General features: G+C 42.6%; 3 protein-coding genes across 17 annotated transcripts in view; 1 reads left to right on the top strand and 2 right to left on the bottom strand.

The window, feature by feature from the left end:
- Positions 1-51151, bottom strand: part of EIF4E3 (eukaryotic translation initiation factor 4E family member 3) — a 524749-nt gene extending 473598 nt beyond the window's left edge. For 3 of the 15 annotated variants that reach the window (XR_011250848.1, XR_011250847.1, XR_011250846.1), the window contains exons 1-8: positions 50874-51130; positions 35277-35349; positions 25056-25150; positions 23418-23478; positions 19832-19898; positions 15997-16152; positions 11419-11576; positions 8278-8430 (exon numbers count right to left, since the gene is read on the bottom strand). Coding sequence is in view for 3 of the 15 variants with exons in the window: in XM_069561654.1 (XP_069417755.1) it covers positions 15484-15530; positions 15997-16152; positions 19832-19898; positions 23418-23478; positions 25056-25150; positions 35277-35349; positions 50874-51043 (669 nt within the window). In the remaining 12 variants the exon portion in view is untranslated. Of the gene's footprint in view, positions 3176-8163; positions 8431-9587; positions 11577-14398; positions 14572-15471; positions 15531-15996; positions 16153-19831; positions 19899-23417; positions 23479-25055; positions 25151-35276; positions 35350-40248; positions 40392-50873 lie in introns of those variants that run through there. The other 12 variants (XR_011250851.1, XR_011250854.1, XR_011250853.1 and 9 more) reach the window with 12 other exon arrangements.
- A 34047-nt stretch (positions 51152-85198) lies between these two features.
- GPR27 (G protein-coupled receptor 27) lies at positions 85199-87742 on the top strand. The gene has a single exon (XM_069561652.1). It carries the CDS (start codon positions 85289-85291, stop codon positions 86423-86425), a length of 1137 nt encoding a protein of 378 aa, XP_069417753.1. The 5' UTR covers positions 85199-85288; the 3' UTR covers positions 86426-87742.
- A 12101-nt stretch (positions 87743-99843) lies between these two features.
- Positions 99844-114410, bottom strand: PROK2 (prokineticin 2). Its single transcript, XM_069561640.1, has 3 exons — positions 113405-114410; positions 109904-110029; positions 99844-101474 (listed from the first exon to the last, which is right to left on the bottom strand). Exons 1-3 carry the CDS (start codon positions 113501-113503, stop codon positions 101370-101372), a joined length of 330 nt encoding a protein of 109 aa, XP_069417741.1. The 5' UTR covers positions 113504-114410; the 3' UTR covers positions 99844-101369.
- Between the last annotated feature and the right edge of the window lie 29769 nt (positions 114411-144179).

Raw genomic sequence — 144179 nt, 5'->3', positions numbered from 1 at the left:
TCGGGCCTTGGGGAGTTGTAGTTCTTTTGTATCCATCTCATCCAAGAAATCAAGTTTGATTAATTTGTCATCAAGGAAAATGTGTGATCAGCTCAGAGCCAGGCCTTTGAAGAGGAAGGATGAACTTGGGCTTGCAAAAGTCCGGGTCAGCGGGCAAAACAGCAGTGGTGCCTAATCGAACAAGTTCTTCTCAGAGCTGCCTGTTCTCATTTAAAACACTTAAAACAAAACACAAACCCTTTTTCACATAAACATTCAGGGGTGGATTGCTCCCTGGCCAGGGTCTCCTTTTGTTTACTTTAATTTTGAAAATAGAGTTATCAGGGCTACAAAGCAAGACCCGGAGACCACTGAGCCGTGCCACAAAGCACAGGGGTGGAAGGATTTGACCTCCTGCCAATCTTAAAAGACCACGGAGAGTGGGAGAGCCGCAGGGCTGAACTCAGTGTCAGCACGTGCTTCTGGAATGAATAATCGGAGGGGTCTCCAGCTGGGTCATGGGACAGATGCTCATTTATGATGCTCTGGTCTTGTTAACCTGCACTTAGTGGAGTTCCCAAACTGCTGAAAATGCATAAGGTAGCGGCCCCGAGATATTATTTAATCCGAGACTTAGTGTCATATTTCTTGTTCAGATGCTATATATGCTTTATAAGGAATTACAGGCTTTTAAAAATGACAGAGTAAGCAATCTTTAGACATTCCACAGTGTAAGAATCCCCATATTTAACATGTTGGTGCACAGGCCGTTTTATGACGGTTACCCCTCAGGTAGAGACATAAAGACACAGTGAATTACTGAGCAGAAGTCGAGGGCTCGCTTGGCTTTGAAAGATGTTTGAAAAGCAACAACAAATTATAAACAGCCTCTGTGGTTACTGAATTCATTGTCAAAACTATTATTAGAGAATTTTAAAACAATGCTGAGATTAGAGAAAACACTCAGCTTTAGAAATCTAAGGATATTTTAATTTAAAAATAACAAAACCAAACCTCTGCTTAGGGTAACATTCAAACATTCCTTCATTCAAACATGCATCGAGTTTGCAGTATGTGTAGGCATTTGGAAGTCAAAGATATTTAAGAACCATTTCCCGTTTTTCTTACCATCTAGTGCTCAGAAGTTTCAATGATATTTACCCATCCCCTGAACTGTAAGCTCCACAAAGAATGGATGATGTCTTGTTTATTTTCTTATCCCTAGTGCTTGGCATATCTTAGTTGTTCAATACATACTAGCTGAATGAATGAGTCAATATCCCATATAATCCTTATCTCAGCTATATTAATGCCTATCAATGTGTCTTTAAGGTATCCAGGATTAAAAGAATATACTTGTTATTTAGGGACTTTTTGGGAGCCTGCTACAGGCTTCATCCCGTGTCACGTCTGCAGGCCTGCAATCCACACTGGACAACACCAGACTAACACAACACAATCTTCCTCAGCTTCAACCCAAGTTTCCTCAGCCTGGAAACATTTTAATCAACCAAACTTCCTTTTTATATTCCTGAGGAAGGAAGACAATCACATCTTTAGAAAATCATTAATTGGAAGGTTCATTCAGGTTTTAAATGGGTTCATGGCAAATGGACTTAGAAGCCAGGCACACAGAGTTCAAGTGAAGAAGGTAGATCTGTTTTTCCCAATAGAGTGTCATGAGGTGGAACGATCAGTAAACAAGCAGTTGGGAGACTAGTGAGTTTGGCCAGTGTTGCCACCAACAACTTGCAGGACCTCAAACAGCTGAAGCTGGGCCAACCCCTCAAGAGGAAACTGAAAGCTTCACTGGATCAGCTCCATTCTCTTTACTGGATGAACTTCATGGACACAGCCAACCGAAGGAAGTATTTACTACTGCTTTGCAGAGCAAAGTACTGAGCTGGGTGCCTAACTATGCTGTTTGCTTTGAAGAAGCTCCACCTTCTTCCCTCCTAGAGATGAGGAACCTGGGGCTTAGAGAAGACAAGTGACTTGCTCAAGACTCACGTTCACGGGATCTCAATCCAGTAACAAATTCCAAACGAAGCTCCGTGCTTGCTGCCCAGTCTGCTTCCCTTCTAGAGGCTCACACCCAAGCCTGCGTCAGGCATCCCAGAGGGGTTCAACCCAGAGAGAATCCTAGAGTCTCCCAGCAAAACCACCAAACCTTTTTACCAGGATGCTTAACCTTCTGGTCTAGGAATCAAGTTCCATCGTCTCTGCTCTTCTTTGCAGTCTCTGGTAGAAGCATTTGCAAACACAAATAGTTAAAGGTCACGTCAGAAGCAGAAGAGGGATTCTGCATGATCCATCTGTGCTGGGATAATCCAGAATTGGCCATGAATATGTGGAAGGGCCTACACTACACCAGTAATTCTTTTTCACCTGCCATCCACACCAGTCAAATGTGTTATTCTTGTACATTCTTTGGAGAAGAGTGTGAGGCATGTGCATCCACAGATTGGGCACTCAAGTGAGGCAGGAAAGCAAGCCTCGAATATAAACTTTTTAAATTCCCAGTTAAAATCCTGAGAAAATAAGCAAGCGGGTGGTGCATCCTAGTTATAAACTGGTTGCAAGTCAAATCTGCTCATGCGGAAATGACGAAGAGAAGCAGATTAGAAAACATGTCCTTTTTTCCACAGAAGGTAGGGAATGAAGGAAAGATCATTGATTTTAACAGCCACAAGATTTAGGGATCTGCCTGCAACTTTGCCACCGACTGTTTCTGTGACCTTACGCAAATTCTTTATACTCTCTGGGTCAGGAAAACAGTGAACTAATAAGGCCAGTGACTATTCTATCTCTTTCTTAAGGCTGTAGAGCCTTTCCTTCAGAGACAAACTCATACAGAATCTCAGACATCAGACACATTATCTCGCCTCTCTGAACCTCAGTTTCCACATACAGAAAGTTGCGACAACAATGAGATCTACCACCTAGAGTTTCAGAGTGAAGGACATTCATTAACTCATGTGATTAGAGGGCATGGAATTCCATACACATTAGCTATTATTTTCAGTGATATTAGAGCTATGACCAGAGCAGCATACCTCAGCAGAAGCCTGACAAACTCTGCCCAATGGCTGACTTGTAGGTAGCAACTGTTTACAGAGTGTCACTCTACACTTACCTTTTAAAGAGCTTATAAATAATTTTTCTGAACTCAATCTTCGCAAGTATAACGGAGCTTCTGTATACAAAAATACAAAGTAAGGTTTATCACTTGGGTGATAAAACCAGAAAGAAAACAAAGGAAGTGTTACTGTAAGTCAGGGTAATGGTTATTTTCATGAAGAAGGTCACCAGGAGGAGACTCGTCATTGGGGCTCCTGAGGTAGTCGGCCCAGTTCTATCCCTCAAGATGGGTGCTGTTAGAAGGATATTCCCTTGGTAACAATTCACTAAGCTATACATTTGTGTTGGGTGGTTTTCTATATTCTTGTTTTACTTTGCAATAAAAAGGTCTTTAAAGTGATGTTTCATAAAACACAATCAGTGAGTACATAAATACACTTACTGGTTTCCAAAATGTTAAGGTTTTGCCACACAATGCACGTCAGTATGGATGTGTTATTGTTTTACTAGACTTTTAAAAATAAATTTTACAATAGGAGCTTTGTTTGCAGTATCTAAAAGTATTTCTGTAGGACCAGCCACCTGGGGAACATTCTTTGAAAGAGAAGGGACTTCTGTTAAAATTTTATTTATGGCTCTGTGATTTTTTTTAAAGATACACTCTGAAAATCAAAGTCTTGTCCTTCAGAGCTTGACTATCTTCACAAAACACCAACCTTGTTTGCCTTTAAAGGGGGCACAGTGCTTTAGGGCTGAGCCTTCACTTCCATTATTCTCCAGCAGTCACAAAACACCAAACTTTTCTAGGGCCTGAAACCTTTCTCTAGGTCTGTGTTTTTTAGAATTCTATGTGTGAAAAAAAAAAAAAATGATTTAAGTTTCCTGAATGAGAGGAAATCGGGGAGTAAAAGCTTGTCCACATCTTTGAGGCTGGGAGGAGCACACACATTTAACCATACCATCTGTACAAATGGTACCAGAGTTCAGTATGCTCACGACTGGAAGGGTTTATGATTTATGCTTGCTAGTTAAATATGCTTATGATTTAAACTTATTTTCTCTGGCAAGAAATATGCTAGTCAGCACCACCACCAAGCCAGATGATGGGAAATAGATACATATTTCAATGATACACATTTTAACTTGCTGAGCCTTGTACATGCTACTGTTTTCTTTTCATAACAAAAGACCTACCTTCCTGTAGGATTCCAGAGATTTTTAAAAACTACATTCATTAGTGAAAGCAGTTAAAAATTCCTTAATAGCAGTTACTACACTAAAAGAGTCTACTGGTGTTGGTCTTAAAGACACTGTATTTCAGGTGGGAAGGCAGAGCCTGTGCTTATAAAACTACCAAGAACACATCCCACAAGTGCATTGATAACTGCTAGGTGATAAAATGCACACTGAATACATGACTGCAGCTTTCAGACTCAAATGGAAGAGGAGATATTAGGAAATCTCAAAGCCTTCAGAGTGTTGTGCCCTGCCCCTCAAAACTTGCATGAAATTCACTGGGTTAAAATCAACTGGGCATCATATACATAATCCTGACTCCTCCGTATTCTCTAACAGCCTAATTGAGAAAGGAATATGAAAAAGAATAGATACATGTATATTACTTTGCTGCATACCCAAAACTAACACGACAGTGTTAAGCAACTGAACGCCAACATGAAATAAAAAGTTAAAAAGAAAGAGTTTGCTGCTTTCTTCTGTTTGTTTATAAAGCGACAGGGTAGCTCTAAAGCAGGAGTAAATCTACTTGGCTAAACAAGGAACAGCTGAATCTTATGGGCAAATTGGGGGACAAAAAAGAAACAAGCATGATTGGCTTATTCTAAAATGAAACCATTCTTGGCAGAGGGTTAAAAAAAAAAAAAAGAATGCAAATAAATGAAATGTGTTTTCTAAGACACCAAGATGAGCCCTACCACCAAATATATTCAAGAAGGGAGTAGAACAAACAGAGATACTGCTTCCTGTCAGAGGAGCACGGCAACACACTAGGGTCAGATACCATGCTCACGCGCATTCAAACAGGTGGACAGAAAGCTGCAGTAGGTGCTGGAATAAACAGGGTTTGACAGTCAACACATAAATACCTGGGACCTTCTTAAGATGAAGCAATGTGGTTAAATAACACCGCATGAAATTCTAAACCCGAGGGACTACATTTCTATACTACAGAACCCAATTACGGCATAAGAATTCACAGCAACAGATTAACAAAAATCTCAACGTGAAGTTCTACAAATTAACGGACACTTAAACAAACCTCATGAAGTTCTAACCTAAAAGACAGGAGTGCTAATTCACAGCAGTATAGTCCCAAATTAGAAACCAGTAAGAACTTTCTCATGAAAAGGCCAAACACGTGCACTAAACACATAAATCACTACATGTTTTCAAATAAGAAAGTTACAGTCTAGTCTTACCTGATGGCTGCCAAAGGCTGGAATAAAAATTACTGACTTAGAGATGCAACTTTCACATGTATCCGAAACATCAAACACAACACACAATATGAAATCAAAAATAACTAGAACAGAAAACTCTTCGGTCTGACCTTAAAAATACTGAGCAAATCACTAGATGAAGCCAGATCAAAAGGAAGGGCATTACACCAGCTTGTAGCCATATGTGAAGGGGCCCCAAAAGCACAGGGCACAGATGGTATACCATGGGGAGGAGGGGGCACAGGCAGATCCAAGAAATCAAGCAAATAAACCTGGTTCAACTTATACAGGTAACACAGTTCAAAAAGAATGAATAATTTCGAATGCAGACTGATAAGATTTTAGATTTGGGACAAATGGTGCTGGAGGTCCCAAGCTAAAGTGTGCCCAAGTCTAAGCTCTGAAGTCCTTTTATGTAACAATTTCAATGAAGCTGAAATCTCAAATGAGGAAGACATGCAAAGGAACGGTGATGTGTTAATAACTAATTACTGAGAAGACAGTTAAAATCTTTTGGTAAAACCATACAATGGCTGCCTGCCATATTATCTGACTAAGGGCTAAGAAATTCAGGGGTGGGGGGGAATTTTAATGTATATGCACCAAAACTAATATAGCTTTACTTGAAAATTTAAAAAAACCTATAACTTAATTAAAATGCTCAATGTCCTTTAATATTCCCCACTTTTCACCAATATAAATTGCTAAAAATAAAATTTTCACCTGCTAAAGTCAATTTTTTGTATGTTAAAAAAAAGCTCTACACAACACTCAGAAATGATCATATTTACCTCATTCTTGTTTCTCTCATGTAAAGTTGCCAGGTTAGTAAATCTCAAACACTTCCAAAATAAAAGTTTCAGAAAAATTCTCTGACTTCAACATGAGCAGTTGAAACTGTCATGAACAAATCATGCAGTTTGTTAAATGAGTCAATCACCTTTTTCAGGAACCAACCAAAACAAAAACATTTAAGACAGATTTCTTCAACCTCATGATTTCTGAAGGACACCATAGAATATCCAAAAGGCTATTTTATTGGATATTCTAGTAAGGCACATTCAAAACACACACACATATACAATGGGACTCTCAATTGTAGTAGCAATGATGGACAAAATAATACTGACTTCTTGATGACTTTCACTTATCATTAACATGGTTTAAGGAACACTTACTTGATTTTTTATTTGATACTCTTATGTATCTAAGAAACCTTCCAGTTTAGTAACAGCTTTGCTAAGCCACGTCTAGGAATGACAATTAATTTTAGTGGAAATTCATTCACGGGCTTCTTTGATAGTCATTCGAACAGTTTTGCGTTATTTTACATGCAATTTTATAGCTCTATAACGTTCATTTAATCTTGTTCAATGATGCTGAACCCCAGATGCCATAAGACATTATAGAAAAGTAGTTACTGCACATATGGGGTAACTACTTTTTCTGAACATTAATTTCTTTTCTCTTAACAGGCTGAAATGGTATTTAGAAAAGAGAAAAGCCTGCCACTCTGTACTAAAGGTTTTATATTATGGACTTCCGGAGATGGGCTACTTATTACTACTTGTGGTGCTAGCCATAAAGTTCTTATTTACGAGCATCATCTTTTCAAGTCTAAGTAATAATGGCTTTCTCCAGGCTTCAGAAAGTTGTTGGTATTATACAACTGAATCAGGTCACCTGAGAGAGCTTGGGGGGGTAGGGGTGGGATGCTCTGTTCGTTTGTCATATCTAGGGATTGGATATAATCAGGGATGCACGAAATGGGGGTCTAAGGACGACCCATACTAGAACTACTGGGGCACTTGCTAAAAAGGCAGGTGTCTGAATCAGAAACTTAGGTTTGGGGTCGAGAAAGGAAGCACCCCAGTAATTCTTCTACAAGCTAAGGGACAAGACGCCCTGGTAGGTGATCTCAAAGGTCCCTTCCACCCTAAAATTCTAAGAGTCTGTGAGTTTTCTTTGAAGAGTCAAGTTGCATTAGCAAGATCTACAAGACAGTGACTTTGAGCCTCAAAGGGCTAACCTAAACAAGAAGTACTGTTAGATTTTGATGCATACGTAAAAGCAGAAAACAAAAAGATCATCATCAGATGTGTGAAATGTGTGTCATCGATTTGGGCTTTTCTCCTCATGCGAAATGCAGAGGCACGGCCCACCCTAACTGCTACACAGGAGATGAGTTCCAAGGGGTTTTTCACTGCACTCCCATACCTAACCTTTTCCTCCTCACCTTCAGACTCCTCTCTGAGGTTGAGGCAGTTCTCCAGGCATTTACAATCCTGAGTCACCGAACTCTCTTGTGATCGGTCTCAATATCCTCCATTAGGAAATAAACCATCTACAGGCAGTCCTCTACTTCATTTGTAGTGAGTGGAATGTGATAGAAACGTCAACACAGGAAAGGTGAACACCAGACTTACACTTTTAAAGGGGAGGTTCAAATTTAGAAAGCGAACACAAACAAAAGAATCCAACTCTAATTTCACTTCTCCCCTTGGACACATTATTTGCCTAATATGATGAAACATTTCTGGCATTTCTTATATGTTGGTTTATTTCATTCCTTCTCTTCCTAACTGCTCAAAGGCTCAATAAGAGCCTAAAATTTGAGATTTTTTAAACCACATCCGGAGTGTTCTATCGTTGATACAGTTTTATTAGGTGTAGGGGAACTAAACCTCTACTGGTAGCATCTCATCAAAGTTTTATAAAACCACAAGAGCAATAGGCAGTAGAATCTTAATGTAATTACACAAGCAGAGCTGGATACATTATGCTGCTGAGCCAGGACCGTCGGCTGGAAGGCAGCGCCACCGTGTGATCGATCTAAACGTTGTCAGTTTCATGTAAGTACAAAAGTTGGGATCCTCTTGGAGTCGGGCATCTTATAGCAAAGCCCCACCTCCTGGAATAATAAAGTTATTTTAGAACGCCACACCATGACACTGCTTCAGGATAGAATGAGAGCTGCAAGGGCATCTGATTATGTACGTGTCTATCAATGGCCAGATTGGATCAGATATTTAGTGCACGATTGGGGCAACTTGCTTTGGGGTTAGAGGGTGTTCCCTGTTTAAGGAAACTTGGACTGGGATTTAGCCCTCAGACTTCAGTGCTCAGCTGCATCACACTGGCTAGTCCCCTGTCCTTTCATAAAAGGCAATCTCTGTTGGTAGATTATACATTATGTTAAGTGGACCCAACAATACTCAAAAGTTTCTTTCAACTATGAAGTCTTGTGACCGTATGTAGGATGTGGATATCAGCTAAATTCAAGACAGTGGAGAAAATCAGAGTCAAGTCAAACTCAGAGTTTACCGGAACTGTGTTTTCCTTTCCGTATTTTTCTCCGTCAACTATATCCTGAATTTAATAGGTACATGATATTAAATGGACATGTTCTCTGTAAACTATACCCTCACCCGTCACTTTAGAAATGCAGAAAAGGTGGAGGAGGGAGAAGGAAATATCAAAATGGAGTAAGTCAGCATTCAGAAAGCACTTAAAAAAGAAAACCAAAATACAGACAAGTTACTTTCAACAGGTATGATCCGTCCCCAGTTGAACAGGAGGGACTGCGGATGACTCTACACAGAGTCCAGGCTACACCTGCAAAGACTTGGCGGAAAGACACCAGGCTTCTGCTGGGACTGCCCATTTTCCCTGGCCGCGGCCAAGGAGGGGACACTACCCTAACACAAAAGTCACATGCCCCACAAGACAGTCCCTTGTCCCTCAAAAGAGTATTAGCTTCTTTAATCCAAAAAGGTAATGAGAGGTTTTTAAACTGATTAAATCAGCTTAGTTCATACACTGTCCCTTATGAACTAAATATTCAATTAAAACAATTTCCAAAGCAAAATCTGACAAAATCCTCTCTCAGAGTAATTTAGATGATAGGTTCTTAACTTAGGCAAATTAAATCCTTCTCACGGTTGGTATTTCCCAGAGTCAGAAAGAGTTGCACAATTTCTCTGGGACAGAAAAATCTACTCTGTGTGTTAAGCCATGTTTCGCGATCATAAACAATAGAAACTAGAAAACATTAATGGGAGCCTAACATTCCTGTTCCTTTTACTTTATTTTTTTTCTTCAAAAGCTACATACATGCAAAACTTGAACATGTCATCACAATGCCTTAAATAAAGTTCAAAAATAAAAATACTTCATCATCCATTTACTTAAGGAAATATATATGACAATTATAAAGAAGATAAGTCAATTATATCCTTTCTTCTAATCTATCAGAAAAAATACTTATAGTATAAAAGAGAATTTAAACTCATGCCCAGAAAATTTTTTTCAATTCTTGATCAATAATTTAAAAACAAGTTGGATGTTGGCACAATGTTTAAAAAGAACACGTTCCAGGCTTTTGAAAATGGGTCTGATATCCTTATACCTCATTTTGAAATCACTGGAGAAACTCAAGTTTAGAAACAAAGCATTAAAAAAAAGCCATGATCATTTTTTTTTATTATGGTTGATGTGGTTAGTAATGCAAGTGAAGGGTACAATGATTGTAAAGAGATGTTGTTTGAAGTCCTTTAAAGTGTTTAAATGGAGAATTTTATTTACAAACTCAGGTTGGGGGTTGGAAGAAGCCCCGCCTCTCTCTGCTGGTCAATAATAAAAGAGGAATTAAAAATCCTGGGTGAAAGGAAATTTGAAGTTCACTGCCCTTCTGTGAGATGTATAAGCATGCCCTAGCTCCCCTGACTCCAAAAAAAAAGCTGACAGGAGGCAGCCTTTCTAAATGGCCCTGCCTTTTTCAGGCAGATGTAGTAGGAGGCCTGGCAGAGTGCAGGGAGGGAAATGGGAACATTCTGAGTGTTCCAGAGGGTGGTCATTTCCTTCTATTAAAATGTATTTATTTGGTAACATAATACGATGTATCTCAACAATTCCAAAAATTAATGTGAACAAAACGCATTCAGAGTTCAACTTTGTGAATGTTCACATTCATCTTGGAAATGAGATTTAACTTCTGCTCCTAAATGAAAAAGGCAGGGGAAAGTTGCCCAGGCTAGAGGATGATTGATTATTGGAAACGACACACAACATGAACAGGGAAATGGGATCATTTAACAAAATGTGTCTGAATTGATTTGGAGAGCCCTAAATGGGTACACACACCCAAAATTCAGAAGAAGGTTAGTTCAAACAATTAAAATATCACCTTCTCTTTAAATCAGAAATTACAAGGTTTCCTACTGAGACTAATCCTGCTACCACTCTAGGCCTTCTTTTGAAAAGGCCAAATTGAAATTCTGGTTGGAAAATACTTCCACAGAAGGTCCAAAGATTTACAGTTTGATATATATCCTGATACTCAACTGTGATTATAGTTTTCATGTTTGGCAACCCAACTATTATTTTCCTTTCATTTCTAACAAAAAAATTATTAAAAAGGAAAAATAAAAGATGTGGGTGCTGTCAGTGCAAAATCAGATTAAGTAAGGTTTTTCTTTTCCCTGGGATAGAAAAAAAAACAATGCCCAGTGCAGAGTATGTAGGAATGTGTCACAACAAATAATCAAAAGACAGGTTTCACCAAGCTAGTGTTCCTCGGAGGACAGTGTGGTTTTCAAAAGCCGTATTGTCACGATTATGCATATTCTCATTAACTAGGTACAGCACAGCTACTTAAAGGGAAACCGATTTCTTGTGCCTCAATGAAAGGGGAGTATAGAAAACAATAATTAGACTGAATGAGGAATTTAAAAGAGAGAGAAAAAAAAAAACTGGAGAGAAAAGAACAGAGAATTCATAAAGCCAAAAATAAAAAGAAAGAAAAGCAAGTAATGTGACAGTAAAAACCCACACAATCTCCCCCCCTCCCCACCTGCCACTTTGAGTCCTAATTGCTCAATCTGCAGGGGCAGAAACCCACTCTAAATGAACCAGCATCGGGCTCCGGCAGGTCTCCTCTTCACTCTCCCTCCTGTTAAGACCGTTTCCAAAACCAATCAGCAAAGGACAAAGAATTCTTTACAGAGTGCAATTAGTGTTTTCCACGTCCACCTTCAAAAGCATGATGCTCTTCATGGGCTAAAGGACAGAAAAAAAACAAAAAAGAAAAAAAGGAAAGAAAACTTTAAGCAAAGGATGGGGCAACCCTCCTCTAAGGCATCTCATTCAGTTTCCCCAAATGTTGGCAAGAACTCAAACACCTTTGTGTGCCAGTAACTGTTAGCTAAGGCGTGCATTTCCTGAGAAACGTAATAATGAGAATTAAAACAGGGAATAAACAAGCAATGGGCATGCTGCCTGTTTCTTCTTGCTGGGCTGGGGAGGATGAGTAATCCTGACAAGCTGATGAGGAGGATATGCCGGGCTGTGAGCAAATGCTGCAGGGAAAACGGGGCCCCCGCAGGATGCTGGGCTGGGGGTGTGGGCTGCCTCACAGAACCCAGACAGGGCCATTCACAAACCTATCTTGAAAAACCAAACCAAACAAAAAGTAAAACAAAACAGAGAACAACACAAGGGGGTAGCAATTCTCGTAGGTCCTCCCCTACCTCTAAACACTCTGTGGGGGAATGAAGTTTGATTAAACGGATGGGTCTTTTATTTTTCCCAGTCATGGTTTTTGTTTTTTCGTTTTTCCCTTTTTTTTTTCCCAGCCCTACGGGTCTGGCTTGCAAAATGACTAATTACAAATAGGAACTCTAGAATAAAAAATGATGTGACCAAAAATATTTTCCAAAGACTTACATTTTTATAAACTGGAAGTGGGAACTAGGAGGCCTGTGAAATATAGAATATGTCCTCCAAGGCAAAAGGCCAAGTTTGAAATTCTATTTTCCAGACCTGGTTCAACCATTATTATGAAGCGAGGGTGGATCCTCTTCTCTCAAGAGGAAAAGTTACTATGACAGGTCGAACACAGCCAAGGGCCACTCAGGATTCCCCATGCTTTGCCCCCCCAGCTCTTCCCTGCTAGGAAGGGAGTCCTGGGAAGGCAGACATGGGCTGGCCCATTTTATGTCTCCTAAGTCTGTATTTTTCAGATAAACTAGATTCTTCAGACTAGTGTGGGGGTCAGGGTTTGGCAGGGAATAGGATCATTTTCCCTTCAGGATTATCCTGGTTGTTCACCTAAACCTGGTCTTCACTTGGATGAAACACTGGGAGAAGCACCCTTTATAGCTCTGAGGGCTACCTCAGGTCAGCCCATCCTATGAGCATCCAGGAATCTAAACCGATGTAATTGAACATTTCTCTTATGCAGAAATTTAGAAATATTTCACTTTTTATGTTTTTGTTTTAATTCTTTTTAAGAAAGACTTTAAGGATAGACATTAAAGAAAAGATGGCCTGCTGTGCAATAAAATATATCAGTGCTGGATCAAGGTGGGAAGCCACAGGTCTCTTAGTGACACTGGGCACCAAATGATTCAGTCAGGAGAAAGGGACTGTCTGCAGATTTTTATTACTCCTAAGTGTGAGGGACAGCTTGGGGCAGTCACCGTTGAGACAGTTCAATTCCGATGGGTTATGGAGACAGAACAGAGCATTCAGAATCGGGTGGCGGGGGCGCCATTCTGAGAAACAGAAAATTCGGCAGGCTTTAGGTGAGCTCTGGCTGAAAGGGAATATAGAAAAGCTCAAAGCCAGGAATCAGCAAACTTCCTTCTGGAAGAGGGCAGAGAATACACATCTTAGGCTCTGTGGGTCTCAGGGTCTCTGTCTCAACTATTAACTCTGCCCTTGTAACATGAAAACAGCCGCAGATGATATGTACGCAAATGGGCATTGCTAGGCGCCAATACGCTTTATATATACATATGTATATGAAATGTGGATTTCATAGAACGTTCATATGTTACAAAATGTAGTTCTTCTTTCGATTTTTTTTCCAACCAGTGAAAAATGTGAAAGCCATTCTCAGCTGCAGCCCATACAAAAACAGGTGGGAAGGTGGCAGATTTGGTTTGACAGTGCAGTTTGCCAACCTTGGCTCTGAACAATTCTCACATCAGAAGACATTTGTCATTCAGCTGCTCTGAAGAACCTAACAGAATTTGGGGGGTGGCGGGGGAGGAGGTCTCTCTTCATTTCAGTTTCTTGGTCAAACGACCGATCTGTAGCCAATGCACAGAGAACTTTTATCAACAGCCTGACTCTCAGCCACCCGGCTGGAGGCCTGGCCCAAATTCATTAGGTTTCTTTGTTCATAGAATATCTACACTTCAAGTGGCTCCTGAATACTAACACCAGGATCCTACTTTAACAAGACAGAGGAAAGGCATGGAGTTGGCTGTTTGTAATCTGGCTCACTGGATCATTGTTCCTCACCCAGCTATGAAGAACGTTTCTGCCCAAACTTCCTTTTTCCAAATCAATTCTGCAGTGGATGGTGTATAACTCTACTGAGTAAAGGACTGCCTGCTTCATATAAATAAAGAGAACTGCTTGTTTTTTCCAATCCCAATTTGAATAATTTTTGAATTTTTGAATGATAATTTATACTATCAAAATATGCATTTCTACTAGGACCCACAGCCTAAGTCGCAATTTTCACAATGGTGTCTACACTAAGAGAGTCAGTTCAGGGAGCTGCACGTTCCCCTCTCTGTTTGGCCTTTTTCTCCCCCTGCTCCCCAGTCATTGCAACATCGAAGCGATGACTACCCTGGCACCGTCTTACCTGGCTATTCACTGCCCTAATAACTTGCCTAACCACTGATGGCCTAATTACCTCTGTGGCCTAAACACTTCTATCACATTGAGTCTGCTGCTACCTGACAGCAGGTTAGCTAGAAATTTAATCATAGAATTTTGAAGCAGAAGGGACCTTGGAGATCATTTAAGACCAACCTCCTCAATATTAACAAGGGAAAGTGAAAGGATGAGAGAATGTGACTTGCTTGAGGTCACGGTGTTGAAATGGGATGAAAATCCAGAGTGCCTGACTTCACGATTCCAAATCACTTTCCTCCTCTTTGAAGGGATAAGGGGAGCTGGGTCTAAGGCTCGCATTTGCTCCATTCATAAACGTCAGTGAAACACTTCCTTTCGGAGAGTTTCTGCTGGAGTTAGTCTCAGGGAGTAGAGAAAAAAAAAAAAGACCCTTGGTGACCTTTCAATTAACGTCTGGGTTGAAAATACAATCAATGTCCCCTGAGGAATCCAACATCCCCCAAGGAATCCTGGTGTGCTATAGTCCATGGGGTCGCAAAGAGTCAGACATGACTGAGTGACTAAACTGAACTGAAGAAATCCAAATTGCATCTACAAACATGTGATTTCCAAGCTGCACAATCAGTTAAGCGACTTGCGTAGTGCCACCTTCTATCTCTTCTATATAAACTTCCATTTAAAACTCAGAAGCTCAACACCTTCTGGATATCTGCAGCAGGAGATCTGTCCCATAGCTTACAACCTAAATCACTGGGCTTGCCATTATATGATTCCTAAGAGGGAGGCCTTAGATTCATGCCATAGTAAGACACTGACAAAAGAAAGTCTGATTTTTTTCTTCTTCTTTTTGATAAGGGGTTGGGAAAAGTAAAACGGCCATGGAGTGTATTTCATTCATTCTAAGATGCACTCCCCCCTGACCTCCCCATTGCACATTTGAGGACCCCTGGAATTAAGACCATGTCACAGTTAAATTAGGAGACTTTTATTTTTCTTTCTTAGTAATACTAAAAGAGTACTTATCATCAAAGGCATCTTAGATTCAATGAAACACCATGGTTGAAAAAAATTGGGTTACTGACTCTTGAAATAGTTTGGGAAAACAGGAAATTCATCATATGTGTGCAGGGCTATCAATCCTTTCCTCTAACTCACTGTTAAAACTGTAACCTGCAGTTTGATCTACTAAACATTGGTTTAATAGCACTAAGCTGTTTTCATTATGAAAAAGATGACTTTTTCAAAAGAGCACACAAAAGCAATGAACATGAATCATGATGGAAACAATGGGTCCACACACCTATTCATACTGTTAACATTTCACCACTGTGCGTGCATTCTCTCCTGGGTCACAGTCATCTGTAATGAGGACGTATTAGCATTTCAGTAGAACGTTCAATCATGCCTGTGCTCAGAATGAGTTCCTCCACAAATACAGATGTTACACATTATAAATCCCTGTTTAGGAAGGGATGATTGAAAATCTACCTGCCAGCTCATATAATAACTTTTTTGTTATTGTTGCTTCAAATAGAAGGCAATTTCTTCTAAGAATGACAAGTCTGAGATTAGGTTTAAATTTTTGAAATAACAAAAACAATAATGTATCTCTTTTTTTATGATACATGTGTTTAGATGACAAAATCTCATTTTAATTTCTAAAGCTAAACTGTTTTTTTAGACCCATAAATGTATTTTATTGAATTATTTAGTGGATCATAGAATTTCAAGTGACTCTCCGTGCACCTCCTTGGCAACACAGTTTCTGTCCTTAAGAGTATGAAAGAATAAGCTAGAAAGTAGTAACTGGAAATGAAGCACTTACGTTTATAAAATACTGCTTTAAAAGATATGTGGGGCAGGAGTTCATAGATCTTTTCTAAAACAGTGGCTTCACCGACTAACGCGGCATTTACATTCCAGACTTGGACGACATCTTCTCGGTCCCGGACGCTGACACTAACTCCTATTACTTCATCATCTAAAGGGAAGGCAGGGGAAAAATAGAAATGAGTGATCATTTCAAGTCTTCCAGAGTTGGCTTTTTAACTCTTATCATTTTATTGGTAGGTTATGAAGATGGTCAAAAGAAAGTGGCATGAGAGAACTCGTGATAAATACTAAGGGAAAATCACTGGACAAAAGCAAGTTAGTGAGCTAAAGCTGTAGCGGTCCCATCACATTCATCCAGGGACTTAGATAAACACAGTGTCCTGGCCAAACAGATTTTCCAGATAAGTAATTTGCCCTTTTTAACATGTTACCGAAGCCTTGGACTATTTGGAACTCTGTTTTGATGAGACTTTTTCTAAAACAAGTTGCATAATGCTCGGCTCTCTGAAAGCCAAGTGAACTCACATGAACTGTTCCTCGATGCTTGGCTGTCGTTAAGGACAGCAAGGATTTCTCCTGACTTCCTGCCAACCATTCAGAGATCTCGGGGTGGCTAGCACTCTGGGCCCCAACACTAACTGGACCCAGACTGCGTGTTCTGAGTTGCTCATTCTGCTTTCTGTGGTTTGCTTGTCTGCTCCTGTCCTGTTAATCCTCCTAGCTCTCTCCTGCTTCTCCCTAGCCATACCCCTTCTGGTCTGGGCATTTTAACTGTGGGCTAGAGAATCAATGACCATCTGTTAGCACTGTGTATAAAGTAAGAGCAAATATTGCCTAAGTGTGGCTCCGTTATTACAGCACTTCAGTGAATGGGCAGGAAAGTATTTCTCTACTTTGATTAATGTAGGTCTTTTTTTTTCTAAGACTGAATTCCAGATTTGGGGCTGTTTTGTAGGTATTTGAGAATTGGTGGCTGGAAAAGTAAGGTTATGTACTGTCCTAAGGAGGCACTCTCTATATAGTAATTAGCAGCAAAATGACAGGAGTAAAGCCTGTTGACTCCAGATTTACGTGCTGGCTGCACATTACTGAAATAGGGTCACCCCTTTGACCCTGCACACTCAGCATCAACGAGTCAGATGTGAATGATGAGCATTATCAAAGTTAGGAAACTGTGCTGCAGTGAATACGTTTTGCCTAATTGTCTTTATGGTAAATCTGCACATCTCAATATTTACATTGTCAGTTTTCCTGTGTGTCTTCTGAGGATTAAAAGGTTACAGCACTTAGATACACTATAAATGAGGGCCTGTCCAATTACTAGAGGGGTTCATCTTCAGCAAAATAATCGTTTTATTTTCTTCGTCCTTCACTTCTTGCCTTCATTCCCTCTTTCCCTTTCCTTTTAAAATAAATTTCACTCCGGGCTAAATATGTGTGATATGATACTAAATAATTCCCTGTATAGAAATGTGTGAAAGCAGGCAAAATCAGCGGGAGGTATCAGAAGTCAGGCTGGTGGCCACCTTTCGGGGAGGCAGGGTGTGGAGAGATTCTGAAGGGCCACGGACGTTCTGTTCCTTGACGTGGATGCCAGTTATGGGAATTTGTTTACTTTGGGAATGTTTATCAAACTACACACAGTATAGTCTGTGTACGTCTCTGTATACATGTCACAATTCAACAAAAATCCCCTCCCCCCAAAGTAAACAGTACCTGATCGTGGCCATTCATGGAAACTTATTAGCCCATCAAGAAGTGTGTCTTATGTACAGGTTTCTTATTTTTCCTTTTATCTTCAAAGTATATTTGCTAGAGCTCAATGTTAAATTTTATGTGAACTTAAAATCAGCAAGCAAAGAGGAAAGCTTCCATATTGATCACTGTCAAGAATCGTCATGAAGCTCAGCCAGGAGAAGATTAGCATTTTCTTGTCTTTCGATTTTGCCCATTTCTACACCATTGGTACACCAAAGGGTGCTGGAATGGATTGGTGCTGGAAAGGCTGAACTGTCAGTGTTTCAGTGTGGCCTGGTTTTTGGTACCTTGGTGTAGCCTCCTGGCACAGCACTTTCAGAAGGGCATGACAAGAAGGCTGCAGCCTGTATGCAAAAGAAGATCCATCGGCCAGTATGGAATATTCACAAGTAGCATCAAGCAGCAAGGCCCTGACGATTCTAGGATACTGGCAGCACAAGACATCAGAGCTAGGAGGAGTCACTGTATGCAGATGAGGGAAGTGAGGCCCGGAGACACTAGCTGCCCTGCTGCAGTGGTGGAGCTGGGTTAATGAGGAGCCAGCGGTTAATAGCTAACAGTGCTCTCATTCCGATGTCAACCACAGAACAATACACCTCCTTTGCTCAATCCTGGCTATTTATTGTTACTTAGACTATTTTCCCTGGTTCTAGAAATGGGAATAATTCATACAGAAAACTCCCAGGGATGTATGTGTTTATAATCACAATGAAGACACAGTTTTTTGGCTACATATTGTACAGTTGCCAACTACCCTCTATTAAAACAGAAGGGACCTATACCTTTAAGACAGTTTCCTCTTAACCGAGGTTCTGTCTTCAGTGAATAAAAAGAAGTATAACAATTAAGGACAATGAAAGTAAAATGAAGAAACAGTGAGTGAGGTGAACCTGGAACCTGCGTGGAACTGGCTAAGCCTAGGAGGGTTCCCAAAGGCAGCACCATTTAAGAAGTCTGAGGGCAAATCAATCAATATCAATTAGCTTAAAAAGAAATTGTAACTGAAAGCTGAACAGGTAAAATGTTATTCTAAATGTTACCTCTCAGAAGCATTCAAAAAGAACTACCCAAGAAGAAAACAAATTTGTAAACTAGCAATTCAATTTTCCTCTTTGAGTGGTTTCATGACAAAAAAACAAAGCAAAATAAAAACGGGTAAAGGAATTGAGAGGTACAAACTATTAGGTAAAAAAATAGGCTGCAGGGCTGTTGTGCAGCTTGAGGAAGAGAGTCAGTATTTTGTAATGACTACAGAGGGAGTATATGACCTTGGGAAACTGTGACTATGACTAGGTTGGGCACATGTTAACTTACACATTTTGTACATCAACTATACTTCGATTGAAAAATGCAAAATAGAAATGCATTCACAGGGCTCTCAGAGCTCATTCAGTATTTGAAAATGGTCTGTAAAGTCCTGAAGACTTTACATTTTGGCCTTAGCTGTGGGATCATAGGCACTAATGGTGATTCAGCGCCACCTCCCCTTTGTGGCTCATTCTGAGCAGAGGGATGAAGAGGACAGACAGCAAGGGCGAGGGATGGAGAGACAGAAAGGATCGTGCCAGCTTAACTACAAACTTCAGCAGCCAACAAACATACCTGCCTCTTCTGGAAGGGTTGGAATGGACAAAGAAAACCTACCACCAACTGTGTTAGGAATCAATGTCAAATTTCATTTTCTCCTGGGACAAATACAGTGCTGTATGCCAATTATACTTCAACTTAAGAAATAATTTTTTTTCCTTTTTTCCTACCTATTTATCTTGGACAGGTGGTCATGGATACTATGAAGACGAGCTATATGTGCAAAAAATACATACATATATAAACATACACACATACGTATATGCACATAACAGACAAATATGTAAATATACATATATACCTACACATATAACATTGAAACACCATGATCACACGGAAAAAAGCTAAGTAAACGTCACAGTGACAAAATAAACGACCCTGAGATATGCAAAAGCCAAACATATGGAAACAAACGTCAGCAGGGGGAAAGCACAAGCCAAGCGCACGCAAGTGGGGATGACCAGAGCTGAGAGCATCGTTACCTGCGGCGGCACAGTCTGTGAACTGTTCCCCGATAGTCGCTAACAGCAACTCTTTCCAAACTGTGGACTTGTGTGGGAAGAGAATAAAAAACACGCCAGAACCGAAGAAGAGAAACACATACACGTTTTTAAACAATTATCTTCAGGAGCTACACAGGTCACTTTTACTTTTAGCTCTCACGCCCTATCCACACCTGTACTACAGGCCCACAGATGTGGCTGAACCATGGGTGTGAACACTCACGTGGTGGCACAGATCATACTGTTTCACATATCACTTTGCACAGAAAGATCCAAGGGATCCCAAGTCACAAACTCTGTGTCCACGAAACTGTATGTTTAACGTGGCAAAGCTAATCTTGAGTGCCACCTGGGATGAATTTGAGAAGAATGTGGGAGAAATGCATTCAAATGACCTAGGATTTTCTAATCTCTTTCTCTCGGATTCAAAATGTATCAGCTGGTTGTAAGTGAATGCTATTAGTAAAATCCTCCTCAAAAACCCTTTGCTTTTTTCCTTGAAGTTTATAAAGCATTTCCAAGGTTACACAAGTGAAGAACACTTGAGGAAATTTCTGGTTTATTGAGGGCTGGAGACCTGGAGATTTCTGTTCACTTGAAGGCATTCTGTTTCTGCTAAATAACTTAACTGTGTGTATTGTGTGTGTGTGTGTGTGTGTGTAGACGTGCATTCCCCTCAAAGAATCAGTGCAGGTGGTAAAGAGTCTGCCTGCAATGTGGAAGACCCAGGTTTGATTTCTGGGTCAGGAAGATCCCCTGGAGAAGGGAATGGCAACTCACTCTAGTATTCTTGCCTGGAGAATTCCATGGATAGAGAGAGGAGCCTTGACGGGCTACAGTCTGCGGGGCTGCAAAGAGTCGGACACAACTGAGCAGCTAACACTTTCACGTTTCAGTTTCACTTTCTGGTCCACTCCTTCCCAATGAGAAAAACTGAGCCTCTCCGATTCCTACTAACACCATCCATCAACAGCCAGTGTCCACACACAGGTAACTGGAGGCCTTCAAGTTCTTCTGGTTTCTCCTCGAAAAGCTCTTCATCCTGGATCTCTTCCTTGACGTGGTGTATGTGCTCTGAACCCTGTCAGAACTGGGTTTGAAACATGATAGCCGGCTGAGTACCTATGCCCCAGGCCGGCTATCAGCCTCTCTGAGCATCAGTTTCCCTTTGGTGAACAGGGAGTAATAAAAGGACCGACCTCCCAGGGTTGCTGTGACCATGCAATTAGTCAACATATGCATTTGACGGGCTCAGTACTGTGACTGTAACAACAGGGCTGAAGATTTAAGATCTGTTCCATAAATAGCTGCGCGTGTGCTCTGGACCAGCTGCCCAGTATATATTAACTATAATAAGTGTGTGTTATCATCATGTTCTAATGAGCTGAAAGCAGCCTCGCTGAATTTTTAACCAAGACCACAGCAGTGAACAGTAATGACTTTTCCTTCTCAAAGAGGGTTTTCTTTTCTCTTTCCTAGACCCTGGCCTACCTCCCACCCACCTAGAAGCCCTCCCTTTCCGTTTCCTCTCTGTCCCGTCTGCAGTCTCTTATGCTATCAGGGGTGAAGGTGAGTGTGTCGAGAGGAAGTTATGGGAAGGAAACGTTCCCTGTCCCACAGTGACTGCAAACAAGGCCAGCCCACCAGACTCCCGCTGGTCAGCAAAGAAGAGAGGGCTGAGTGGCTTGGGATGAGGACATTTCTACAGTCGTGAAGGCGTTATTATTTCTGACTGAATGTGCTTGAGTGAGCTGACCAGGAGGGAGAACAAACATCTTTCAGCTACTTTTCACCCATCATGATCGTTTCCACTGGAGTTCAACATCTACCGTGAGTAAAAAAAAAAACGTGACAAGGAAAACCTGTTTTCACGGAAATTCAAAATGACAGCATGCAGGATTTAGTTCCCTGATCAAGGATCGAACCCAAGCCCCCCTGCACTGGGAGCAAAGAGTCTTAGCCACTGGACCACCAGGGAAGTCCCTCCCCTGACGTTTTTTAAATCCTATATATCAAATAATAGGCAAATCTTGTAGCTAGGCACCTTAATGATAGTTTGCATTTTTAAGAAACAAACTGGGTCATATCTTTCCATTCAGTTCAGTCACTCAGTTGTGTCCAACTCTTTGTGACCCCACAAAGAGGGGTGGACTGCAGCACGCCAGGGTTCCCTGTCCATCACCAACTCCTGGAGCTGGCTCAAACTCATAGTCGGTGATGCCGCCCAACCATCTCATCCTCTGTCGTCCCCTTCAGTCCTCCTGCCTTCAATCTTTCCCAGCATCAGGGTCTTTTCCAATGAGTCAGTTCTTCCCATCCGGTGGCCAAAGTACTGAGGTTTCAGCTTCAGCAATGCCTGGTCAAGCCTATAGGTCCCTAGAGATGTTTCAATTCTTTGCACTTCTCCATATGAAAGAAACCATGAAAAGGTGAGACTGTCAGTCCTCACATCCATTTTGAAAGAAACTTTTGGTTTCCCAAGGCTTCAGAGCAGATTTGAATGTTCTTTTCAGTGAGTATAATGAAGTAGAGGCCACTCTTAGGAAACTCAGGCTTCTGAGGCATGACCACCACCGATCAGTGCCCCAGCAGGACATGCCACCACCCAGGTTTGCATCAGCCCCAGAAAGAGACTCAGCACAGCCCTGCATCAAACCCCAAAGTACACTGAGATGCAACCCCTCCCATGCGTCCAGACCCTCCAAGCCGGGATCACTCTCAGGAGTGTTGGTCGTTACAGTGGGGAAGGGACGAGCCTTTGCTGGGAAGGGTCCTGCTTCTCACTTATGTAAACCTACTCCCACATGCTGGCTATGGCTGGGGAGGACAACACAACCATAATTAGCTTTTTGGTAAAGTTTACAGGTATGGAGTTGTTCAGACTCTATGATACAGTCATACTATTACTCCATTTCTACAGAGACTCACAGTGTATTTTCAAGGTGACAGTGTTTAAGATAGAAAACCACCAAGACTGGAGTTTGGGATGGACATGTACACACTGCTATATTTCATGGATAACCAACAAGGACCTACTGTGGAACTCTGCTCAATGTTACACGGCAGCCTGGAAGGGAGGGGAGTCTGGGGAAGAATGGATACGTGTATATGTATGGCCGAGTCCCTTCACTGTTCACCTGAAACTATCACACATTGTTAATCAGCTATGCTGCTGCTGCTGCTGCTAAACTGCTTCAAGTCGTGCCTGACTCTTTGCAACCCTGTGGACTGTAGCCTGCCAGGCTCCTCTGTCCATGGCATTCTCCAGGCAAGAATACTGGAGTGGGATCTTCCTGACCCAGGGATCGAACCCAAGTCTCTTATGTCTCCTGCACTGGCAGGCGGGTTCTTTATCACTTAGCACCACCTGGGAAGCCTATTAATCAGCTATACCCCAATGGAAAATAAAGTCTAAAATAAAAAAGAAAACCACCAAGTTCAGAATTGAATTTCTCACTCCCAGTCCTGTTCTGAGTCTACTAGGTGGACTGTCTGAAACACACAATAGGTTCATCACATACAATCAACAACTTCAGCTCATGGAAAAGTATCAGAACAAACCTACCGTGCTGTCCTTGGGGACTTTCATCTTCCACACGCCACCCTTAGCATTACTCTCCTCTTCCCTGGATCAAAAACCAACGTTCAAAGTTATACTACTGGATGATGTGGTCCTGCACACATCTAGTTTAACAACGCATGACATTAAAAACAAAAGACAAGGCAGCATCCTGCAATGAACTTCCCCATCCCTGTCTGTTGTACTGGAAACAGAAGCGGATGAAAGAAAAAGGAAGGCAATGGAGATGGAGAAGGGAGTGGGATTCAGTGGCCAGAAGGGCAGGGAAGATGATCATCCTCAAGGAAGGGTGCAGAGAGGCTCCCCAGAGTATCTGGGAGGGACTGCAAGTGCCTAACAGGGGTGGGGGCTTTTACATCTCCACGTCACGTTCTTGACATCGCCTCCTCTGACTGGCCTTTCAGCCCTGTGTCACAAGTTTAATGGGAGACTCAACTCCTGTATAAGGTATCTGCTGCTTCCCACTGTAGTAACTGCTCCCCCTTCTGGCAAGAGCACCCCAATCTCCCTTTAAATAGCTTCCTGTCCTCTACTCTTATGTCAGACACTTTCTGATATGGCTGATTTCACACCCTAGCTTTAAAGATAGGCTCATGACCCAGGTCTGCCCGTGAGAATGTTGTCTCCTCCTAGTCTTTGGGGTTGGCCAGGGATGGAAAGATGACCCACATGGGGCCAGAGAGAGCCTGCCCTGGCATTTTATTGGGGCTGGTGAATGCTGACACTGATGAACTTGCAGGGTGAAAGACGAGCCTAGGAAAGCCATTTTGTCACCTAAATGGGAGAACCTGCCTGAAAATGAAACCAAAGCAGAGGAAAGCAAGGCGAATCTGCCACCGAGGGTCAGAGTCCCAGTAACAACCAAGCACCCAGATCTGCCCGAAATTAGCCCCATCAGAAGACGATCTAGCTACAGAGGCCCAAAGATTCCAGTTTTGGCTCAGTTTAGGTTTCTGTCATTTACTCTCAAAAAGTTAAGGTACATTTCCCTTCTATTAATGAGTAAATGACTTAGAAGATTCAAGGAACATGATACAAAGATTCACTATTAACTGGGATTCCAGCTGAGGCAAAGTGGCTTACTCTTCCCCCCACTCAGCACCACCCCAGCCATTAGAGAAGAAAGACAGCTTCCCCTGGACTGTGGGCCGAGATCAGTATCGTACACTTCCTAGGTGGTCCATGTGAGGTATGTCTGCGGGGACGTGATCTTTGTTCATGCACGGTTCCTGGGCACCACATCTGTCCCCTCACCTTCCCTAAGCCTATAAGCTTTCTCATTGCACTGTCCAGGTCATTGCTGAACAAGTGAAAGAAGAAACCCAAATGATGCTGCACCCCCAAACAAAGACCTGCATGGGCCCTTCAGAGAGCTACTGAGGACCTACTTATGGAGAGGCCGTGGCAGGGTCTGCCATGGGCAGATGCTGAGATACCTACTCACCATCCTGGGGCACAAGGAGAAAGGGATGGCGGGCAGGGCCTATTTCAAAATTAAATCATGGCAGCATCACTAGGAGAAAATTACTGTGGCATTCCAATTTGGCATGAAGGTAAACATTTTATTAAGTTTACAATCATTTCCCTCCCACCATAACTGCGAATTATACAGAAGACACTTACCAGAGTGGTCGCCTCTCTCCTCTCATTAAATGATAACTGCATCTCAAAGGCAGGCTAGTCACAGGAGGAATATTATTGTACACACTCCAGAATATCTTTAAAAGAAAAACACTTTGTTTAATATAGCCAGTATTGACTTACTGTACTGCTAGATTGTAAAACTAACGTATTAAAGAAAAAAAATATCAGGTTCTCATTAAGTCCTATCCATTCAAACTAGATTTTTCTCAGTATTCTTTATAATTTTCTGCTAGGAAATGTAACATAACATTAAAGAACGTTCTTTTCTGAAGTCGGGCCAAGTTGTATGCTTCACAAAACTATGGTTATTAAGCAACCATTCTTATGCAATGTGTCTCCACATAAAACTGGGTAAGGATCTTGCTAATGATTTTTCTGACACGTAGATGGCATATAATAAAGTCAGTAGTGCTGAATATATGTACTGAACCGTATTTCCTTGTAACACAGACTCTGTCTTCTAAGCCTAGAAAGAGTCTGTTACACTTTGGATTGGGGGAGGGGGTACACAGGAGGCAAACAGGAAACTCCCCACTTCCTTTCCTCTCCCAGCAGGAAAAAACGAACAGCTCAGCTGACAAAGCAACAAGTTCCCCAAGATACAAGGTGTTATGAATTCCATGTCTGTGTGCTCCCCAAATTCACAGAGTGAAACCCAAGACCCCACTGGGATGGTATTAGGAGGTAGGGTCTTTGGGACAAAATCAGGCCATAAGGATGGAACACCCCATGCACCATGATGGTATTGGTGTCCTGATAAGGAAAGGAAGAGAGTTCTCTCTACCACGCACAGACAATGCAAAGAGTTGACTCATTGGAAAAGACTCTGATGCTGGGAGGGATTGGGGGCAGGAGGAGAAGGGGACAACAGAGGATGAGATGGCTGGATGGCGTCACTGACTCGATGGACGTGAGTCTGAGTGAACTCCAGGAGTTGGTGATGGACAAGGAGGCCTGGCGTGCTGCGATTCATGGGGTCGCAAAGAGTCAGACACGACTGAGTGACTGAACTGAACTGAACTGAACTAAACAGTATTCTGTTAGAGCAGCTGGAACTAATACACATGGTAGCTGGTAGTCAGAAACAGGTTACGTAAAAACAGTAGAGTAATAGTAACAATGAGAATAATAGCAGGATCATTAACAGGGCCAGAATTTGGTCTCTGAACGTCTACATGTTTATGAAATTTATCCTAATGACAATCTCAATAGAAGGTGTAATTATTAGCCTTGTTCTATGGATAAAGAAACTGAGGCACACAGACTAATCCCCCAGCATGACTGTTTGGAATGATTGCCAGGCTTAGGACAAAGACTAGGTATACACAGGAGAGAACTCGTCCCAGTTTGCTCAGAACAGGCCTGAGAATCACTGCACTATGAACATATTTATGCACAGAATCACTATACAAATGAGAAACAATATTCTGTGTGCTGAGGTTAAGTCAAGGAAAACTGGGACTCCTAGTGGATCTGAGGAGAACAGAACAAGCAAGAGAACAATTAGAAAAATGAATCCAAGGGTAGCATAGGTGGAATGACATTTTATCTATGCTGAACGATAATCCTCTCATCGAACACAGATAAAACAATCTTATCGGGTTGTTTCAGCCCATGTTGTGTGAAAATTAAAGCTGGATTCATTGCAAGGCCAGCTATAATGAATGGTAAAATAAAAGTGAAGGCAAAAGAAACACACCCTACTTGACAACAGATTTAATAAGAATACCTAGTGTTCCTTCGGAGAAGGCAATGGCACCCCACTCCAGTACTCTTGCCTGGAAAATCCCATGGACAGAGGAGCCTGGTGGGCTGCAGTCCATGGGGTCACTGAGGGTCGGACACGACTGAGCGACTTCACTTTCACTTTTCACTTTCATGCATTGGAGAAGGAAATGGCAACCCACTCCAGTGTTGTTGCCTGGAGAATCCCAGGGACGGGGGAGCCTGGTGGGCTGCCGTCTATGGGGTCGTACAGAGTCGGACACGACTGACGCGACTTAGCAGCAGCAGCAGCATCAGTGTTCCTTATACTAAACAGTGCTAAAGTAGGGAGTAGCTGAAAATAACTCTGTAAGTCATCAAACAGATGCCTATCTTTGTGGAAACACCTACCATATAAATGGTTGCAATCGGTGCAAATAGTAAGATTATCCCAATATTTCATTTCTGGTCTGTGGTATGGGTGTGAATAGGCAGAGCTGGAATTTGAGGCCAGGCACATGGACTCTAAAACCTGTGATCTTAACCACTCAGCAATTTCCTCCTCTGCAGACACTACGACCCATTTTAGGCACATCTTTCTCCAATCCTAGAAGCCATGGAACAGGTCATGAGGTCACAGAGTGAGGGGCACCATTGAAGACCATTTCCCACCAGCAGGTTCCCTTAATTACTGGCTATGTTGCTGCCTTAGCTCTAGCCTGGGACTTCCACAATGATATGGCAAGGACCTGTGCAGAATTTATGAACACATTTATGTTAGAATATAAATGTCTGCTTTCACCAAGACGACTTCAGACCTGGGAAACTTCAAGTTTCCTAAAAGGGATCCCAGGCTAGAACACCTGCCAAAGTTCTCAAATCTTAACTTTTCACCCAGTGTTTGAGGCACCATGGAAAACACAACAAAACACTTCTCCCATTCCAAACTTAAGAACAACACACTAAGGATTGTGCTATAGGGTGTGAGTTTAGAAGTTTCCTTGAAAACACAAATGGACAACTGATTTTGTTAGTCTTGGCAAATCTGAGAGGAGGAGATTACACTCCAAGAAGATACAGTAAAAGACTTTAGTCTGACCTAATGTACTTATTCAAGCCCATATTTGCATGCTTGTGCAGGAACAGAACATGAGAGTGACATGTTTGGTAACTTCATTAAAAACAGCCCCATTAAAGTCCACAGCACAAAGTCAATCTGTTTCCTTACTGCAAACCTCACCCAGTGTGTAAACTACTCGTCAGGCACGTGTGATGGAGAAAGAGCTGGAGGGAGGAAGCCAGCATCACACAGTCCCTTGTGCTGCCTCCTTTCCTGCGCAAGTAAAAGCGCCGTTTCCCTGGAAGCTGGAGAATTCCTGGTCATGCTCTCCATAACACACTTTTATTTTTGTTGAAACATCTATGTTTTATCATTGATAGAAACTTGCAAATAGATTTCAAAAGCCTGTAAACTTAGAATTAATTCTAACTGGCCTGCAAACAGTATATTACAATAGAACTAAGCACAATATTTATTTAAAATGATGAAGTGTTTTTCTTTTCAAAAGACTTAATGATAACTGGAGGAGAGGTAGGGAAAAGTCCAACATCATTTATTCAGTCAACATGTGTGGACATCAGTGAGGGGCAGGGTGCTGTGATGAGTCTCAGGAGTGGTTACAGTCACTAGACAATGGTGTCCACTTGATAAATCCCCAACCTACTAGTTCTGATGAAGCAATTATGCTCCTCCTGACAGTTTTTTGCCAAATAGATCATTAATCATTGCCAGGAAAATTGGCAAATTTCCTCCTCAGTTTTTTACTGAATGTTCTGAAGAAAAAAAAAAAGAGAGAGAATAAATTTGAAAATACATGAGATGAAAAAACGCCACATGGAGACAGACAACGTAGTATACCAACAAAAAAAAATTAGAATCGAGCAAATACACCTCCAAAGGAAAAAAGAAACCAAAATCCACAATTTCTTCTGAGGGTCACAGCATACGAATCTTTGAAAGTATCTTTAAACAAACATTTTCATTCCTTGGGTAATTCTAATTGGCTGGGGCTTGCATCCCACCAACTGAATCAATGGTGTTTATGGAAAGGGCAGACAGAGCCCAGAAGAAAGAAGGCAACTACAGAGAGCTTAATGGATGTTTTTCAATCATAGCGGACACAACAGGCTGAAAGCAAAGTGCTTCTGACTTGGGAAAGCTAGGTACTTGAGAGAGAAATGGGTTTTGCTTTGAATTCCAAAGGGCTTGACTTAAAGTAAGAACCAAAGTTTGGAGGACTGTTGGGGAGCAAGGAAGATGAAGGCTAGGATCAGGGCAATTTCCCACCATGCAAGAAGTCAGTGAATGAAAAACAACGTCTGAATTAGGGAGCTAATGAGGTTCACACATTGAGAGAAACAGAGAAAAGTCAAGCTAAGTCAGACATGACTGAAGCGACTTAGCACGCACATGTATTCTTATGAAGACTTTCAGTTTACAATAAACAGTGTTGGACATTCATTTACAGAAGAAATGTGAAGTTTCTCTTTTCTTTAAATTTAAGCAAAATGTCCATCAATTTACAGGACCACTGGGTAGGACATCGAACAATGAGACACCTCAGGTATCACCTTTAAGGTGTTGCCACGCCCTTGGACTGTAAGGGGATCAAACCAGTCAATCCTAAAGAAAACCAACCATGAATATTCATTGGAAGGACTGATGCTGACGCTGAAGTCCCAACACTTTGGCCACCTGATGCAAAGAGCTGACTCGCTGGAAAAGACCCTGATGCTGGGAAAGACTGAAGACAAAAGGAGAAGGGGGCAGCAGAGGATCAGATGGTTAGATAGCATCACTGGCTCAATGGACATGAATTTAAGCAAACTCTGGGAGATGGGGAAGGACAAGGAAGCCTGGCATGCTGCAGTCCATGGGGCTGTAAAGAGTCAGACATGACTGAGCAGCTAACAGCAACAAAGTGGGTTAGAATGCTGTACAGGAATGGGCTTTCAGGGCTGAAATTTTGGTAGCAACAGAGCCCTCCCCTGCAAACTGCTTCTGGCTGGTAGCTCTCTCCCATCAAGCTTGTTCAGAAGCTGTCTTCTATTCTGTGCTGCATCCGTTCAGGACATAAAAACACAGGAGAAATGTGGAAAATTTGGAAATGTTTACACAAGAGTAAAAGAAATCAATAGGCTGTCTGGAAAACACATCTAAATGAAACATGGAATTTTCCAAGAAAGGCCATAAAGTAGGAAATAAATTTAACTCTAAGCAGAGGGCATTATTGTTGGCTGTGATGAGTGTGTCCTTAGCAAGGGTCACCGGGCCAGCTGGAGGCGCAGGCCTCATCCATCTACTCCTCGGTCAGGGAGGAGCAAAAGCAAAAGGATGGACCTAGAGGAGGAGGGACTTCCGGTCCCAGAGACACAGCATGACGGGCTGTTTCCACCACATGTTTTGGGCCACTAACCTCCCAGACTCAGTCACTCCAGCTGATCAATAGGGATAACAATTCCTCTTCTACCTCCATCTGCATCCTTGACTTGCTGAGGGCCTCAAAGTACAAGACATGCTACGTCCTTACAGAAAGCAATCAATAATAACACATGATCCTTACACTGCATCTAAACATGCATGAAGGAAAAACAGACATAATTAGGGGATGTAAATTTTTTAGTACCGGCAGAGTGAACAGTCAAGAATAAACCTACCATCACAGAACAAAAAGAGAGTAGAGAAAAAGCATATTCGCAAATGATTTTAAAATCAGCACCCAGGCTAGTTCTCAAACACTAAAAACTATTCACCGATATTAAGGATACAGGCTGAAATCCCCAAACCTACGGATAAGTTAAACATGTCTTCATTAAGTAGAGGTATTTGCAGTGGTATAATCTGGGGAATAATTGCCTGAAATCATCTAGAAGCCGTGGTACACAGAATTTAAAACATGATTGAGAGTCAGAAAGACACAGGCACCCCACTGTTCACTGTGGCCCTATATGCACGACAGCCAGGACATGGAAACAAGCTAAATGGCCATCGATGGCGGAAAGGACGACAGAGATGCTGCACACATATACCATGGAATATTACTCAGCCATAAAAAATCGAGAGAAAAAAATAAGATTGCGCCATCTGCAGAGACATGAATGGGACTGTCAGAGAGTGAAGTAAGTCAGAAAGAGAACAAATGTTGTATATTGACGTATTTAGGTGGAGTCTAGGAAAAATGATACAGATGAACCTATCTGCAAAGCAGAAACAGAGACACAGATGTAAAGAACAAATGTATGGACACCCAGCGGGGAAAGGGGCAGGGTGGGGTGAACTGGGAGGCTGGGACTGACACCTATACACCACTATGCATAAAAGGGATTACTAAGGATAACGTGCTGTACAGCACAGGGGAACTCTGCTCAACACTCTGCAGTGACCTAAATGGGGAGGAAACCCCAAAAAGAGGATATATGTATCCATATAGCTCATTCACTGTGCTGTACAGCAGAAACCAACACAACATCGTAAAGCAACTATACAGCAATACAATTAAAAAAATGACTGTGGGAAGTACAAGAAGATGTTCCAAGAGAAGTTGAGAAATAATGGCAGATGAATTTATTATTATTATCACGCACTTACTATGTGTTTTTAAGTCCTATGCCATTTCCTTCTCACAAACTCATACAACTTGTATCAGATTATTCCCATCTTAGAGATAAGTAAACAGATACAGAGAAGCAAAACAACTTGCCCCAGCTACTAAGTGGAAGATGTGAGATACTAACCCAGGCAATGTGACCACCTTACTACACCCCAGCCCACATCCTCCCTGGTTAGCTGATGAAGTTACAGGGCAGGACTGTCAGGGTCTACTTTCATTACAAAAGTGTTGGCTTTTGTAAAAGCTGTTGACAGGTGAGGGCTTATGAAGTGCCAAGCACTACTAAGAGCTATGCAATCTCACTTAATCCCTTATTCTACCTCAGGGAGCAGAACTGCTATTATCTATGTCAGTTTTACAGATGAGGAAATGGAGGGGGACAGACACATCAGGCATAGGACAGAATTTCCTGACCCCTTAGGGCAGTGTTTCATTATCACCCCACTATGGACATGGACAGAGAAGGCAATGGCACCTCACTCCAGTACTCTTGCCTGGAAAATCCCATGGACGGAGGAGCCTGGTGGGCTGCAGTCCATGGGATCCTGAAGATTCAGACACGACTGAGCAACTTCACTTTCGCTTTTCACTTTCATGCGTTGGAGAAGGAAATGGCAACCCACTCCAGTGTTCTTGCCTGGAGAATCCCAGGGACGGCGGAGCCTGGTAGACTGCCGTCTATGGGGTCGCACAGAGTCGGACACGACTGAAGCAACTTAGCAGCAGCAGCAGCATGGACATGGAACAACAGACTGCTTCCAAATAGGAAAAGGAGTACATCAAGCCTGTATATTGTCACCCTGCTTATTTAACTTCTATGCAGAGTACATCATGAGAAACGCTGGGCTGGAAGAAACACAAGCTGGAATCAAGATTGCCGGGAGAAATATCAATAACCTCAGATATGCAGATGACACTACCCTTATGGCAGAAAGCGAAGAGGAACTAAAAGCCTCTTGATGAAAGTGAAAGTGGAGAGTGAAAAAGTTGGCTTAAAGCTCAACATTCAGAAAACGAAGATCATGGCATCTGGTCCCATCACTTCATGGGAAATGGATGGGGAAACAGTGGAAACAGTGTCAGACTTTATTTTGGGGGGCTCCAAAATCACTGCAGATGGTGATTGCACCCATGAAATTAAAAGATGCTTACTCCTTGGAAGGAAAGTTATGACCAACCTAGATAGCATATTCAAAAGCAGAGACATTACTTTGCGAACTAAGGTCCGTCTAGTCAAGGCTATGGTTTTTCCTGTGGTCATGTATGGATGTGAGAGTTGGACTGTGAAGAAGGCTGAGGGCCGAAGAATTGATGCATTTGAACTGTGGTGCTGGAGAAGACTCTTGAGAGTCCCTTGGACTGCAAGGAGATCCAACCAGTCCATTCTGAAGGAGATCAGCCCTGGGATCTTTGGAAGGAATGATGCTAAAGCTGAAACTCCAGTACTTTGGCCACCTCATGCGAAGAGTTGACTCATTAGAAAAGACTCTGATGCTGGGAGGGATTGCGGGCAGGAGGAGAAGGGGGCGACAGAGGATGAGATGGCTGGATGGCATCACTGACTCGATGGACATGAGTCTGAGTGAACTCCAGGAGTTGGTGATGGACAGGGAGGCCTGGCGTGCTGCGATTCATGGGGTCGCAAAGAGTCGGACACAACTGAGCGACTGAACTGAACTGAACTGAACTGATGCTGAAGGAGCTCTTTTCCTAATCACTTTACTGCGAAACTTTAATACCACCGAGAGACTATGTATCTGTATACGTACCGTATGCGTATCTGTGCTTAATGTATGAAACCAGTACGGTCAGTTTCCCCACCAAGAATCAGGTTTTGCCCTCACTGAGAATGTGTGACTAACCGCTCAATGGATCCTTATGCGAGCAGTCTGCTGTGACTCAGGCAAGTGCTTCATTTATTAACTCCTCAATCACTCATTTGATCCTTCAGTATTTATGAAGCGAAAGGAATCAGACACAACACAAAATACTGTGTGATTCCATTTATACGAGGTTCAATAAAAGACAAAACTAAGGCATGGTGACAGAAATGTGAGTAGTGATTGCTTCTGGAAAAGAAGGATCAGAAGGCAAGGGCATGAAGGAATTTTAAGGCAGGATGAAAATTTTTTATGTTGATCCTAGTGATAGTTCATCCTTGTGTATCTTTGCCAAAATTTATCAAACTATACACTTCAGAAACCTGCTAAATTATATCCCAATAAAGTTTATTTGAAAGTATTTCCTAGTATGTGCTGGCCTGGGAAATTTAAATTGGTCCCTGAAGGTCCTAAGTCACTTGCTGCCAGATATCAAGGTTCAACCAACGCTCTGTTGTCTTCACGCAGGGTCAGGGAAACAAACTGATCCCTCAGTGTGACTGTACCAATGTCTTCCTGGAATCCCAGGCAGAGTTCTGATGATCCAATGTCATAATAAGTGTGGAAAAAGTCTAAAGAGGACCTCAAAAAAAAAAATAGACAGATAAAACCAGCGTGATCTAAGAACTTCTACATGAGGACAGGTTTAGAATCAAGTGCTCGGAGGTTTACACAGTGGCACTGCGGAGAAGTAACAAGGCCCATAATGTCACCACAGGGAGAAGGGAGGGGTAGCCTTTCCCAGACTCTGAGAGCATCTGTCCCTCTGGACAGTGGCCCGTGTGCTGCCTTGTGACACTGCTTGTACTTGGCACTGGTTATTTACAGCAGCTCTGTTATTCTGCTTTCCACATGCTTATGTCATTTTCTCAACCAGATCAGAAACGGCCTGTGGTTGCGACTGTGTTTTTACACCCCGCTTAGGGTCTTCTGTGGCTGGCAAGGCACTTACAATCAGATTCCTGAGCCCTAAATTTTCTGAACCAGACAGGCGCAGAAGCATCTGAATATAGGATCTCTGTGCTACTGTGAGAGGTTGCCAGAGAGACACAGTCTAAACAGCAATGTATTGAAATTTCTAAGATATTAAAAGATTTAGGGGCAGAATACACAAATGATTTAGACTGGGCCTTCTAGAAAATTCAGGACATATAGTCAATGGAAGTATGAAGCAGGCCTAAAAGCCGTATTTTGTGTTCAACAATGTATTAAACTAGAAAAGCGAGAGAAACTTGATAGAATTTTCCCTGGAACAAAACAGTAATGTGATCGACTAAATAAACCAGTTTTTTTGTCTGTTTTTTTTTTAATGTTCATCCTAAGAGTTGGATAGAGAATGAACTAAGAGATCTAAGAGCCCACATTTGCTGAGAGCCAGGTTTCCCGTGAAACCTGGTAAAGACATCATCTCGCTCAGTCCTCACAAACACCCATGGAGGCAGGTGCTACCACAACACCAGTTTCACAGCAATTAAAGGGCTCATACTCAGGACGATGGAACTCGAATGTGGAAGTACGAAACAGGTCTGACACTTTCCACCTTCTTGCTCAACACTGTCCTGTCCTCCCAGCGTGACCCGTGACCCTTCTTATGATAACCCTGCAAGCGGGTGCCAGGGCCTCTCACTGATGGCCAACAGAGCCCAGGAAGGGAATGGCTGAGCTGGTGTTTGAATGGGACACAGCCTGATATCGTCAAAGCAATGCCACACACTGCTGTTTGTGAGGGTTGGGGAAACACTGAAGTCGAGATAACATCCTATAGGTCACCAAGAGAAGCGTAGTGTGATCAGCTGCCTCTGGGGCAGACATGGCTGAGGGAAGCTCTGCCGGAATGAACCCGAGGGCTGAGGCCAGGGCAGAGTCGGGGTGGGTGCTGCTAGCTCAGCGGCAGGTCTCAGGTTGAACGGGTAGGCTTCCCCAAACAGCAGGTTTCTTGGTCTTACCTGTACGGTTTGTACTGTGTAGATTTTCTTCAGATTTGATGCGCACTCAGCTGCTGTGGCACCAGGAAGGGATCTAGGCAAACAGAAGCCAAAGAGCAAAGAAACAAGGAGAACAAGGAGTCAGTGTTCATGAAACATTCCACAGTGTTAAGTCTGCAGGTCTGCACACCAACCGGGTCTGAAACCGCAGAAGCAGACACGTCTGGGATGCTAGTTAGAATTTAAAGTGTGGAACTCCTACTTTGTCAAGTCAGGTGCTTGCTTCTTCTAAAAACAAACATATTTACCCTGTGGAAATTTAATAGGAAAAGTGGAAATGTAAGCGAGAAAGGTATTTGAAACCTTAAAATCACCGTCTAAAAAATACTAAAATAACCGGGTGGTAACCAAGCCTCGTTTGTCGAGGACTTTGAATGGGAAACTGCGCCTGTTGTATAGACGACAATGACAGTGCGTGGTCCTGATCTGGTTATGTGTTTGAAAAACTTGTTAGGTCCCTGGTGGTAAATATTCATGAACTCTTGAGAAACGGGCTGATCTTTTGCCAATGTTAAGAAAACATGATTACTAAACGTCACTCCAACTTTTTTGTTTCACCTGAATTTGCGTGTTTCCAAAACACTTTTCAGTTATTTTCTCCGGCTGATGTAATTAGCTCTGGTGAACTCTGCAGTCAGAATACATTAATCTTTAGTTTGCCATAGGTTCCACTAGATGGCAACACACTACAGGCTTACTCACCAGAAGAGCCATCCACCGCTGTTTTACCCACACTGTGTCCTGGGTCAGGGGTAACGGCACATGTGCGCATCTATGTGCAGAAGCGAAGCCTCTGCAACCCGGCCATCTTTCCTTTCTCCCTACACTGAATTAGCAGGTCTTGCTCAGCAAAGTTCAGATCCAGCTACATCATGCCTAAGATTTAAAAATTCAAGTAATGCACCACAGCCCCATGTCTGATTGTTGGTAAGAACTAAGGTTTGTGGTGAGGAGCACGCACTGGTTCCCAGCCGACCCATAAGAGTCTGGAACCTATAAAAAGAATGCTCTTTACCAGTGCTGACCCTCCGAGAGGGCACTTCAAGATGCTGAACTTCCCAGCTAGAAATGTGCCCCGAACCGACCCAGCTCAGAGGTGCAGGGGATGGCAGAGCAGAGGGTCCCGCCCAGCTATGGGGTGAGCTTCAGGCACCAGGGGGCCAAGCTCTGCAGACGACAGTCCAGGAACTATGGGCCAATCATACGGACCTGGGTGTCAAACCTGATATAAAAAACGCACTTCTGGACACAGCTCCCTGGCCTGGAGGTCAAAAGGAAGTACAGTTACGGACTAGTGTGGGGGTGAACAGGGACCCTGGTGATCAGGTAGAGCCCATTAAATAAATCTTCCCCAAAGCACCAGGTGTGCGACTCTGTTTCTAGTTATCATGAGTGCGTTAGACACTGTGTTTAACAAAAGCAAAGCTACAATAACCACCATGTTTGCATTTTGCTGCCAGACTGGAAGCCTAAAATAACCGTGTCGTTACTACTCTACGCTACTACGGAGTGCAGCGAAGAGAGAGGACTCGATCAGCACCTGCAGCAACGGTCCCTGGCCCACAGTGCCTCCGTGTATCTGCGCTGCTCAAGGAACTGAAGGGCTGACTCAGATAAACACTGAATTGCTATTTAATACAAGTTTTAGGCCTCCTCAATGTGCTTAGCAATGCAGGAGATGCAGGTCCAATTTCCTGTGTCAGGAAAATCCCCTGGAGAAGGAAACGGCAACCCACTCCAGTATTCTTGCTTGGAAAATCCCATGGACAGACGAGCCTGGCGGGTTACAGTCGATGGGGTCATAAAAAGTCAGACGCCACTGAAGTGATTTAGCACACACACATGCTGTTTGAGGCTTAAATTACAAAGGAACTGGGTGAAACACTTAAAAACAAAACCCAAACTTTAACCTTTTTTGAACAGATTTTCCCATGAACAATCTACTGCTTTTATAGGAAAATTTACTGCCATTTATTCTAACAAAGACTTTTCTTCCTTTGAAGAGTTTAGCTGACGTCTCCACCAACTATTCCCAGCAAATATATCCCTGACTGCCCAAGGCACAGAGCAAATCATGTACAGGTTCTGTCCTTAATGGGGTATGGGGGAAAAGTGAAGGTCCAAAGGTAGGAAAATGTACCTAGCTTTTTCTTCATTTTTAAAACTGTGCATTTTGAATTTTTGTTAACTTCTAAAGTTATCATTCAATTTATGATGGTTTAGAACAAGTTATAATTTGAGGGTTCACCTCATACAGCATGATGTCAATTTAAGCAAATACAACGTGAGGATATCACTATTTAACCTAGGAAATAAATCACTGATAAGCCTTTGCTTTATCTGTCTCTGTCTCCACGTTCTGGTCTTTTACTCACATTCCAGTACAGGAGACAATTACACAAAGCTCCACTGCTCAAGTCTTTCGAAGAAATCTGATTTCTAGAGTCTGAGAAGGGCTACAGCATGAGACGACGAGGCAACGCTTCTCAGGGCATGACGACGATGTCAGGGGCTGGGGTGTGTGAACTCAACTCCTGCTTATATGCTAATAAGCAAGTCACCTTCACTACAGTGCCGAATTCCCACCAGTGAACGTACTTAGATGTCATTCTTACTTGTCACCATCTTACAGGTGAGCTGCCCAGTGCCTGCAGAGGTTTGGTAATGTGCCCCAAGCCACAGAAACCTCACCTGAATACAGGTAACCTGAGATTTCCTGCTGTTTACAACCTCACTGCTAAACTGTCCAGTTATACCATCTACACACTTACATTTTTAATGGAGTTTCACAAATGACTCTTGGTGTGTTCCCATCAAGGCTGTTTTTGCTGAATGCTATACTTTTAATACAAGACTGTGTCCATATTACTTTCTTAGAATAGTCTCTGCAATAGAGCAAGGTAGAGAAGGTCCTCGCTAAAAGTAATAGGACCATGCACAACAAAAGCTCTATTCTGATTAGTATCTCAAGTTCTTGATGCATTGGTGCTTGAAAGGAAAAGAGTCAGCTTCTATGGAAGATGAGTTTTCTAATTTCTTAATGAAGGAGGTCAGATTCTCTGATTTTCAACGTTCTTTCCAGCTGCTGGACAGTTTTATGAATACCCAGGTGTCAAAGTAAGAAAACAATGCTTCTGATAGTAGTGAACTGGCTTAGCCAGTATTAAAAAACTCATTCTTCTTTAAGCCAAATTTGATTCAGACAGTCAGGAGAAAGCCTACACCTCATGCCTGAACCTCAGCTATCTTTAACAAGCAATACTGGGCCAAATATCACAGAATCGATCTTAAAAAGGCCAACTGGCCAAGATGTGTAAGTGAACTGCCTTGTAAACAGGTTAATCTGTACTGGACTTGCTGATTCCAAACTGAACTGGAAGCTGTACCATTGAGAGTTACTGTTTCTTTAAGCAGCAGTTGCCGGCGGTTCCTGGCACAGCCTCAGCCCAGCCCGCACCTTCTCTTTCCACTTCCTCTGACAGACAGTTGCAGCAACTGGAAGGGAAGTGTTTGTAGTGGATTTCAATGAAACTTTTTTTTTTCTTTTTTTTTTTTTACTGCTATCACGCATATAGTACATTCTCACATCTTAAATCTTTTTACTTTCTTCATGTTAAAAAAACCCCAAACCTCTCAACAGAACCCTAACCCAAACCCCTCTCTGTAGACCAAGGGTGCCCACCTAAGGGTGATGTGGCCTCTGGAGAGAAGGTTTTTTGGCAACATCCAGAGACATTTCTGGCTATTACAACGGGGAGGGTGCTACTGGCACTGAGTGGGTAAGAGACAGGGGTGCTCTGGACCCTCCCATGGTGGACAGGACCGCCCCCACAACGAAGCACGATCAGGTCCAAACTGTCGAGAGTCCACACTGAGAAACCCAGCCGCAGACATATAAGAAGGCCTGAGAAGACATAATTTGTTCAATCAACTAAGACTCATTGCACACCTCTTTTAGCTGACGGGGGTACAACAGCGATCAATCTAGACAAAGTCCTTGTCCTCACGGAGTGTGTGTTCTAGAACTAAGCACCCCTGCCCCCTCTGAATTCCCCAAATATCTGAAGGCTAAGAAATAACAGTTAGATACTTTTTTTGGTTGGTGGGGGGGGGGGTGCCTGGGAGGCAAGAAGTGGGATAAAAAGTTGAGAAAGAAATATACACATTGACTATGTCCATTTCTAGAAGGCCATACAGCCAAAGCTGTGGAAAATCACAGAACCAAGGAGTCAGGACCTATTTTCACATTCTTTAAACACTACATCTGCTCCCCACAGCACACAGCCAGAGCTGAGAATGCAGCAATGGGACGATAAATGTCTCCTGGATGGATCAGGTCAAGGAGTCTGAACTGTCTCACTAGAAGTTTCTCTTGTGAGTTAATGACAGCAATGTAATAACAGCTTCCTATTATTGAGCCTGTACTATATGACAAGGCTTTGCATATATAGATCTCTATTCCTTATAGCAATCCTGCCAGGGTACTCGTACCACTTTCTCCATGTACAGAGTTCAAAACTAAGCATGTTTTGAACTCTGTACATGTTTTGTTAAGTAGAAGATCTGGGTTCCTCTCCTGGTCTCTCTGGCTCTGATGCCCAGAATCTTCCTCTTGGATGAGTCTGCTTCTCAGTAAAAAACAAGCAGTCACTGTCAACACTGGTAGTCACAGATAACACATCTTAGGGCAATCCCCTCTCAGCCCTTCTTAGATGACCCGCTCCCTCCTTGGGCCCACCCACTGCTATAGCCTGTGATTCTCTCCTCCATCATCACCCATCAAGCCACACTACTGGGAGGGGGGAGAATCAGAGACACATGACAGGGATCCATGTCACCAGGACGCCTGGCAACAATGATATCCCCAAATGGGATACAAGGAACCTAATTCAGGAGGAACACATCTGCAGGTCATAATTTTAAGATAATTTACCAAACAAGAGTCACACTGGCCTCCAGCAGGAAGGCAGGAGAGCAGATGGGTTTGAAGTTGACGGATCTGAGTTCCCAGCTCTGCCACCCACCAGCTGTGCGACAAGCCTGACTCTTCTGATCCTCGCTTCCCCTTTCCGAGGAACATGGGCTCTACCCCTCATTGCTTTTCTACTTAGACTACGCGAGTGAATGCACATGAAGTATTTCCACAGCGCCTAGTATCTAAGAAGCAATGGTTGCTGTCATCACCACCAGCAGCAGAAGAGGAACAGAGGAGGAAGCAATCAGAGCTAAGAGACAGCAAGTGCATTTTCTCATCTGTGGGACAGAGAGCAAAAATCCCAAGAACTCTGCGAGAGTTACACAGAGCCTAGAACCTCCTGGATTCATCCTTAGAAAAGAAAGCCCATAGGGTGCCAGTCTCTCTGGGCTTAAGGCCACAGTTTCCACGAGCTGCTTCCACTTGGACTTGGTGAATCCGAAGCTGATGGTCAAGGCAGAAGTGGGAAGGAATGCTTCCAGGTCTGCCAAAGAGATGATTAACAAAAGATGTCAGGGGAACCCTTAAACTTACAAAATGCCCAAATCCAGCTTTATATTACTTCCGTGTCTCTTCAACTTAACGACAGAATAACAACATATGCATCTTAAGTTTCTCTATGTGAAATCAGTTAAAATCTGTTCCCATTTGGGGAGTTAGGAGAAGGCAGGAATTTTGGTAAGTTGGACCAACTATTCTACTTAAGTGGTTTCCAGGCACATAACTATCATTTATATGCAAAAATGTAATGTGCTATTTACAAGTCATGTTTATGTATTCATTGAAGCAGGTCCCTGAGAATCTCCGCAAGACAGAACTCATTTAGCTCAACTGAAGTCTGAGACACTTCAAAGCATTTTTATCCTCTCTTATTCCAGAGATACTTATTGCACTCCCAGTAGGTAAAAAGACCACACATCATGTGCCATGTGTATGCATCATTAATTAAGCAGTATTTAATTATTAATTAATTAAATTCTTAATTAAATAATGGTTACAATCCCACTTTGCAGATAAGCAAACTAAATCTGAGAACAGTGACTTGCCCAGAGCCTCATGGCTGACTAGTGGCAGAGTTGATACCAGAACCTAGAGTCCCTGGCAACCCAGCTCTTTGTCACTAACCTAAAGTGATCACTTCTGGCACTACCGCTACTCTGCTTGGTGCTGTGAACACAACTCTGGACCAAATACATTCTCAATTCTCCTGCATGTTGCAACCCTGCACCCCGACCTGCCAACAATCCAAATGTGCTTCCTCCTAAACCCCACCTGGCTGCTGCAGGCTCAGCTCAGAAATAAAACTCACGCAGACAGAGGAACTTACTCCCTTCGTAAGTACTTAAGGAAATGATGTGAACCATTGCCTAGCTAACTCTCAGTGGAGCACAGCACCCCTTACCAGGGACCTGGATTCCTGGAGATGCTTCCAATAAAGGAAAGAAGCTAGAAAGGTTTCCCCAAACCCTGCCCACATCCGTGCCACTTAAACTGTAGTCTCTCAACGAGCAGCATCACCCAGGAGCTTGTTAGAGCTTCAGAGTCTCCAGGCCCCACTTGACACCTACTGAATCCCAGGGGATTTGTCTGTACATTCAAGTTTGATGTTTCCTGACTTACATCATCTAAAGCAAATCACTACAAGAAATGCGAAATAAAATCTAATGATTCATTCACTTTGCTGTACAGTAACATTGTAAAGCAACTATATCCAAAAAAAATTCTTTTAAACTAAATCAGCTATAGACAGCCTCATCAGAAAAATGGAAAAAAAAAATCATTGGGAAACAAAAGCATCTATGAAAATAATGATATTTTTTCAATCATCCAAAGAGATGATTAAGACATGTTTACCATTAAAATGTAAAGGACAATTCTATAAAAGCACTTAAATATGAGTTTTAGGTGGGACTCTCTTTTCTCTGCCGATTTTGAAACAGGGAGTCCTTGGCTTATGTGTTTCCTGTAACACTGGCCCCCAGTTTGCTTATTTGAGAAGTCCAGCCCAGCTCCCATATCTAAAGCTATGGACCAAGGGGGAACTGTGTGCCATTCACCGATCGTACTCACAGGGAAGCAGTGTTCAAGTGCAGTGAGGGATGCTGGTGCTTGGGGTCACACAGTCCTTACTCCAAATCCTGTTTCTGTTCTACGTTAGCTTTGTGACCTCAGGTAAGTTACTTCTCTGGGCCTAAAGCATCTCCTATGCAAAATGTTGCTATATGGCCCACTCCAGTATTGTAAGGATTCCGTGAATAACCACATATAGCTCCAGTCACTTGCCCATCGCACTGAATAAACAGCAGTGAATATCCATTGGTTAAAGTGAAAAACAAGGTGTTTAAAGCTTTACATATGGTACAGGACAGCCAAGTTATGGAAACACACGTACAGTGCACACATGTACACAATAAACATTTGGTGCAAAGATAAATGATGACTTCACCTTATTTTTATGAGAGATCATTTCATTTCAGCCAGGAAAATAACTTAAATAGGGAAAATTTTAAAGCCAGGGGTATGACTCCTAAAAGCCAGTCTTCTTGCTGAATTTACTCACGTCAGGCTCGGCTGTCACAGAGAAAACCTGCACAAGCCCAGATACACAAGGAAGGATGTCCCTTGCCTGTCATTCACCCCATTAGAGATGATTGCATTTTAATCACTTTTAGATAGATCTGTGGCTTGTGGCTACATCAGCTTCCTGTTTGAGAAAGAGTCACTTGCAAAAATGGGCAAGAGCCTATTAATAACATTTAAGAGTGCATCTGCTGAAACTAGCCACATAATCTAAATGTTTCATCTTTGCATGTTTGAGTTTGATTTTTCCCTGCTTCTATCTACTGTCACTCTTGGCCTATGAGCTCCCTGATGGCCACAACTATGCCTCTTTGATCTAGATATGTGATGAATCCTTTAGTACACAGAGGATGGGGGAAAAAGCAGCTGTAACAGTGTTAGAGCTGACAGCGGAAGTGAAAAGGCCAGACTCTGAACTGTCATCGTGACAGGTCACTGAGGTCTCACCAGTTGCCTTAGGTTTGGAAATAAGGAAATGGCATCTGTTACTCTGAAAGCAGGAAAATATATTTTCAAGAAGCTACCATATACCAGGTAAGGACTGGTAAGTTTTCTGAGTGAGGATGTCTAAGGTCCTCAGGCCTGTCTGCTTCCTGCAGATACTGACCCACAGGTGACAGGCTGTGAGCCCCCAAGGTCTGGGCTTTTCCCTGCCTGAAGTACCCAGAAATACTTGCCTCTTACAGAAAATAAAATCCTGGCAAGTAAGAGAGTTTGTGGGTTCAGAAAGGCAAGAATGGAGAAAAAGAAGAGGAGAAGTCGAGAAGCCAGTTCCTCTCTCCCTGTCACCCGCCCGCACTTAGACCCAGCAGGCCACTCTGGGATGAGGAAGGACATTCTGGGGGTCCTCTTGTGTCAAGCCTGGTCCCACCCTGCCCCCATCATGCCCGTTATTATGGAGCCACCACCAGAATGCCCTTGGACACACTTCACCCTGGAAGGCGGGTCCCGCACCGAACTCTTCATCGATGCTGCCGAGGCAGACAGAGCTCCCCCTGGAGCTCCTAGGAAGCCCAGGCCCATGCTGTCATCTTTGTGTTCTCAGCAGCTACAACAGTCTCTGGCAACTGCTATGCTTAAGTAATCTGATCAGTAAGTACAACAGTAACTGTCACGTGAGGCACCTAATGCATCCGTTACATACGCACACGAGGGTCCATGTGTTCCAAATGCTCAAGTCACGCCAGAGGTCTGATGGGGTAGGTCTAGGGCAGGGTGAGGGCCTGTATTTCAACTGACGGGGTGGAGCTAGTGGGCGATGTAGAGAGGGCCCACAGTTGTGGTCAAAAACACAAGAACACAAATACTCACTAAGTACCTACAATGCACACCGTAAGGTGCACTTCCTTCTGGGAGTCAAGACACGAGGCAGTTACGTGTCTCATGATCAGAAGGGAGGGACAGAAGAGGCATCAACAATCCTCAACACAAATACAGGCTATAAAAATGCTGCAGGGACACAAAGGAGGTGCACTTAACCCCGCCGGGGCCAAGGGCTGTTGTGTAATTAAGGACAATTACAGAGCAGGCATCTCAGAAAGGCCTCAAGGCATGCGTGGCAGGTTTTCAGGTAGAAGAAGGGAAGAAGGGCACCCCAAGCAGAAGTAATATCATGAGATATATCTCAGAGGCTGGCAAGTCCATGGTTTATCCAGGAGAAGGGGCAGGCATCTGCTGTTACCAGAAAGAACAGACAGAGTGAGTGACATAATGGAATTGGGGAAACATAGGTGATGAGGCGAGTTTCACATTAAATGAAGTTTGTACCATAAAGAAGTTTGTACCATAATCTGCAAACCTATGGTTTTAATTTTTTCAAAGCTGAGGAATGCTTTTTTCAAATGAATGTGGCTCACATCTAAAACCCACCACCACCAAAACCAATCAGACCTGCCCTGGTAGAAGCAGGGGTGGAGATCCACAATTCTACCTGTCTGGAGCACACAGTTCCATGACGGAGGCACCCTTAGGTGATGAGAGACAGAGTCAAAATTGACTACTGTGGCAGAACAGAGGGGCAGAAAGGCTGAGGTCAGGTGTCCCTTAGAAGGCTAACTCTGAAGGTGTGGGAGATGCCTGGAGAAAGGACAGGCTTGGGAGCAAGAAGCTACAGTGTGACTGAGGCTGGAGAGGAGCACGGAGTGCAGAGGGAGGAACGTGGAGAGGAGGGGACGGCTTAGGCTTGGAGCAAGTCTTCCCAGAGTAAATGGACAATGTGAAGTAAGAACTGGAGGGGGAAGGGCATCTGAGGAAGAAGGCGATGCCAGGTAGGACGTGGCGGTGCTGACCATCACAGGGATGGTTCTGGGTATAAGAACTCAGGAGCGGGGTCAGGGTTAGGATGCAGATTTGCAAATGATAATTAGAGTAAAATCATCCCCTTCTCCTGAAGGGAAAGTCACTGAGGGTAGACTTCAATAGCCTCCTAAATGTTTCAGTCAGTCCAGTTCAGTTCAGTCACTCAGTCATGCTCGGCTCTTTGCAACCCTATGGACTGCAGCACGTCAGGGTTCCCTGTCTATCACCAACTCCTGGAGCTTGCTCAAACTCATGTCCACAGAGTTGGTGATGCCATCCAACCATTTCATCCTCTTTCATCCCCTTCTTCTGCCTTCAATCTTTCCCAACATCAGGGTCTTTTCAAATGAGTCAGTTCTTCACATCACGTGGCCAAAATATTAGAGCTTCAGCTTCAGCATCAGTCCTTCCAATGAATATTCAGGACTGATTTCTTTTAGGATGGACTGGTTGGATCTCCCTGCAGTCCAAGGGACTCTCAAGAGTCTTTTCCAACACCACAGTTCAAAAGCATCAATTCTTCAGCACTCAGCCTTCTTTATAGTCCAACTCTCACATCCACACATGACTTCTGGAAAAATCATAGCTTTGACTAGATGGACCTTTCTCGGCAAAAAAGTAATGTCTCTACTTTTTAATACGCTGTCTAGGTTTGTTATAGCTTTTCTTTCAAGGAGCAAGCATCTTTTAATTTCATGGCTGCAGTCACCATCTGCAGTGATTTTGGAGCCCAAGAAAATGAAAGTCTGTCACTGTTTCTATTGTTTCCCCATCTATTTGCCATGAAGTGATGGGACCAGAGGCCATGATCTTCGTTTTCTGAATGCTGAATTTTAAGCCAGCTTTTTCACTCTCCTCTTTCAATTTCATCAAGAGGTTCTTTAGTTTCTCTTCGCTTTCTGCCATAACGGTGGTGTCATCTGCGTATCTGAGGTTGTTAATATTTCTTCTGGCAATCCTGATTCCCTCTTGTGCTTCATCCAGTCCAGCATTTCTCATGATGTACTCTGCATATAAGTTAAATAAGCAGGGTGACAATATACAACGCTGACGTACTCCCTTCTCAATTTGGAACCAGTCCATTGTCCCATGTTTGCTTCTAACTGTTGTTCTTGACCTGCATACAGATATCTAAGGAGGCAGATGAGGTGGTCTGGTATTCTCATCTCTTGAAGAATTTTCCACAGTTTGTTCTGATCCACACAGTCAAAGGCTTTAGCATAGTCAATGAAGCAGGTGTTTTTCTGGAATTCTCTTGCTTTTTCCATGATCCAGTTCAGCTCAGTTCAGTCACTCAGTCGTATCCGACTCTTTGTGACCCCATGAATCACAGCAAGCCAGGCCTCCCTGTCCATCACCAACTCCCGGAGTTCACTCAGACTCACGTCCATCGAGTCAGTGATGCCATCCAGCCATCTCATCCTCTGTCATCCCCTTCTCCTCCTGCCCCCAATCCCTCCCAGCATCAGAGTCTTTTTCAATGAGTCAACTCTTCGCATGAGGTGGCCAAAGTACCGGAGTTTCAGCTTTAGCATCATTCTTTCCAAAGAATGCTGGCAATTTGATCTGTGGTTCCTCTGCCTTTTCTAAACCCAGCTTGAACATCTGGAAGTTCAAGGTTCACATACTGTTGAAGCCTGGCTTGGAGAATTTTGAATATTACTTTGTTAGCGTGTGAGATGAGTGCAATTGTGTGGTAGTATGAACATTCTTTGGCATTGCCTTTCTTTGGGATTGGAATGAAAACTGACCTTTTCCAGTCCCGTGGCCACTGCTGAGTTTTACAAATTTGCAGGCATATTGAGTGCCACACCTAAATGTTTAGTGTGGGCTAACCTAGGCTGTCCTAGGCTCTCAACTAGGAGTCGAGGATAGAGCAGTGGGGAGAGGAATCCTGGAAGCATACACTCTGGTGAGAGAAGACAGACAAGCAATGCTAATCCTACAGAGACTATAAAGGGGAGGCAGGGGCCTGGGAGGGCGTCAGGAGGTGTGCATCAGCTTCTATCAGTGGTCAAGGCAGGCCTTGCTGAGATGACATTGAAGCAGAGACTAGAGGGAAGCAAAGTGCAGACCTAGCAGATGTGACTGAGGGTAGAGCAGCCCATCAGGAAGGCCCCTCAGTGGCAAAGTCCCAGGCTTGCAATGATGGAGAAAGAGCCAGGGAGCCAGCGGACTAGAAGGGCACATGCAGGGAGAGAGTGAGAGAGAGATAGGAGAAAGGTGCCCTAAGCGGGGCAGGAAATGCTGCAGTCTCAAGGGCTGTGATGACCACTCTGGCTTTTGCTTGAGACAACTGGGGAGCAGAGAGGTGACTGGCTTTCACTATGGTATTTAAAGGAACTGCTTTGGCTGCTAAGCTGGGAACACACTGTGTGGGGCAAGAGCAGAAGCAGGAAGAGCAGTGAGGATCCTCTTTTCTTCATCCAAGAGACAGACGTGGTGTGGTGCAGGGTCTGGGAGGCAGGTGGTGAGAATATACTGGATTCTGGATATATTTTGAGGGTAGAATCAATAGCCCTTGTTGATAACGGCTGCAGTGGGAAGGAGGAGGATGTGGAAGGGGCCAGAGAAAGTGGGGAGATAAGGAAGAAGAGAAAAGAGAGTCATGGGTGACTCTAAGATTGTAAGGGGGGGTGAACAACTGGAAGGATGGGTTGCTGTTAACTGGTCTGGTTTGAGATGGCTCAGTTGAAGGAGGCAAGATGGGGAGGGCAGGTGAAGCAGTTTGGCACGTGTCGAGCTGGGATGTGTATCAGGCATCCACATGGGGATGGAGAGGAGGAGTTGAATGGATCAGTGTAGGGTACTGGGAATCACCAGCAGTCCAGATGGAGCCCAAAGCCTTGTGACTGGATGAGATCACTGGTGTACACGGGAACAAGAGGCCTGAGCACTGAGTACTGCAGCTAAAACTCAGAGGAGGTGGGGGATGGGTCAATATGAGACAAACACAAAGCATTCAGAGGCACACAACCAGGAGTGGCCGCTAAGAGTCAAAACAAGACAGAGTTTCAAATTCCCAGAAAAAGAGAGGAAAATTCTTCATCCTACATCCCTAGCCAAAATTATCGCCCAAATGTCTGAATCTTTAGCCACACAGTCTAATTAAATAAGAACCTACTGGAGTTTACTATTGGAACTGCAAATAACTCCATGGGGGTAGGGGTGGGAGTGGGGAACTCTCAAATCCATCCATGAGGGGAATACATTAGGATGCTGGCTTTCTAACCCTGAAATCAGACAAGCTGCCCTGAGGATCACTGATGGGGGCTATTAGGGAGCACTGGATAATAATGCTGGTGTTTCACACTCACAGCACTCATGTAACTCACCAAGCAGCCCTATCTAATGTATCCTATGATGATTCATCCTCATTTCACAAACAATGCAGGTGAGGCACTAGGGAGTCTAGGTCATCCGCTCATCATTACACAGCAGGCTGAAAGGCAGGACAGGCCAGGAGGTAGGTGCCAAATAAGTAGACTGGTAAGTAGCAGGAGACCTTTGGGTGGTGTGGCTCGAGACTGATCTCATCAGCGCATACACCAGCTATCTGGGGAGAAGGGTGCAGTGGAGGGCTCTCCGGAGAGCCTTACCACCCTCTACAATCTTGTTTCTCTGGGGGAAAAAGATTTGTGGGAACCTCTAGAACATAATGTGTTCACAACCTCAAGGGGAAGAGAGGCACTCTACATCTCCAGAGAACTAGAGAAAAGTTCAATAAAACCTATGGGATATATAGACTAAATATAATGTCTAAATGAATACAGCCACTTCTGTTACAGATTTGGATATGGGGGCAACAACATATTTCACTTGATTACTGGCTTTCAGAGAACAAAAATGTGCAAATACGCAGCAGAAAAGCTATAGTCTGTCTTCACGGAAATCACCATATTCTCATCTTCAAAGATACCAGATATTCTTTAAAAGTTGTATTAAGCTATAAAGCTATATTGTACAACATAGGCTATAAAACCACTGTCTTATAATAACTATAGAGTGTAACTTTAAAAAATTATGATCACTATATTGTACACTGTAGTAGTATTCTACATTGACTATACTTCTTAAAAAAAAAAAGAGTAACAGATATTCTTTAAAAGTTGTGCTATGTAGTATTAATGGTCTTAAAAATGTTGTGCATGTTTATAAACAAACTCTCTTGATACTGTTTCCAGCAGCCCACAGTCTCCATGTAGACCAGAATCCAGGTTTAACACCTTGGAAACAGATACCAGGTACAGCAACATAACACACTTCTGGAAACAAAGACGCATATGATTTCATCCTGCTGCAGTTTGCCAAAACCATTCTTGTTATGACGGTAAGACGCTCTTTCAGCATCTCATAATGAAAGTAAAAACATTAAAAAAAAAAAAAAAAAAAAACAAGACCCACTGTATCTTCCCCACCTCCTAACTTTTTTGTGTTCCAGAAAGAGACAATGACTTCAAACTGTTAACTCTTATAGAGGGGGTGCTAATTCCAACAGCAAGAAAGGAATGAGCCTGTCTTCCTAAGAAAAGATGAACAGCATTTTTAAAAAGTCTTGCGCGTATTTTACGCAAGGCTTTTAAAAACCAGATTTGTGTCTACTGAGTAACTTGCACGGAAAACTGTCACATCCGGGCTTTCCTAATACTTAACCAGAGTAGACACAGTGTCATCAAAACTTCCGTAAGCTCGTGGGACAATCTTTAAGTGTCAGCCTTGGGCACCGGATGCGTGACAGATACTAAGAAGGGTCTTTGCAATTCTTCCATTTATTCATTTGTCAAAAATTTCTTGTGCTCCTACTAGGTGCCAAGTACAGAGTTCCTGCTCACTGGCCCCGAACAGAGGGGGAAGTGTTGAGAGGTTGAGACAGTTTGAAAATAAACAGTCTCCTACACAACACAACTCGGTAGCATTATAAACATTACGAAGAGGATCAGGGAGGGCAGGAGTGATAGGAATGAAGAGTGTTAATTTCGATGCGGCAGTCAGGTAGGCATTTCTGAGAAGATACTTGAGCTGTGGCCCTGAGGAAGCTGCAATCGTCCGTACTCTACTAACAAGGTGAGGCACGGCTCACCACTGAATCCCCAGCACCTAGGAGGTGTGTGGATCGGTCCCCAGTAAGTGCTCAAGAAATAGCTGCCCAGAGAATGAGAAAGAATTCAAAGAAGTGTGCAAGGCAGCATCGGTAGGCAGGGGTGCAGGCGCCCGCTGTGCCATAGTAACACCACCGCCGCACACTTCCCACGGGGCTGGTCAACTCTCCCGAGCGCCGTCACAGTGAGGGTCTTGTCTGGAGCTCCCCAAGAGCCCCGTGGGCGTAGCGAAGAGAGCACCCTCTCCCCACTTTACAGACCACCCCCGCCAGGCCCGGCATCCCCCACCGCCCAGCTGGGATGCCCGCCCGCCGGCGCTGCTCCTTCGGGAGGAAATAAAGGGGGAGAGTGCTACCGAAACTTTCGGGACTGCGTGGTTTTTCTCCTGGCCTAGGACGCCCGACGGCCGCTCGCGCCGGCCCGAACCTGGGCTTCCGAGCTGGGTCTGAGCAAGCTCGCGCGGCGGGGCCGGGCGCCGGGCGCCGGGGAGGGCGCGGGGGCAGGCGCGGGGCCGGCGGCCCGGGCGCACCGGGCGCGGGCGAGCGCCGAGACAAAGCGGCGGCGCAGGCCGGGCGGGCGCCGGCGGCGGGCCCCGCGCCCCCTCACCTGTCGAGCCAGAAGGTCCAGGGCGAGTGCAGCGGGACGCCGCCCGGCTCGGGCCGCAGCGAAGACAGCTGCTGCAGGCCGGCCGGCGGCGCGGCGGCAGGGGCGGCGGCGCGGGGCCCCGGCGGCTCCCGGGCGCCGGCGGGGGGCGCGGCGGCCGGGGGCATCGCCATTTTCTCCGCCCCGCCTGCGAGGCCGGCGGACGCGCGGACCGCGGGCCGAGCGGCGGCTGAGTCACCCCGGCCCCCGCCCGCCCCGCCGCGGCCGCCCCGCCCCGCCCCGCGCGCGCCCCGCCCCGGCCCGGCCCTGCGCCCGCCCGGCCCGGCAGCCGCACCGCAGGACCGCGCGGGGCCGCCGAACAAAAGCGCGGCCCACGCGAGGGGGAGGCGGATTCGTGCAGGCGCCGACTCCGCGTGCGGGGCCCGACGGACGCGCGGGCCGCAGCGAGCGGGGAGCGGCGCCGGGCCCCGATTCCAGGCTACGGGGCGGGGGGAACAGCGGGCCAGCGGGCGGATTCCGCAGCCTGACGGGTGACGGGCGAGACGAATGTGTGGGCTACAGCAAGACGAAGGAATGGGTGGATGGATGGTCCAGTGGACGGAGCCAGACCCGTATGGCGAGAGGGGCGCAGGTGAGGGCAGGCAGACCAGCAGTCTGAAGGACGGTGGGGAACGCTCGCAGTTGCTCGGAGGAGGGGTGGCGGGATGGAAGGGCCGATGGAAGCACAGCTGGGTGTGACACAGATGCCTGGGGAACCGCTGGCCGAACGAACAGAGGCTGGAGTGCGCAGGAGCTGAGAAAGGAAGACAGTCAGAACCTGGACCACTAATCCGGCTGTAAAGTGGTCACAGGTCAGTGTCGCCCATTTCCTAACTCAGTGGATCTGAAGGGGTCACCGTGTGCCCAAGTGTGACCAACGGTAAACGAGGGTGCCCAGAGTCCGTCCAGGTTCTCCACACTTGCCCCAAAGCACCCACGAGGAATGGAGGAAGAAACGGGGCCGTTTTGAACACAGCCCTCGGCTTTCTACACCGCTGAATACAGAGGAAGATTCCTGAACCCAAAGAGGGGTCCTGCACGCACAGCCCCTTACCAGGTGTCTATCAGTCTCTCTCAAAAGAAAAGGCAAGGCACGCGGCCATGTGAACACGCGTCCTAACTGGCAGGGCCATGGACGCCCTCCTGGAGTTTGAATTTCTGGACAGTCCCTCTCTGGCCTTGACCAGCTGTGGGTGTAGAGCTACATCTCCTCAAAGATACTCTACCTGGCCTAGCCTACATCCTGCTCTTAGCTTGAGTGTCTCTGGATGCACCAGAACAGGAGCTGCAAAACCAGATGGGTTCAGGGGCTTCACAGACATTGCAAACACCTGGTATGAAACTTAGGGTAGGTGCCTTTCCTAAAAGGTATTTAAGTTCAGGTAAAATGACTACAATGAAAGAATGCTGCTTTGCTAGCCTCACTTTGAACACAAATTTTATACAAAGTATGATGCTAGAAGCAGCGACATATTTAAAAGTCCTTCCAACTCTAACATAACAAGGGCCTTTTAGGTTAGACGCACTTTTTTGTTGCTGTTGCTTACCTTCTTTTTTTTTTTTTTTTTCAAGAAAACGCACATATGAGATTGTTTAAGCTATTCTGTGCACTTTAATAGTTACTAACTCATTTAATCCTCACAAAATCCAATGAGCAAGGTACTATTATTAGCACATTCAACAGATGAGAAATTGAGAAATTAAATTAACCCCAAGGTCACCCAGCTAAAAAGTGAGAGAGCCAGGATTTAAACATAGGTATTCCGACTCCAGAATCTAGCTCCTGACTGCCAGTATCTACTGCCTCTCTAACTAGAAAACTAACAGGTCCATATAATAAAAATAAGAGTGAATAGTAAGCCTCCCTCCCTCCCAAGGCTATCAATACTGTTACCCAGAGGAAGCCACTGTTTATAGTTTCCTTCCGGAAAAATGCAAGTATGCACGTAAAAGCATATATCTAGATATATATATTGTACACCTACCTACATCTTTTATAGAGAAATAGATGTATTTTATACCACTGTGGCATCTCCTGATCTTACTTAACGTATTTGAAGACTTTCATATCAAAACATGTAAATCTACTTCATTTTAAGCCCTGCAAAATAATCCATTCTAAAGAAGTAATATAATTCACTAACACTCAAGATTTATTTGGTTTGCAGTCATTTCCTTTGATATATAATGCTACCATAAGCATTTTTATACTTAATGTCTTTCCTTATCTCCACCAGTTTATTTCAGAATAAGTTCGGAGAAGTAGAATTTTTGCCCGCATCTAAAATTTTGATAAACATTACTAAATTAATGTGCAAAATGGTTACGTACATTTATATATAAATGATTTGTAAATACTGGAAGATTCCAAACTTTTGTATTTCCTTGGTGACATCTTCAAATTTTATATAAAATTCTAAGGTATTGGTTGAAAGAGAGTTTTTGCTTACTGATGATTAGAACTAGTCAAACTGTCAAGTTTAGGTTCTTCCTTTTTTCCTGTAACAATACTCTCAGCAAGAAAGGGAAATTTTAAAAGTTTCATCTGCAGTTTCTAAAAGAGAATATACACCACATGATAAATTACTTTCACAATTTAGAACTAGGAACAGTCTGGCAATTTGTCTTTATTATCAATTATGCACCTTCCTCTTTTTGCTCTGGCTTCCAGGATGCTCAAAATTACATCTGATGTTCAATCAAAACTTCAATAGTAACCAATGAAAAAGCATCATTATTTTTATATTAATGTATTCCTATTTTTAATGATCCAGTTGCACATGTGCATTTATATTGTGAACCCCTCAAATCTATTTTGGAAGTAGGTGATCTACAAAAAATACACAATTTAAATCACCTTGAAAGTGTAAGTGAAGTCGCTCAGTCGTGTCCGACTCTTTGCGACCCCGTGGACTGTAGCCCACCAAGCTCCTCTGTCCATGGGATTCTCCAGGCAAGAATACTGGAGTGGGTTGCCATTTCCTTCTCCAGGGGATCTTCCTGACCCAGGGATTGAACCCAGGTCACCTTAAGATTACTAAAGAAGTCTGGTGATGTGACCAAGGGGAGAAGCAAGGACAGGACAATGGGCATTGCTTTCACTCCCTTCCTGTTGGAACCGTGTAAGATACTTAACCACTGCTAACCATTTCTCTTCAGAGAATGGTTAACCATTTCTTAACCACTTCTCTTCAGAATTATCCTCAGAAGATAATCAGTGAGGAAAATTCCCCTGATCCTTCCCACTTTGCAACTGGACCACAGGAATTCCAGTTTCAGGGTAGAAAGGGAACTTGGAGACTATCTACGTACACCCATCACTTTACAAATGAGGAAACTGAGGCCCAGAGAGGTGAGGGGACTTACCCGAGGCCACAGCTCTAGGAAATGAGAGGCAGGACTAGAACGTGGGTAGCTTGAGGTCCAGGCCAACGTGCTCTCCCACTGCGTAGCACACCACTCAGATGGCTTGGGGTGGCAGGAGGAAGGAAGAGAAGGTGACCCCACAGCCCCTAGCAACGAAAACAACAAAAAGACTTGAGGCACTCATAAATAATTAAGCAATTAGCTGCAGCAGCTATTCCCCTCCCTTTCAGCATCCAGTCACCAAGGCAACTTGGGCAGGGTGCCTGCTGGTTGCCTAGTAACAGCGTGGTCTGCTCCCTTGACATGTTCCCTAGGCTTCAAAGGATTTGAGAGCCAGGAAGAGCCTTAGACAGGGACCACTATTCCAACACCTTCATTTCCCAAATGGGGCAGTGGCGGCCCAGAGACGCTGAGGAACCTGCCCAAGGTCACACAGCTTCTCAGAGGCACAGCCAGGCTCTATTTCCAGTTGCTTTCCATTGTACAACGGCTACCTCAGAGACACTGCAGATGAAGGAAAGGAGATCTCTCCACAGTTCCCAGAAGAATAAGAAAGTAAGATGGAGAGAGCAAGCAGGAAAGAGACAGAGACCTTGAGCTCTCATATACAATTAACAAGAGCTGGTAATCCCATCAGCCCAACTTTCATCATCACCATGGCAACATGGGTGAGGTGGGTACTGGTTGCCTAGTAACAAGTGGTCCTCTCTCTTGCACTCAATCCAGCTCCCTGGGAGTCACAGGAACAGTAGAATGTTGGAGCTAGAAGGGAAGGCAGGGTTCCAAACTCAGTCTCCTCCTTTTACCAACATGAGAACTGAGGTTTGGGGCAAGATAACTCAGCCACCGAACTAGGTAGGGACAGGCACTCACTGTTGGTCAGCCAGCCTTTCCTGAATGCCATTTATTCTTGTCACAGCACCATGGAAAGGGGAGCTTCACTCAATAAAGACAAAACACAGCAGGGGGATAGAAAGTGGTCCCTGGGTGGTACTTCTACCACGTGTCTGGATGGTGGCAATGCTGCACACAACGCCTGGCACACAAGGGGCACTCTGCATGGGCTTCTAAAGTAAGAACACCTGAATCAAATGCCAGCTTTCCTCAAACCTGGAAAGCTTCTTATCCCTTGCCACCTCGGTCTCTACATCTGAGGAGTGGGCATACTGATGGTCCCTACCTCTAGAGCTGTCATTAGGATTAAATGAGAAAATGTACAGGTCAAGTCCCCGGTATTGAGCAAAGATGCAGCACATGTTAAGCATTCATTTATTCCAGTTTATCAGTAAATATCTGTTGCATGTCTGCCATACAAACACCACTGTTCTAGGCTGTTGAGATTTGTTAGCGAGCAATACAGACAAAAGAAATCCCTGTCTCAGGAAGCACACTTTCCAATGGAATGGATATATTATTATATCTATATATACACATGTATCTATTTAAGTGTTTGCTGAATGGATGCAGAAACTTATTGGCAATGTGCTATGTTTATGTTACTAAGCTCCTTCTCTTAAGACTGAGAAGTTTCCTGTTTACAGGGTGTGATGCTATAAATATGCAGGCCTGTCTTATATGTGGAAACTCCCGTCTTCCCTTCTTAAAGAAGCACAGAGGAAAAAAAGGAGGGCAGTGGCCACTAGATGGCAGACCTCAATCTCTGCAGATAAATGACCTCTCTGTAGAGGCTCAGACCCTGAAGGATGCTTCCAGTGAAGGCAAGGGCTGCAGTCGGTCCATCCCAGGGCAAGGCTGGAGGGGTGGGAGACACCAGAAATGCCTCTGGGTGCGACACTGGAGTTCTTGGGGGAGGCTGTCGTGTGGTGTGAGAGACTGCCCAGGATCCTGCCCTCTGGAAGCTGTGTGACCCAGGGAGGTTTTATTCACCTTGCTGAGCTCCACATTCCAGAAAGAGGTAACAACAGAGCTCCCTCTGGTTGCTGCTTTGAGGCATACATGAGAAAACACATCTAAGGCACCTTGCAAGCTGCACATGGAAAAAGCATTGTTACTCATCTAGAATCGAAAAGATGCCTGAAGGTCTGGTTCAGGGTTGCAAGTGGAAGAGAGAGGGCCAAGGGGAAGAGCACTTATTAAAGCCTCTGCAGTGAGGAGACAGAGGTCCTCCCAGTCACTAAGCCTGGGAATTGCGGCACTGAGGCTGGCTTGTCTCACCATCCACCTCCCTATCCACTCATCAGCCCCAGAGTCCTTGTTTTGTTCTTCCCACCCTTGTATCGGTCTTCTCTCTTTATTCCCAGGGGTAGCACCTGCCCTGGGCAAGCCGAGCACACTAGCCTCCCGGCTTCCAGGGTCCTCCAACCCGCGGCGGGAAGACCCTGAGCAACTGTCCTGAAACATCCATCTGACCATGCCTAAATGCTCCATTGCTGGCTCTCAAGGGAAAGCTCAGAGTCTGGTGGCCACCAGGGCTCGGCAGCTTCAGGATCCTTCCTGCCTGTCCACGCTTGTGCTCTCCCACTCCCCAGAGCTTCTCTGCAGCCTGGAGGCATCGGCACCTGTTGGTTTCTCTCCTGCACCTCCACTTCAGCCCCTCTGCCCCTCTGCCCCTCAGGTCTCTGGACAAAGCTCTTCCCCAGCCTCCCACGCTAGAGCAAGTCCTCCTCCTGGATCACTTCCTGCCAGCACATGTCACAGCCGCACTGATCTACTGCTTCCCACACCATAATATCCGGTCCCAGATGGCCAGGCCCCTCGTCTTCATTGCTCTGCCCTACTGCCCAGCCCAGTGTCGGCCATGTGGACAATACATCATCAACATCTGTTAAGTACATGAACTGGGTACACAGCAGCTACTGACTGAAGAAAACAGTTTATGAATTCATCTCCCAGTTTCTAGACGTTCTCTGTCGTCAGTGCATCCTTTGTGCGGATGGCATGTTAGTCTTCCAAAATAGCACCTTTTTCCTTTTACTTCTTTCCTCAGAAGCCCGAGCAAATGGCTAAATGGCTGTCTCTAACAAGCTGAGGTCAGAGCTCTCAAGTGAAGCATTTGAAATCCTTTCCACCCAACCCATCTTTCCAAATGCATCTGCAACGATATTTCCAAATATATATGGTTATGTAGTATATGTGCCTATATTTACATATATGTGGAAACAGAGGAATATATATGAAGTGTTTGGAAATATACATAGTTGGACACACGCTCTTCCCCTTGGAGCGTTCTCCCTTCTGCCATGACATGCGCTCTCGTGGGCAGGCCTATGACCCCTCGTAGTACGGCACGTGGAAGATTCAAGCCGCTACATCAGTGATCTGTCTACTCCCCACCCAGTGAACACACTGTGTACACTCACATCCTGGCACTTTTGCCTGAGATCTTTCCTCTTCCCTGTCCTTCCAAACTGTCTAACCCTCTTTCAAGGGCCAGAGCAAGTTTCACTGCAGGGGATCAGCCACCGCACACACTCCAGAGAGGGGCAGGAGATCCAGAGTTGCAGGGGCACATTTGAGCAGATGCCCAATCCTTTCCTCAGGAACCCTCTTGGCCTGACAGCAGGGAAACTGGGAAGTAACCATGTTTTTTTCCTTGGTTAGGAAGAAAGCCCCACCCACTTTAGAAACACCAGTTCTGGGACCACTCTGAGAATTCAGACTGAAGGTCTTTTGTTGGGACCCCACAGTAGTTCACTGATTGGAAGAACCATGATTTAAACAAGCAACTCCTACTGTTGGGCATTTAAATTGTAACCAAGGTTTGTCTTCTTTATGCGCCCTCCCCTCCCTACAATAAATATACTCTGCAAATCACTGGCTCCTTATCAAAGAGTAGTTATTAATGCTCCGCCAGGCCAGTCAATCAACCAGAGAGGTGAGGATGGTTCAGATCAGAAACTGGACCTGAAGAGGAAGTTCAGTAGGCCTCCACTTGGTCTTTGTTGGAGGAGAATTCCTTTACAGCTGGCTTCTGCTGATTTTTGGAAGTTTTTAAAGGAGAGGAAAAGGTGAACAGTAGAGAGGCGATGTGAGCTGAGGGAAATACAGAAGTGTGTGTCTGAGCCCACCCTTCACTGCTGTGTGATTTGGGTCAAAGCAAGCTCTTTCCTTCTTCTTTTTGTTCATGTAAAAAATGACTCCCCACCAGGACCTGCTTCACAGTGCTGTCTGGAGGTGAGGCCCTGCATGAGCCATAAAATGCTCCGTGAGTGCTGGCTGCTTTTTCCTTATTCCTGGCGGGGACAGCCCCCCGTCCTCTGTGCTGTGTGAACATGGGTATTCTCCTTGGCACTTCAGAGATTTCGAGAAGAGTGTAGAGGGCAAGTGACTGTCCTGGTCTGCCTGAGACTCTCAGGACTGTAACACTGGAAGTCCTGAGAAAGCCCTCCTCAGTCCTGGGCAAATCTGAGAGGCTGGCTGTGCCAAGAGCACGTCCATGGAACACGTACTGTGGCACATGGCTTTCCACGTCCGTCGTGGAGGCTTTCACGCCCCGTGGGCAGCTGACAATTGTGGGCAGACTGGGAGTTCACTGCCGGTCACTTCTTCACAGCTAAGAAGCTAACTGCTGTATGGGTAAGATTTGGTTTTGAGCTTTCACTTATGGCTCAGGTATCACTAGTGGAACATTTTGCAAGCCAGTATTCTGAGGAAGGGCACGGTGCTTTCCAAAGCTTTATGTTTAAACTTAAATAACTGCATTGTTTCATGGCTTAAGAAATTCTGATATAGAAAACATCAACTTCCTCAGCAAACTATTAGAAGATGATGAGCCATGTTATAAAATGACCACCTGGTAACTTCCTTGGTAGTCCAGTGGCTAAGACTCCACACTCTCATTGCAGGGGGCCCAGGTTCAAGCCCTGGTCAGGAAAGTAGATCCCACAGGCCACAACCAAAGATCTGGCATGCTGGGACTAAAAAGATCCCGTGTGGCCCAGCTAAGACCTAGTGCAGCCAAATACATAAAATAAATAAATATATATATATTTAAAAACAACAACCTCCCCCCACAAATGATCACTGATACCCTCACTTTCTATATTAACCTAAGTTCCTTGACGGTGGAAAGTCCACCTCTGTGGTCTTCACAAAAGGTGGCTAAAGTTGCAGGTCCTTAATAAATAGTGGGATGATGAATCCCTGTATGATTAAAACTTTCATGAAATATTTTATGTAATTTACTACTTAAGAGCTGAGCAGTCTAAAATTTGAAAAGCTATTATCAACTAATAGGTGATTAGAAAAGAAAAATAAAGCAATTTCTGAAATGAAATTACATTATTTGTTTTCCTTTAAAAAAATGTGTAACTGCATCAATTTTTTAGAACAATAACTACTGTGCAAACTGCTACATTAGGAATCGTGAAGATGCTTTTGAACAATATTTTAGGCTAATGACATCTTGCAGGTACTTAATCTCTTACCATAAGCAGGAATTCCACGCTCCCAAAACAGAAAGATATTGTCAATTTTTTTTACTTCTTTCTTATTGATTTTCATTTGGTACATATTATGTACCTAATACTAATTTGTATATTATGGTACTTCTTTAAAAAATTCTTTAGTTTTTATGATAAGATGGTGTCTTCTCCTGGGAAGTGAAGGATATGCACATATTATTTACACAAAGTCTGTTACAAAATTTGGTCCCTAGTGGAGTCACAATCAACATGGTACCCCAGAGATCACCTTACATGTATGTCTTGTGTCATAAATGTTCACCATCATTGACAATGATCTTGGAGATAATTAAGAATAATGTTTCTCCTTTCAAAAACTTCCAGAACCCTCAGAACTAAACTCTGGATTATTTTAACTTTGAGTTGATTCTCTATCATTCCTAAAATGTCCAAGAGTCATCTTTTATACTGCATGAAACATAATCTTGTCAACAAAATACAGTAGCATTTTTTTCATATTTTGCAAAAGCAGAGTTAATGATGCAAATAATTTCCTATCTTTCTTCTGAAGGAAAACCATTAATAAGACCATACTCCTTGCAAGAATCAAAATTTAGTAGTAAGAGGGCACAAATCACCCATAAAGCCAAGACATACATTAGCAGTGAGGAAACAAGCCTAATGATTATAATGTCCAGATGGAAATGAATAACTGAATCATTCTCTATCAAATCAAATAGCATCTTAATAAGTTGTTACATCATCTCTGTTGATTTAATTTAGCTGAAAGATGAGAAAATAATTATGATTTGCAAAAATATCTTCATTTCCAATGCTTATTAGCATTTGGCCTGTGAATCCCCTCCTTTTATTTTGAAGGTGATGTTATTCCAAAATGCCTTTTAGGTTTCTTTCACTCAAAAGCAGCCCATGTTCAAAAGAAAAACAGCCCCAAATTGGAATGAAATTATTGGAATTTAAAAAAAAAAAAGGAACTCCAGTGTTTGGTCAAAGCTTTTATCAAAGAAAGGATCCAAACACTTCTTTTGCCAGGCAAGCTGGTAAGTACAAGTTGTCATGGAAACAGGATGTATTCAAATTATACTAGGAATGACGTTCTTCATCTAACTAGGTGTTCATCTCCTCTAAATGGGGAGAAATTGTTGTAGCTGAAATCCATTATATTTCTTTCAATTCTGCATTAAAAACAATCATTTCCTTTATTTTATACAGAAGTACACAGACACAGAGCCTCACTCTCATAAAAGGGAGAATAAAAATGACTTGCAAAAGAACTGGTGCGTAAATAAAAGGCATAATATGAATATGACTCCTATGATATAAACTGACTGATGCACAGTGAAGGGGTAAAGAATGGAAATCAGACAATGCCAAACCACCTTCACTTACAACGGGACATATTTTCCTCCTGTAGCATTATGACTGTTTTTCACCAAATGATGTAGGCCAGGCCTGGAAGATGGGGTGGTTTGTGGTGGTCCCTAGTGGAGTCACAATCAACATGGTTCCCCAGAGATCACCTGACATGTATGTCTTGCGTCATAAATGTTCACTGTCGTGACTGCTGATGACAGCACAGGCCCTTGTTAACTCACACACATCTAAGAAAGACACAGAGGCAATGCGAGGCTGGTGAGGAGCAGGCATTTCCCACCACCTATAAGGCAATCATCAAGAAACACATGGTGTAAGCTAATTTTCTAGGGAAAGATTTACAGCATGGAAGGCCCCTGAAGTCACAGTATATCTAAGAGGTAGCCACAAATTCTTTTTGAATCAAGGTAATTCTACAGAACATCTTTTAATTTTTTTTTCAGGTGAATATAATATATTTCCACTATCTCCTTCCAAGAAGTGAGAAAAAAGGTTTTTCACGTCTTTCAGCCTAGAAGGCACCCCACTCCAGTACTCTTGCCTGGAAAATCCCATGGACGGAGGAGCCTGTTGGGCTGCAGTCCATGGGGTCGCTAGGAGTTAGACACGACTTCACTTTCACTTTTCACTTTCATGCATTGGAGAAGGAAATGGCAACCCACTCCAGTGTTCTTGCCTGAAGAATCCCAGGGACGGAGGAGCCTGGCGGGCTGCCGTCTATGGGGTCGCACAGAGTTGGACATGACTGAAGCGACTTAGCAGCAGCAGCAGCCTAGAAGGATGAGTTCTCAATAAAGCCTTTGTTCAGGCACTTAAGACAATGATCATTCAAATTAAAATGCCAATGGTCCCAAAACATAAAAAGAACTCTTAAAACTCAACAATAAGAAAAGGATGACTCAATTTAAAAGTGGACAAAGAACTGAACAGACATCTCACCAAGGAAAACATAGAGTTGGCAAATAAGCATATGAAAAGATTCTCAACACCTCATGCCATTAAGGAACTGCAAATTAAAACAAGATACCCGTGCACACTGATTAGAAGAGCCAAAATCCAAAACCACTAACAATACCCAATGCTGATGACGAAGTGAAGCAACAGGAACTCTCGTTCATTGCTGATCGAATGCAAGTGGCACAGCCATTTGAGAAGACAGTAGCAATTTCTCACAAAACTGAACATACTCTTGCCGTTCGATCCAGCAAATCTACTACTTGTTATCTAGCCAAAGTAGCTGAAAACATGTTCACACAGAAACCTGCACATAAATGTTCATAGCAATTTACTCACAACTGCCAAGACTTGGAAGCACCAAAGATGTCCTTAAATGGTTGAATGGTTTAGTCGCTAAGTTGTGTCCAGCTCTTGCAACCCCATGCTGGCCAGGCTCCTCTGTCCAGGGATTCTCCACGCAAGAATACTGGAGTGAGTTGCCATTTCCTTCTCCAAAAATAAACTGTAGTATATAATATTAACTGGAATATTATTCAGGGACAAAAAGAAATGAAATATCAAGCCATGAAAGGATATGAAGAAGCTTAAGTGTATACGACTAAGTGAAAGAAGTCAATCTGAAAAGGCAACATACCATATCATTCCACCTATATAACACTTTGGAAAAGGCAAAACTATGGAGACAGTAAAAGGATCAGTATTTGCCAGCAGCAGCAGCAGGAAGTGACCGATGAACAAAGGAATGAGGATTTTTAGGGCAGTGAAGCTATTCTGTATAATACGGTAATGACGCATATGTCATCATATATTTGTCAAAGCCCACAGAATGTACAACAAGACTGAACCCTAATGTAAACCATGGGCTTTGGATGATAACGATGTGTCAGTGTAGGTTCACTGATTGTAACAAACGTACCACTGTGATGGGGGATTTTGATAGTGGGGGAGACAGTGCATACATAGAGGTAATAGGAAGGGAAGCCTGTGCGTCCTGCTCAGTTTTATTGTGAACCAAAAGCTGCAAAAAAAAAAAACCAGACTAGTTAAAAAAAATACCAACAGCAATAATAGCTACCATTTCATGACTGCTTAACTATGTTCCACATTTACTTATCTCGGTTCTTCCACATGTCAGCTCTATGAGCCAGATATGACTGTCATCCCTATTTTATATACTGGAGACTCAAAATGGTTAAATAACATTTCCACAATTATACAGCAAGAGGTACAGAGTTGACACCCAGGTCAGCCTGGTTCCAAGCCTGCGCTGCTAACATCTGCAAACTCTCCTCTGAAGGACATGTTTCACCTCCCTAGAGACACCTCTGTGTCATATGAAAAATGAGTTTGGCATTTGACTTAGGAAAGGATTAGAATTATGCTCCAAACTGCTAAAAACAGAACACTGTGGGAAAAGTGTACAAAGAATATATACGCTTATTAAATAAACAACATGGAACTAGTAAAACAGCAAGAGGTTCAACTACAAATTAACAGCCATTTAGCATTTGCCACAAGACTGGCTGAACCATCTCCCTGTACAGAGGGACTGTTTAAGAGATATAAACTAATAGATCCAAGAACTCCGAACACCCGAAACATGAAGAAAATCACACAAAAGCAGAGAACAAGCAAATTGCTCAATACAAGAAAAGAGAAACAAAAGTAAGGATTAGAGAAGATATTTCATGGGAAATAATACAAGAAAGAAGATAGTGAAGCAATCTCTATAAAGTGCTGAAATTAAAAACAAATGTCAGCCTAGAATTCTATATCTAGTGACACATCTTTGGACTGGAAGAAGCACAAGCTGTAATCAAGATTGCCGGGAGAAATGTCAGTAACCTCAGATATGCAGATGACACCACCCTTATGGCAGAAAGTGAAGAGGAACTAAAACGCCTCTTGATGAAAGTGAAAGCGGAGAGTGAAAAAGTTGGCTTAAAGCTCAACATTCAGAAAACGAAGATCACGGCATCCGGTCCCATCACTTCATGGGAAATAGATGGGGAAACAGTGGAAACAGTGTCAGACTTTATTTTGGGGGGGGCTCCAAAATCACTGCAGATGGTGACTGCAGCCATGAAATTAAAAGACACTTACTCCTTGGAAGTAAAGTTATGACCGACCTAGACAGCATATTCAAAAGGAGGGACATTACTTTGCTGACTAAGGTCCGTCTAGTCAAGGCTATGGTTTTTCCAGTGGTCATGTATGGATGTGAGAGTTGGACTGTGAAGAAGGCTGAGCGCTGAAGAATTGATGCTTTTGAACTGTGGTGTTGGAGAAGACTCTTGAGAGTCCCTTGGACTGCAAGGAGATCCAACCAGTCCATTCTGAAGATCAACCCTGGGATTTCTTTGGAAGGAATGATGCTGAAGCTGAAGCTCCAGTACTTTGGCCATCTCATGCGAAGAGTTGACTCACTGGAAAAGATTCTGATGCTGGGAGGGATTGCGGGCAGGAGGAGAAGGGGACGACTGAGGATGAGATGGCTGGATGGCATCAGGGACTCGATGGACATGAGTCTGAGTGAACTCCGGGAGCTGGTGATGGACAGGGAGGCCTGGCGTGCTGCGATTCATGGGGTCGCAGAGTCGGACACGACTGAACGACTGAACTGAACTGAACTGGCACATCTTTTCAGAGACAGTGGAGAAGAAATGTGCCTCTAGAAAGATGGAGTAGAGAAGCTTTTCTCAATTTCCCTCTCTAAGTGCACTGGAAAATCCTGAACATTATATATGAAATAAACAGAAGGTGTAAAGATAGGGACCCAAGGAATAACACAATGGTGAGGTCCCTGGGATTTTTTTTTTTTTTTTGCCATATATGTTTCCCAGATTTAGTGTTGGAAAAGCTGGCAACCTGGAAATGACAATGCGTACAGGAAAGAAAAGCCCCAACAAAAGCCCTTCTCCCTAGCTAGAGGATATGAAAAGGAGTAGCAGAGCAAGATAAAAACTTTTATACAATTACTACTCTACACTTGTTCCCAGGTGGCCCAGTGGTAAAGAATCCGCCTGCCAGTGCAAGAGACACAGGTTCGACCCCTGGGTTGCGAAGATGTCCTGGAAGAAGAAACAGCAACCCACCCCAGTATTGCTGCTGGGATAATCCCATGGACACAGGAGCTTGGCGGGCTACAGTCCACGGGGTCGCAAAGAGTCAGACACGACTGAGCATGCACACTCTACTCCAGCCAAAAATCACGGGAAAGACTGTCACCCCACCTCTCCTCCAGCTGGAAAGGCCAAGAGGGGAGCTGAAGCTTCTACCTTCACCATGCAGAGTAAACAAGTAAACAATGACACAAGCAAAAAAACCCATGATCCTACAAAATAGCCTATCCACAAAAACACTCACTTCAAATACAGCAACGACTAAATTGAAAGGAAAAGGATGGGAAAAGATATGCCATGTAAATATTAACCTAAAAACATAAGAGCAGCTCTATTAATATCAGAAAAATAGACTTCAGAGCAAAGTTTACTAGAGACAAAAGACAGTACATAATGAAGAAAGGATCAACCCACCAGGAAGACAGAATGACTCCAAACAGGTGTGCACCACACAAAAGAGTCTCAAAACATACAAAGCAAATCCTGAAATAGCAGAAAGGAGGAAGCTGATCCACAATTCCACCTGAAGTGAATCAACGCTCCACTCTCAGCAACTGACAAAAACTGTGAGACAGAACATTAGCAAAGGTAAAGAAGAAACGAACAGAATCAATCAATAACATCTAACTAAAATATACTGCACTTTAGCAGAATATACATATTTGTCAAATGCTCTAGAATGTTCACCAGTACAAATTATATTCTGAACATAAACCTTAACAAATTAAAAAAAAAAAAAGCAACAGGAAAATCCCTAAACACTTGAGGAGTAAACGGTACACATACAATAATCCACAGGCTAAGAGGGGTCTCAACAACACCTAGCCGTGGACGTGACTAGTGATGAAAGCAAAGTCTGATGCTGTAAACAGCAATATTGCATAGGAACCTGGAATGTTAGGTTCATGAATCAAAGCAAATTGGAAGTGGTCAAAGAGGAGATGGCAAGAGTGAATGTCGACATTTTAGGAATCAGTGAACTAAAAAGGAATGGGTAAATTTAACTCAGATGACCACTATATCAACTACTGTGGGCAAGAATCCCTTAAAAGAAATAGAGTAGCCATCATAGTCAACAAAAGAGTCTGAAATGCAGTACTTGGATGCAATCTCAAAAACGATAGAATGATCTCTGTTCATTTCCAAAGCAAACCATTCAATATCACAGTAATCCAAGTCTATGCCCCAACCAGTAACGCTGAAGAAGCTGAAGTTGAACGGTTCTCTGAAGACATACAAGACCTTCTAGAACTAACATCCAAAAAAGATGTCCCTTTTCTTAATAGGGGACTGGAATGCAAATATAGAAGTCAAGAAATATCTGGATTAATGGGCAACTTTGGCCTTGGAGTACAGAATGAAGGAGGGCAAAGGCTAACAGAGTTTTGCCAAGAGAAAGCACTGGTCACAGCAAACATCCTCTTCCAACAACACATGAAGACCCTACACATGGACATCACCAGATGGTCAACAACAAATCAGACTGATTATATTCTTGGCAGCCAAAGAAGGAGAAGCTCTATACAGTCAGCAAAAACAAGACCAGGAGCTGACTGTGGCTCAGATCATGAACTCCTTATTGCAAAATTCAGACTTAAATTGAAGAAAGTACGGAAAACCACTAGACCACTCAGGTATGACCTAAATCAAATCCCTTACGATTATAAAGTGGAAGTGACAAACAGATTCAAGGGATTAGATCTGATAAACAGAGAGCCTGAAGAACTATGGACGGAGGTTCATCACACTGTACAGGATAGTGATCAAGACCATCACCAAGAAAAAATGCAAAAAGGCAAAATGGTTGTCTGAGGAGGCCTTACAAATAGCTGAGAAAAGAAGAGAAGCTAAAGGCAAAGAAGAAAAGGAAAGATATAGCCATTTGAATGCAGGGTTTCAAAGAACAGCAAGGAGAGATAAGAAAGCCTTCTTCAGTGATCAATGCAAAGAAATAGAGGAAAACAACAGAATGGGTAAGACTAGAGACATCTTCAAGAAAATTAGAGATACCAAGGGAAGACTTCATGCAAAGATGGGCACAATTAAGGACAGAAATGACATGAATCGATCAGAAGTAGAAGATATTAAGAAGAGGTGCCAAGAATACACAGAAGAACTATACAAAAAAGATCTTCACAATCCAGATAATCACAATGGTGTGATCACTCACCCAGAGCCAGACATCCTGGAATGTGAAGTCAAGTGGGCCTTAGGAAGCATCACTACAAACAAAGCTAGTGGAGGCGACGGAATTCCAGTTGAGCTCTTTCAAATCCTAAAAGATGATGTTGTGAAAGTGCTGCACCCAATATGCCAGCAAATTTGGAAAACTCAACAGTGGCCACAGGACTGGAAAAGGTCAGTTATCATTCCAGTCCCAAAGAAAGGCAATGCCAAAGAATGCTCAAACTACCACACAATTGTACTCATCTCACATGCTAGCAAAGTAATGCTCAAAATTCTCCAAGCCAGGCTTCAACAGTACATGAACCATGAATTTCCAGAGGTTGAAGCTGGATTTAGAAAAGGCAGAGGAATCACAGATCAAATTGCCAACATCCGTTGGATCATCAAAAAAGCAAGAGAGTTCCAGAAAAACATCTACTTCTTTCTTGATTATGCCAAAGCCTTTGACCGTGTGGATCACAACAAACGGTGGAAAATTCTGAAAGAGATGGGAATATCAGACCACCTGACTTGCCTCCTGAGAAATCTATATGCAGGTCAAGAAGCAACAGTTAGAACTGGACATGGAACAACAGACTGGTTCCAAATAGGAAAAGGAGTATATCAGCGTTGTATATTGTCACCCTGCTTATTTAACTTCTATGCAGAGTACATCATGAGAAATGCTGGACTGGATGAGACACAAGCTGGAATCAAGATTGCCGGGAGAAATATCAATAACCTCAGATATGCAGATGCCACCACACTTACAGCAGAAAGTGAAGAAGAATTAAAGAAGCTCTTGATGAAAGTGAAAGAAGAAAGAGAAAAGGTTGGCTTAAAACTCAACAGTCAGAAAATTAAGATCATGGCATCTGGTCCCATCACTTCATGGCAAATAGATGGGGAAACAATGGAAACAGTGACAGACTTCATTTTTTTGGGCTCCAAAATCACTGCAGATGGTGACTGCAGTCATGAAATTAAAAGACGCTTACTCCTTTGAAGAAAAGTTATGACCAACTTAGATAGCATATTCAAAAGCAGAGACATTACTTTGCCAACAAAGGTCTGTCTAGTCAAAGATAACGGTTTTTCCAGTGGTCATGTATGGATATGAGAGTTGGACTATAAAGGAAGCTGAGTGCCAAAGAATTGATGCTTTTGAACTGTGAAGGCAAAGTAATGCCTTCATTACTCTTGAGAGTCCCTTGGACTGCAAGGAGATCAAACCAGTCCATCCTAAAGGAGATCAGTCCTGAATATTCACTGGACACACTGATGCTGAAGCTGAAACTCCAATACTTTGGCCACTAGATGCGAAGAAGTGACTCATTGGAAAAGACCCTGATGCTGGAAAAGATGGAAGGTGGGTGGAGAAGAGGACGACAGAGGATGAGATGGTTGGATGGCATCACTGACTCAATGGAAATGAGTTTGAGTAAACTCCGGGAGTTGGTGATGGTCAGGGAAGCCTGGCATGCTGCAGTCCATGGGGTTGCAAAGAACAGGACACAACTGAGTGACTGAACTAAACTGAAGAGGGGTCTCAAAGAAAAATTTAAATATACATAAAACTGAATGAAAACAAAAAACACAACTCATTAAAATATACCAGATGCAGCTAATGCACTGCTGAGAAGGAAATTTACAGTACTAAACGCTTACATTAGAAAAGGAGAAAGGTCTCAAATAAATAATATAAACTTCTACATTAATAAACTAGAAAGAGTAAAGTACTCAAAGCAATAAGAAGGAAGTGAAAAAAGAAGATAAAGCAGAAATCAATAAAATTGAAAATAGAAAAAATAAGTAAAACACAGGAGAAAGAGACACTTTCCACATGAAAAAGCTGAAAGTATTCACCGCCATCAGACTCATGCTACAGGAAATGTCACATGAAGTCCTTCAAGAAGAAGGAAAATTATATCAGAAGGAAATTTAGATACACAGAAAGGGGTGAAGAGAACTGGAAATGGCAATCACATGAATAAATATATGAATATATTATATTCAAATGACATGTTTAAATAAAAACAATGTAGTGTGGGATTAATAACATAAAATAAAAATGTGACAAGTATAGCACAATAGAGAGGAAGAAATGAAAGCATACTACTTCAAATATTTATACTGTACATGAAGCAGCATGATGTCACTTTAAGTCAGAGCTTATGCTTGCTGTACTCCTTAAAAGGGCTTCCCAAGTGGCACTAGTGCAAAGAACCCTACTGCCAATGCAGGAGACACAGGAGATGCGGGTTTGATCCCTGGGTAGGGAAGATCCCCTGGAGAAGGAAATGGCGACCCATGCCAGTATTCTTGCCTGGGAAACCTCATGGAGAGGAGTCTGGCGGGGCTACAGGCCATGGGGTTGCAAAGAGTTGGATAAACATGAGTGCGCGTTTGTGCACACACACACCCCGCTTAAACAAACCACTGAAATAAAGCAAAAATTTATAGCAAATAATGTAACTAAAGAGATAAGAAATCATAAGGAACATTCAGTTAATCCAAAATAAGCTTAAAGATAGGGAAAGGAGAAAAAAGAGCAGGTAGGTCAAGTAGAAAACAAAACAAATAGCAAGATGATAGACTTCAGTTCAGTTCAGTTCAGTTCAGTCGCTCAGTCGTGTCCGACTCTTTGCGACCCCATGAATCGCAGCACGCCAGGCCTCCCTGTCCATCACCAACTCCCGGAGTTCACTCAGACTCACGTCCATCGAGTCTGTGATGCCATCCAGCCATCTCATCCTCGGTCGTCCCCTTCTCCTCCTGCCCGCAATCCCTCCCAGCATCAGAGTCTTTTCCAGTGAGTCAACTCTTCGTATCAGGTGGCCAAAGTACTGGAGTTTCAGCTTTAGCATCATTCCTTCCAAAGAACATCCAGGGCTGATCTCCTTCAGAATGGACTGGTTGGATCTCCTTGCAGTCCAAGGGACTCTTAAGAGTCTTCTCCAACACCACAGTTCAAAAGCATCAATTCTTCAGCGCTCAGCCTTCTTCACAGTCCAACTCTCACATCCATACATGACCACTGGAAAAACCATAGCCTTGACTAGATGGACCTTTGTTGGCAAAGTAATGTCTCTGCTTTTCAATATGCTGTCTAGGTTGGTCATAACTTTCCTTCCAAGGAGTAAGCGTCTTTTAATTTCATGACTGCAATCACCATCTGCAGTGATTTTGGAGCCCCAAAAAATAAAGTCTGACGCTGTTTCCACTGTTTCCCCATCTATCTCCCATGAAGTGATGGGACCGGATACCATGATCTTCGTTTTCTGAATGTTGAGCTTTAAGTCAACTTTTTCCCTCTCCTCTTTCACTTTCATCAACAGGCTTTTTAGCTCCTCTTCACTTTCTGCCATAAGGGTGGGTATCATCTGCATATCTGAGGTTATTGATATTTCTCCTGGCAATCTGGATTCCAGCTTGTGCTTCATCCAGCCCAGCGTTTCTCATGATGTACTCTGCATACAAGTTAAATAAGCAGGGTGACAATATACAGCCTTGACATACTCCTTTTCCTGTTTGGAACCAGTCTGTTGTTCCATGTCCAGTTCTAACTGTTGCTTCCTGACCTGCCTACAGATTTCTCAAGATGCAGGTGATAGACTTAAATCTTATTATATTAATATTCACATTAAATGTGGACAGTGTAAATACCCTCATTGAAAGTAGGGACTGTCAGATTAGAAAAAAAAAGACCCAACAAAAATGCTGCCAAAAAGAAATGTGCTTTAAATATAGAGACAGAAGCAGGTTAAAAGTAAAAGGATGGAAACTCTATTTTCCTTTCTGCAGGTAATACACAAAATCTTTCACTTTAACAAATATTTACTGAACATCTCCTACGAACCAGGAATATTTAAAAAATCTGTTAAGAGAACAAAACAATTTTAAGAATTCATTCAAAACCACACACCTCTGTACATAGCCAAACACACGCACAAGCAGAAAGCTTGAAATTCCAGGCATAAACTGTAAGCAAAATTAGACATTACATTGTTCCTTAGCTTGATTTTATGAGCATAGCCTATCAAAAAATCATTTTTAAAATTAAAAAATAAGAGTAGATAAAAGATATATTATACTACTTCTAATAACAAGAAAACTATAGTGGCCATATCATTACCACACTAAATTTCAAAGCACAGAGTATTACTAGGGATGACAAAGGTCAAATAATAATATGAAGGAGTTCCTGCATTAAGAGGACACAGTAATTCTAAACATGTTGCTCCTGATAATAACAGAACTCAGAAACACATGAAGAAAAAACTGTTAAACGTGCAAAGAGAAATATACAAATCCATAATTATAGTCTGAGATTTCAACACCTTGCTCTCAATAATTGATAGAACAAGCAGACAGAAAATCAGTAAGAGTATAAAATATTTCAACAACATTATCGACTGACTTGACCTGACTGACATTGATAGAACATTCTATTTAACAACCACATAATACACATTCTTTTCAAGCATACACGGAGTATGTAAGCAAGACAGACCATATTCTGGGTCATAAAACAATTTGCAATAAATTTAATAGAACTCAAGTCATATGAGCACGTTCACTGATACAATGGAATTACATTAAAAATTAATAACACTAATATACCTGGGAATCTCCAAATAAACATATAAGCTAAATAACACACTTCTATATAAACCATGCTTCAAAAGAGCAATCAAAAGGGAAATTAGAAAGTATTTTGCAATGAATAAACGTGAAAACACATCAGATTTGTGGAAGGCTGCTGAAGTAGTACTGAGGGGAATTTTATAATAAGGATGCTTGAATGGTCTCAAATCAGTGGTCTCAAATCAGTGAATTCAGCTTCATTTTAAGAAACTGGGAAGAGAAAACTGGACTCAAATTAAGTAAAAGAAAGGAAATTATAATAAAGATCAGAGCAAAAACCAATGAAGTAGAAAAGAGAAAAACTACAGAAAAAAATTAATGAAACAAAAATATACTTCTTAACCTGTAGCCAGACTATTCAGGAAAAAATTGAGAAGAAACAAGTTATCAAAATCAGGATGACATAGACAATATCAAGACAGACTCTACAGACAGCAATGGATTTCTAAAGAAAACAAAGGAATGATTTATCACTCTCTGAAAATGAGTTAATAACATTGATGAGATCGAAAAATTCCTTGAAAAGCACAAACTACCAAAGCTTAATCAAGAAATAGACAATAACCTAAAAAGCCATGTATCTGTAAAAGAAATGGAATATGTAGTTAAATACCTTTCCACAAAGAAAATTCAAGGATCAAACGGTTTTGCTGGTGAATTCTACCAAACATTTAAGGAAAAAATAATACCAACTACAAATTCCTTTTCTAAAACTACACAAAACACTTGAGAAGGTGAGAATACTTTCCAATGTGTTCTATTAGGTCAGATTCACTCTGAAGTAAAAAAACAGACAAAACTGGTACTAGAGGAAGACCAGAGATTAATAACCATCGTGAATATAGATATAAAAATTTCAAACAAAGTTTCAGTAAGTAGAATATAAGGATAATACATGATGACCAACTAGTACTTCTTTCAGGAATGTAGGTTGGTTTAATATTTGCAAGTCAATTAACATAATTCATCATTTAACAAATTAAAATAGTAAGCCATCTCAGTAGATGCAGAAAAGCATTTTGCTAATCCAACATTCATTCCTGATATTTTTCTAAACTTCTCAGTGAAGCAGAACTAGAAGGGAGCTTCCTCATTTACAGGCATCTACAAAAATCTACAGGTCATATCACCGTTAACAGTAAAAAACACGAAACTTTTTTTTTAATATAGAGGAAAAGACTAATGAGGTCGATTCTTACCACTTCTTTTTTAACACTGTACTGAGACTCTACCCAGTACAGTAAGGTAAGAAAAATGAAAAGAGTCTAGACTGGAAGGGAAAAAGTAAAACTGTCCTTATTCACAGATAATACAATCACCTACATAAAAAACCTGATGGAATTTACCCTAGAAAGCTGCTAGAATTAATAAGTGGGTTTAGCAAATCTTCAGGCTACAAGATCAACACAAATATCAATGACACATTTACATACTAGGATTGAACAATGAGAAATGGAAGGTTTTTTTAAAATGCCATTTATAATAGTATCAGAAATATACTTACAGATAAATCTGATGAAGATGTACAAGAACTGTACACTGATAACAACAAAAGACTGCTGAAAAAAATTTAAGACCTAAATAAATGGGTAAACATACCTTGATCACGTATGTCAAGAAGCTGGTGTATTGTTATGATTTTAATTCTCCCCAAATTTCTCTCTACACAATCTCAACTGTAGCCTTTTTTATAAAATTTGACAAACTGATTCTAAGACCTACATATACATGCTAATGACTGAGAACAGCCAAAACATTCTGAAAAAGAAGAATGAATTTGAAGAAATAACACTCCCTGACTTTAAAAGTTTATTAAAAAGCCACAATAATCAATACAGTGAGGTATCGGCATCAAGAAAGGTATAGACAAACTGAACAGAATGGCGGGACTAGAAAGAGACACACACACATATATATGAACAATTGATTTTTGACAAAAATGCAAAGGCAACTGAGTGAACAACAGTAGGTTTTCAACAGAGAATAATGGAACAATTGGCTACCCATACACACATACATACACAAAAAGAACTTCAATCCATACCTCCTATACCTCATACCATTTGTAAGAATTAGCTTAATATGAAACATAAAACATAAAAATTTAGAGAGAAAATACAAAAGAAAATCTTTGTGATCATGGTGTAGGTAAGGATTTCTTAGATATAACACCAAAATCAAATTCATAAAACAATTCAAAATGATGAGCATATGAGAAGATGCTCAACATCATGAGTCATTATTTTCAACCAAGGAAGATTCTATTTCCAGCCAAATTATCAATCGGGTATGAAGGTTAAAGAAATGCATTTTCAGATACATAAAATCTTACTGAGATATATAAATCACTTTAAAAAATGAAAAAAGAAAGAAGAAAAAGATATGGGTTAAGGGTAATAGGTGCTCTGACATAAGTAAGTAGGGAAGGTAGGAAGGTAGGGATGAGACAAAGATGATGTTGTAGGGGAATGCCAAGGCAACAGCTGTGCAGACAGCTGTTCAGATCAGATCGAAGAGAACGCCTCCGAAGACAAAAATACAACCACCTGGTTAGATAATGAGTTTGGCTGTAGTGAATGAAACCGGATGGTTCTGTCAAAAAGTTTGAGGTCACCAGAGAGTTGTTGTGGGGAGGGAGGTGGGAGGCGGGGTCATGTTTGGGAACTCATGTAAGAATTAAAGATTTTAAAATTAAAAAAAAAAAAAACACACAAAAAATAAAAATAAAAAAAAAGTTTGAGGTCAAATGGGTTACATGCAACATGTTACTGTAGGGGGGAAAAACTACAATTGTTAGCTCTAAAGGGGGGAGGAGTACAATTCACATAATGTAGTTACGATGTATGATTCAGCTATGAAATACACTACACGGGGTGGAACAATTCCACACCTCACCGATGCCAGGCTGACTCTAACTAACTTGTATTCATTAGAGTTCTATGCCTGTTAGGAGAGTGCCAGAAAGGTGGCAGCAAGGGGGTCAGAAATGTAGCTGTTAAATCACAATGTCTGTGACACTGAAATCAGATCTTCTTAAAATCATATGGAAGTCTAAGGAGAAACGGGCCAAAGTCAATACTTTTTATGTGGCTTGTTTCACCATCAAAATCTGTCTGCCTTGTCTCTAAGGTAAGCCCACCTTTTATTTTGGTAGGTATTCTCCTTAACAGTGGTAATAATTCTGGCCAGTAAAAGAGTCTACACTTCATCTAAATCGAAACACAGTGCAAAGCTTGGGGCCGGGGGAGGAAGAATTTATACATGTGTAAATGTGTGTATAGAGGGTGAGTTAACCTTTCATTTTTCATTATAAGAAAGTTATTGACAACTAGTAAAACAGAAAATCAAGAAAGAGTAGGTACATCCCTAAAGGTGTGTTTATGGGCTTCTGTCCCACTGCTTAGAGAATTTTATAAGAATGTACTCTAAAAATCTGTATCTTAAAAATTAAAGTCTCTATAATTCTCTAAAAAAAAATAATAATGAATACACTATCAGTTTTCATTCCAATCCCAAAGAAACTGTCAGTCGCTCCGTCGTGTCTGACTCTTTGCGACACTATGAACTGTCCCATATGTGGAATTCTCCAGGCCAGAATACTGGAGGGGGTTGCCATTTCCTCCTCTAGAGGACCTTCCGGATCCAGGGACTGAATCCAGGTCTCCTGTATGGCAGGCAGATTCTTTACCATCTGAGCCACCAGGGAAGATAATCCCAAAAAAGGGCAATGACAAAGAATGTTCAAACTATCGTACAACTGTGCTCATTTCACATGCTAGCAAGGTAATGCTCAAAATCCTTCAAGCTAGGCTTCAATAGTACATGAATCAAGAACTTCCAGATGTGCAAGCTAGGTTTAGAAAAGGCAGATGAATCACAGATCAAATTGCCAACATCTGCTGGATCACAGAGAAAGCAAGGGAATTCCCATAAAACATCTCCTTCTGCTTCACTGACTATGCTAAAGTCTCTGACTGTGTGGATCACAACAAACTAGAAAATTCTTAAAGAGGTGGGAATACTAGATGACTTTACCTGCCTCCTTAGAAATCTGTATGCAGGTCAAGAACAACAGTTAGAACCAGACATGGAACAACAGACTGGTTCCAAATTGGGAAAGGAGAACGTCAAGGCTGTGTATTGTCACCCTGCTTATTTAGCTTATATGCAGAGTATATCATGTGAAATGCCAGGGTGGATGACTCACAAGATGGAACCAAGATTGCTGGAAGAAATATCAACCACCTCAGATATGCAAATGACACATCCTAATGGCAGAAGAGGAACTAAAGAGCCTCTTGATGAACATGAAAGAGGAGATTGAAAAAGCTGGCTTAAAACTCAACATTCAAAAAACTAAGATCATGGTATCCAGTCCCATCACTTCACAGCAAATAGATGGGGGAAAAAATGGAAACCGTGGCAGATTTTGGGCTCCAAAATCACTGCAGATGCATTATTGCAGCCATGAAATTAAAAGACACTTGCTCTTTGGAAGAAAAGCTATGACAAACCTAGACTGCATATTAAAAGGCAGAGACACCACTTTGTGGACAAGGGTCTGTATAGTCAAAGCTATGGTTTTTCCAGTAGTCGTGTACAGATATGAGAGCGAGACCATAAAGAAGGCTGAGTACCGAAGAATTGATGCCTTTGATCTCTGGTGCTGGAGAAGAGGACTCTTGAGAGTCCTTTGGACTGCAAGGAGATCAAATCAGTCAATCCTGAATATTCACTGGAAGGACTGATGCTGAAGCTGAAACTCCAATACTTGGGCTACCTGATGGAAGAGCTGCCTCATTGAAAAAGACCCTGATGCTGGGAAAAATTGAGAGCAGGAGGAGAAGCAGGCAACAGAGAACGAGATGGTTGGATGGCATCGCTGGCTCAACGGACATGAGTTTGAGCAAGCTCCAGGAAATGGTGAAGGACAGGGAAGCCTGACATGCTGCAGTCCGTGGGATCACAAAAAGTTGGGACATGACTTAGCTACTGAACAACAACAATTTGATTTTTCAGTAAATGGGGGGGGGTGAGGAATACAGAAGTAGTAACTCTGATATGTACTATTCATATCATGATTCCATACACAGGAAGAGGACATGTAAGGAATGGGTTTTATTCTGTCATCTTTGTCCTGATGATGGAGTCCACCTTCCGAAGAGCAAACTTTAGATCACAACACGATTTAACCACTAGAGGGAGCTGAAGTGGCTATTAAATAATGGAAAAGAGAAGAGCCACATAAAAAAGCTTTTCTCTCACTTCGAGTCCTTATTGTAACTCTTTGAAAAAAAATTTTCTAATATTACATAAATATCAAAAATTATATTTTAAGTGTTGACAAGAATAGATTTTAGCTTCTTCTAAATGTTAGAAGTGTTCATTTTCAAGCGATTAAAAATTGCCTACAGCATATATTGTTCAGTGGCTCCAGTAATGTCTGACTCTTTGAGACCCCATGGACAGCAGCACGCCAGACTTCCCCATCCTTCACTATCTCCCAGAGTTTGTTCAAATTCATAGCAGAATGGTTTCTCAATTCTGTACCAAATAATACAACCTTCAGTTTAGTATTTATTTACAAGGTACTGATAGGTTTTCCCCTCATATTTTAGTCAATGCAGCCCTGTATGGGTACTTACTAACAATTCAGGCTTTCAGGTCAGGCAGATCAGATTTTAACCATTCTTTACCACTACAGACTTTATAATTAACTTCGCTAATTAACATCAGACTCAAGGTTCCTCATCTGTAAAACAGGGGTACAGAGTTTTATAGAAGTAAATGGGACAGCATATGCAAAATACCTCTACGCACTCCAGTATTCTGGCCATTAGCAGTCCGTGGACTGTCCATGGGGTTGCAACAGCCAGACACGACCGAGCGACTTTCACTTTCACTTTGGTGCACTGCTGAATCTAAAGACAGTAGCAGCTTTTCCAACGGGGAGACACTACACTGTAAAGCTACCGACTAAATGAGCATCTCTTAATTCCTCTTCTCACTTCAGCATCAAAATATGTAATACTGAAGCAAACCAAGACACGACCCTTGTCCACATAACCATATGGCAAGACACACTGATTTCTGAGGCCAAACCCAGGGAAGGGCCCAAGAATTCACACCTTAAAGGCTTGCATTCACTTAGAAAGCAATGCGGAGTCTAGACCTGCAGCATGCCTTTAACAAGGATACAAAAGTGACCTGACTTTAACATGAACTGTTTCTTTTTCTTAGGATACTCAGTTATATAACCATCACTACAACCTAAGTTTAGAACAATTTCTTCAACCCCAAAACAAATGCTCCGATACTCATTAGCGGGTACTCTTGAAACCCCTCTACCTCAAGTCCGTAACAACTACGAATCTGCTTTCTGTCTCTATAGGTTTGCCTACGCCAGTCACTTTATGTAAGTGGAATTGGACAATATGTGACCTTTTCTGTGTGACTTCTTCCACGCAGCTCAATGTTTTCAAGGTTCATCATGCTGCAGTATATGTCAGTACTTCATCCCTTTTTTAGAGTGACGAGCACGCCAATATACGGAGAATTCACATCTTGTCCATCCATTCACTGATGGACAACTGGATTGCTTCCCCACCTTGGCTAGCATGACAAACGCTGCTATAAACATCTGTGTACAGTTTTTCAGCAGACACATTTCTACTTCTCCTGGGTATATACCCAGGAGTGGAATTACTCAGTCCTGTGTAACTCTATGTTTAACTTATGAGAAACTTCCAAACTATTTTCCAAAACAGCTGCATCATTTTATACTTCTACACCAGCACTGCATGAGGGTTCCAGTTTCCCCACATCACCATCAACACTTGTTATTCCCTGTCTTTTTGATAACAGCCATCCCACTAGGTGTGAAGTGGTATTTTACTATGGTTTTGATCAGCATTTTTCTAATGATTAATGATGGTAAGCACCTTTAAATGTATTTATTGGTCATTTACATATCTTTTTAAAGAAATGCCTATTCAAATCCTTTGCCCAATTTTAACCTGAACTGTTTGCCTTTTTATCGTTGATTTATGGGCCTCTTTACATATTCTAGATACAACTCCCTCTTCAGACATATAACTTGACAATATCTTCCCCCATTCTGTCTTTTCACTTTCTTGAAGGAGTTACTTGAAACATGAACTTTAAAAATGTAATAAAATCCAGATTATCTATTCTTTCTTTTTGCTTATCCTATTGCCTAAAGTTGTGAAAATTTACTCTCAGGTTTTCTTTTAAGTTTTATAGCTCTTACATTTCTGTCTATGATCCCTTTTGAGTTAACTTTTGTATATGGTGAGAGGTAAGGGTCCAGCCTTATCCGCGGGCTTCCCTGAAGGCTCAGACAATAAAGAATCTGCCCATAATGCAGGAAACCAGGGTTTGATCCCTGGGTGGGGAAGATCTCCTGGAGAAAGGAATGGCAACCCTCTCCAGTATCCTTGCCTAGAGAATTCCATGGACAGAGCGGCCTGGTAGGCTACAGTCCAAGGGGTCACAAAGAGTCGGACAGGACCGAGGGACTAACACACACACACAGAAGGGTCCAACATCATTCTTTGCATGTGATGAAAAATGTTAAAAGAGCTTTCATTAAAATATATTTTGCTTATTAGAAGTGTGACAATATGCCACGCATACACATAAATGATATCTTCAGTCATTCATTTAACAAACACACGCAGCAAGGAGAGTATTTTGAGATAGGATCTGATAATCTTTCTTCCTCTCTTTTTCCCCATCCTTCCCCTCACTGAAGCACATACCAGGGTCCAGGGCTTCCTTGCCAAGGGGAGGTTTACAGAAGGTAGCTTCCTGACTTTTCTGGGACCACCAATTCCCAGGAGAACCGATCAATTATACTGCCCAGAAAAACAAGAAGGAACAGTACTCTCCAGTGCTGGAGTAGGCAGGCAGTCCCCAGAGATGAAGGCAGAAGGGAGGAGAGAGAGCATTGACAGAGGGCGCGTTTGTATGAGGTTTCCCACATGTAGTGTTGAGAGGCAACTAACACAGTACTATTCCAGATTCTCATACCCCAAATCTGACATGAGGCAGCTAAGAACCACCAAACCAAAACAGCTTATAAGGACAGAAAGAAAGTGATGAAACATCACTTTCCTCCCACACATATACACACACTGCCCTGAACGACTGTGTGCTGGGCAATCTGGGTGCCAGCCCAGAATTATAGCACATCCTGAAGAAGAAAAGGTCCTTGATGAAACCCCAGAAGCAGCAAGGTTCCATTCTTTTTCTTCACCATCAAGGCAAAACGGTAACTCAGTCAGACATTAAATTTCTATGAAGCAGATGCATTTCTGGCACCCTTGATTTTATGGACTGACATTCACATCTGCCACACAAATATCAAGATATATATACAGCATTCTCCTAAGCTAGGTTGAAGTGGAGAACAGAAAAGTCAGTCAAGCCATGGTTAGCCGAGGCATTTATAGTCTGGTAAGAGTAAAAAAAGGTCTCCCAGGCAGTGCAGTGGTAAAGAATCCACCTGCTCCTTCAGGAGATGTAGCAGACACGGGTTCTATCCTAGTCGGGAATATCCTCTAGAGGAGGAAATGGCAACCCACCCCAGTATTCTTGCCTGGAAAATTCCAGGGACAGAGGAGCCTGGTGGGTTGCAGAGAATCAGACATGACTGAGTACGCACGCACACAGGAGCAAAAAAAGTATTTACCACTTATTACACATCACCTGGGTGAACACCTTGTGTTACACTCTTTTTGCAAATGGATTGAATGAAATGGAGCCTTCCCTGAAAAAAGGCCTTTGAAGTTCAAAGGAGGTAAAGGACGTGGCTAAGGATGTTGTCGTTGTTGTTTAGTGTGTAAGCTGTGTCCAACTCTCTTGTGACCCCATGGACTATAGCCCACCAGGCTCCTCTGTCCGTGGGATTTCCCAGGTGAGAATACTGGAGTGGATTGCTGTTTCCTCCTCCAGGGAGGAGGTTCTTTGGTTCTTTCCAATCCAAGGAAAGAACCTGCATCTCCTGAATGGCAAGTGGATTCTTCACCACTGAACCACCACGGAAGCCACTGCAGGCAGATTCTTTACCATCTAAGGCACCAGGGAAGCTCCTAAGGATACATGCTGATAACTAGTGGGACTTGGATATGAACTAAGGTATACTTAACTCCAAGCTCATTTTCAGTCTTGAAGTCAGAACTGACTCCCATGAAGAGGCCAAACTGATGGCTAACGTCTGATAATACCAACTGGGCACAGACTTCGGCTCATGTTTTCTAAGAGTTGGGATGCAATTAAGTCAAACCAACTTTCTCTAACTTGATGTTCAGCGTGCCCTGGCAGATGACTAGAAGCCAGAAGCCTGAGGCTGGACAGGAGATGTCCGCCAGTCTCCCATGATTATGGGAACTGTGGCCTTGACTGAATCTGTCAAGGCCTGTCAACCGGTCTTCCCAACAGCAGACTTCCATTACCACACACAACATCTACCCGTGTAGCAAAGAAGTAACAGAGCTACTTTGGGGTGGAAATCTCACCTTTTCTATCTATGGACAAAGGAAAAATAATGTTATAAGCAAAATTTTTCTTATAGTGAAAAATCCCACATAGCTATTATGCTTTGAGATGCTGGCATTCAACTCAACTTGGTACCTAAGAAACTATTTTAAATTCTTGTGTGAAGCTTCCTAGAAACAATAAAAGGAAAGTAGTTGATTCCAGCAATGAAATGTTAACAGTGCTTCCTTAAGTATTAATCTCCCGAACAAATGGTAACAATGCAAGAAGCAGGCATATAAGTGCTTTGAGAGTCACGATTTTTATATTTTCTACTGCTGCTTCAGCTATTTGAAGCTGGGTAGATGACTAAACCAAATCCCAAAGAGAAGTACATTAAGTCACAGACAGAAGTATGAAACACCAGAGAACTAAATTAGAGAGAACTAATGTCTCTTTTTTTCGGTCCATTTCTGAAAAACAAATCTCTTAGCACTCAGGATTATACAAACACTTAATTTTCATTTTCTCATATACACACTACACCTCAGAGGTGAGGACCCTCAGAAATCATTCGGTCCAATTTCTCTTTTTATAAATGGGAACATTTGAGATTCCAAGAGGTATAGTGAAATGTCATGTGTTCATTAGATGTGAAGATTTCATCAGCGTGGGAAGGGTACTAACTGAGGAGCAAGAATACCTGGATTATACTGCCCACTAAGTCATGTATGAGTTTACACAATCCAAATGCTGTATTAGACGGTTTTGAAATCTCTCCCGTCTTTGAAGGGGCTTTAGTTCTGTGTCTATGAACACTGGGCTTCCCTGGTGGCTCAGCAGTAAAGAATCTGCCTGCAATGCAGGAGACCCAGGTTTGAACCCTGGGGTTGGGAAGATCCGCTGGAGAAGGAAATGGCAACCCACTCCAGTATTCTTGCCTGGAGCATTCCATGGACAGAAGAGCCTGGCGGGCTAAAGTCCACAGAGTCACAAAGAGTCAGACAATACTAAAGCGACTAAGCGTGCACGCACACCTGCGCATGAATATCAGTAGGTTGCTTGTTTTTAGAAAGTTAGTAACTTTCTTTGCCATGACAATAAAGGGGCAGTACATATGCTGGTCATGAGCACGGGCTTTAGAGTCAAACATTCTCTCTTCCAATCCCAGGTCTTATGCTTACTTTAGGTGAAAGCCTGAACAAGTTACTTACCCACTCCGTCTCATCTACAATATGGTAACCACAGTAGTATCTACCACAAATGGCCATTATAAGAGATAACACACATCACATATTCAGCATACTGCACAGCACATAGCATGTGTTCAGTAAACACAGGCTGCCATTAACACCGTCATAAAGGACCTGGAGCTGGTGACTGTGTATTAAAAGAAGGCATCCCTTCCTCTGGGCAGATGCAGCCCGAGTGCAAATGTCCACATCAAGGCTGGATCTCATTCTCAGCAGCTATGTGTCTGGCTCAAAAAATTAAAAAGCGAAATCGTTTCCCAGTATCCTATGCTCATAGTGGTAACCACTGACTTGTCATCATGTAAGCCGTCTAGAAAACTCTTCAGAGGGCACCCACTTAGATGGGCAGGAACACTTTTGGTCTTCTTTACTTTTCCTTCCTTCTGCCTGGAATGCTGAGGGAATGGCTGGGGTGTCAACAGCCTATTGATCACGAGGAAAGGGCTAAAAGGTTTTCAGAGACTTAGTCCTTCAGCAAGTAATTCAATGTTGGCAGCCACTGACCTCCAGACTTCTTGTTTCATGAGGAAAATAAACTCCTGTACATTTTTTGGCTACTATTATCAAAACGTAATTCTTAACCAAAATACCATCAAAATCTACTCCTATTATCTATAAACAAATCAAATATTTGTAGACCTGCCTGGTCAGCCACTCGTCCCTGGCCACTTAGGGACCCTAAGTCATGCCCTCATTGGCCATCACTTAGATTTTTACAAAAGGTCAAAGGCCCTAGGTGCTTGCTATTCCAAGTGTGGTCTGTAGATGAGAAGCATTAGTGTTGCCCAGGAAATTATTAGAAAGGCAGCCTCTTCCGCCCCATCCAGAACTCCTGAATCATACAGTATCCCTAGTGATTTCTGTGCTCACTGAGTCTAAGGCTCTGGACTAGACTTACTGACTCTGCTCAGTCATTCCTCTTAAAAACTACTGCCAAAATCATCCTCCTGATGCACATCAGTAGTTTTCTTATCATGCCACTTTCCTCAAAAACCTCCAAGGGTTCCTGACTGCCTACAGACTAAAGCTTAGACTCTTTAGCCTGACAAGGCTTTCTATGATCTTGTATCATCCTGGAAATGCCAAGGTGCCAGCCATGCCAATAAATAATATTCTGCATAGAAGCAAAAAACAAAACAAAAAACAACCGATGAGTGTACCTAAGAACGAACCTATGTCTTAATTCTGGCTCCTCTATCCCAGCAATTGGGGATACAGAGTTGGAAAATATCGGACACAGTCCCTTGTCCTCCGGAAGCTTAGTAATTAGTTGAAACATTAATGATAACTATTAAGCGCCAAGAAGGAAATGAGTGGGCAGTGGTACAGGGTAGGCTAGCCTGGGCAGAAGAATGGCCCAGACGATGGGGAACCTGTTGAGGGGCTGGCCCGGGCAGAGAGAAGAGCCCCTGCGAAGACGGGAGTGAATCTGGAGCGGCTGAGGACAGGAACAGGCTGCCTTTCAGGCTAACCCAGAAAACTCGTATCCTGGGAGGAAGGCAGCGGGAGATTAACCTTCCAAATCACTTAAGGGAAAACGCTGAATTTCTTATTCCTAGCAAAAGTCTTCGCTGGGACCACGAATGAGGCAGAGAGCAGGGTAGCCTTCAGAGTCGCTCAGTCCAGCCCTGGACATCAGGTTGAGTGAAATCTGAATCTCAGCTCTACCACTTTCCAGCTCTCAACTCCCTTGACCTCCAAGCCCCTGCTTCCTCAGACAGAAAGTGGGTTTAAGAATAGAACCAACTTTGTCGTTACTGTGAACACGGAGGGAGATAATGCTGGCAAAGCTCCCCAGAACACGGGCACCCACGCCAGTGCTGACCTGAATACTAGAGGTTTCAGGGCTGCGGTGATGATGATGGTGATGACTCTTAATCACTATTAGCTTGCGGGTGAAGAGTTCAGTCCAGATCCTCCTGTCCACCGCCCCCGCCCCAATCCCAGAGGCCTCCCGACCTTAGCATCCCAGGCAAGCTCCCCCCACCACCCCGCGCACGGCCACCGTGACCCCAGGGCGGGCGCCGGGCGCCGCCGCAGGACCCCGTTACCTGGGGCCAAACGCGACCTGTCGCCACCTCGCGTCCGGGGCCCTGCCTCCCTCCCGGCCGCCGCCCGGCCCCGCAGCTGCGCCGGCGGCGCCCCCAGCCCAGCCCGGCCCGCGCGGCGCGGGATGCCTCGGCGGGGCTGGCGGCGGCGGCCACGCGGCGCGCTCCGGCGGAGGGGAGGGGGCTCCGCGGCGGCGGCGGCGGCGGCGGCGGCGGGGGGCAGAAGCCTGAGGCGCGGCGGCGGCGGCGGCGGAGGAAGAGCGGGAGGAGGGGAAGGATGCCGGGGGCCGCGGGCGGCGGCGCGGCCCGGCCCGCAGTGAAGCCCGCGGCGCAGGGAGTGGCCGTCGCCTTCTGCGCGCACCATTCCTGAGATGGCGGCGGCGCGGCGGCAGCTCGGGGAGCCGAGGAGGGGTCGGCCGGGCGGGGGCTGAGCCCCGCCGGCCCGGGAGCTCGCCGGGGGCCCCTCGCGGGTGGCCGCGCCCCGGTCGGCAGGCAGGCCTGCGGCGCGGAGAGGCCGGGGGCGGCCCCGGAGCGGAGCGCGGCGCCCGGCCCGGGGAGGCCGCGATGGCGAACGCGAGCGAGCCGGGCGGCGGCGGCGGCGGCGGGGAGGCGGCCGCCCTGGGCCTCAAGCTGGCCACGCTCAGCCTGCTGCTGTGCGTGAGCCTGGCGGGCAACGTGCTGTTCGCGCTGCTCATCGTCCGGGAGCGCAGCCTGCACCGCGCCCCGTACTACCTGCTGCTCGACCTGTGCCTGGCCGACGGGCTGCGCGCGCTCGCCTGCCTCCCGGCCGTCATGCTGGCGGCGCGGCGGGCCGCGGCCGCCGCGGGGGCGCCGCCGGGCGCGCTGGGCTGCAAGCTGCTCGCCTTCCTGGCCGCGCTCTTCTGCTTCCACGCCGCCTTCCTGCTGCTCGGCGTGGGCGTCACCCGCTACCTGGCCATCGCGCACCACCGCTTCTACGCCGAGCGCCTGGCCGGCTGGCCGTGCGCCGCCATGCTGGTGTGCGCCGCCTGGGCGCTGGCGCTGGCCGCGGCCTTCCCGCCCGTGCTGGACGGCGGCGGCGGCGGCGACGACGAGGACGCGCCGTGCGCCCTGGAGCAGCGGCCCGACGGCGCCCCGGGCGCGCTGGGCTTCCTGCTGCTGCTGGCCGTGGTGGTGGGCGCCACGCACCTCGTCTACCTCCGCCTGCTCTTCTTCATCCACGACCGCCGCAAGATGCGGCCCGCGCGCCTCGTGCCGGCCGTCAGCCACGACTGGACCTTCCACGGCCCCGGCGCCACCGGCCAGGCGGCCGCCAACTGGACGGCCGGCTTCGGCCGCGGGCCCACGCCGCCGGCCCTCGTGGGCATCCGGCCGGCCGGGCCCGGGCGTGGCGCGCGCCGCCTCCTCGTGCTCGAGGAGTTCAAGACGGAGAAGAGGCTGTGCAAGATGTTCTACGCCGTCACGCTGCTCTTCCTGCTCCTCTGGGGGCCCTACGTCGTGGCCAGCTACCTGCGGGTCCTGGTGCGGCCCGGCGCCGTCCCCCAGGCCTACCTGACGGCCTCCGTGTGGCTGACCTTCGCGCAGGCCGGCATCAACCCCGTCGTGTGCTTCCTCTTCAACAGGGAGCTCAGGGACTGCTTCCGCGCCCAGTTCCCCTGCTGCCAGAGCCCCCAGGCCACCCAGGCCACCCTCCCCTGCGACTTGAAAGGCATCGGTTTATAAGTGGCACTACCGCCACCTGCACCCCAGCCCGGCCTCTCTCTTTGGCTTGGACAGTGACGTCTTTTCTGCCCCTTCGGCCCCCTTTTTAATTTTCTACGCTGCCTTCAAAACGACTCTCGAAGTGCATCACTTGGATTGTACAGACTCCAATTGTGCAGGGGTAGGGTTTCGAAGTCCCAGCCCCACCCCAGCCCTTGCGATTGTCCTCCTAAATATATTTTCATCCTGACAGTAGATCCTGGAGTCTTTGTACTTGTACTGATGTCTTTTCTTCCATGTGTTACTCTTTTTTTTTTTCTTAATAAAGGCTAATTTTCTTCATGCAACCTTTCCTAAAGACCATGGCCAGTTTTCTACAGAAGCTATTTTTGACAACCTCAAGTGGCATTACATTTTGCAGTGAAGTAGAGGAACCCAGAGGGGCTTCACCAGTTCGATTTCTTGAGGGTCTTCTGTTGGAAGCAGGAGACAGAGGGAAAGTTGTCTCGAGTTCCCTCTGAATTGCCGGCCTGGGGTCAGCTGGACTGCTCTGGTTCTTGGAAGGCGTTGAGAACTTTGTTCAGTATTGATAGTGAATTTAAAGAGCAGAGATGGGAGAGAGTAGCAAGGAAGTCATTTTTAATAAGTAACAACACAAGTAAGATTTGTTTCCTACCTTGCTTTATACACTAGGAAATGCCTGTCAGTGACAAACTGCTCTTTGTATTATACCAATTCTTGAGTGGCAACATTTCTGTAAAATTGTACCTTTCAAAAGAGTAAAAAGTGTTTTGGTTAGTAATGGTGTGGAGAAAATAACAGTATTGCATGTTTTTGTATGTGCTGATTGTGGTTGATGGATTGGGAGGGCTCTCGGAGACAAGCAGAGTACTACATCAAAACTGTTCAGGTATTTTTGGCCAATAAAAATTAAAAAACTTTATGGAAACAGTTTTTGCATTGAGGAGCCCAGTTTTATTCTGTCTTATGAAACTGATTTCCACTTTGAAAATTGTTCTTCTTTCGTTCATGGTATAAATGAATGGACTATAATGATACTCTACTTCTGTGAGACAAAGCATTTCCTTAAAATGTTTGCTAGGTTAAGCTGTGCTGTTCTCCTGATGGTTATTTTAAATTAATAATGAGAACTATAATTTTAAGTACTATTTATTTGTTAGGCACATTGTAACCTTAAATTGAAAGATAAATTCTGCAAGTACTGTACAATATTTTTTCGCTTACAATGCTACATTTTTATCAATGTATCTTCCGTTTTGAGGGTTTATATCTGTATTTCTCTTTGCATTATATAAATATACCAGTATTTTCATTCTGGAGTGGGTTTTTGTTGCTGTTGTTGTTTGAGGCTGTGATAGGTGGTAATAGATCTCTAAGTAAGGTACTCATGTTCTGTTATCCTTTTAGTGCATACTATTTAGTTCACCATAATTTCAAAGACATTTAGAGGCTTGTTTACTTAAAATGCAACATAAAAATCTTCAGATCTTCTCTTAAAGAAACAGTATATATAGTTTTAGAACTTTTTAATGAATCTATAAAACATGAGTATGAGCAGAGTAATCACTTTGATAAAATAATAATTAACATAGGTGCAGTAAATATACTGACATTTCAATCGGGCATAATATAAACTATTAAATATTCAGTCCAAGAGGGATTAAGTCATAAGTGGGTGTGGCCAGCTTATCCAGGTGAATGGTCAGCATTATTTTATTTTTTCTGTAAATATCAATCAGTCTATGCAGAGAGTCTCATATTTGGAAGACATGAGTAATTATTAGCCTATCTATCCCCAGATCATAGACCAGGTAGACATTAATTACCCAGGGGCTACTCATCAGATATCTTGGCTTACCTAAAGTCAGGTCCGGGAAGTACCTATCTCCTCATCCAACCCTCCACCCACCTAAGTGATCCAAGTTCAGAAACCAGAAGTCACTAAGCCCACGTGATATTCAGAACTTTCAGCATGTGCCATGGCACAGGAGCCGGTCCGTCAGTGCTAACTCCCGTGCAGCCCCACAGGCAAGCAGCTCAAGGGCACAGAGACATCCCGTGGGCTCTCTATGGCCTTGAGTTCATGGACATTGTTTCATAGGAGGAACTATAAGTCAGGGATTCTCAAATGTCAACATTCATAATAATAACTACCTTAAGTACTTGCAGGGTCCAGAGATGCTTATTAGAAGGAGTTGAGATGCGGCCCAGAAAAAAGCATTTTTAACAAGATTCTAAGAAGTTGGGGGCAGACTTGCAGGCCTCTGCTCGAACATGGATTTACCATGTGTACAAACTTGATCTGCTTTTGTTTTGCTTTGTTCTGACTGGATGACAGATTTCTAATGAGGAATCAGGTGACAGGTAGTGAGAAATGACAGCCAACTGCAAAGGAAGAAGAAAGAACCCAGAGAGGCAGAGAAATTAGCTGTCCAGGGGAATACTGTTCAGGAGCAAAAATCCCCTCGCACCTCAAAAGCTATTTTCAACATTGAATTTATTAAGCCTGTACTTTGATTATTAATTCACATTAATAAAGAAATCATCAGGAAAAGGTTAGTTGTGTTTCAGAATAATCATTGTACCAGGATAGGTACAATGTATTTGGGGAAGACTTCCATTAAAATAGGAGCCCCTGGTGGCCCAGATGGTAGAGTCTGTCTGCAGTGCAGGAGACCTGGGTTCGATTCCTGTGTCGGGAAGATCCCCTGGAGAAAGAAATGGCAACCCACTCTAGTATTCTTTCCTAGAGGAGCTTGCCTAGGCACGCTCCTCCGTCCATGGGATCCACAAAGAGTTGGACATAACTGAGCGATTTCACTTCACTTTCCATTAATATAGTTCATTTCTTTAATTGAAAATTTTATTTAGCATAAATACTCCCGCTCCTCCCTGAGTGAAACAAATGAGTTATGTCTATACTTGAAGCAAAAGAAAATAGATGGCTTGTCTATAAATCTTTCTCTGCATATCCTGGCATGGAATTCTTCGGTCAAAAGTGAGCATTTTTAGGTCTTTTGATACCATATGGCCAGATCACTTTGCAGAAAGACTTCTATCTACTTAGATTTCCACCTGACCTTTTTTTTTTTTTTAAATGAAGTATCTCAGGTAAAATGCAGATGAAAATAACATTAATAATCATCGGAATAAATAGTAATGTCCACTTCCACTATTCAGCCATGTTTCCCAAATCTTGTCAGTCTTGCTGCACTGGTTTCTACCTTTTTTCTTTCCCTTTCCTTTCTTCCCTTTTTCCTCTTCTTGCTTTCCTTCCTCCCTCTCTTATTCCTCCTCTTCCTCCCATCTCTTTATTTTCTTCCTTTCCTTCCCTTTCTTTTTTCCTTCCTCTCTCCCTCCTTTTGAAAGAAAGAAAAAATGACACCAACACTTCGGCCAAGTCTTTGGTTTCATCATCAGCCAGCTACATCCTCAAGTCCCCTGCCTGTAAGAGGCTCAAGGTCCCAGGTTCAGGAAGGGATCATTGGGTTGGCAGGATTGGTTTTACTCTTCATTGTCTTTCCATGACCCATAGGCTCAAGTGCAAACTTCTGGTCTGCCCCAGGCAGCCTACCGTGGTCTGGCCCCTCCACCAACCTGGCCTTATCCTCCCCTTGTATTTCCATTTCTCCCTTCTCTGGTTGTCTTTGTATAAGCTCTAACTAGGAAGCCCGTCCCCGTTCTCTGTGTGGGGAATCCCTCACCACCTCCTCTAGGCCAGAGGCAATATTCACAATATTTGTTAACTGGGATGGTGCAGGCATAACTGACCTGTACAGCTGTACCCTTGGTCTTGGGTAAACGTCAGGGTTGTGCTGGACTCAGATCCAAGATTTCTGGAAGGCCTTCTTAGCCCATTCACCACTCTGCTGGGCTCTCGGGGTACACGGTGTATACTCCCTGCATCCTGGTGCGTCCCTAGGCTCCTGACTCCCCTGCTGGTCTCACCTCCTCCCACTCCCTGCTCAGGCCTGAGATCCGGCCACTCCAAGTCGCTGGCAGTGCCCTGAACAGATCACACTGGATCACACCAACTTGTTTTGCGTGCATTGTTTCTTGTGTCCAAAGTTCTTACTCCCTCTTTTCCCAACTCAACTGCTGTTATGTTTTCAAACACATAGGGTGAGCTTTTAGACATAAAGGTGAACTAACCTCCATATAGCCAAAGCTATGGTTTTTCTAGTAGTTATGTACGGATATGAGAGCTGAACAATAAAAAAGGCTGAGGGATGAACTGATGCCTTCGAACTGTGGTGTTGGAGAAGACTCTTGAGAGTCCCTTGGATTGCAAGGAGATCAAACCCATCAATCCTAAAGGAAATCAATCTTGAATATTCATTGGAAGGACTGATGCTGAAGTTGAAACTCCAATACTTTGGCCACCTGATGCAAAGAGCCAACTCATTGGAAAAGACCCCGATAGTGGGAAAAATGGAAGGCAGGAGGAGAAAGGGACAACAGAGGAAAAGATGGTTGGATGGCATCACTGACTCGATGGACGTGAGTGTGAGCAAGATCCATGAGATAGTAAAGAACAGAGAACCTGGCATGCTGCAGTTCATGGGGTCACAGAGTTGGACATGACTTCATGACTGAACAACAACAACCTCTACAGAGAGAGAGATGTTGTCCCCATGCAGGTCCTAAAAGATTTTTAAGTCTCCAAACACAGTCATTAGATCTGAGTGCCACAGTGGAGTGAGGAGCAGGTTTACTGGCTTCCTGGCATTTCAAGCTGTCTGTGAGTTCCGGTGGGTGAAATTATAAAACGTGGCAGACCCAATATACCAGTTTTCATGCCCCTGGCAGTTGTGCCATTCTGTGTGACCTTTCGAGACCACTGAACTGCAAGACTTCCCCTGGGAGGGGCAAAAGAGGTAATGAGAAGCTGTCTCTACCCATTCATATTCTAGACCCACAACAATATTTTTTGCATCGTTTATTCTCAATAGCTGTTTCTGGAGTAAAAAGAATTAAAAGCAAATTTGATCTAAGTCCAAGGAGTTCTTTACGCTTTTTCTTCAACTTGGACAAGACTTTTGGGGTCTAATTCATCCCAAAACAGAGCTCTCTTGCCTTTCCTTTTCCTTCCTTTTGGGATATTTTTTGCTGGGGATGTGATGCTTGGAGCCATAGCAGCGTTCTTGCAACCATGAGAAGAGATACTGTCAACATGGTGAAAATAGCAGACCAGAAAGATGAAAAGAGCAGGTATCTAATTTAACATTGTTGAGCTGCTTACCCAAAGAAGGAACCTCATATCTCTAGATTTTAGAGATACCTCCCTTGACAGATATGCCTGATATCCTGGAAATCTATTCACAAATTTTTAAAAGTCAGACTCATTTATTCACATTTCCGATTATCAGATCATTCAGCCTGGCTCTGGAAAAAATAATAAACTAGATTAGACTATCTCTTAGGTTGAAATACATCTGGAAGATTTTTTTAAATACCTATTACAAGACTGGTTCTATTTAATTGCATTTTATAAAAACTGTTACCATGATCAGTATATTTTTAAGCTTTTGATATGATAAATTTAGTTATAGCAATCTGGAAAACCACCTGAATGAATCCATATAATCCATAGGTACTACAAGCCACTAAGAAGCTGGTTTCTGTTTGGGGCAATGCAGGGAAACATGGAGATAAGAAAGGTCCAATTTGCTTGCTGATGAGGCAGCAAGCTAACTGGAGAAACCTGGAACATGTGCCTCAAACCATAAATCAAGGCAGAACATAATTTATACCAGAAGAGAGATCTAGTTAAAAAGCTTGGGATAACAAGACCTCATAGCCAATTGCCCAGAAAGGGCCCTAGGCAGTCTATCTCTGGTTGCTCAATGAGGGAAGTAGGAAAAAAAAAAATCAGAAGATGGAAAAAAATTTGTCCAGTTTGCATCTTCTCCAACTTTCTAAATCCCACATTCTCCTCACTCTGGGGTCCATTTTCAAAATAAATTTCTCTAAGGGAAATAAAACCACATGAATTCTCTCTTCATAGTTTTCTGTTCCAATTCTATGTGAATGCTCACATGGGATGTAGTTGTTATAATGGAGCAAGTTTGTTACATAAAATTTTTTTGCAGGGAGAGTCAGCAGATTAGATTAAAAATATCAGACCTGAATAGAAACCAAACAGGTAGCTCTCAAGAAGACCACTCCTCTCCCCTCCCAAAGGAAGTAGCAGCTCCCACTACAGAAAGGGGTATTTTTGTGCTTTCGCTCAAGGGAAAAGGAGAAGAAAAGTCTTAGTATATTCAGTTCACCCTGTTATATTGGTTGCACGCAATTAAGATAAATAAACAGTTTTCAATTTATATCTGAAAGCCTGAAGACTCCAAGTCACTTCAAATTATACAGAGAAAACATACATAAATGTTTGAAGTTGCAATGTCAAGGCATAAATGCAATTCTCTTATTTCTCAGTAACGTTAAAGAGATAGGTAAATTAAAGCTTACCACTTGGCTTCTAGGAGGAATAATTTAGTCATTCATAAATTAAGTTTTAAGTGGCTAACCTACTCTAGGTGGAAAACATGTAAACTGAGAGGAGAAAATATATCTAAAAACATCACCCAATACATTAGCTGAGTTATGCCAGTCTGTGTGGCTCTCTAGGGTAGAAATCTTAACTTTCTGCCAGGATGTGCTATCTGAGAAGTACACACTGTTGGAACCTGTGTTGGAACCTGGAGGGTGCAATAAATGGTTTCATTTTCTTGAAGATGCACAGATGTGCTGTAATTTTGAAAGGCTTTGAAAAATTGCTAAAGAGGCAACACTGACTTAACACATGCCTTATTAAAATATTTTCTAGAGATCATAAAATTTAAAATACATGAGGAGATGAAATTTTCCTTGCCGTTTTCGTTTAACAAGTTTATTTTTTCCTTTTATCCCCCCATATATTTTCCCCCTATACTTCCTGAATCCTGACCAATTTGCAGTGTTCTTAGTAGAAGGGAAAAAAGGAAGAACAAATAGGAGAGAACCCTTGTCACAGGTATTCATTCCAAAGAGCGGTGTACTCAAGAGTCTAACTGTACAGTGTGTAGTTCTTTTAACCCACAGTCACAATCCGTTTCATTTGCATATCTAGCTTGAGGAATTATGGGATACCAGAGCTATTTCTAGAACCTGATTTGCATAACTGTTCTAATCCTTTATGAGCAGGGTGACATGTGGTCTAACAAAAGATTTTTTTTAATTTGTAATTTTAATTTTTAATTTTTTTAATTTTAATTTTATAAAGACATTAAACACTTTTAGATATACATTTAATACCTGCCTCTATTGAAAGGAACACAGTTATACAAAGGCTAATCTTCTGCTAGTGGCATATGACTGTACTTTACTGTAGGAGGAGCAGCTTTGTTCACTGAAAGTTTGTCATTTTAAGTTTGTTTGTTTGTTTGTTTTTTCCTAGCACCTCTTGGTGAGATTTAAATTCATTTAAATGTCATAAGAGAATGTACTGCTGTAATGAGCCTCAGGGACTCTCCCTGTCTCCTAAATTTCTTATGGGTAGATGACATATTTGAGTTTGAAACAGAGGCAGCAAGAAATACTTTCACACATTCTCCTAGCATGTGGAATGTGAATGCTCTTGCGACCAAAGAATGTAAGTTTATCCATTTCTGATCTGAAGATTCTTGTTCCATTTGGTTTTCAGTTTCTCATTATGATATTTTTTTCAGGACTGAGATAAAGATGAAAACTCCACTTTGGATGTTTGAACTCTGACCGCTCTCCATGCCTCACACTCCACATTCTACTTTTTCCCACACCTGGGCTAGCCAGCCCCAGTGGGGAGGAAGTTTCACCCAGCCCTGCCTCTCTTGGTCTCAGTAAAAACGAAAACCAACCAAACTGCCTTCCTGGCGCCACTCTGGCCTGTCTCACGTCTGCTCTGTTCTCACCGGGCAATCCCGTGATGTGGGTCCTCAGTCTTGTCACGTCCTCCCAGTGGGTGCGGCAGCATCGGCTCCAAGATCCAAACCAATTTGCGGGGCAGGGCAACCACTGAACAAGAACGCAGAAACCAAGTGTTTAAGATCACAGAAAGAAGTTTTAACTGTAACCAAATGATGCGCGTTTGAAAAGGATGACTCCATTTGTATTGATTAGGGTAGAAGTGGAAGTGTTTTAGCAGAGTCCCTGAATCAGAACGGCTGAACTGCTTCTCTGGGCTGCTGGGTGACTTCCTCAGGAGTTGCTCTGCAACCTGCTGGCGGGTTAGCCCTGCCTTCCCTCTCTGGTTCCAAAGTAGACAGATTCAATGCTGCATCTCCCTGATGGAGTGCCATTTACTTTTAAGCCAGTGAGGCAGATCATTTCTGCCCACATTCTATTGCTAAGAACTCAGTCATATGGTCATATCCGGCAAGGGCTGCTGATCTCGAGATGTCATATCGAGTGGCCCAGGTGCCCAGCTAAAACCTCTCAGGAGAGAGGCAAGGGTAGAGGGGAAAAGGAGGGAGGCAAGAAGAGAGAGGGAAGAGAGAAAAGAAAAAGAGAATTTGAAAATGAATGAATTGTGGGAGACAATTGAAGTCTACCAGCCACAACTTCCATTCCCCTAACTAAATCCAGGAAAATTGATGAGAGTATTAGCATCCGTTGTCTGAAAGACTAATGACTGTAGGCAACATTTAACTTCCCAGAACCCAATCATGACACGTAGTTAGCAAATATTTTTCTGAAATGTTTTTTACTTTGAGCAGCAAATATTTTCTTTTAAAATTTATACAAGAATAAATATTTATTCATATATCCATGTCCTGGGTCTGAAAATGTTTTATTCTTCCATTTCAAACTCCAACTTGGGATTTCAAAAATATATCTTAAGTGGAAATGTTTAGGAGGAAAGGTTGATCAGTGAAAGGACCGTGGCAATATCTAAGCAGAGAGCCACTTTAAAGAAAAAGGATTGATGTTACTGCTGACATATCAGGCTATGGCCATCTTATCCCACCATGGACCCTCTGGAGAAGGGACCAAACTGATTTGCTTTAAGACAAGACAGGAGAGGTGACAGTTTGAAGGTGCAGTAGGCTGTGGGTAGAGCTGTAGCGATACTGGCATTGAGTTGCTGCTGTTGCTAACACCTTAGATGATGGAGCTGTGGGGCTTCCTTAAACAATTTTGTTTAATTTTGTTGATGTTTAAGAAATTCCACAATAAAAAGTGATTGTTTTGCTTGTTTGCTTTGAAGAATGAACCACATACACCCATGTCAACTTCAGCCTTGTCCATGGGGACAGACCTGTGACAGACCTGTTCCAAGTTGCGCTGAGAAAAACTCCACTTGTGAAACTTCTCAAAGGCTATTCAGACCTACCTTTAATGAAACGCAATTTTCTCCAATACTCCCTATAAAGTTTTTGAGAGTTTCTGCTTGCTAAGTCACTTCAGTTATGTCCGACTCTTTGCAATCCTATGGACTATAGCTCCACCCGGCTCCTCTGTCCATGGGATTCTCCAGGCAAGAATACTGGAGTGGGTTGCCATGCCCTGCCCCAGGGGTTCTTCCTGATCCAGGTGGGTTCTTTACCAGTAGTGCTACCTGGGAAGCTCTGAGTTTCTGCTACAAAAATATTTTTCATAAATTACTTCTCTCAAAAAGGTGAGAAAAAAATTGGATCCCAACAATGTGGAAGTTAGTGCACTCTGAAGATGTGAAATGTTACATCTCAAATTATCTTACCGGAGCCCTTCCCCTCAAGCTTTAAAGAGTGACTTCATATAAAAATGTCTTCCTTGAAACACAGTAAAATGAAGAGCTGACCTAAAACTGGTATTTCTTTAAACAGTATACACACTGTTTAAGTATACAAAATGTTTACCTCCCCGTGACTTTGAATGCAAGATGATAGGCTTTCTCTTTTTAATTTTTAGAATACCAATTTTGTAAAACCCCACTGGGAGGCTTAACTTTTTTTTTTTTTTAATACTGTCATTTCAAACTTAGCACAATACTGAAACAAAACCTTATACAAGCAGATACAAAATATCTTTAGGATAAACCAATGGTTCTCACAGACAATTTACCCTAGCCCCTAACCCCTGGGGACATTTGCTGATATCCAGACACTTTTGGGTGTCACAACTCAGGGGAACTACCGTCATCCAGTAAGATAGGAACCAGGGGTGCTTCTAAACACTCCCTAATGCACTGGACAGCTCCACAACAAAAACTCAACTGACCCAGAAAGTCAGAAGCATCAAGGCTGAGAAACTCTGGGTTACAGTAAGAAAATGCCTGGAAATATTCTCCTCAGTCGAAACTCCAAGGATCAGGGCATGGTTTTGCCTGGCTGGCGCAATTCACACTTCGTTAAGGATGAAAATCCCCTGTGGACAAAAAGAGGCATGCTCTTTATGTATACGTTACGGTAAACCAGTGCATTCTATCATCAGAAATCATGCTCGTACCACGATTTTTCACTTTCTTGCTTTCAATCTTTTGTGATATATCTGTTTGATTGATATGCTTACTAGAGTGAGCTATTACAGTTTGCTGCAATATTGGACTTTCTAAAGCATTGTGATGATTTAGGGGCCCAGTAAAATAGAATCCTGGGATATATGGGGAAGTGGGACAGGTAGAGGGGAGTGTCTGCTTAGGGGTTCAACAGCTGAGTCACCTGGGAGGGTGCATTTAAAGAGTAAGAGAAAGAAGCTTGGGCCTCACGCCCCACCACAGAGTCCGCAGGAAAGCCAAGGGACCAGCTAGGCTGGACCCAGGCCTGCTTCCCTAATCTTACTCTAAGGAACTTTGAATTGACTCCTCCAATGATCCGTGTAACTGACACTAAACTGCTCCAGGGGGACCCTTCTGCAAACTTCCCTCTAGAAGCAGTATATGGGAGGGGTGGACAGGAAAAAGAAAATGCATTCGTTTGTGTCTGGCGATCATAACTACTTCTGAGGGCTGCAAGAAAAGACAAAGACATTTCACTACACGTGCGACTTCTAATTAGACAGGCATCTCATAAGGCAGCATTAGTGACGCAGCAGCTTTTCTACAGAAACATACTCCTTTACGCTGTCAGTGGCCCTCAGCCATGTGTGCACCTTAGAAGGAAATGAGTACCTTTAAAAACATAATCCTAACATCCTGACCTCATCCAAGATACGTCAAATCGGAATCTCCAAAGATGGTGGATGATGGAAATGAGAATGGTGCCTTAAGAACAGCACCCTAATCAGTGCCTCTCACCTGGGGAAATGTATACTCTGAAAGTGGTCGGGGGGACATAGCGGAAAATACACTTTAAGGATTATGCTGTTAAAGATTATCATCTTGGGGACATGTTAAAAAAAATACTAGAACAAAAGCAATTCTTTTTAATGCAGAAGGGAGAGCTGAGGATTAACAAATCAGAAGGGACCAAAGAATGAAAGAAAGATTAATTCGGAGGATATTACCTGAGATACTCGCAATAGGTTGAAACAGAAAGATCGTAAAAGGCTGCTAGTCAGTTTTAGACAGTAACCTTCATTGCATAGCAAAACCATCCTGCTTTTAACATGGAAATGGCCCCCGACTTTATAATCTTCTAAAAAATGAAAAGAAGAGAGCCAGGGTGAGATTTCTGATGTTAGAACCAAGGAAGAATAAAGTTTGTATGTTTCTTCTATCACCAGTCTGGTTTGCTAAAGTTCCAACAAAACACTATACTGAATGCTGAAGACACGTGTCTTCAGTTAAATGAGAGGATTTGCAGGGAGGGGAATACTTCTGGCACAAACATTTCTACAGTTAGACACGTGTACCCCAACGTTGACTGCAGCACTGTTTAGAATAGCCAGGACATGGAAGCAACCTGGATGTCCATCAGCAGACGAATGGATAAGAAAGCTGTGGTATGTATACACAATGGAATATTACTCAGCCATTAAAAAGAATACATTTGAATCAGTTCTAACAAGGTGGATGAAGCCAGAGCCTATTATACAGAGTGAAGTAAATCAGAACAAAAAACACCAAATACAGTATAATAACACATATATATAGAATTTAGAAAGATGGTAACAATGACCCTATATGCGAGACAGCAAAAGAGACACAGATGTATAGAACAGTCTTTGGACTCTGTGGGAGAAGGCGAGGGTGGGATGATCTGAGAGAATAGCATTGAAACATGTATATCATCATATGTGAGACAGAGCGCCAGTCCAGGTGCGATCCATGAGACAAGGTGCTCAGAGCTGGTGCACTGGGATGACCCTGAGGGATGGGATGGGGAGGGAGGAGGGAGGGGGTTCAGGATGGGGAACACATGTACACCCATGGCTGATTCATCTCAGTGTGTGGCAAAACCCGCTACAATATTGCAAAGTAACTAGCCTCCAATTAAAAGAAAATTTTTAAAAAGCGCTGCTCTTAAGAAAAAGGCTGAACAGTTCTCATGAAAGTCGATGGATTTCTTTGCCAAGAAATCCAAAGATCCATTTGAGTTTGGTCAGTAGCTTCTGCCATAAGATCTATTTCTACCTTAGAAAGAATGGAATCCACTCACAACATTTATATCAGACTAGATTGTTGACTTAGGTTTTCTTGCATAAATTCTCACCTTGCCTTACTTTTAGAAATTCTGGCCTATGAAGTTCCAACTTCCATGGGAGCTTGTCCTAGAGACTGGAAGAAGCAGCACCACCATACCATCTTTATATTATAGCACAAGGCTTTGAGTGCTCTGCACAGAATTATTTTAAAAAACTGTCCATGAAACATGACCACAAGCTTTTTGCAACAACTGTTTGATAAGTGCTGGTAACAAGTTAAAAAGTAATAACCAAATAGAACAGCACACTCCTCAACAAAAATAATAACCAACGAGAGAGGTAACAAATGACAAAGCTCTGTTTTTCTTTGAATGGTGGTGCGTCAGTAGGTTCGGTTCTAAGTTTTCTACACGCGATCCACATAATATTCTCTTGGCTGTGTATATGCAGTTTTTAGGTATTGATTTAAAATGTGAAGTTGATATATAAAAGTAAACTTCTATAAAAGCTACATGTCTTTTAACCTGAGGGAAAACAGATGATTGACCCAATCAAGTTTTCACCACTTATGAAAAAGGATGTGTGGAGCATTATGTGAAAACAGCACTGATCAAAATTGAGCAAAATTACCCATAATTCCACTTGAAGACTATTTTTTTCCCCCAACAAACTCACCGAGGAATGTTTCTTGAATGCAAACTAAACTGAACCAAAAATAATCCTTCTACGACCAAGTATGGCACTAAGTACAGCAAAATTGAATACACTTATAGCACGACTTACCCCAGGGGAAAAGTTATATGTAATATGCAACTGTAAGTCCCGGCTGAATAAATGACTACAAAATGAACAATTACTTTTTGTGGGTTAGCGGGTTGGCATGGCCACTTTAGTCAGTTAAACACATTTCAGAAGCTGTTTATTTGCAAATTTGAATCCATTTACAATACTTGCTGGGTTTTTTTCAAGGCCAGGCTACACTGGCATCGCCATAGGCCAGGGCCTAGCACCCTGCCTAACCACTGATGATCAACACCCATTACTATTTGCTGAATCAAGACAGTGAAATGTCATGAGTCCATTTTGATTACAGTTATGCATGTCATAATTTTCCTTCATTCCCCCAAACCTCACCGATTTATACATTATTTTTGTACTACCACAAAACTCATGCAAACAGAACTTTCCTGTATGTAAAAGGAAAATGTACACACTGTTAGGGCTATATTACCAACTCTGGAGTCTTTACCCATTTTTTTAATATGGACTATATAGAAATCCGCTTGTAATAAAAACTGACAACTGTGACAAAAATAAGGATATAATATTAAAAATAAATCAAATGATATACAGTACTGTCATTCTGATACAGAATTTTTACACAGCAATAGTGGTATGTACAAATGACAGGATCAGGCAATCCATCACAACAGACCTTTGGGTTACAGATAAATTTTGAATGACAACTTAATACTGATTTTAACATGGTAACTAGTGTTATGCCAGATTAAAATCAATACATCTTCTTCAAGTGACATTTTCTGGAACATCTCTAACTAGGAGACTTTTGTTAAAACAAAATCTTTATAAAAAGAAAAAGAAATAAATGTAATATTGTACTGGAAATGTCTTTTTAAAAAAAATCCCAAATCTATAAATCTGGACTAAATTAATTTGACTTCCCATTCTCTCTGTCCTTACACTGGTCAACCGCAGACCTGGCACCCACTTACACAAGCAGGTTCAGTCAAAGTTCAGAAGCAGCCCCATCTCTACTTCCTATAAGAGAAGTTTAGGGTATCTGGTTCAACTACACATTCTTTCCACTGTTTAAGTATCAGGCAAAAAAGCTTGATTCTCATCAGTAATTCTGCCAGCAAGCTCAAGGATATGGATCCTCACTTTAAAATGCTAGAGGGTCAGGGAGGGAAATGCCAAACAATAAAATGGGAGTCTTAAAACTCATTGGGGATTGAAGCAAAGAGACCCCGTGTGTGTGTGTGTGTGTGTGTGTGTGTGTGTGTGTGTGTGTGTGTGTGTGTGTGGTGGGGCAGGGCTGGGGGCAGGGTATGTTTAGGGAAAAAAATTTCTGTAACAAAATAACAGATTTGTATTCTCTGCACTTTTGTGAAAATGGGTGAGTTATTGGCATTTTTAAAAAAAAGCCAAATGAAAACACAAACAGGGAAATGAGAACTGTTCCATAATGTCCTGCACTTTATGTTTCTATTCAAAATATAAATCCCCTTTCAATCAAAAAAAAAAAAAGTACAACATCATTTAAAAATCAAAGAGGGAAATGTGACTTAGAGAACTGAGGAAGCAATAGCGTTTCTTTCTGGCATATTATCTGTTTGACACAATCACAGGTGAACAGGCTTTAGACATTGTGTGGCTGTTCACATTAAAAGCATCTCCTCTAAAGTGATTACTTCCGGGCTAAACAAGTATATCGGTTAAACGATGTCCGTGAACAGGCCAAGCCGGGCAGGCATGGACACGTGTGATGCATTCTCCGCCCAAAAAACGGAACCTAAAATAAAAAAGAAAACTGAGTTAGAGCAGGAAATGTTAAAAAGAAAAAAACTATTCTTAAGGAATTTCTTTGAATAACAAGTTAGTGTTTATTAAATATTAACTATTCTTCAAACAACAGCATCTATTTTCATGTATTATCCTTTCGCAGCCTTCCAACCATTCTGTGAAGATGGCAAACACTTTAATCACATCCATCTGATAGATGAGAGACGGAGGCACAGAGAGGTTAGGAACTTGCCTGAGGTCACATATCCAGAACTTGAAGCTTGGCTGGCAAGTGGACCTGAAGGACCAAGCATTGAATCAGCAAGCTACACTGTCTTTTACTTTTTCTCATGTAATTCTTTTTTAGAGTGTCCTGCCACTGAAGCTCCTTGAAGAGAACATAACTTTATGGGCACGACCACATGCATACAATAAGCAAATAAAAATTCACTGATGATGAGAAATGTATAAATTCATAGATTTGTGCAAAGATGTGAGGGAGTTCCCTGGCAGTCTAGTGGTTAAGATTTGGTGCTTTCACTGCTATGGCCTGGGTTCAATCCCTGGTCAGGGAACTGAGATCCTGTAAGCCAACAAAATCAGGGAAGGAGGCAGCCCGATTCGCAGAAATGCAGCAGAGCAAACCCCAGGCAGGAGAGCCAGCAGCAAAAGGTTGCTCTCACCCCAGGCACAGTTCAGTTGCTGTTTCTAAGAACCTGCTCGAACCTGGGTGAAGCTAGGTTGAGGAGGGTCAACTAGCAACTGGTGTGGTCATTCTCTGTGCCAGGGGCAAGTGAAGGACTCACAAAACATGTATGCTTTCTAGAGGCAAAGAGCAAAACCCACTCTTCTTCCCATAGGAATGGTGCCCCCTCGAGAATCTGCCTGCTTTGCAAGGGATAGGGAGAAACTGTAGGCCTGCAAGTGGTTGCTATTAATGAAATGAGATGGCAAATTACCCGATTGAGGGTAATATGAGAGAGGACAGCTATTGCAATCTCATGCCTTCAGGGGGTCCTTCCACAGTTGACACACGGCACAGAAATGCATCCTTCCTGCCTCCCAGCTCAGATGCTTCCTTTGGTATCATTCTAGCGCATTTCCTATTCTATTCCACCAAAAGAGGCTGCCCCACACGAGTGATCTATCCTTACAAGAAAATCTTGAGATGCATCTTCCAGATGCTTTTGAAATCATTTCTTTCTGCATCAAACAAAAGGCTGAACAAAAGGCTGTCTGCAGACAGTGGCAGAACCATTCTAACCTTATTTTCAGGTTGAACTGATTGGATGGGTCCAATTCTGTGGGTGTTCAGCAATGGTCAAGGCTAATTATTCTGGGCGTTATCTTTGGATGCTACCATGCTCATGTTCTCCTTACCTTTTTCTTTCTTCTTCTCTTCCTCTTTCTTCTTTCCTGCCTTCCATTTCCAAAATGGTTCTGGAAGGGCCAGGGAGATGGTTGAGATCAATAAATACAAAGGGAAGAGTAGGCGGGTGGGGGTGGCACGTGGTGAACAGACAGGACCATCCCAGTTCCTCTGTCCTTTTGCGAGAGCATTACTTTCAAGGCTCTAAAGGCAGTGTCTACATGGGGGCACATGGCCATCGGTCCCATGCAGACATGGGCTAGAATGGTTCTGTCACTGTGTGCGTCAAAGGGTCCACAGAAGGCCGGCTCATTTGTTGCCCCTGAGAATATATCAGAGGAGGTGGGGGCAGCAGGAACGGCTTGGACAATTACAAGTTATTATGTCTCAATTACATGAGACATAATAACTCATGACCTTGACCTAGAGATTTTGAGAGATTCCTTTCACTGAGCCCCAAACTGCTGCATGAATCAGTGGGTCTCAGTTTGGGGTGATGCTGCCCCAGGAGACGGCTGGCAATGTCCAGAGCCATTCTTGTGTGTCACAGTGCAGGGAGGGGGCATCTGGTGGATAGAGGCCAAGGGTGTTGCTAAACATCCTACAACTCAGGGGACCCCTCCTATGGCAAAGAGTTGCCTGTTCTCAAATGTCCACAGTGCTGAGGTTGAGAGGAACAAGCACAGGCGGCAAGTAACAAGAGCCTGGAAAAAGTGAGTGCTACCTGTAACAAGCATGTCCAACTGTTACACACGGAGGACACCAACCAGGTGTCTCCTGTTCATTCGTTCAACAGACACTGACTGCGTGTCACCAGCACGTCAGGCCCTGTTTTAGGGACTGAGGATACAGCGAGGAGTCAAACAAGAAAGGCCTCTACCCAAGATGGAGTGTCATATCAGTGACAGACACTCAGTAAGACAGTTTCAGCTACTACGAACTCAAGGCTTCAGTCTGATGCTCTGTGCACCTCGACACTGTGGTCACTCTTGGGCCTGCCATGTGGGTTCTCAGCAGCAAAAGCAGCAGGAAAGAGAAATAACTCGCACTAGCAGCCTGCCACAGGCCAGGCCACAGAAAGGCGTGATGTCTGAGTGCCATGTTAAAGCCGGGTGCCAGATTTCTGCCTCCCTGTGACACGAGCTAAGTGGCTTCCTCTTGAGGTGAAGCAACACACCTGACCGAGGTCATCAAGCCACAGAAGAAACATATCACAGTCAAACCCATCTCCACCCTCTTCAAAATACCACCAGGCCCAGACTCCAGGCCCTGGGAACAAAAGAGAATCTTTTAGTTTTGAGTGCATTAACATTCAGCCTGGTACAAAGGACACACTCAAAAATACATGTGTCAAATGCTTGTCTTCTACCCCAATGCCACCATAGTCTGTGACCTCCCTGAGGGGTAAAGAGGTGATCCTCTCAGGTCCTGGGGCTCCACCTTCATCCTAAATCTCTCTGCCTGGCACTGATCAATGTCACCAAACTCAGAAACCAAAGGCTCTTGCCTATGTAGGGTCCCTCTAGGGTCTAGGAAGGGCCCTGGCAATGTATTCTCAAGGTCAAGTGTTTTTGTGAAACCTTCAAAAACATCTATTATTCTTTTTCTTACCCAGGACATCATGATTGTGTAAACATCAACCTAGATTTGCTGCAACTCAGTTTAACACAGTGATTAGACTGGCAGGTCCCTTTATACCTGGGTGCCCTTTTCTTATTTTTATTCTTTTTCAAGATTCAGCCTGTGTTTCTCCCTCCCTCATCCGAGCTTTTCTACACTGGATGAGCCTGTAGCAGTTTTCTCCTCCATCTGCATCCTCTCAATCGCACACACTACAATTTCTGACATGGTGAACACCCCGTAGATACCTGCCCATTTCTTGACTGGCCCGTTCACTGCTATTTCTACATTCATGTATGGCAAACGTAGCAGCAGTTTGACAGTCACACATGCACAAGAAGGTGTTCACAGAAGATGCATCTTTAGACGTATAAATACAGCCAAGGAGCTAATCATTCAGTACCAACATGACGGCTTACTTTAGGATCAACTATGTACTCAAGCCAATGTTTCTAATACTATAGATTTCCAATCAGCAAATGCTAGGAGTCACCAAGGCAGAAGCTTCAGCACTCGTGAGAAGGCATGATGTCCAACACATTTGCAGCATTTTAAAAGAGAAACAGTGCTGATATGAAACCAAAATAGTATTTGTGCTATCTCTCAAAACAGAGTCAATTGTGTTAAAGAAGGAAACACAATGGGATACTTGAAGAAAAGCTGAGTCACGTGACATAAAAAGCACTGGCCCAATAATTTTTTTCCTTATTAAAACCAGTTTTCTTACCACTTTATCAATAGAAGTTCATAGTTCAAAAAAGTCAAATGGTATGAGTGCATAAACTAAAAATGACGAATCCCACACTGCCACAGTTTCTGGTTTTAATAGCTCTGATGAGTGCCACTGTGTGGTTTCTTGTCATTTTTTTTTTTGTCTTTTGGGAATAGGCACATATGCTCATGGTTTCCCAGGTGGCCCTACTGGTAAAGAATCTGCCTGCCAGTGCAGAAGATGTAAGGGATGTGGGTTCAACCCCTGGGTCGGGAAGAGCCCCTAGAGAAGGAAATGGCAACCCACTCCAGTATTCTTGCCTGGAGAATCCCATGAATGAGGAAGCTGGCAGGCTACAGTCACAATGTCGCCAAGAGTTGGACACAATTGAAGCAACTTGACACAGTACATATATTCTCAGGACCCTAAATGTACTATTATTGATCTGTTCCCCTCCTGTGAGCATCACGTTAACCTGGGGCCTGTGCTGACGGAAGTGGACCCGACACAGACCTGGGCCTCCCACTGCACAGTGTCCCCAGAAAAAATAAAGAAAACCAGGGAATGATGGGCCAGCCTCCTTGGTTGTATGGAACTGGACTTGAGTTGGGGAACCTTGAGTCTCTGGGACTAGAGGAGCATAAAAGATATGCAAGAAATGGAGCGGTAGTTTCTACAGGTCAAAGGGCCCCCCGACACACACACATCCTGACAATCGTGTGGCAGCCACCAGCACCTGTGTGGATTGCGGCAGAAGCTGTGTGCTTGGGTGGCTGACGAGTTCCCTAGAGGTGAAGATGCGGCACCTCCTATGCTATGTGTTGTAAGGCTAAGTAAGTGAAGCATCAGACAGTGGTGCTCACCTGTAAGGCTAAGTAAGTGAAGCATCAGACAGTGGTGCTCACCTGGCGTGACTCCAGCCCCCTGCAACGCCCGGCGGGACATCTAGAGGCCATTCTGGAGGTCACAACTCGGATGAGGTGCGACAGTATCTAGCGGGTAGAGACTAGGGACGCTAGTAAACATCCTACAATGCCCAGGGCCACCCCCACAACAAAGAGCCATCCCGTCTAAAATGTCAGAAGAGCCCAGGCTCAGAAGTCCTGTTGTTAACTGGAAATTATTTTCTTCAGAAAAGGAAAATGGATTAATCAAGTTTTAAAGTGCAGCTCAAAAACAAAAATAAAAAACCAAAGCAAGTGCTAAAAAAATGTTAACATAAAAAATGGAGCAAAATTTAAAAATAAGATTAATTTTTTGAAGGAAATATAGATTAAATTTAATATTTTAATAAAATAATAAGGAATTAAAGTACTCATCACATAAACTTCTAAACTTCTAAAGCCCGTGAGTAAACAGTATAGGATGGACATGACTAATCTTTGTAAGCTCTGTTAATAAAAGTGTGGGTACTAATAGAAACTAGTGTTTCTTAAACTGGAGAAGGCAATAAACAGCAAAGTATTCCCAGTAGATATGTGATTTAATAATGCACTCTGAATTATTAAAAATGAGTTGTTAAAAAAAATCAATACACGTTATAACTACTATCTACCTAAAAATGTGTTTAGAAAGCACGCATCCTATTCCTTTCAAGTAGACTTATATTTTATTCTATTTTTGAATGATCAAATGTAAAGTTAAAAACTTTACAATTACAAAATTGTAGCCTAGCAGTGTCTAAACTGTCTAATTGATACATCAGAAACAAAATAGTAAAAATTAAAAAAAAAAAGAAACAAAATAGTAAAATGAATTCAATAGTTTCTACCTATAGGTCTTAATTTCATTCATCAAATACTGTTCACTTTATCAAAATAAATATCAGTGGCTAATGTCTAAGTCAAACTAGAATGGAAAGTTTAAAATTAGAGCAGGTATAGTCCTCACCTATTCATAGTCTTGTGCTTCTAATACACCAGTCCCTGTGACCACAATCAGAGTTTATCTATTTTTTTTTAGAAGGCAAAAAGAAAATGGAGGGGGGAAGGTAATGAACACATTCTATTTAAAAGAACTTTTATACAGCGTCCATCTTTATTTTTACTATCTACTAATGAACTGCAAAACTTTAGAGTAGAGTCTCACCAGGACATATTTATTTTAAAATGGGTTTTTTTTTTTTTTAAGTTGCTTTGAATAGAATATAGCTGAAAGATACTCTGGAAGGACTAGGTTTTCATCAGGATAAGTTAATTTCACTCAGAACAAGTAACAACTCTGGGACAAGAACTAGGTTATTGAAATGACTTATGAAAAAGTATTTTCCAGACAGTAAAATAACCAATATGAACAGCATTGAGGTCTAAAAACATGGTTCAAGTGGTTATCTGAATGGGGGTAAGCTCAGATCTGACATTAACATCTTTTTTCAGTACTTTCAGTTCTTTTATCACTTAATTTTACTATGAAAACCATAATCTGTTATCTGAGACTTTATTATCAAAAGTGTGATTAAAAACACAGCACAGAGATGCTCCTGGGTTTATGGCAGGAGAATGATTTTGTTTTCTTTCAAAACTGACTTTGCGCTAAACCTGAACTAGAAACTATAGGAACAAGGAAAATAGAATCTGGTTCTCTTGTCAAAATATCTCAGTATTTGGAAACCTCATCAGAACAACAGGATGAGGCAGATTTCAACTCTGGACTATTATGTGTCATCTCAGGGAGCATCTTCCCTACACAAACCCATCTGGGTTAGCTGCACTGAAAAACAGTTCAAATTAAACACGACCACAGCTTTCACTGAAGTAGATCCCAGTGGAGTGACGGACAGAGCAAAACTCAGAGCCTGTTCTCTGACCTATCACCTGGGACCTCAGCCACATACTGAGCCCCTGTGAGGCTGAATGCTGTGCAGAGGATGGGAGAAAACCAAACCTTACTTCACAGACTTGTATTAAATGAGAAACACATCCACAACATTTAGTATCATATCGAGGATCTGGTGCACCAGGGCATACAACAAGTAGCAACTGCTATTTGTACAAAAATAGTTACCCAGAATGTGTCATTCTTGACTCGTTTTAGCAAACCAGCTGGGGTACCCGAGGTTATACTAACAATGTACAAAGACAACTAATTCTGAAAGAACAGTGAATTAAGAGTCAACTTTGAAGCGACAGCGACTCCCACGGACAAAAGACAACTCGTGTTGGATAAGGCTGATGAAAAAAACTGAGACCAGTGCCAAAGGCGGCTGGGCAGGCTTCACCTCCCTACGCCAACCCCCACAAGGGAAATGGGGTTAGTGGTTTGGCACAGAACCAGACAACTAACAGTTTTGAAACCTTTCCTGTCTCAAAATGGCCAGGAATAAAAGGTGCATATCATGCTTACAAACGACAGCACCGGCTCAAGAGTGGTACCAATGCAACAGGAAGTGTTTCTCAAGGAAACCACAGGAGAGCCCAAGGCCATCTTCAGATGGGTCGAAACAACCAGGGTCCCCACTGCAGCACACTGAGTGAAACCCCAACTTATTTCCTTATTTCATTCAGATAGAGTCAAAACCTTAGCTGTTATCTGTGACTGTGAAGTATGGGAAAGATGCTTGGCTCCATTTCAGTTTTAAACCCTAAGCCACACGTGGGGAAAAGAAGGCGGCAGAAGGCAGAATTCAGTTTGCTTTGAGAACATTTGACCTGTCTTTAGAGGATGTGATGGGTAGAGAGAGAACACTGCAGAGGACTGAACTCCCCTTCAACAAGCCCCCAGGCCTGGGCCATGCCCTCACACACACACATATCGCTCCCTACCCACCCCTGCACCCTGGACCCCATGTAGCTGCTGGTAAGTGAGGATGTACTGATGGCACAAGAAGAGCATCTGCCGCCTGGCACCCCTGGGGGATTTGGCTGGACCCATACTGGGTTTCAAACGTTTTGTATCTGAAGGACACGCATTCTCCAGGCGCCACAAACTTCTCTGCTCCCTCCTACCTGCCACCCACCCACTTCAGGGAGTCCCACACGGCTCCCTGGCCCCTGCAGACAGGAGGGTCTGCAACGCCTGAGGACACAACCTCTGCAGCCCCATCTGATCCTGCCTCACTCCTGCCACTTCCTGTCAATAACTTTCTAAAAATGGTGTTCAGGTCATTGTGATATTGAGCTGTTAGATAGTAAAATAAATTGGGAAGGTAAACATCATGAATCTCCAGGGTTGTGAACATTGCATCCTGTGGAGAGAGTCAAAATGTAGGACTTTCAAGTTAAGAAACAAGAGTGATTGCATCATGGATCATTTTCTGCAAACCCAAAGCACAAACTTATGTGCTTCTGCCTTTTCAGTAGGTCTGACATTAAAACTGTTTTCAAGAGCTTTCCTATTCTGATTTCAGCAAAGAAGTATACACAGTATTTTATATATATACATACATATATGTATATAATATAAATGGTAATATATATATAAATGGTCTTTTAGGATATAAAATATATTCATACACCCAAAAGTAATATATATTTATATTCTTAAACTGTAAAGCAAAATTCAGTGTTTCAAATTATTTTTATGAAATGTTTCTAATGCCATGAGAACAAAGATATGTGAACAATCAGTTAAATAAGGATGGTAAGAATACACTTCTCTCAGATGGAGAGGAGAATGGAAGAGGTTTTCCACTTCATCTTCTCTGATTTCCAATTTCTAGCACATTTCATGTCATAGAGGCCTTGCTTGAAGCTGAGTAACTGAAATGTAAGAGAACAAACGAGAACACATATATACTAACTTTACGAGTCATCGGATGGCAACTGTCTCCCACTTTGCCCATCGGTGTGCAAATCCGTATGCTCTTAACCCAGATACTAACAGCACAGCACATGCCTCCACCACACTGGGGGTCCCTGTCGCAGGCCTGAAATGTAATAAGCAAACAGATAAATAAAGATAATCAGAACGACTCAGGCTAAAATTAGCGGTAAAAAAAGGAGCTCTTATAATATCTCACAGCTATGATTTTAATAATCTTACATGTTAAAAAAAACTGTAATCATTTATTTGAACATATTTACAATAAAATCTGATCAGAGATTTTCCCACTTGGTGAAAAAAAAAAAAGCCTAAATAATGGCCCACACAATATGAAAATTATAAACCCCAACACTTAAAAAAAAAATCAGCTCTCTTTTCCTAGTGCTTTATGGATGAAACAGCTTTGAACTTGAAGTTTATACTGGTCTTTTACCATACATGGCCATTAGGAAATACATAAACCGAATCACAAGATTTTATAACTATTAACTCTAGAATAAAGTGGGCCCAATTTAAAAGAGAGATTTAAATGGTCTCTAAATCTATCATGAAATGCTCCAGATCCGTAAAAATCCTGATGTAAATTTAAAAGTATAACTCATTTTCTCTTTCAAATATTTGCATTTTGGTTCACGAGATTTGACGTTTCTCACACCTCTGACTTGATTTTCACCATTTCCTTTTGAAAGAAAGAAATTTCATAGGCTGAAAATGGGCAGACCAAGACTTTTGCCTTATGTTACCCTTTTTTTTCTCAGGTGAGTAACTTGCAAAAAAGGACATTATTGGCTTAGGGTATACATATGTGTACAATATAAGATTAATTAAACTATTCTGAGATCCATCAGATTTAGAAATGCAAGTGACAGATGCAGTTATCAACAGTGAATACTCAAAACACTTGTTCCTAATATAAAAAGTGTAAACACATATAATCAAAGAATCAACTATGGAGGAATTTCCTCACTTGACTAAATAGAAGTAAATAATGAAGTGTAAACTTATTTGCATGAAAATAGATCCAAAGAACTATTGTTCTTTCCTAGAACCATCCATAAATAGGATGCTTTGTTTGAATGGTGTTCAGTAATCTGTTGTTAGTGTTAAGGTGAGAACATCCTATACTATATGTACTTCTTACATAGAAGCTAAGAAATCTATAATTTAGACAAATTTAAGCACAGATTTAATGCAAACAACTAAGATACTTCTTCAGAGTTCTTAGTTTTGGGGACAGCTATAACTTCTCAAAACACAAATATATGGGGATACAAGATCTTATTCATTATTTTTTTCATTAAAGTAATCAGCCATATTGTTTTAGAGTTATTTATTTCCCCCATTAGAATTTTTTCTTGGGCTATTTAAAACAAGTATTGGATAAAAACTGTAATTTTCATCTTGGGATGTTTGGACATTTATAGGAAAATATAAAAACAGTTCCATTTTTCCAGTTTTTATCTGAACATCAGAAATCACACATATGTACCCATTACATTCCATAAATGAGATGTTTACTATACGATCTTTTTCAATAGTTTTAACAAATCTATGTGGACATATAAATCAATTCAAAAATAACCACATTACTACTCCCCAAAAAGTAAATATTTAAGGTGGAGGTTTTAGGAAATATTTTATTTCAACAGATGCTCAAGACCAGGAATTCTGAAGTCCCACTAGCTCTTTTAATAAGACAATCAAAATCCAGCCAAAATCTCTGAAATTTCAATCAATCACTTGGATTTTAAACATCCTAGAGATGACATATCTAGATAAGTTACTAGGTTTTTCATTTGACTCCAGATGGTTCCTGTCATGGAAACATAACTGTATTTCTTTATTGCCATGCTGTTTTAGAGAAATTTTAAAGATTCTTTTATTTTCTAGCAGTGTTTTGCAACAAGGAAAACAACACATAGAATCGTATAAGGCCAATTTAAACTTTAACAGATAAACATTCAATGTGATAAGATTTCACTTTGTAACAAAAAAGATTCAGTTCTTGGAAATACTTACAAAGACTTGCATAGGTTTATATATTTTTAATTAGACAGCTGTTTCTTAATGCCCTTCATCTTTAACCCACTGCAAATCTATTCAACTGGTGTTGTCTTGTGAATGGAACAAAAAGATACTTATATTACAAAGGAATTTGGGGCTCAGAGGATTAGGAGAAATTTAAAGAGCCAGCAGGGGAAGATGGGGAAAAACCAATCAGATTTCAATTCTCATGTATTAGAAAGACCTGTAGAAACTTTTTTTCAACCACATGGACTGACAAAGCTATTCAAATACATCTATATCTGTAAATACCTCTACAAACCATACTAATAAATATCACAATGCTTATTAAGTGTCTCTTGGCCATAACCCAAATATCTATTGGTTGTAACCAAATACTGTTATAATACAAGGACTTTCAATGTGCTATAAGCACATGGGGACAATAGTGCTTAATTTTCTCAAAACAATGACACTTTCCTTAAATTTAAATGGTATTTCATTCTCTGTGTACTATCATTTCAAACATAAAAGTTTTTTCTTTAAACCCTATTATGTGAACTTGGATATTTGAAATAATTTAATGGGGGTGTAAAATACTTTCAGACTTAGAAGAGTTGAACAGTCAGGAAATGGTAGCGATTCTGCATTGTTGGCATAAAGTAGACATTTTCATTTTGTGCTGTAAAGTTATCCTTCGGATCCACACAAAGAAAATTGTTGGTGAACCTAGGAGAGAACTGAACTAGTTCCTGCTTCCACAAATGATGACATCTCTCTAAACCGAAATATCTACAGGATCGCCTCCTCCACAACTAAGGCAAAGCACTGTAGGTGCTTTATCAGGAACAGGAGACGGAAAACTTTTATACGGAGAAGCTCAGGACGTTGGCGGGGGGGCGGGGGGGGAATGAAAAACGCTGGAACTCAGAAGAAAGGACCCACGTTGCTTTTCAAAAGTGCACTCATGACCTTGAACCAAGTTATTTCAAAGGGATTTTGCAGAGGATGCTTTGGGGAGCAAACTCCTCAACCGCAGAATTAAGTCTCCCAGGATCTGGGGGTACTGGTCTTGCCCCTTTGCATTTTAAAGCACTTAAATTTTAAGGACAAAGGCTGGAAAAGCCGGGCTAAAGTGCTCGAGAAAACTGCCAAAGGAAACTTCTTTCAACTTACGAGAAAAAAAAAGACCAAGCACGAGGACAGAGGGGCAGGCAAGCGTGAGAAGGTGGTGGGGAGCGACTGTGGTCACTCCTTCCAGGGAGCGCCCGATGTCCTGGCCGCCCGCTGCCTAGGGATCAGGGCGCTTTTCCAGGTGCTCCAAGGGGCGAGTGGGGCAGGTGTCCCGGTCTGGGATAACCCTCCCGTGCCCCCACCCCCCGGTCGCGGTCCCCACTCCGTCTCCCGCCCCCACGACCCCGCGGCACGAGGAGGGCGCGCATCCCGGGTGGACAGGTGCGCCCCGGCCGCTTACCCCGGTGATGACCGCGGCGTCGCCGGAGGGAGGTGTGAGCAGCAGCGGCGGCAGCAGCAGGAGTAGGAGCAGCAGGCGGGCGCAGCGCGGGCTTCTCATGGCGCCCTCGGGCCTGGGCGGCTGTTGGGGGGCCGTTGGGGACGCACGGGCTGGAGCGCGGAACGCAGAGCGCCGGGCGGGCCACTCGCGCGACGGTGCCGGCGGTTATAAAGGCGAGCCCCGCCGTGACTCACGCAGCCGCCCGGGGGGCCGCACGCGCGGGGGGCATGGCGCGGGCACACCCCCGCGCCCACCCGCCTGCCCGGGCTCCGCTCGCGGCAGGGACTGCTGGCGTCCCTGCCGCGCACGTGTCGCCGTAGTCCCGGGCGCCCCTACTCGGGGCGCTACGCAGGCAGCGCCCCCCGCGCGGAGCCCCGCTCGCGGCTAGCCCCTTGCCTCGCGCCGCTGCTGCCTTCCGCACGCGCCCGCACGTCTTTTGTGGTCGGAGACACCCCCTCTGCTGTCCTGGTTTCCCCAGCTCCACGTACTCAGCGCTGCAAACTTGCAGCTCATTTGCTCTCCAGATGTCTAGGGAGTGCCTACTAAGGTGCTGGGCGCTGTGGACACACCGGGGGAGCAAGGGAGGTCCCGAAAGCCGCTCAATGTATTAATTTCTGTGTGCCACCTACAGCCGCTTGGTTTGTCCTTAGGGTCCAGTAACTGAACAGAAATGACAGACATCAAACAAACAACCTGGAAACGTGGGAAAAGAGGGGGAAAGAACAAAGGGAGGGCAAAATTACCCCTCATCCCACATCCCTGACGACACTGAGGGGTTTGTCCTTCCAGCTGCGGGAGTCCAATTTATTTCTTTCAAGGGCTGTCCTCCCTTTCTGCTCACATCTGTTCCCTACCCTCTGCTCTCTGATTTTCTTCGCATTCATTTCTTCCCTTTAACGTCGCGCCAGCTTCAGGCAAAGCAGTTCAGGATGATGCCAAAGCGAAATGAGATCGCCAAGCTCCGGATGCCAGCCTGAGGCGCCTTACGCTCTAGGTAGGCAGCTCTCTCTCTCTCTCCAGTCCAAGATAATCATTTTCAGTCTTTATAAGACGCGATACGACGTTACTGGGATTCGTTCATTTGTGTAAATATGACTTGAGTGCCTACTGAGTTCTAGGACCCCTGTGAGAGGACCAGTGAGAGCTTCCCCTTCCACTGTGACCTGGAGTCTAGCTTCAAGAATCTCAGCATGTTTATCCTCAAGGAAATTCTTTCGAGAATACCTAGGTGTGACCACGCCAAACTTGTTTCCACCAAAGTTCTGGGAAGCTCGACTTTATTCCTTGAAACCTCAGCTTTCCCTGGCCCTGTTGAAAAGCTGATGTGTCTTCCAGTCTCTATAATAAATGCAGTGGGGAGAGTCGAGACAAAGTTACTTTCAGTCTGTGGGGCTCCCCCCATGCCAAAGCATTCAGACCAAATGTGGAAAAAAATTTTTTTTAAAGGCAATTATCCGAATGTTAAACAGCTGAGTATTTGGAAAACTAAATTTTTGACTGATTTTTAAAAACCCTTTTCATGCATGTTTTTATGTTTGAGAAATGTCTTGAAAGAGAAAACAAAAAAGCATCAAACTTTTTTTTTTTTACATTAAAAAATTGTAAAAATTGGATTCACGGGTAAAGTAAGTGGAAACAGTAGCAAGTGACAGATCGGTGGAAACTTTCATTTTCCAATCTGCATGCCAACTGTAGCATGGGAATGCTGCCGGGTAAATGTAAAAACCAGTCAACATGGATTTTAACATTCCTACAAATTTTTTTAATGGTCTAATTTATATTTGTTACTGCTGAATGCCAGCTTGGGTATTCCCTGCTTCTCCAGGCAAACAAAACAGGCTATGTCTCCATAGTAAAGTCAGTTTTTAAAAGTAGAAGGCTTCACACACTGCTGTTTGGAAAATAATCCTCATAAAGATGTTTTGAAACAAAGTTGGAAACACTTAAAATTAGGGTTGGTTTGGTTTCGTGTTGATTCTTTTGATCCTGCTGTTTCTTCTAATTGTTTTAATGCTTAGAGGAGAAATGAAGGCCTCTGATATGACGGATCTTTATATCCACAGCCAGGTTAAAAAACTGAAGTCTGAAAGTTGGTTGTGCATCTTGTAAAGGGAAGGATGGAAAGCTGACTTTAACTAGTTCATAAAAATCAGCTAGGGAAGCCATTGTTGAAATAGAAACTGAAGACTAGTTTGACTATTCTATTCTCTTTCTGTTAATTTTGCCACATGATCAATGCAGCCTTGGGATAGCTATAGAAAGAAAACCAAACTTTGTGTAGTTCAAGATCTAGATTCGTGTTTTCTAGTAGACCATCAAGGGGACAGGTGCATTGAAGGAGCAGTACAGAAAAGTCCATAGACCTCAGGATGGTGAATTAGACTGAGCTGGATTGGAATTCTCAGTGACCAGTGGGCAAGCTGCTTAAAAACCTCACTAAACTTCTGGTTTCTCACTTGTAAAATGGATAAAAATACCAATCTCATGGGGTTTAAAGAGGATAATACTAATAACACGTTTAGCACAGTCTTTAGAAAATACTAGGAGCCCTGTTAAGCATAGCCTTCTATTAACTCTTATCCTTTGGTGTTCTCTGACAACTTCAGCCAACACAGTTTTTTCTGTCTTGCCCACCAGATTAGATTAAATCCTAAATCCAACAACGGATGCCCTTATAAGAGAAAGACGAGGGATACCTGGACGCAAAGCGACATAAGGAGAAGGCCAAGTAAAGATGGAGGCAGAGACTGCAGTAATGCGTGTGCAAGTCAAGAAATACCAGGGATTACCAACCACCAGCAGAACCTGCAAGAGTCAACAAAAGATTGTTCCCTGGAGCCTTCAGAAGAAGCATAGTCTTACTGACATCTTCATTTTGGACCTTTAGCCTCCAAAACTGTGAGAGAATAAGCTTCTATTCCAGGTGAGGGAGGCTGGAGGGGTGCACAGCGCACATGTACTCAGTCGTGTCCAGCTGTTTGTGACCCCACGGCCTGCAGCCCACCAGGCTCCTCTGTCCACAGGATTTTCCAGGCAAGAGTACTGGAGTAGAGTGCCATTTCCTACTGTAGGAGATCTTCCCAACCCAGGGATCGAAACTGCTCCTTCTGCACTGGCAGGCTGATTCTTTACCACTGAGCCACCTGGGAGGGGGGCACACCGGCTCTCAAATGCCTCTATCTGGAAAAAAGAAAGCCTCTGAAATTGGCATATATTATTTCTGTTCATGTTTTAATGGCCAAAAAAAAAAAAAAAAAAAGACTTAGTCCGTCTTCAAGGGACAGACAATGAATGTGAGTCTGTAATACCCTCTGTTTTCTGAGGAGAACCAGAACCATAAAATATGGTGAACAGCACCGTATTTTACAGGAAAGGGATCATTTGTGGTTTGTTCTCTCTAATGAGCATGTAATAGGGGAAAACCTTTGCATTCTATTACAAGTTAACCACTAAAGGGATGGCATCAATAAATTTAAACTATACATAAAAGGCTTCCCTGGTGGCTCAGATGGTAAAGAGTCTGCCTGCAATGCAGGAAACCTAGGTTCAATCCCTGGGTTGGGTAGATCCCCTGGAGAAGGAAATCGCAACCCACTCCAGTATTCTTACCTGGAGAATCCCATGGACTGAGGAGCCTGGTGGGCTACAGTTCATGGGGTCACAGAGTCAAACACAACTGAATGACTAATACTCACACACATATACATGATGGTCCATCTCTGGGAACCTTGCTTCCCGGGTAATGAGTATCAGCTGAAATAGTTTTCTTTAGCTCACAGGAAACATCCTGACCAGGCCTACCCATGAGTGACTGCAGGGAGAAATTAACTTATCTCCTCTGGAGGCTGATCGGAATCAGGAAATGTTTGAAATTACTTCCTCCCCTTTTAGTATAAAAGAAGCCTAAATTCTAACTCAGGCAAGAGGGTTCTTTGTGACAAAGTCCACCATCTTTTCTGTTTGCTGACTTTCCAAATAAAGTCACTATTCCTTACCCCAACAACTGGTCTCTCAATTTACTGTCCCGTTATGCACGAAGCAGTATGAGCTTGAGCTTGGTAATAAACATAATGAACTTTAAATTATATTAATAATTATTTTAAATGATAATGTATCATTTCCTTTGTGTTTTTTCAAGTTCAACATCCCTAAGCTATAATATCCCTAAAACACTCTGGAAAAAAGTACACGTATAAGCTGATATTTTCTTTAAGGTGGAAGGAAAACTGCAATTCATCCATTCAATAGACATTTACTAAGTACTTACTAAATGTAAATATTGTGCAAGGTACTGGAGTTACAGTGGTGAGCAAAACATGCGAATCCAGCCCCCTGGGAATGTATAGTCTAGTGGGAAGAGGACATGAGTCGAATAACTATACAATTACATAATTACAGGAAATAGATGAGAGTGCACTGGGAGAGAGCATATAGGGAGACCTTGAGGTTTTCTTAAAGTAATGGTGTCAAAGCTGAGATCTGAAGCTTGACCAGGATTTAACTGAGATTAATGAGAGCAGCAGGAGGTTGGTGGTAGGAGAATGACTGGGCATTCCAGGCAGAAGAATTGCTTATTCAGAGACTGGAAAGAGTATCCACGTTCAAGGAGCAGAAGAGAAGCCAGTGTGGCCTAAAGAACAAGCCTAATGGGAAATCTAGTATAAACGTGAAGCCAGAGAGGGAGTAGGGCCCCAGTACAGAGCCTTATGTAGGGAACACTGAGGATCTTACTCTTCATATAAGGAAGGGAAGGGAATAAGACCAGGGAAGAGGGAAAATATAAGGGTGACCAGGCATGAAAAGTTGCTTTTGAAAAGAAGACACTTGTCTAGGACCAATCTCCTTGTGGTCCCCACCCCGCACCTCTTTTATCGATGGCAACTCTGCCCTCCCGAGGATGAGCTTGGTGCATGCTTGAGCTTCTCTTTCTCCTGCACACCATGTGCATTCCATCTGGAATCTGACCCCTTTGCCCTCTGTCATGACCACCCTTCTTGTTTGCCGCCATCATCATCTCCAGCCTGGATGACTGGCATTGCCTTCTGACTAGCCTCCTGGTCTCACTCTTGCCCTCTACTTCCCATCATCCCCCCAGCTGCCTCAACTCTTCTTTTAAGACAGACCTTTTGCTCAAAACCTGTAGTGTTTTCTGGTCCCCTTCACAGAGTTTAGGTCTTTGCCTCATCTACTACAATGATACGATGACTGAGTGTCTTCCTGCCAGCTCTGCTCCAGCCACACTGGCCTCCTGGAGGTTCCAAGAACAACAGGTAGGTTTCCACTCCGGGAACTTTGTCTGAAACTTCTCTTTGTCAGGGCTGCCCTTCCTCGTGGCAGACAAGAACACAACTGACTCAGTCCTTCAAGTGTTTGCTCAATCCTCACCTCAAAGAGGCTTCTTCCAACCACCTTGATAAGTGCACAACTGCCCTGGCACAGTAAAGCAGAGACCTCACTTTGCTGGCAAAGGTCTAGTCAGAGCTATGGTTTTTCCAGGAGTCACGTATGGATGTGAGAGTGGGACCATAAAGTTGAGCACTGAAGAACTGATGCTTTTGAACTGTGGTGTTGAAGAAGACTCTTGAGAGTCCCTTGGACTACAAGGAGATCCAACCAGTCCATCCTAAAGGAAATCAGTCCTGAATATTCCTTAGAAAGACTGATGATGAAGCTGAAGCTCTAATACTTTGGCCACCTGATGTGAAGAACTGACTCATTGGAAAAGACCCTGATGCTGAGAAAGATGGAAGACAGGAGGAGAAGGGGACGACAGAGGATGAGAAGGTTGGATGGCATCACTGACTTGATGGACATATGTTTGAGCAAGCTCCAGGAGTTGGTGATGGACAGGGAAGCCTGGCGTGCTGCAGTCCATGGGGTTGCAAAGAGTCAGACATGACTGAGCAACTAAACGGAACTGAACTGCCCCAGCACTCCAGATGGCCCTCACTCTACTCCTTTTCATATTTTGCCTTCTCCTCTAGCACTTAACACCTTCTAGAACTACATTATTTGCTTGTATCTTATATTTATTGTCTTGCTCCACTGTCTTCACACATAGACCAAAATAGAAGCTCCACAAAATGGGATTAAAAAAAAATATATATATATATCTTTTGTTCACCAGTTTAAGTCCAGTATCTGGAAGTGTGGCTGGTATGTAGAAGGCACTCAACAAACTTTTGGTGAACAAATTACTGAAAATATGGAGAAGAGATTGGATAGATGAATGAATGGATGGGTGGATGGGTAGATGGATAGAGGATAGACAAACGGGTGGATGAGCATGGACCTGATGGGAGGATAGTGTAGTGGTCTAGGGGACTTCTGCTACTGTTGTTGACAGGAAAGAGGGAGAGAAATGAACTGATTCATTCAAGCAGTGAAACAGGCAGAGCCTACTATTAATTGAGATAAAGAGCAGAAAAGGAAAGGGCAAGATTCATCACAAGGATTCATTACATATAACTCATTAACACTGGATATGCTGGGGTGCAGGAATTACCTGGATGTGGAAAAGGGCAGCCAGACTGACCTGGGATGCAGAGAAGAGGCTGGACTAGAGATAAAATTCTGGCCATATATATCCCCTTTAAATTATTTTTTATTTGTCCATTTCTTTATAATATAGACACTATGGTAAAAATTTAGATCAGGGCTTGGCAAACTCTGATCTACTACTTATTTTTATAAATAAAGTTTTATTAGAACACAGCTACACAACACACTTAAATGTTGCCTATGATTGCTTTACCCTGCAAGAGAAGACTGGAGCGCTTTCGAGAGAAAGATTGTATGGCCCACAAAGCTAAAAACATTTATTATCTGGCCCTTTATAGATTTTGCTGATTCCTGCTTTAGGGAATAAGGAGGAGTGTGGAGTTTCTCTATTGCTTTCTTTCATTTTAGGGCAAATTTATTACCACCAAATTTTCTTGAGCTTGTTACAGGCTGTACTTTTGACGATGTCTCTGGTTTCTCAGTTTAATTCTCTGCTTCCTGAGTCTGGGAATTTGCCCCAGGTGCTAGCTTCCTGATAGACCACTGCCATGTTCACCCTGTTAGACGTATTTTCAGTTCAATTGCCCATTACATCGTAGGTGCTCAATAAATATTTGTCAGTAGAATTTGAGGCACAGGGCAATAAATGTATGCTTAATCTGCTGTCTTGAGCTGGGGGTCTAAAACCTTTTCATATATATATGTATACATGAAGAGCTCTTTCATGACCTTTGTATATGAAGTTCCAGGTTTAAAAGTGATTACAGCTTGCTTGATGACTTACTTTTTTGTGTGTCATATTCTTAAGACTTCCAAGTATTACAGAATAATAGGTGAGCCTGGTAACTTAATAACTGGGTCCCATTTGTCTTTGTGTAAATGATTTTCATTGAGACAGGTTCAAAAAAGTAAAATAGATGATATTCTGCTTGTTTTTTCATCCTTTATCCTTTATCACTGTACTATTATTACACAGTGGCTTTTCTTGTTAATAAACCCATAATATCAGTCTGAAATATCTTTTTAAAATAATAACTGTGCTTTAAATGTGACATATGAAAATGGAATTGCTTTTATAATTCTAAGTAAGACATCTATTTTAATCTATTTCAATGCTGATGATTTCTCTTTATTTTTAAAAATAAATCACCATGCCTCAACTTGAAAGCCAATTGTCTATGGAGGCACTAAAATTATTTGTTCTATTCAAGTGATAATGTACAATAAAGTTTACCTATTTTAAAACAGTTGAAATATTAATCTAGGAGAAAGAGTTTTCCCAAAACAATTAGTACAAAATACATTTGAAATAATATGAGGGGTCAGGATGAACACTGGGTTCTCAAAGATTTAAGTTTTATTCATTATAATGCTGAAAGTCTTTAATATTCATTTTTAGCATTGAAGAAGGGCCTTAAGGCTAAAGCTTATATATCACATATTTCATTAAAAGGGAGGGATTGTTATGCAAATCTGTAGCATATCTGGTACTTTCCAGAGAGAGAGCAAGTCTCACACAGTAAAGCCATTTTTTAAAAGATAGAAAACAGGGCTAGGTAATTACTTCCCTATTATTCTAGATCAACATTTATTTGCTATCCTATGCTAAATTTTATTTAGCAATTTATTTTTCTCCTCTAAATTTGAATCATATTTATTTCTCTATTGAGGGAAATGATGTGAAACAATAAGGCATCCAGGTAGAAGAGTTTTAGGCACAAACCAGGTAACAGTCTACATTCCTAAATGTAAAGCTAACTTTCTTATGTTTTGCCTATGGTTGGAGCTCAATAAATCTCAACACATCTTCTATCATACCCTCAGTTACCCTATGGGGCAGCTTTTACAATCCCTGTTTTACAGATAAGAAAAGTGAGATTCAGAGAGATTAACCATGTTACACAGAATTACAATCACTTCTACGTAGTAGAGCTGAGTTTCAACCCAAGTTGGTTTTATGCCCAAAACTTCAATGTTATTCTTCCTTATTATATGCTTTAATTAAATATTGGTATAAGTAATTTAGGTACCAGCAACCAGAAGAATTAGTCACCATGCTGTGAATTTTTCTCAAACTCATCTTAAAACCTTTTCTCTCAACTGGGAGATCAAGACTTAAAAAACAAAGCAGCAGAAAACAGGTATAATTCTAGATTTTCTGTTTGAGGGTTCCCTAAAGAACAGATATATATATATATATATATATATATATATATATATATATATATATATATATATATATATATATTTGTAAAGGAAAGAGGTGATCAGGGACTTCCCTGGTGGTCCAGTGGTTAAGACTCCACACTCCCAATGCAGGGGGCCTGGGTTCAATCCCTGGTTAGGGAACTAGATCCATCATGCCACAACTAAGAGTTTTCATGCTGCAGCCAAAACATCTTGCATGATGCAAAGAAGACCAAAGACCTGATTTCTGCAACTCAGACCTGGTGCAGCCAAATAAACGAATAAATACAAATAAATAATTTTTTAAAAAAGGAAAGAGGCAGTCAACATTTCTGCTTTATAGGTTTATCTATGAGAAGTCTAAGGTAAGACTCATACCTCTGATCTCATAAGTAGTCTGTCAAAGGCATCCTGCTTGCAGTTTTAAGCAGAAAGTTCAGCAGAGTGAGAAGGTTGGAGGCTGAGGGCTCTAACACAGCATTAACCAGTGAATGTTCTGTCTTAGAAAAATATTGAGTTTTATAATCAAATGATTTTGAAGACTTTGTAAGGACTCATTGAAAGCCCTGAGAAGTCCTGTAAGAAGACACCAGCCCAACTTGGTTCAACAGAGCATTTACAAAATATTTAGGGTAGAGTACAACCATGAGTATTCACTGGAAGGACTGATGCTAAAACTGAAGCTCCAATATTTTGGCCCTTGATGTGAACAGCCGACATATTGGAAAAGACCCTGATGCTGGGAAAGACTGAGGGCAATAGGAGAAGGGGACAGCAGAGGAGGAGATGGTTAGATAGCATCACAGACTCAATGAACATGAATTTGAGAAAACTCTGGGAGATTGTGAAGGCCAGGGGAGCCTGGTGTGCTACAGTTCATGGTGTCACAGAGAGTTAGATATGACTTAGTGACCAAACAACAAGTTTTTGCACATATCAGATGTAAAGTTTTAGGCAAATTTAAACTCCTGTCTTGAGCACAAGACAGCCTTAACCAAAAATCCACTAACTTTACAGTAAGTGTTTGGACATGCAGCCAGTCTTAGATGAGCTCATTAAAAAATAAAAGAAATGCTCAGATACTCTAATTCATCTAACTTGCTTTATGGATGAGGAAATGGATGAAATAAAAAGATGCCATCTCATAGGAAGAGAGAGACTGAGCTGGGAGTAGGTCATGCTTCTCCTGCCTCCTAGTTCAGGTTTTTTTTGTTGATGTTTTTTCTTTGTTTCTTTTATCAAACTTACACCTGTTTGAGGTATGGGAACCCATCCACAAAACAGTTATAAACACATTTCCAAAAAACAGAAGACTATGTTACTATGTTATGTATATTCGTGCCATGTATGTTGCGTCATGGCAGTGGCTGGTTCTTACATTCCTACAGTAAGAGAGAGGATCAGGAAATTGTGCATCATGTTAAAGCACCCTGGATCTCTGTCTACTGGGGTCAATTGCTGTTCACACAATTTGGCAGAGTTGGGGTTTGCTAAATGTATATAAAAGTATGATCAACATTTGGCTTATGAATTAGCAAAAAGGATAGCATAGGCTGGTGGGTGGGGGTGGTTGTTGAAAAACTACTTTTGGTGGGATAAACTCTCACTTGAAGAATCCTAGGAGGTAAACTGGTAACTCATTTGTTTACTTGTAAAATGTTTTGAGCTGATAGATGAAATTCACCATAATGAAAATATTTCTGAGCCCTAGCCAATGATCCACAGCAGTGACACTTTAATGATATTACTACAGCAATCTTTCTCCCATTTTCTCTTGGGCTGCTGTTTAACAGACCCTCATTCTAATAGGTGGAGATATAGGAGCAGAAAGGGAGTGTGATCAGATGAGTTTTGGATGGTTCATCCAAGCATTGCAGAGGGGATGGGGCTTTAGAACCCCACCTCTTCTGAGGGTCTAACAGTCCTCAAAGCTGATGAAAACTTCCAAATCTAATCCCGGCACCCAGGGATTCCAGCTGTCACATTATTTTTAAATTAATCAATCGCCAGTCTGATTTGTACACTGATCTTAAATACAGAGATTTGTACACGGATTTGGTGTTATATTATTTTAATCAGTAGCCAGTCTGATTTGTATACTGATCTCAGACACAGGAAATAGAGGAAAACAATAGAAGGGGAAAGACTAGAGATCTCTTCAAGAAAATTAAAGATACCAAGGGAACATTTCATTCAAAGATGGGCACAATAAAGGACAGAAATGGTATGGATCTAACAGAAGCAGAAGAGATTAAGAAGAGGTAGCAAGAATGCATAGAACTATACAAAAAAAATCTTCATGACCGAGATAATCACGATGGTATGATCACTCACCTAGAGCCAGACATCCTGGAATGTGAAGTCAAGTGGGCCTTAGGAAGCATCACTACAAACAAAGTTAGTGGAGGTGATGGAATTCCAGTTGAGCTATTTCAAATTCTAAAAGATGATGCTGAGAAAGTGCTGCCCGCAATATGCCAGCAAGCTTGGAAAACTCAACAGTGGCCACAGGACTGGAAAAGTTCAGTTTTCATTCCAGCCCCAAAGAAGGGCAATGCCAAAGAATGTTCAAATGACTGCACAATTGCACTCATCTCACACGCTAGTAAAGTAATGCTCAAAATTCTCTAAGCCAGGCTTCAACAATATGTGAACCGTGAAATTCCAAATATTCAACTTGGATTTAGAAAAGGCAAAGGAACCAGAGATCAAATATCCAACATCCGCTCGATCATCAAAAAGCTAGAGAGTTCCAGAAAAACATCTACTTCTGCTTTATTGATTATGCCAAAGCCTTTGACTGTGTAGATCACAATAAACTGTGGGAAATTCTTAAAGAGATGGGAATACTAGACAACCTTACCTGTCTCTTGAGAAATCCGCATGCAGGTTAAGAAGAAACAGTTAAAACCGGACATGGAACAACAGACTGGTTCCAAATTGGGAGAGGAGTACATCAAAGCTGTGTATTATCACCCTGCTTACTTAACTTATACTCAGAGTGAAAGTGAAGTCGCTCAGTCGTGTCCGACTCTTTGCAACCCCAGGGACTATAGCCTATCAGGCTCCTCCGTCCATGGGATTTTCCAGGCAAGAGTGCTGGAGTGGATTGCCATTTCCTTCTCCAGGGGATCTTCCCAACCCAGGAATCGAACCCGGGTCTCCCGCGTTGCAGGCAGACGCTTTACCGTCTGAGCCACCAGGGAAGCCCTATATGCAGAGTTCATCATGAGAAACGCCGGGCTGGATGGAGCACAAGCTGGAATGAAGACTGCCGGGAGAAATATCAATAGCCTCAGATAAGCAGATGGCACCACACTTACGGCAGAAAGCGAAGAGGAACCGAAAAGCCTCTTGAAAGCAAAAGAGGAGAGTGAAAAAGCTGGCTTAAAACTCAACATTCAAAAAACGAAGATCATGGCATCTGGTCCCATCACTTCACGGCAAATAGATGGGGAAACAATGGAAACAGTGAGAGACTTTATTTTGGGGGACTCTAAAATCACTGCAGATGGTGACTACAATCATTAAATTAAAAAAGATGCTTATTCCATGGAAGAAAAGCTATGACAAACCTAGACAGCATATTAAAAAGCAGAGACATTACTTTGCCAACAAAGGTCCGTCTAGTCAAAGCTATGGTTTTTCCAGTAGTCATGTATGGATGTGAGAGTTGGACCATAAAGAAAGCTAAGCACCAAAGACGGAGAAGGCAGTGGCACCCCACTCCAGTACTCTTGCCTGGAAAATCCCATGGATGGAGGAGCCTGGGAGGCTGCAGTCTATGAGGTCTCTAAGAGTTGGACAAGACTGAGAGACTTCACTTTGACTTTTCACTTTCATGCATTGGAGAAGGAAATGGCAACCCACTCCAGTGTTGTTGCCTGGAGAATCCCAGGGATGGCGGAACTTGGTGGGCTGCCATCTATGTGGTCACACAGAGTCGGACATGACTGAAGTGACTTAGCAGCAGCAGCAGCAAGCACCAAAGGTTTGATGCTTTTGAACTGCGGGGTTGGATAAGACTCTTGAGAGTCCCTTGGACTGCAAGGAGATCAAACCAGTCAATCCTAAAAGAAATCAGTCCGGAATATTCACTGGAAGGACTGATGCTAAAGTTGAAACTCCAATACTTTGGCCACCTGATACAAAGAACTGACTCACTGGAAAAGACCCTCATGCTGGGAAAGATTGAAGGTGGGAGGAGAAGGGGATGACAGAGGATAAGATGGTTGGATGGCATCACCGACTTGATGGACATGAGTTTGAGCAAGCTCCAGGAGTTGGTGGACAGAAAAGCCTGGCATGCTATAGTCCATGGGGTTGCAGAGAGTCAGACAGGGCTGAGTGAGTGAACTGAACTGAACTCAGATACACTGTTGGTGTAAAACAGTAGATTTCAAACTTTTTTTTCTAGTGGAATAGCCAAGTTTTGATCAGAACCCTGCCATATAAAATTCTTCCTGATTTTCTTACTTTTACATGCAGAGAGGGCAGTGGCAGCTGTAATGGGAAAGAGAAGGCAGCTGTCTTTGCCAGAAACCCTGCTGTATCCCTGTAGGGAGAAGAGTGCAATGAGAATCAGCCAACACTGCATGTTGCTTCCAGATGGTTCTGTGGAGAGCCACAGTTTTACCATTAACATGTTCAAAGCCCTAAATTGATTTCTGAAATGAAGAGCTCATCTCATTAAGTCCACACTCCTCTGAAAAGTGTGGAAGATTCCCTGTGACTTGAACCCAGCCTTCCTGGCCAGCAGTCTCACCTTGGAATTCTAACCAGGCAGGTTTCTTTCCTGAGGTTACGCAAGTAGCAGCACCCACAAGCATCCCTTCAGCATTTGCTTCGGCAGGGTTGTTGCTCACCTGGTTCACTGCTTATTCACTCTTCAAAGTCAAAGCTGCGCATGGTCTCCCCTCCAAAGGGCTGCAGTCCACATTAAATTTTCTCTTCTAAAACCTGAAGGCATGTGGGGTGTAGACCCCAGCCACTTGAGAGACACATCTGCATATGAATCAGGACTCCTTCACCTGCTCTTGGTTACTTCGTGGCTCTGAGTCTCAGCCTCTTCATCTGTAAAATGGGAATAATGATGCCTCCCTCCTGAGGGCTGCAATGAGAAGTAAATGGAATGAGGAACACATGTGATCCACTGACTGCATCATTGCAAGAGCTCAATAAATGTCAGCTATGGGCATCCTTATACCCACCTAAAAGGCAGAAAATGACTGGTAAGTAGTAATAACAAGAATTGAAAGTATTAAGTGAGACTACATAAAGTGTTTAGCAGATCACAAGGCATACAGTATACACCCAATCTTGGTTTGTTAGCTGCTGCTGCTGCGTCACTTCAGTCTTGTCTGACTCTGCGACCCCAGAGACGGCAGCCCACCAGGCTCCCCCGTCCCTGGGATTTTCCAGGCAAGAGCGCTGGAGTGGGTTGTCCTTTCCTTCCCCAATGCATGCATGCAAAGTTGCTTCAGTTGTGTCTGACTCTGTGCGACCCCATGGACAGCAGCCCACCAGGCTCCTCTGTCCATGGGATTCTCCAGGCAAGAATAATGGTGCCATTTCTTTCTCCTTGTTAGCTATTATATTACAAAGATGATAATGATGCTGCTATCATACAGTAAGAAAAAAAGGAAATAACATATCTAAGTATCTATGTGCCTAGCGCAGGACAGGGCATATATAAGAATCTTTGGAAATGTCAGCTAGTACCATTGCATATTCTTTTGTATTATTATCTACCTACTTCTAAATGCGTGTTTGTAATTTTTCTGTTTTTTTTTTCAAAATCAGACCTAGTGAGGTTCTTTTTTTAAACTTTGAATGTTTGCCCCAATTAAAATCAGTCATGATATATCAACTGACAAGCTCTTGAAGTTAAAGAGTCTGAAAAAGACAACTACCCTGCAGTACACTTCATATTTTGAATGCTATTATTTACTTTTATTAAATATTATTATACATTTATTCAAAGTTTGAGCAAATTTTGGGTTTAGTAATTTGTTGTCAAAACTTTGGGGCTCTAACTGAAATGTACAGTTAAATATGGTTAACATAGGATGTTCTATATTACGTGACTTTTACCACAATAAAAAGACACTCTAAAAAACTGAAAAAAAAACTGGGGGCTCTAGTCAACAGCTCCCTCTCCCCCTACTGGGGCAGTGCAGACTTGAAAGACACTGAATCAACTCAGAGATGTAGGCTGTGAAAGGCTGAAAGGCCTTCCAGTCTGACCTTTGAGGCCTGCTTGTTAAAATTTTTTAACATTGATTTGTATTTAAAGAATGTTACTCTGGAGTCAGACTTGATGGAGTCTAGTCCCAGATCTGCCATTTATGACCTGACTAGCCTTGGGAAACATACTGAAGTTCTCAGAGCTTCAGTTCTCTTATCAATAAAACAGAGCTAATAATAAGAATATTTACAGCAGAGGGTTGTTACAAGAAATGAATGGCAATATGCCTGATACACTGTGAGGACCCAATAAAACATTTGCTGTTATTCAAGGAAAAGGATAATGTGCCAGCATCAATGCCCTCGTCTTGACAATGGACTCTGAATATGTAAGATGCTATTGTTGGGGGAAGTGGGTAAAGGGGACTCAGGAACTCTATGTATTATTTTTGCAATGTCTTGTGACTCTGAAATTATTTCAAAATAAGGTGTTTAGAGAAGAAAGATATAAAGAAGGAAAGAAAGAAAGAGAAGGAACAGCCTCAAAGTATAATTCAGCAATGCTGACCATCATCAGGAGGCCTGAGGGTACCCAGCCTGAGAATGTAGCAGTCTGTCTCCAGTGATGGGCCGGTCTCCCTTGAACTTGGTGAAAAGCACATTCAGTCACACAAGCCACTGTTCTTGCTCTCACTCTGGATTGCTGGAGCTCTCTCCTTAAACAGGGGAGGAGAAGGTGTGGGAGCCAGAGGGCCTGAGTGCTAAGGTCTTGGGCAGTGAGGGTTTATATCCAGTATCAACAGACTGGTGTTCTAATTTCAGGACTCACACCAAGGAGGCTTGGTTATCATAAGTGCCCTGCTCTTTCTCTTCAGAAGCAGACAGGTCAGGCTCTGAGTCTGCAAGGTTCAGGGAGACTTTGTATGATCATTACTGCCTCAAGATGAGGCATCCACTTGTGACCTCTTTTGGGACACAGCCAGGAAGCCTTCCTCCCAAAGTGCATTCCCTCTCAGTTCTATAAATGGAGGGTGTTAGGCTTTTCCAGTTTTGGTTTCAATCACTCCCCATATAGCACAGTGCAATTCAATAGAACTTTCCACAGTGATGGAAGAATTCCATACCCATGTGGTCCAGGACAATATGACTAGTCACATACGCTTACAGAGCACTTGAAATGTGACTGGTACAACTGAGGAAGGAAATTTTCAATTTAACTTAAATTTACGTAGCCACACATGGCTAGCAATTCCTCTATGGAACAGTACTGACACAAATTTAAAATTTTCTACACTGCTGTAAAGATCTTTGAAACATAAGGCTGGAAAAGAATTCAAAAGATGAGGAAATGGCTATCCACTCCGGTATTCTTGCCTGAGAAATCCCACAGACAAAGGAGCCTGGCAGGCTACAGTCCATTGGGGTGCAAAGAGTTGACATGACTGAGCGACGGAGCATGCACACATGGACCAGTATCTCTACCCTTATCCTTTTTGAACAAAATGTATTAGGCTACAAGAGCCTGAATGATAGGACAAAAACACTGAGCCCACAAACACCATGGATGACCCACTTCTACAGAAGACATGCCAGTCGGGAAAACACAGGAACTAGTTCTGATGAAAATGATAACAACAAATATTAAAATTAGCACTTACTAGATGCCAGAAATTGTGCTACGTGTTTAAAATGCATTATCTTCTATAAGTCTCCAGACATCCCCAGTTATTATTAGACCAACATCTAACATCCCTCAAGTACTTTCTATGTGTCTGGCAGGATCATAAAGCCTTACTTGCTTTGTCTCATTTAATCCTTCCAACCCAGTGAACTAGGGACTAATATCACTCCATTTACAAGCTCTGTGGTTTTGCACAAGTTTCTTAATTTCAGAAAAATGGACACATATAATCTAAAGATGAAAGTATAAAATACATATGTACATTTAAAAATTCTATAAACCCAAGTCCCTGTGGCCATCAGCCAGGTTCATCATTTAAACACTGCATTGTGCTTCTGAAGCCCTTATGTGTCCCCCTCCAAATACTCACTGATTTTTTTGTTAATCACTTCCTAGCTTGTGTTTTGTAGTTATGCCAGCAACGTACAGATCCTTAAACAAACATGAGTTCTTCTTCCACTTCATTCCGCAGCATCTATGATCCCATAGTCTGTTCCAGGTTCTATAGAACTTGACTTGTGAATCCCTCAAGAACCTTTAAACTGCAAGTGCTAATGAAACAAACTGTGGAAAATTCTTAAAGAGATGGAAATACCAGACCACCTAATCTGCCTCCTGAGAAGTCTGTATGCAGGTCAAGAAGCAACAGTTAGCACTTGACATGGAACAACAGACTGATTCCAAACTGGGAAAGGAGTATGTCAAGGCTGTATATTGTCACCCTGCTTATTTAATTTGTATGCAGAGTACACCATGCAAAATGCTGGGCTGGACGAAGCATAAGCTGTAATCGAGATTGCCAGGAAAAATATCAATAACCTCAGATATGCAGATGACACCACACTTATGGCAGAAAGCGAGAGCCTCTTGATGAAAGTGAAAGAGGAGAGTGAAAAAGTTGGCTTAAAACTCAACATTCACCAAGCAAAGATCATGGTATCTAGTCCCATCACCTCTCAGCAAATAGACAGGGAATCAGTGGAAACAGTGACAGACTTTATTTTCTTGGGCTCCAAAATCACTGCAGACGGTGACTGGAGCAGTGAAATTAAAAGATGTGTGCTCCCTGGAAGTAAAGCTATGACCAACCTAGACAGCATACTAAAAAGCAAAGACATGACTTTGCCAACAAAGGTCCGTCTAGTCAAAGCTACGGTTTTTCCAGGAGTCATGTATAGATGTGACAGTTGGACCATAAAGAAGGCTGAGCACCGAAGAATTGATGCTATTGAACTGCAGTGCTTGAGAAGACTCTTGAGAGTCCCTTGGACAGCAAGGAGATCAAACCAGTCAATCCTAAAGGAAATCAGTCCTGAATATTCACTGAAAGGAGAGATGCTGAAGCTGAAACTCCAATACTTTGGCCACCTGATAGGAAGAGCCAACTCATTACAAAAATCCTGATGCTGGGAAAGATTGAAGGCAGGAGGAGAAAAGAACAACAGAGGATGAGATGGTTGGATGGCATCACCAGCTCAATGGACATGAGTCTTAACAAGCTCTGGGAGATGGTAAAGGCCAGGGAAGCCCGGCATGCTGCAGTCCATGCGGTCGCAAAGGGTTGGACATGACTGAGCGGCTGAACAGCAACAGTGATAGACTAATGAAATTGAATTCAAGCTGGCTCAAGCAAAGGGAAAGAATTTATGTACTCTGGAAATTTGAAGGACCAAGGGCAAGTCCTTCTCTCCAATAATTTTATCAGAGATCCTAAGACTGGGTTTCAGTGGATCCTTTGAGGTTATATGTTCGTCTCTGAACCCATCATTGTAGCCACAGCAACGGGCTGTGTTGTTGGACAGGCTTGTGATATGGAGGAGTGACGATGATGATAGACATGTGAGGGCAGTCCTACCAGACCAACCGAACTTAAGGTGAGAAACAGGTGGTTCTCTGAAGAAGATAAAGGTGATGGTAACAAAGGAAGAGAGGACGGACGTGCACAGGCAAAAGCAAGAGATGGGTGTCCCACTTCTGAGCCCAGGGGGTTTCTTCATTTCTGAGCCAAGAGGATTACTCTCTACATACCTCAGCTACCAATGAGTGATACAGTCTTCCCAAGACAGAAGATAACTGAAACATAACTTCTCCTAGGAGAACCTTCTCAACCTCTTGGGAAACCAGAAGCTATCTTCAAAATTATTCTATTTCTAATGAAAAGCATCACCAAAGTGTTTATCTTTCACTTTTCATTTTTACAGACTTTGACTCTAAAAATGTACTTTATATGTTTAAATTGGATAGTACATCTACATCTCTAACTCCCTACTTGATGACTACATATATTCTCTCTATATCAGAATGAGGTAAATGAAAAAGAAATTAGTGGGTGCTATTTCAGATATGGATGGTACAGAGATCAGCAGAAAAAGCCAGAAACAAACATAAAGCAACCCATGATTACTCATCATAAAGCTAACCACCAAACAATGAGACTTCATGAGGCTAAAATTATGAAATATTTATAGACCAGTTCATTTTGTTTGCCACTGCAAACTAGTTTTCATTTTTTACATTTCTCTCTTTGCTTCTCTCAGAAGCCATGGAAACAGCCTCCTCCTTTTTTTCTTCTATGCAAATGGATTCACCTCAGCATTGACTGACCTTTTCTTGGCATATTCTCTTTGACTGTGGCCATGTCAACTGTAGAATAAACATAGAGGACTTGATCATGAATGCTTTCAGAAGATAATGATGTCACTGTGAATCAGTGATGGCACAATCACCTTGTAGAATTTTAAAATACACAGATCAATGACAATTTTCTACCTTAAAATAATTATGTTACTCAATGAGATTTTTGGAAAGAAAAAGAGTATGCTTCATTCTATAGACCTATTTTTCCAAAATTTGATTCAAATCCCACTTTTGTAAACTGAATCATTGGTTAAGGGGGAGGGGAACTCAAAAAAGTTTTCAGTGAATCATGGATTATTTCTAATTTTAAAAGAAAAAAAAAAAACTTCGGAGTTATCTTATGTAAGATACCTTATATGTCTTATTTCTTAACTTTCTCCGTGTGTAGATCTGGAAACTCAGATATATAGTGAGAAAGAACTTATCTAATGTACACTTACAGTGAGTTTCTTCTGTGATTTGTACATATACATGTACACATATACGTGAGTGTGTATATGTATATGTATGTGTGTGTGCTAAGTTGCTTCAGTCATATCCAACTCTTTGCAACCCTATGGATTATAGTCCTCCAGGCTCCTCTGTCCATGGAATTCTGTAGGCAAGAGAACCGGAGTGGGTTGCCATTTCCTCCTTCAGGGCATCTTCCCAATCCAGGGCTTTTTGAACGAAAAAGGTAATGGCTTAAAGCAGTGCCTTGCAACCGAGGGAAACTTTGTCCTCCAGGAGATATTTGGCAATCTCTGGAGATATTTTTATTGCCATAACTTGGGGGAGGTATAATTGGCCTCCAGTTGGTAGAGGATAGGGATGCTGGTAAACACCCTACAACACACAGGACAGCCGCCGCAGCAAAGAATGATCCAGTTCCAAATGTCAGTAATGCCAAGGTTGAGAAACCCTGGTTGAAATGAGCCCAGTACTGCAGGTAATGACTCCCACAAAGACAACAAACCCTGTTCTTTGGCTAATTTTGCTGGGACTGTGTCCAAGTGTCACAGGAACCTTGTATCTGAGAAGCCTGCTAACCCCCTTTTGTATTTATCCTCTGTTTCTTCCTTCCTCTGAAAATGAACTTCTCCTTTCTAAGGTCAACTCTCCACCAAGTCTTGAAAGTCTCTTAGGACTAAATTCAGCTGCCCAGGATTGGCTCAGTACTATGTCTGAATTTCAGTTAATCTCTTTTCTCAAATTTATATTATTCCCCTTAGGGCCATGTAGACATTTTCCTGCCACAGTCCACTCTTGGCTTTGGAGCCGAACTCCCCATATTCAACTCCCAGACCTGTCACATTAACACTTTGTGATTCAGGGAAATTCAGTCCTTTTTGGCTGCAGCCTCCCATTTATAGAATGTGGGGCATTTGAGGGCTGGGGGTTGGTCTTTTTTTGACTAATGTTTCTAGTGACTAGAGAGTGCCTGAAATATGGTTGGTGTTCAGTAATATTTGCTTGATTAAATAAATGAGTGAGGGTGGTTGTGAAGTTTGAAGTAAATTGCATATGTAAAGAACTTAACATAGTGTCTGGCACAAAATAATCTCTCAATAGTAGTGAATATAAATATATGTTTGCTTTTTACATCTGGAAACATAGTTTCTAGGCACAATGCAACATGTTAGAGCTCATCCTCGTGATTAATAGGGCTTCCCTGGTGGCTCAGAGGTTAAAGCGTCTGCCTGCAATGTGGGAGACCTGGGTTCGATCCCTGGGTTGGGAAGATCCCCTGGAGAAGGAAACGGCAACCCACTCCAGTATTCTTGCCTGGTCAATCCCATGGATGGAGGAGCCTGGTGGGCTACAGTCCATGGGGTCGCAAAGAGTCGGACACGACTGAGTGACTTCACTTCACTTCACTTCACTTCCACATTTTCTGACAGCAATAGTGCATGTCGTAAACATTGCTGGTTGTCCAGTTAGTCTCTATTCCCCTTATTTTTATTCCTAATAGAAGCCACACTCTGGTCAAGTATTCACCACTGTACATGTCTCCTGACTCAAGGGGATGCAATCCAAGACGAGGCTCTGGGGGTGAATCCGAGTCAATCACAAGTCATCTGGCCCCGTGCCCCATGCCCCCATGCTCCAGGATTCTGATTGGTCTCACAAGTAAGATTGATCCAATCTGAATGAAGGAAAAATTTACATTTCATGCTTTCATGCTTGGAGGTGTGGCTTCTCCCTCTCATCAGGTGGTCGAGAATAAAGCCGCAGGCAGCTCCATTCGCCACTGACAGCCTGGTGGCAATCACAAGGTACTCCAGAATCAAGGCTAAACCCTCCCCTAACGGCTCCATGTGTGAAGAGTCCGCCTGCAGTGCAGGAGACACAGGAAATGCGGGTTCCATCCCTGGGTTGGAGAGACCCCCTGGAGGAGGAAATGGCAACCCACTCTAGTATTCTTGCCTGAAAGAAATCCCAGGGATAGGAAAGCCTGGTGGGCTACAATCCAAAGGGTTGAAAAGAGTTGGACACGACTGAGTGACTAAGCACAACACAGCATGAGGAAGACAGAGCAGAGAGACGTAGAGTCAGGTGTGTGATAGTGATAGCATCTTTGAACAGCTGATAGTTTCACCCTTTCCTGTTATGTCATATAACATATTTCCTTACTGTTTAAATCACTTAGGATGGACTTCTTTGTATCTTTTTTAGCCAGAAGCATCCTATTTAATGGACTACAAAATTATTTAGGAGGTAATACTAAAAGTGTCTTCTTGAAATAATAATACAGTTGATAGCCAATGATTACTCAACACTGTGTGCCAAACCATGTACCAATATCTTTAACTATTCTACTTCTTTACTTTTCCTAACAACCTTATGAGATGGAGACTATTATTAACCTCATTTTTCTGATGAGGAAATCTACGTCCAGTTCAGTTCAGTTACTCCGTCGTGTCCAACTCTTTGCAACCCCATAAACTGCAGCATGCCAGGCCTCCTTGTCCATCACCAACACCCAGAGTCCACCCAAACCCATGTCCATTGAGTCGGTGATGCCATCCAACTCCTCATCCTCTGTCGTCCCCTTCTCCTCCTGCCCTCAATCTTTCCCAGCATCAGGGTCTTTTCAAATGAGTCAGCTCTCCGCATTAGGTGGCCAAAGTATTGGAGCTTCAGCCTCAAAATTAGTCCTACCAATGAACACCCAGGACTGATCTCCTTTAGGATGGACTGGTTGGATCTCCTTGCAGTCCAAGGGACTCTCAAGAGTCTTCTCCAACATCACAGTTCAAAAGCATCAGTTCTTCGGCATTCAGCTTTCTTTATAGTCCAACTCTCACATCAATACATGACTACTGGAAAAACCATAGCCTTGACTAGACAGACCTTTGTTGACAATGTCTCTACTTTTTAACATGCTGTCTAGGTTGGTTATAACTTTCTTTCCAAGGAGTAAGCATCTTTTAATTTCCTGGCTGCCGTCACCATCTGCAGTGAATTTGGAGCCCAGAAAAATAAAGTCAGCCACTGTTTCCACTGTTTCCTCATCTATTTGCCAAGAAGTGATGGGACCAGATGCCATGATCTTCGTTTTCTGAATGTTGAGCTTTAAGCCAACTTTTTCACTCTCCTCTTTCACTTTCATCAAGAGGCTCTTTAGTTCTTCTTCACTTTCTGCCAAAAGGGTGGTATCATCTGCATATCTGAGGTTACTGATATTTCTCCTGGCAATCTGGATTCCAGCTTGTGCTTCTTCCAGCCCAGTGTTTCTCATGATATACTCTGCATAGAAGTTAAATAAGCAGGGTGACAATATATAGCCTTGATGTACTCCTTTTTCTATTTGGAACCAGTCTGTTGTTCCATGTCCAGTTCTAACTGTTGCTTCCTGACCTGCATACAGGTTTCTCCAGAGGCAGGTCATATGTCAAAATGACACATACATACAACACTCCAAACTGGGCCAGTGGGAGAACTGAGATTTAAACACAGGCAGTCTGGCTCTGGAGCCAAAATTATACTTAGCCATAAAATCTAACCATTAAACTATATAGTATTTACTGCTCTGAAGTTTCACAATGAGAAGAAAGAAAAAATCATCCCTTTTGAAAATGATTTGTTCAATCATTCATCAAATATTTATAGGACCCTTATGTGTCAGCCACTGCGCCAGGTGCTGGAGACACACTAGTGAATATCTTCTTGTCTAGTAGAAAAATAGACACACAGCATTCACTGCGCTGAGTGACAAGCACTTTCACAAGGGAAAACACACTGTCTGCTGCGTAGAAGCATCTAGACGTGGTGCCAGTGTATAATGAATAGATGGCCAGATGAAGAGGAAAGTCCAAAGGAAGCTGAGAAAGCGTGATAAGGGATGGTCCCAGGGAGGAGAGTTTTATGAGGAAAGGAGGACTGGTGTCAGAGACTGCAGAGCAGTCAACTCAGAAAATAAGCACGCAGTGTTCAGTGGATTTAAAAGCAAGCTTTTTGATGTCCTCATTAGAGCAGTGTCAGTGGAGCAAGTTGGGGTGTGTAGAAGCAACCTGTGGGTAAGCCCCCAAACCCTTTGTGGGGATTACTTACATTCAGAAAGTCATGGTTATTAGTGATGATGCAAAGATTAAGAAATCACTGGGCAAAAGAAAGTTCAAGTGGGTTTTTAGCCCTTTATTCTGCTTTACGTGCATGCATGCTACGTTGCTTCAGTTATGTCCATGGACTTTGCAATGCCATGGACTGTAGCCCACCAGGCTCCTCTGTCCATGGGAATTTCCCAGGCAAGAATACTGGAGTGGGTTGCCATTGCCTTCTGCATTCCTCTGCTTTACTCATTCTTAACAGGATGTTCTGCGACTTGAAATGATATCATTTGTGTGCTTATTCGTCATCTGTCTCTCCTCCAGAATGAATACACCATGAAGGCTGAAACTTTGTCTTATTCATTCCTGCATCTGCAGAGATTGGCACAAAGTTGCCATTCAAAAAATACTGGTTGAATAAGAGGTTGAAAGAATCTGCTGAAACTATGTAAAGGAAAAAAATAAAATAAAATTGGAATAGTGAGTTGAGCTATGGAAACATGAGTCCAGACTGTTTACAAAACTAATTATAGATGAGTGTTCAAGGAAAAAGGAAGTTGTAAGGATGACTGTAACACATCTCCTACGGTCAGTCACTCAGATTTGGAATTTAAATGGAAGTCAACAGTGCCCAGAGACTGTGGTATATTTCAAAAAGAGTGTCCTCATCTATAAGTCTCCTACAAGTTTCTTTATTTTAGTCTAACTGTGCTGGACCTTCACTGCTGGGTGGGCTTTCCTCTAGTTGTGGCAGGCAGGGCTTGCCCTCCAGTTGCTGTGCAGTGGCTTCTCATTGCGGGGGCGTCTCTTGCTGAGCATGGGCTCTAGGGCATGTGGGCTTCAATATTGCTTCATGCAGCCTCAGCGGCTGCTTCCCATCTCTAGAGCACAGGCTCAGTAGTTGTGATGCAGGAGTTCAAGCCCGTGTTTCGTGCACAGGCAGGCAGATTCTTCACCATTGAGCCACCAGGGAAGTCCCTCCTATAGACTTTAATGAGGAAGTTTTATCACCAGTTAGATCCTAGACTGCAAAGTAATCAGCAGAGGGAATAAAAAAGAAGAGTGTTTGTTTGTAAGGGTGGGTACATATACTTCGTTTTTCATGATTTTAATCAAGTAAGAGAGAGAAAGTTATCTAATTTTGAAGCTTGCATATCAGAATCTTGCATTTTTATTGAAGGTAATATCATATATAATATGCAATATCTACACCAAAGACCTGTTTGGCCATATTGTAGGAAGAAAGACCTACTTTCTACTGAATCATTTTTAGGGGAAGCAAACACTGAAATGGCAACCCCTCCAAAAATACATTCCTTTGCCTAATTTGCTTTTATCTCTACTTTAACCTTCTTTGTTAGCTGTTTTAGCAGAAATTAAACATACAATAATTTTAAGTGAAATATTTCATAATTTTTACCAGGCCTAATTCTGCCAGTGGCACAGTATGGTAGATATGCATTCAATTTAGGTATTGATTTCTGGTCTCCGAACCCTGTGATTATAGTGGTAAGGATGGAATGCAGAGATGGGGAATAAAGAAGGTTTTTCAAATGTTATGGACATCATTCTTCATGATTGCAGAGGAAATTAAGAAGGAAAGAGTTCCATTTAAAATATCTTAATGGTATAAATAAAAAGCAAAACTCATAAAGTCAGAATGATTTGGGGAAATTCATTTGTCCTTGAACAGATTTTACAAGTATAAGTGTGAAATTTGTGGTAATATTCCAGATTGCCCTGGCTGGCTAGTTAGTTTGTTTAGGGTAACTTAAATTGCAGAAATAAATATATCCTCAAATCTCCATGGCTTTTAATCAGAAAAACCTCTTTCTAATTCTCACTAAACATCTATCTTAGAGTAAATTTTAGAGAATTCTACCTCCAGGAAGACAAAGTAGGTCCCTAATTGACCACTTTTCTGGCAGATAATAAGGTTGATGTCTGAACAAGGTACATAAAAAAGCAACTACCTGGAGAGTAAGCAAAAGCAGGCAGATTTCAGTAGGGAGTCAAAATGAGGAAGAAGGATCATCAGAGCACAAGTTTCCCTCTTTTAGGCTTCATCTGACATCAGACTGCAGTCACAGCATGGGTGGCCTCAAATTCCACTAGAAAATCTGCTGTCTTTCTGGCCTGAAAAGCCAAAGGTTCTGGTGCTAGAAAGTGAGGAGAGAATCCCAGAAGAGAGAGAGCCAGTGTACAGGAGCCTCAAATTCTGGGCATACACTTTGCCCAAGTCTCTGAGGTCTAAACAGTGCATGCAGGGAGCAGACTTGAAATAGTTTGGAGAAAGGCTAAGAGAAGAAAATTGAAATCTGAGCTACTGTCTTTCATAGGCAAGACAGTTCAGAGTCTTAGTCTGTCCAAGTTCACTGCCTGCCAAAGTAAAACCGTCAACAGTCTTAGTAAGAATATTAGAGGATCAAGAACTTCCACAACATAACCAGATGAAGACAGGAAAGGGAAACATGATCAAAAGGCACAGCGGAAATAGAAAAAAATACTAAAATGCTATAACTAAATGCAATCATATAGATAACTACATTAAATATTAATGGATAAATAATCCCTTCAAATGGCAGAGATGATCACATCTGGTTCTGGCTCATCTTTCTATGACGTAAGCCAGAGGAAGAACTTTTAAAACATGGCTTCTATGTTGGTAGATGGAGAGGAGCAATGAGAAAAGTACCTGATGACTCAGATTCTGCTCAGATGTAACAGACGTCATTTTCACTAACATTTTAATGGCTAAGGCAAGCTACAGCACCAAATTTGGCTTCAGTGGGACAGGAAATTGTAATTCACTCACAGGGAGGGGAAGCTAATGTTTTAAAATAAATAATAAAAGCTACTCATGAAGAACATGTTTACTGTTATAGAGGAGTATCTTAGGGTTAGTGACTTCTACCTAATGAGAATGTTCTTAGAATATAAAATCTCTTGATAAGTCTAGCATTACCTATGTGACCACAGATACCTTAGTGGCCAACATACCCACTTGATCTATACCCCTTTCTCAGAGATTCTTTCCTTTGCTAAGTGGACCACACAAAACCACTTCTGTGTCCACAGCTAATTCGAGAGCATGTGGATACCTGGCCGGTGATGGGGCATTCAGATTTTCAAATCTGGTCTGTCTTGTTAGGTACATGAACTGTGAGAACAAAGCCAGGGCTGAAACTGCAGGTGTCTGGCCCTTGTAAAGGTGGAGCGAGAAAGTCCAACAGCAGAGAGAAGCTCTGTATTCTTGATGTAACCTTCCTCACATTTGCTAATTGCTATAGCCTAAGTTCCTTTTCAATTCAAGTAGGTGGCTCAGTGGTAAAGAATCTACCTGCTAAGCAGGAGATGTGGGTTCAATCCCTGGGTCAGGAAGATCTCCTGGAGAAAGAAACGGCAACCCACTTCAATATCTTTGCCTGGGACATGCCATGGACAGAGGAGCCTGGCAGGGTGCAGTCCATGGGGTGGCAAAGAGTCAGACACGACCTAGCAACTGAGCACACACACATAGCTTAAGCCAGTTTGAGGGGATTTGCATCACTCCAAGGACACCACCATTTACCTGATAATCTACAAAAACGATTTAGAGATTCATTTAGACTAAAATGTGAATGTTATCCCTGAAGCTGTATAATGCTGTGGACCTGGTTTTCATTGCAACAACAAGAGTCTTTTCTTCTCATGGAAGATACATAGAAGGAGATTTGGAGACATCATTCTGGCAATAACAACAGTAATTTTGCTGAGCATACTGAAACAAAAGAAGCCTCCAATTTGTGCTTGAACTGTACAGCACCATATTTGGAAGAGGTTAGTTAGTGGGCTTCCTTGGTAGCTCAGACAGTAAAGAATCTGTCTGCAATGCAGGAGACTTCAGTTTAATAGCGAGAATTACAGAAATACTATGGATGAAGACTGAAGTGTGAACTTTGACTAATTATAGACAGAAAGAAGTTTTTACAATTTTGGTATAAAATTTGTAAGAGTTGATTCTGATATAGACATATGCCACTTATAGTTATTTGATAATGAGTTTTTCTTTTCAAACATCCGCGGTCTCCTGCACTGTAGGTGGATTCTTTACCAGCTGAGCCACAAGGGAAGCCCAAGAATACTGGAGTGGTAACCTATCCCCTCTCCAGCAGATCTTCCTGACCCAGGAATTAAACCAGGGTCTCCTGCATTGCAGGCAGACTCTTTACCAACTGAGCTATCAAGGAAGCCCTTTCCAAACATGAAAGAGTATAATCCAGTACACGCTTTATGTATACAGGTACCTTTCATTGACTAATTTATCTTCATGTCTTATTCCTGGTAGGAAATTACATATCACATAGTCTTAGCTTCTTGATTTACATTCAAAACATGCATAAGCATATCTCTATTAATTTCATTTTGCAGACTTGTCTTTTTATACAGTGAAATATCTAAATATAAGTTTGAAGTCTCATATATTTTGGGAATTTTTGCCTTCTTCTATCACATAATTTAGAACTGTGCCATATAATCTTATCTCATACAATTCAAAACAGTAGTACAAGATGTATAGACAAAGGCTCTCCTGCTGTTTTAAACACCATTTAGCAAGTTTTATAGCTGAAGGGTTTGTAGATCTAACTATTACTTATTATGGTGAGTATATGAATATGTTTTATAAGCCAAAAGATGCTTCTATAACCAGGCACAGCATGAAACTTTCAAAAGCTAGTTCTAAGCTCCTTGCTTTTAATTCTGTTCTAGTATTTTGCAGAAGCATTAGCGTACAGTAAATCCTCAATTACTTAGATTCACAGAGAGAAATATACACCAAACAAAGTACCCCAATCATTCCTAGTTGGCTTTGGTTTTCATTTTAATACTTAGAAAGTGTTGCGATATTAAACATTCTTTTTACATTATCAAGTATTCTCTATTCACTTACTTTCATATCTTATGCCAGTGAGGACTCGATAAACTGTTTCAGATATGAACATTTTTTTTAGATCATGTCATCACCTGCATTCTGCTTAGAAATAGAAAAAGACACTGACAACACTTCTTAGCATGCCCTTTTTCATGATGTGTTAGCCGACTATCTTGGACTATCTGTTGAAAATTATAGCTCAGGACGACAAAGCAGATCAGCTGATAAACGAGCCTGACCAACTTTAAAAGTCAAAAGCACCATATCAATGTAAAGTGTTGCTATTACCAATAATTAGAAAGACCAGAATCACCAGCGAAGGCTAAATTCTATCTGTTAGCCAGTGGAACAGATTACAAAAATATTCCCTCATAGCTCTTTTGAACTCTGAAGCTTCTTTTTGGAAATAGCTTTGCACATAAAAGGAAATTGTTTGTGAATGCTAGCTAATTTGGTTTTCCCTGATGGTTCTAGAACTGGTTTGAATGCCTTTGGTGTACCCTCTGATAAGCTTCATTCAATAATCAGAGTCCTATGTACTGGAGAGACCTGAATGGATTTGCTTAATCCATAATGTGTTCCACTGATGGCGGAGAGAGGTGCTGAAAGTCCATTATCAAACACCTAATCCCCTGGTCTCTTTCAGAAAAGTATTTCTTCCTCTCAAAATCCACAGCTGGTCTTCTTAAAACCTTGTCTAATTTAGCTTAAGATGCTAACCTTTTTCCCCTGTGTCAGGTAGAAAAGTGAAAGTGAAAGTCACTCACTTGTGTCTGACTCTTTGCGACCCCATGGACTATAACAGTCCACGAAATTCTCTAGGCCAGAATACTGGAGTGCCTTTCCCTTCTCCAGGGGATCTTCCCAATTCAGGGATCAAACCTAGGTCTCCTGCATTGCAGGCAGATTCTTTACCAGCTGAGCCACAAGGGAAGTCCAGTAATACTGCAGTGAGTTGCCTATCTCTTCACCAGCAGATCTTCCCAACGCAGGAATTGAACCGGGGTCTCCAGCATTGCAGATGGATTGCTTACCAACTGAGCTATCAGGAAAGCTTGCCAGGTAAGCCTCATACTAAGAGGGCTGGATGGTCTCCATGTTCTTTGAGGTCTAGTTGGCTTCTGTCTACAGTGTTGTGAATTATCTTCGCTAAAGGAGTTCCACAGTTCAAGTCAGGCAAGAATTACAATTAGTGATGGGCAAAATTCATTTTGCATTTATTATTTAGCATTTAGTATCTCCCAAAAGCTTGGGAAGGGCTGTGAAATAGCCATGTAATTATTCCTATGTCACCTAGCCTTGTGGGTATGCTGAACACAAATCACTGCACTCAGAACCCGTCTTTTAACCTTTTAATCTTAAATTAGCTATGATGGCATTTACTTGAGGAGAAGGAGTTGGGGAGGGCATTGAATTCTGACTCTGTCACAGATTCACTGGCATGACCTTGGGCAAGACACTTCTCTCTCTTAGGCTCAGTTTTCTTATTTGTGAAATGAGGGTCATGTGGCTTTTATGAAGAATAAATGAGATCCTATTTGAAGTGCTGAAGAATATGCAGGAAGGGCTTAATATTCTCTGGTGCATTAGGCAGGGTCTTGAGGGAAACAGAGCCAGTAAAATGTATGTATATGTTGTATCTCAATGTATGTACATATTGCATGCGTATGTTGATCATGAGATTGATTTTAAGGAATTGGCTTACACGTTTGCAGACGCTAGCAAATCCCAAAGTCCATAGAGTAGTATATGCTCAGTTGTGTTCAGCTCTTTGCAACCCCATGAACTGTAGCCTGCCAGGCTCCTCTGTCCATGGGATTTTCCAGCAAGAATACTGGAGCGGGCTCCTTCTCCAGGGGTAGGGTAGAATAGCAGGCTAGAGATCCAGAGAAATGTTACAGGTACAGTCCAAAGGCAGTCTGCTGGCAGAATTTCTCCTCCCTGGAGGAGGTCAGTCTTTCTCTACTGAGGCTTTAAATGTTTAGATGAGACTCCTCCTCTTCATAAATAATCTGCTTTACTCAAGGTCTATTGATTTAAATATTAATCTCATCAAAAATACCTTCACATCTAGAATAATGTTTGACCAAATAATCTGGGCAC

Source organism: Ovis canadensis, chromosome 19 (assembly GCF_042477335.2).
Source record: "Ovis canadensis isolate MfBH-ARS-UI-01 breed Bighorn chromosome 19, ARS-UI_OviCan_v2, whole genome shotgun sequence".
In the NCBI taxonomy this organism is placed as follows: Eukaryota; Metazoa; Chordata; class Mammalia; order Artiodactyla; family Bovidae; genus Ovis; species Ovis canadensis.
Note: the sequence above shows the minus strand (reverse complement) of the source record. Positions and strands in the feature narration are given on the sequence as shown.

What these genes read in the sequence shown, in the direction of transcription:
- GPR27 (XM_069561652.1), top strand. Translation starts at nt 85,289, where the DNA reads ATGGCGAACGCGAGCGAGCCGGGCGGCGGCGGCGGCGGCGGGGAGGCG.
- PROK2 (XM_069561640.1), bottom strand. Translation starts at nt 113,503, where the DNA reads ATGAGAAGCCCGCGCTGCGCCCGCCTGCTGCTCCTACTCCTGCTGCTG. An exon ending in ACGCCGCGGTCATCACCGGG is followed by an intron (nt 110,030 to 113,404) that starts GTAAGCGGCCGG and finishes ATTACATTTCAG; the next exon opens with GCCTGCGACAGGGACCCCCA. An exon ending in GCCATCCGATGACTCGTAAA is followed by an intron (nt 101,475 to 109,903) that starts GTTAGTATATAT and finishes TTTTTATTTTAG; the next exon opens with GTTCCGTTTTTTGGGCGGAG.